Source organism: Oreochromis niloticus, linkage group LG2, assembly GCF_001858045.2.
Source record: "Oreochromis niloticus isolate F11D_XX linkage group LG2, O_niloticus_UMD_NMBU, whole genome shotgun sequence".
Lineage (NCBI taxonomy): Eukaryota > Metazoa > Chordata > Actinopteri > Cichliformes > Cichlidae > Oreochromis > Oreochromis niloticus.
The window spans coordinates 27,416,024-27,538,202 of record NC_031966.2 but is presented as its reverse complement, the minus strand read 5'-3'; the positions used below and the strand labels follow the sequence as shown (position 1 = coordinate 27,538,202).

General features: G+C 39.6%; 1 protein-coding gene across 5 annotated transcripts; it reads right to left on the bottom strand.

Moving 5' to 3' along the window:
* Positions 1 to 5,664: 5,664 nt before the first annotated feature.
* Positions 5,665 to 91,987, bottom strand: frmpd3 (FERM and PDZ domain containing 3). 5 transcript variants are annotated; one of them, XM_019367624.2, is made up of 17 exons: positions 91,449 to 91,987; positions 48,731 to 48,841; positions 21,120 to 21,229; positions 20,855 to 21,009; positions 20,665 to 20,767; positions 20,321 to 20,366; positions 19,587 to 19,691; positions 17,262 to 17,369; positions 15,452 to 15,583; positions 13,853 to 13,972; positions 13,501 to 13,637; positions 12,848 to 12,974; positions 12,406 to 12,495; positions 12,150 to 12,329; positions 11,850 to 11,985; positions 10,259 to 11,152; positions 5,665 to 9,725 (listed from the first exon to the last, which is right to left on the bottom strand). In XM_019367624.2, exons 3-17 carry the CDS (start codon positions 21,155 to 21,157, stop codon positions 6,925 to 6,927), a joined length of 5,172 nt encoding a protein of 1,723 aa, XP_019223169.1. In that variant the 5' UTR covers positions 21,158 to 21,229; positions 48,731 to 48,841; positions 91,449 to 91,987; the 3' UTR covers positions 5,665 to 6,924. The 5 variants fall into 5 exon arrangements, with proteins under 5 accessions (XP_019223169.1, XP_025753076.1, XP_025753073.1 ...); XM_025897291.1 differs by lacking the exon at positions 10,259 to 11,152; XM_025897288.1 differs by lacking the exon at positions 48,731 to 48,841.
* Between the last annotated feature and the right edge of the window lie 30,192 nt (positions 91,988 to 122,179).

The window sequence follows — 122,179 nt, the reverse complement described above, 5'->3', positions numbered from 1 at the left end:
TGTTTTTTATGTTGGGGCTTGACTGGTGTGTGAAGTCATCGTTGTTTTAGACAGGAGGCTCATCAAACTCTTAGTTTCAGTTTAATTTAATCCCCAAGTTGATTAAGTCTGGCAAACACGGGGAGCTCCAAGGGCTGTGGCTTGGTTGTGCCAAACCGTTGTCTACTAAATAACTGACTTCCTTCTTCATCACCTCGCGCTTTCCCATGGGGCAAGAAAGAAGGAGGAGGAGAGTAGAAGACAACACCACGCTCACACACTCCCACAGCCTCACAGGATGTAACACATGGGTAACTCCGAGTCTTTAATTCCAGAAAAGCTGATCAGAGCTAATTCAAGTTTACCTTGAGATTAACAGGTTTCACCATGGCAATGGAATAATAAAGGGAAGAGACTCAGTTTCAGTCCAGCAGACCAGAAATAGCACTGTCTATCACATGACATGTATCTATAAAAACAAACAAACAAAAAAAAACAGGAGAGAAAAGAATCATTGGATCGGCTAAATTTTCATAAATACATAATCAAAGGTATTTTTAAATCTACTTATTCAGCTCACCCAGAAAAATGCAGATTATTAAAAAAATAAATTTAAATAATATTAATCAAACAAATAAGACACTATAGACCTGTAATTTAATTTAAACCCAGTAAGACTTTTAGGTGATTTTCAGAGGACTTTTCAGATGTTGTATACCTTTTAAAATATCTCATAGATTTACTGACTTCATCCATAACGGGTCGTGGCAGATGGCTGCCTCCTGTGAGCCTGGTTCTGTCGTAGGTTTCTTCCTGTTCAATGGGAGTTTCTCATTCCCACTATCACCAAGTGCTTTCTCTCAGGGTCATCTTATTGTTGGGTTCTTCTCTGTATCATTGTGGGGTGTTTATCTTACAATGTAAAGTGCCTTGAGTTAACTGTTGCTTTACTCACTTTAAACTAGAATTATTTTTGTTTTAAAACCTTAAAGTTTTTTCAGCATCATATTCACTTAAATAATATTAAAGATAGTGTGACACACATTTCTCCATCAGTGTGACTGCTTAACAATACAAAGAACTCTATCAATGATCGGTATGTTTATGTGTTTAGATTTAACAGCCATATAAATGTAATTGCTATATATGTGGGTAAAGATGACTTGGAAAAACACTTTTTTTTTCTAAAGTTTGGAACTAAATAAATTTTACCCATGGTTTGATTAGATCATTGGAGCTCAATACCATACAGTAATTTTATTTAAACAGAGTAACAGAAGGCAAACGTATCAGAGAAACTGTCTGACAGCTGCCTTATTGTCCACAGAGTCACAGTATTAGAAAGATGTAGAATATATATGTTATTCTGAGCTGAAATTAAACCCACTGTGTCTACTGATGACGTCCATGTCCTTTCATCAATGCCTGATTATAAAAGTGCTATATAACAAACTGCTATTTCATGTTTTCAGATACATGAGTCTGTACATATATTCTGTTATGTGCTTTACTTTGACCGTATAAATAAGGAAATGAAACTCAGGATTTCGTAAAGCTGTGTTTTTGTGTAGCCAGATGGATAAATGTGTACTCTGCGAATAGCACGCAAAGCAAATCAAGCACTCCCTAAATCAGTGTACGTCCACGTGTCTGCATGTGTGCTGAAGTTTCCTGGGCAAGTCTGGCAGAAGGTAAAAGGCTTGTCCTTCAAAGTGGATCATCATCAACTCAGATTTAAGCAAGTGACGATAACCAAGAAGAGTGTCTCAAAACACACCACAAACTGCAGTATGCTGAATGCATGAAGACCAAGAACAACAAGGCAATGGTCGCTAATGAAAATTGTCCAGCATTACCCTGATGTCCATGAAAGTGAGACTGCACGCCACGTAAACTTATCCTTAAAGCTCGCAAACATACTACAATCACCCACGCAATCACATTTCATCTGGCTAAAGGTATGTGTCCACTATACATGCTGGGTAACAGAGGCTTCAGGAAAATGGCTGAGACTCTGGATAAATGATATGTTATCTACTCATGCATTTATTTTTCCGAAGGGGCAATACTTGTGCTGCACAAAAAAATGTAGGAGGGAAGAGCGGAGCGATCGCAGTAATGGAGAGGAAGACTTTAGGTGAATAAACACCTCATTTGTCTGCAAATACCTTTTAACAGGAATGTAGCACAATGTAAAGGTGAAAGTAGTGTCTGTTGATTTAATTTTGCATTAGCTTTTTGGTACAATTCATCTCAGGGCTAACAAACTACACCTCTTTCCTGGAACTCGGCTTTGTTACTTCCACTGAAAGTTACTGTTGCTGTTGTTTTTATCTTTAAATTATTGGCACTTTTGTAACTTCCATAATCTTACTGCATTGTTTTGGCTAATCTGGTTGTGGTCTGATGTGATTTGGAATATTTAGAATTAAGCACAGCACAGGAAAATATATGCAATGTCATAGCCATGTCAGTAGTTAGTATTGTGCCAAGTCAGTGCCGTTTGCACTGCTAAGTCAACATCAGTTTTTAGCCAAAGGCAGTAAGACAGCAGCAAGAAACTTTCCTGGTAGTCTTTCACATGGCTTACATGCTCGAAGTCATCTAAATGGACACCCTGGCATTAGCTCGACTTTAGTGCGTGCAATGTCATTGTCAAATTCTCTGAAAGAGTTTATATAATATGCTTTATTGCTCTTAAAACATGGGTTAACTTGTACACAGACAGAAGACCACACTGACGACAAGATCATTGACAGTAAATAAAGACAGGAATGAATAGGTGCACATAAAGAAACAATGGATCAATCAGGGTGAGCTCTTCGTATGAATGAAGCACAGACTAATCCACACAGTTTAAGCAAAGCAACTGGAACAATGACAACCACAGAGAATGTTTATTATAATGTGGAAATGTGCTGATGAGGGAACATTGTCTAATATTTTTGATTATAAAAATAAACATGTCCCATGCTTTATACTCATAATATAGTCTTTAAAATATATGTTTTGCTATTAGTCACTATGTTACATTACTACTATAAATAATTACCATACAGATATGTCTTGTCTTGTCCTATTTACAAAATAGTGTAGGATAAATCTGAATACTAGAGATGCTTTAAAAGTGTGTGTTTCTTCTTTTTTTTTAGTGAATCATCTTATTATGTACATTTTCACTGTAAAATTATACATCTCCATACTCAATATCATTTTCAAAACATTAATATATTGCCACCATACCATTTCAGCTTTGCATCTTTTTTCCACTTTAGAAGTGGAAAATGATCTATACAAATAGTATCATTACCTTCAACGGTCAAAGTGTCTGCCCCTGAAAGTCTAATACGTAAAGGGAAACATGCAGTACAGTGAAGAAGAAAACACTGCTTATGGTTATGGAAATGACACATCAACAGGAAAAACTTTTAGAAGAAAGTGCTCATTAAAACCAAGACACCAGTGCCAATGGCCTTCGTACTGAAGGTATAACTCTCATAGAAAATGTATATCACAGTATAGGTGTAATAAGTGCCATATTTGCTGTTACTGATGATTATTTATGCTATGAGGATAATGTAGAATCACTCAGAGGTATATTTCTGTAATCAAAGATTTAATCTATTTGAAAAAAAGAATTGAATAAAAGAGATTGTTTAAAGAAACAATTTGATATAATTTCAGTTTTTTAAGGTGTGCTTAAATTAAATGTAAATGCTAAAATATTGAACATTTGTAAGTTAGTTATATGCAGCATGTTTACTGTTTGACATTCAGCATCCTTACAAGCAGTGTTGTCACAGATGTTTTCATAATTTATAGTTATGTAAAAAAGAGAGCACACCCTCTTTCTGTTCTAAGATTTACTTATTAGTACATGATAAAAAAAATCATCGGGTCCTTACCAGGTGATAAAGTTAGGTAAATACAACTCAGTGGTACTAAACAAAAATAATTTAAGTTCAATGTCGAGTTCCTGGGGGGATAAGTTAGCACTAGCACAAAACTTAAGGTAAATAGTTGACAACTCTTAATTTCACAATTTATTTTGCCTTGCCAACAAATATGTTAATGTTTTGGCCTTGGTATCTTCATAAGGGTACTTGACACATGAAATATTAGTTTGTTTATTTATTCAAAAAAATAAAAAATTAAGCCAAATGCAGAAGCAGCATGTGAAAAATTATGTACACCCTTCCTGCTTCTATAGAAACCACAAATGTAAGCAGCAGCTATGGGCTGCTAATTAGATATACTTGGTAAACTGATAATCTATTAAGCAAGTGTGTGCACCTCTGTAAAAGCAGATATTTTGACAGAGCTCATCTGCAAGATTCAGGTTTGTGAGGAAAGGAATCAACAATGATTTTACAGAAGCAATTAGTGCTACCCATCACTCTGGGAAGGGTTAAAATGCCATTTCCAAATAATTTGAAGGCTATCACTAAATTATTCAAAAGTGGAAAACATTCAAGAAAGCTGCCAATCTGCCAAGGAGTGGACATCCCAGCAAATTCAAAGGTCACACCGTGCAATGCTCAGAGAAACTGCAAAAAACCCCAAGAGCTACATCTCAGTTTTTACTGGGCTCAGTTAGCATGTTAAATTTTAAACTTCATGACAGTTCAATTATAAAAAAAAACTAAACAACTAAGTCTTGTTTGGAAAGGTTACCAGGAGACTCTTCTCTCTAAAGAAAACATGACAGCATCTGAAAAAACCACAAGATTTCTTGAAGTCTGTCTCTCCATAATTCACAGTGGTGAAAGCCAAAAGCAACATACCAGCATAAACAGGACAGGTTTTGCAGCCACAGGACCTGGGAGTCATTAAGTCAACCATGAACTCATCTATCAAAACATTCTAGAGTCACATGTAAGGCCATCTGTCTGATGGCTACATTGAGCTGTGCATCATGACACTGATCTCAAACACAGCAGCAAATCTACAGAATGTCTGAAAATGAAAAGAATCAAGGTGTTGCAATGGCCCAGTCAAAGTCCAAACCTCAATCGGATTCAAATGCTGTGCTGTGCATAAACAAATGTAAACTCCACTTTACATAAGCAACTTTGTAAAGAAGTGTGGGCCAAAATTCCTCCACAACAATGGGATTCATGAATAAGTCAAACAGAAAATGATCACTTCAAGTTATTCCTGTTAAAGGTGGTTCTGCAAGCTACTGATTCACAGGGTGTTATTAGGTTTTTCAGACACTGCTTCTACAGTTAGGCTTAATTTTTGTAAAAACAACAACAACAAAAAAAAATAATGACATGGTGCACTGGATCATGTGTTGTTATGATCCAGTGCACCATGTTTGCAGTTAATTTTAGGACCTTTTGTGGACCAGATGATTTCTGAAATTATGCAAACCATTAGATTTAAAAGGGGGACTACTTCCTTTTTTACATGACTATATAACATTTTATAAACATTCAAATTTATGTTAATTGGAGTAAAACATTACTGTATGTCCAAACTGACTGGTCAATCTTATTTTCACTCAAAACAGCATTTCCTGTGTATTGTTGTTATTTGGCCCAATTGCCTCTGATAATTGTTAAACGGTTTCACAGCACTTTCTTTTAATAGCACATCCACTACACACATTAGGCTGGCATAACTTCTAAAGGCTCTCGCTGTAATTTGCAGGAATAACAAGAGGATGAGACACAAAGAAGATTTCAGACAGGAAATGATGTGTTAGTTTTATTAAAATACATAGAAAACTACTTTATGTGTTCTTATATATTTGCTAGATTGCACAATGTGTAACAGCACATAGAAAGCAAATTTGTTTATATTGTTTCTGAAAACGTAAATAAAAACAGGGGAATCTTTTTAAATTGATCAGCATTCACTTTTAGGAGATGAATTGTGAAAAAAATAGTGGCGTTAACTCTCTTGAAAACAGCGAATCAAACATTAAAAGATACAGTTCAACTTCAGAACTAGTTTCAGAGGTTGTGCAAAGTCCTAAGGATAAGCCTACTCACTTGCAGGTGGGTGTGTATAAACTATTGTTAACAATTGGTGCGGTGCAAGTGAGCTATGGATTAGTGGTGGCGTAAAATACAGTCTGTGTTACTAAGTACATTGTGGGTATGCCTTCTCTGCAGCAGAATGAGGTAACAACACTCATTACTGTACCGTGAATAAGATTGTGACTTGAATCTATGCTACATTTTCTGCCCTGAGCAGGTGTGTTTCATACCTGCACCTTTATAGTGAGAGAAAGGGCATGTGTTTATCAGTATAGTTAAATATTTATACTTGTCTTTGAGTGCTTTTCATTTTCCAACACTGTCACTTACATTTTGACTCTTGTATCAGTATTTCACACTGTCAACATAGCTAGTAGAGACCAGTTTGCATTACAACAGAAAATTCAATAAACACAAACACCATCTAACACCATCTAACCAACCAGCCAACCCTTTGGACTACGTACTTTACAGAAGTCGCTATACTTGACGAGATTTCTGAAATATTTTTGTCCAAAGCATACATTTATTTCTGATGTGTTATAATTTTAATAGTTCTCTTGTTTCAATACATTTCAAATATATTCTTCACCTTTTTTCTTCACAAAACTTTATATTATTTGCTAGGTAGACACAACTCAAATATACATTACATATAAAATATTATACTATAATCATTTATGTATATTGTGAATATTGATATGAGGTGATTAGCCCTGTATCACCCAGTCTGTGTAGGGTTCTTATTCCATTGTGCATTAGTTTGGTGTATCTTTCTACTTCATAATAAGATCCACGAGGCTACCTCAGGGCCTGTAAACATGTGATGGAACAGTTGCATTGCAATTTTTACTTAGATGATTCATTGCACATCTTGTAAAAAATGTAAACAATAAATAAATAAACAATGAATTTGGATAGAGTTGCCACCCATATTTGGGACTGTTCTAATTTCATCTTACTGCAAAGGCAGAGTTTTGATGGGTCGAGTGAGGGAGCTCATGTTATTGGCGTTGGAGGAAACTTGGGGGCTCACTGTTTTTGTCGGTAAGCTGCTTGAGTGCCCCATTGACTCTTCTGCTGCACGCAACAGCAAAGTGTAATTGATGGCAACTTCCTCGACTTTCCTCAACAGCTGCAGCCTTTGGGCTTCTGAACGAACCCCTCTGACCAGTTTGATGAAAGTCTGAGTTAGTTCACACAACACTTGAAAGCTAGCCGTGACAACAGCGAGCATGCGTGTTGGACTTTTTTCAACGCTCGCCACTCTCCGACAAGATGCTCTGAATTCTTTGAAGCGCACTGCCAGCTCCTGTTTATACTCTGTAATCCGTGAAGGTTGAAGGCGAGCCTCACCCTCAGCTTGTGGGGTGTTAGCACAGTGACGCAGGATAGCCAACAACTCATTAGCATCCAATTGAGCATTTAGAAAACCATCGGGCAAGCTAAATGTTTTCCCTTGTAAAGCCTGCACCCGAGCTAGGCTCCCCTCCAGTGTACCGCAGGCTCTCAGGTCAATCTCCTGTGTCTGAGGTTCCTCCTCTTCCACCTCTTCTTCGTCCCCGCTGCAGTCCTCGGCATTAAGAACCTGGAGGGTTTTGCTTACGACAGGAAAGGTACGTGAGTCCAGCTCCATGCCTGGAAGGACCTGAAGGGGTATTGAGTATGAAAGTTCATCTTTCTCGCTGCTTTCATCTGCAGCCTCACACTTCCTGTAGCAAAAACAGAATGAGCAGCATTTGTCTTTGTCATCACTGTCTTCGCTAGGTATGGTCAGCAACACCTCTCCAGTCCCTTCTTTGTTTTCACGCAGTAGTTCCTCTCCCTGAATGAAAAACACACCCTTTTTCCCTTTCCCCTCCTGGTGGGACTGAGTGTGGACTGGCTCTACTGGGGTGGGGAGCCTCAGCCCTGTGGCTCTCACCCTCTCCATCTCCTTCTCGAGACTTTTTGCTTTGGGTTTCACCTCAGCATACACAGGTGTGCTAGTGCTGTTGTCCAGTTCTCCAATGCTGTATCGCCTCTGAAGCTTCTTATACTGTGGCGCTCCCATGCAATCTGTTTGAGAAGTACAGGTGGGCAAGCAGGAGCCATGTTCTCCTCTTGGCTCTCTCGACTCAAGACTTGTAGATCGTATTCGTGTGGTTTTGATCTCCAAAGTCTGAGGTCTCCTCGTAGCACCTTGGGTGTGAGGGGCTTTGGAGACTGCTGGAGGGGTCTTCGAGACAGTTCTCTCTCTGCCTCTGTTTTGAGTCTCTGTTGTAGAGCCAACCGGTGTGTCTGGTAGTCGCATGCCCCTACACATTCGCTTGCAGTCACAACTGCGTCGCTGCTCCCTGGAGATCCCTGGTGCCTTAAGGACTGGACTGGAACGGAGCTGACAGGAACAAGGAGTTCCTGAGGGTACGGGTGAGGAACCTTGGGGCATAAATTCTCCCTGCGATGACTTTGGTTTCAGCAGCTCCTCTAAAAACTCTAGCTCATACTGGCGAACTTTCTGCAGCTGAGCCCGTCGCTCATCTGTTTCTCTTCGCATTCTCGCTGGAAATGTGGCTGAAAGAAGATTTCTAAAGCTCAAGAAGGGAGCACTGCGCTGGGACTTCCCCTTACCGCTGCTCTGTTTCTTTGAATCTCTGGCAGGGAGAGTGGAGACTTTATCTACAGAGTGACTAGGGGTTGTTGGATCATCTAAAATAGGTAAGGATTTCACTGGGCATTTCTGCAGCTCAGGTTGTAATTTGCCCTGGGCACCCTCCGTCTTGCTTTCAGCTGTTTCTTTTCTCTCTGCTTTTGGAGGCAAACGAGGGGAATACTTGGTTTGTATTTGTGGGCTGGGTTTTGCCAAATTAGGTTCTGGTCCTACTTTCGCTGCATTTTCTTTGTTGTTAGCCAGCTGGAGACCTTTGGCTCGAAGGCGCTCATCATCTGTGGGAGACGAGGATTGAAACACGACTATTTTCTGAACCTGTGGGTCTTTTAGTCTTAGTTGAGATGTAGACTCCTGTTGTACTGGACAAGTACAGAAAAGGTCATCAACTGGCAGAAGTTCTGTAGAGGCTGAAGGCTTCATGGTCTCACTAGAGGCAGTCTCGGCATCTTGGCACATATTAGAAGGGGAAATCTTGGCAGTGGCAGTTCTATCCACAGACAAGAGACTAGGTAAGGCTTTGTTTGTAGGGTCTGTAATGAGAGGTGCTGCTGTCTTCCCCTTTATACCATCAGAGAGATTTTCTCTCACTGTCTCCCCAGAAGAATTTACTAACTTTTGATCTTTGCTGACTTGCTCTGTGTGTGAAGCTTCGGAAGCCTTAAGTTCCACAGGTGGTTTAGAAGGGGGCTCTGGGGTGTTTGCTTTGGTGGTTGCTTTTAATTCCCCTTTCGGTTCAATCTGAGTAGTTTCATGATTGCCCGCCTGTTCCGTCACAACACTGAGAACCGCAGAGTCCTGGCTTGGGCTGACTTTAAAGGGAACAGTCTTGCTCAGGATTACTTGCTTGGGTGGACAGCCAGCACGAATCTGACCCACGGAGAAGGCCCCAGTCCCTATGGTCTTTGCAGTGCAGCCGGGGATTGCCAGGGGAAAGTCACGGCGGCAGAGGATTCGATCCTTGTTGATATGGTGAGCCAGCAGGTAGGCCTGGTTCTGGTTCTGTTTCATAGCCGACACCATCTCAGAAACGTCTGTCAATTCAGAAGAGTTGGTCTCATGGCCTGAGTCCAGTGATGACTCAGGTGTAATAGCAGCTAAGACAATCAGGCCTGAAGAGGAGAGCAACACAGTATAATGTTAGAATAACACAAGAAATTAAAAAAAGAGAACATTTACATAGTGTTCTGTGGAAACTGATATTTCCAGCTGACTGATAAAATTGTGATAATGAAACTGAAAATCAGTCGGGATCAAATCTATTGCCTCTCTTCAGATAATTTTATGCATCAATGGGTTTTCCACACAAGACACAAGAGTACTGTGGGTTTCGTGTGCAGAGCTCTATGAGTGTAAGTGCCTCTATTTTAGGCAGATATAAAAATTTGGTTGGCTTGTTTTTTTAGGCGCACGACTTTGTGTAATAGGCAGCTATTGATTCCTTATTCATGCAAAATCTGCTATTTTTCAGATGATTGACAATATTATTTTAAGCTTAATTTAAATATCTTTCTAGTTTGGATATTAATTAACTAAAATGATGTATTGCAAATGTATGGTAATACTGTAGACTGGCAGTACATAATCCATGGCCTGTTTTGTACATGTGTATTTTGAGAACAGTGGCATGACTGAGGTTGTTGACCTGCAGTCTGTGTTGGCTGTTGAGGGTGATGGGGGTAATCCTCAGAGGCAGCCAAAGCTTCAAGTGCCTGTAAGGTGGACACCAGAGCGTCATCAAGCTCCTGGGCATGATCTCGGACCGTTCTTGTGGCCACGTTATCAATAAGTGTCACAGGCACATCTTCCTTTGCTTGGGACAGCTTTCCAGAGGCGACCGTGGTGCTGGCACTGGTACGAGCCTTCCTCCCTCTCTTTGGGTCATCCTCATCAGAACTGTTGTCCCTGAAGCCAGGTGGTGGGGCAGCAATGGCAGGTGGTGGTGGTTGCAGCTTCTCTCCACCGCCATCTGCCTCTTCTTCGTCCTCTTCTTCATTCCCAGGTGGTGGTGGTAGAGCTGTCAGGTCAACAGCTCCTCCATCTCGAGAGGCACAAGTACTGGAGCAGTGTTTCCCAGAGCTCCCACTGCTGTTCATTGCAGGTGAGAGACCCTCTGCCCTAAGCCTGGCTTTGCAGGAGTCACAGAAGTATCGTGAAGTTTTCTGGGACTGACCCATTGTTTGTGCTCGGATTCTAAATCCTGCATTCTCCACTGCTGGGCTTTCTAAAACTCCGGCTATTTCCTCTGTACTTTGCTGGGTGGGATCTGACTTTGTGCGGGGCCGTCCGGGCGGCTCCTGTGAAATAAAGTTCTCATTGATGTCGAGTTCTGCTTCGGCATGTGTTTGGAGATCCTGAAATTGTTGTTGTTCTCGAAGGTGGACATGACACAGGCCTAGATGCTGAGGTTCTGCAGGAACCACGGCCCTTGAAGACCCTGACTCCCTGTGCGAGCTTTCCCTCTCGTCTCCTCGTCGCCCTCCACTTGGCAAGCTGGCTGCCCCAGAGCGTGGGTGTGCATGGTAGGAACTTCTGTAATCTGAGGATAGAATTGTCAGAGGAGTGGAGAGTTTGAGGAGTTAAAAACTAATGGGGACAGAGAAGATCCAGATGGAAAAGCAGGCGACAGCTGGTGGTCACATGGGGATTATTTATTTCAAAAATGAAAATTGAGCGTTGAAGTTTGTTTGAAGTTAGAAGGTTAGATTCTGGTGGGATGTGATGATAGAATGGTACTGTTCTTCTTTGATGTAGACTAAAGGTTGATACAGCAGATGGAAGCAGATCTGTTCATGTCTGGACAGCAAATGTTTATGATTACAGCAAAGATACATTTCAGTTAATCAGTTTCAGTTAATATTTTGTGTAAAAGTGAAATATGGACTACTTTTTTTCCAAATGAGTCAAGATGGAGATGGGAAGAGAGACAGCAGAGGGCGCCATGGGATGAGATTTCCAGGATACCCTGGATAATCAGGTAATGATTTCAAGCAGCGTCCATCAATGTCCATGAAGACTGAACAGATAATGAAGACTGCCAATTTCCTAACATGCAGTGTCTAATACGAAACTGGAAGAAAGAAACTTATACGACTCTGAATGTGTGATGTTGTTCAACTTAAACTTTTAAGGAAACAATGTTGTATTCTGTAAAATGAAATTTTTACTTGGGCGTGGGCATGTAGTTCAGCATCAACATGGCATTTGTTGAACAATAGAGGTTAAAAGTGACATACCTGCCTTGGTCAGCTGTGACTGACCCGGGGTCCTAAAGTAGATTGTACGTTTAGGATCTACAAAAAGCTTGAAGTAACCAGAGATGAGGCACGCAAAGTTACTGGCATCAGGCCATTCCATAAGGAGGACCAGTGGCTGTAAGGGAATGTCATGAAAGAGAATTAGGAGACTTAATAGGGGACAAGCATAGACCTTATCAAATTTAACTCTTGACCAGTTTATACTAAACAATTTTAGCATTTCCGAAGTTAAATTTTAAACTTTTGTAATATGAATCTTTTGGCACTTTGTAATAATACCTTGGCCTCATGGATTGTCACCTCCACACGAGCCACTCCCTGGCTCTCACGGTAGAGCTGGATCTTGGACACCCGACTGAACTCGGCCAAAACCGTTGTGAGGTTATTTTTCAGGTCAATAACGTGACTGATGCCATGTCGAGGACCCACCAGCAGGGTTGTAGCTGATTGCTTCTCCTCCTACAGAAGAACACAGCAACTTTACCATGATGGCTGGATGGACATTTTACAGATGAATGATCCAAAAATGTATTACCAGTCCAACAGTATGGAACAGTATTCCACCAAAAGGTGGAAGGTCATTGAGCACACGCATGTACTGCAGCTTTCCTTGCAGTGGAGGGACCTGTCAACAGAATGATAAAGAAGAATCTTTCAATAAAGACCAGTCCACCTTTAGTGCTCCATACAGCCTCTTAGGGGCACTCTTGAGCCACAGTTCTTGCTAATAAACTCTTATGCAACAGTTACATCTGTAAGGATGAAGAGCTTGTCGAAAGGAATGATTATCAAGCAGACATAAAGATTGAATACAATAAACTAAGATCCAGCAGAGGTTTTGGATTTGCATTAATAGTAATCAAGAATATGGAGCATTTGCATGCATATACATATAAAATCATCCAGCAAGATCCAAGCTATTGCAGTCATTAAAATAGTTACAATTTTTACTGATGAAATGTTTTAAATGAAGAAACCTTGTTCCCCGATGGTGGTGGATGCTGGTACGTCTTCAGCAACTGAGACAAGGATTTGCACACGTTTTTCTCCTTTACTGTTGGAAGTAGAGTAAGTGGAAGGAAAGGCTCTAGACCCCACTCTTTTCTGTGACAGGGAGAAAACACAGAGAAGGATGGCAGAAGTGTACACAAAAGACAAACAGAGTGGCGTGCAAGAGTACAAGAAAGATGTCATAACTGCAGGAACAAAGAAGTTTTCTTTCCTCCCATGGGAAGATGTAGTGAGCCTAGCTGACATCTTCTACCAGCCCTGGTTTGACATGGCTATCCTAAGTCTATTACAAGCACATTGAACCTGTTCTGCTTCTGTGGTTGTGATAGTCGAAGCTAATTACTTGCTAGGTCGAGGTTTCGAAGAATAAGTGGGCAAATTGAGGGAGAGATGTAATTTCACAAAGCAATGGCTTTCTTTTTTTCATAATGACCTGCAGAAAATGATCCTTAAGTAATTTGAGTTTTTAATACTACTGGGATTAATTATTAATCATTTAATATTGTTGAATGAACATACGTCACTATGGGACTCAAAATGGTTAATGAGGTTAAGAATGCAATAGATCAGTTTTTTTCCCTCTATAATTTCTGAAAACGTCACTTTTCTGTGGACTTACTCGACATGCTTGAGGGAGATCTTCTGATTGGGCCTTGCAGAGGACACAGTGATGTAAATATGAAGTGCGGCCAATCGTAATGTGACGTCCGATTTCCAGTCCATGCCAAAACGCTCCTTGATGACATCGTTGCGACTCTGTGAGGACATCATGACACATGCTCTGTATAGTGCTCTTTCCAAACTGTTTTTAAAATGTATTATTGATTTGTTTCGATTTCCTCATATTCCCAAAGAACAACTGCAAGAAAACTGTTTGCTTTGGCTCATACAGCTCTTTGAGGAGACAGGCCTTCAAAAGTATCATGACTGAATGACATCTGTTTTAATCTTTCTTTAATACAATGCTTTACCTGTATATAAAGGTACTCAAATGCAGCGGGGTCCCTTCTTAGCAGATCTGCAGGGTCCTTGGGAAAGAAGCAAATGCGGAACAGACACTTCATCCCTTGGAAATAGGTTCTATGCACCACCTGTGGGAATACAACCATATCAACCACATACCAAATAACTCTGATTTTATTCACATATTACAGTATAATTTTCATTTATTTCATATTTTATTTATTCATTTCAGTATCATTTAAGTGAAGAGGGAAAACTGATGCATCATGAATGCATCATCAATGTGCACTATCTTGGCATTTCACAGTGAGTTCTGTTTATGTGTCATTTTAGTCAAGGTGTAGTGCTGCAAGAAATGTTTAATGATCAATCTGAGGATCAGAATAGGGAGAAATAGTGATTTAAGTGACTTTAAACGTGGAATGGTTATTGGTGCCAGATGGGTGATCTGAGTATTTCAGAAACTGATGATCTACTGCAGGGGTCTCAAACTCCAGTCCTTGAGGGCCGGTGTCCTGAAACTTTTCCATGTGTCACAAGAAGTAGGTCATTAGCAAGACTCTATAGAACTTGACTGCATGCCGAGGTGAAAATTCAGCCATTTGATTCATGTTACAGGAGCTTATGAGTGAAGGAACGTGGTGCAATTAAAGTACTTTTAGAAGTACATTTTTCCAACACTTACATTTACTTAAATTTACTTGAGTAGGGTTAGGGGTTGCCACTTCTGCATGGACTCGTTCTATACTTGACATAATAATTTTATTCAGGTGTATTGCAACAGGGACACATGGAAAAGTTTCAGGACACCAGCCTTCGAGGACTGGAGTTTGAGATCTACTGGGAGTTTTCTACACAACCATCTGTAGGGTGTACAGAGAATAATCCAAAAAAAGAGAAAATATAGAACAGGTCTCCTGGAAAAAGTGGCTTGTTGATCCAAGAGGTCAGGGGAGAATGGCCGGACGGCTTTCAGCTGATAGGAAGGCAACAGTATCTCACTTAACCATTTTTTACAGCCAAGGTGTGCAGAAGAGCATCTCTGAATGAACAACATGTCAAACTTTGAAGCAGATTGTCTACAGCAGCAGAATGCCACTCTTATTGAAACTTGTGCGGTCAAGAACAGGGAACTGCAGCTACAATTTGCATGGGCTCACCAGAATTGATGAGTAGAAGACTGGAAAAAGGCTACCTGGTCTGTTGAATTTCAGTTTTTGCTAAAACATTTGTGAGAACCTCTGGAGCTACTGTTCCTACATGCTGCTACAGCATGTTAGTGTAGCAGTAGGCAATACTGCTTCTCAATAACAAGGGCTGTGTTTTAATCTGCTGGTTATCTGAGGATATTGGATTTATTGGTAGGGGAACATGTCCTATCATGTCCATTTAAATGTAGCTATAAAGGGACGTCTCATTCTATATGTCTTTTGAGGCACCAACCCAAGACGATCTTTCAAAAACTTTTCAATGTCAGCAAGGTTTTGGTGGGTAGGCTTTTGTTCTGTTGTTATTTTTTAAAACAGCAAATCCCCTTTTAACATAGCATGTATATAATTTAAAGTTTTTTTTAGACATGTCTTATTTTTTCATTCTAGGTTTCTTACATGTGTCAGTGGCTGGTTCTCCTGCAACAGATGCAACTTCTGATTCTGGTCCAGACCACCTGCCTCCAACACCAACGCAAAGTGCTCGATGTAGCGCAGTGAAAGACGGTCCTGCAGGGAGGAGATCACATCCTGGAGGAAATGAGATGGAAGCAGATGAGAGACTGGGATACGCTGCCTCAGTAAGAATACATTAAGCTACAAGAAATATGCACATTCATTGTACTGAGGCTACTTTCACCTTGAACCCTTAAACCCCCCTTCAAGTGTATGCAGTGCATTTTATCATTGATATCATTGTAGTGAGTATTTTCACTCAAGTCTCTGTGCTTTGATATTATGTTTTGCCATTTAGTGCAGTAGAGAGCTTTTATAGATATTCTATATTCTGCACAGTGAGTGCAAACGATTTAGGAAAATAATGCCGGCACGTTGGAGTGTGCAGGGAAAACATTTTACCTCTGTGCAGATCAGTATCTATGAATGATGTAGAGCTTCTTGTATCATCTTTCTAAAATGCAGAAAATACCATCTAAGGGGACATTTATAGCTTATCATTCCTCACTGCTGGCAATGCCTCAGGATAGTTTTCATAATTTCTTCGCACTCTAAGTTGCACGGACATGAAAAAAGGAGTCCAATGTAGTGATATTACTGCATTTTGGCTATGAATTTTAATATGGACTCTTATTAACAACTGCAAAAGAAAGCAAGTACACTAAATGTTTTGCTGCCTATCAAGAAGTTAGTTGACTTGTGCTGATGTATTCCAAGCAATAGCTGTCCCTAAAAGATAAGCAGTTTTAACACTATTGATCTGTGTGCTTTGCATTAAATGACGCTTGGGGGAAGCCACACTATCAAGTGAAGGACCCACAGACTGCAGCCGAAAACACCGCAGGGAAGCTTCTTTAGTTGACAGAGACTCTAATAGCAAGTAGGCATCCTCTTGTACCATTGATTAAATCTGCGGTATTGTATTATTGATCTGAGCTTTCTTATTATGCTGAAATTCCATTTAATTAGGCTGACAGGAGAAAGCTTCCGCTGTCTCTCCTTTAAAGTGCTTCTGAGTTTTCTTTTTCTTTCCTCTCTCACCCTCCATGAGCAGAGGAGAGATTTGTGAAATCTAATAGAGTCCATTTAATGAGTCTGCTCGGAGATGTCAGACTCATCTTAGAGGCTGACATAGAGACAGAAATGACCTCTGTCTGACTGAATTCATTTGTTGCTTTATGACCTTAATCACTTTAATGAGATTTTACATTCCAGAAACTGCCAGGAAAAAAGTTTCATAGAATTAAAGCTGTTTTTTTTTCTCTGTGTTTTCTGAAAACAGCGATTAATTAGATCAACTTTGAGGGCTCTTAGCTTGACAGATTTGTGGTTAAACTGTTTATTTACTTATGACGATTTGATTGTGTTGATAGTCTTTCTGTATTCTGATCCAAAATGTACTTTAACGACTTATTTACTACAAAATGGATTTATGTCGACACCAAAAAAAAGAAAAGACGCAAAAACAAAAACACGAGATGGGTATGTATGATGAACGTACATCCATCATACGTTTCCCTTTTAGTCTGACTTCAACTATATTTTCCAGCTTTTTTATAGCAAAACAATAAAGAGGGAGGACTGCAGTTTATCACCACGAATGATCACTTCACGTCTTCATCTACTTCACGAGTAGCCGTTTTAACCCATAGTCAAATAAAAGTAATGATTATGGCGGCACTAAGTCATTGCTGTAATCATGTGGTAATTCCTGTTGCCCTTTCCCCTGTGCTCAGCTGTAGGCTGTACGTACCCGAACAGTGGTACGGCTATCGAACGTAAACGACTTGATCTGTCCATTCTCCAAGAACACCTTCAACACATTTGGTATGAGTAGCAAAGAGTCGTCCTTGAGCATTGTCTGAAAGAGAAGAAAGTCCTGTGTTTAGCTCAGGAAAGGCATGTGTGAGCTAGTTTTGCTTTAAAAAAATCAACACAATCAGCTTTACTCGTTGGTGAAAGGCAATAATAAAAAGCAGTGCAAGAGGAGGATCTAAGAAACAAAGGGGCCTTATGAGAACAATGGAGTGATTCTTAACTGAACTCCGGACAGCCTCAAAAGGAACCTCCAGAGCCTGCCTTACGATGCCGAACCCATGCGTTGTATCATGATCAAAGAAAGGCCTATTCAGTTTCTCTGGCCTACCCATTCAATATGTATGCCATGCAGAGAAAATTGGATGGTGGGAGTGGAAGTACTCACTGCAGAGTAGGGTGAGGGAAAGTATAAGAGGACAAGCACTATTCAAGGTTACTGGTTTGGACTTAAAGCACACATTAAAAGAAAAGTTGCGATATGCAGTTCGCTTCTTCTCCTTCTTTTTTCTTTTTTTTGCTAAAATGTGATGTGACAGCCACTCTTCCCTCAATATCACCTTTTTCAAAAAAGGTCTTGCTCAGAAAAAAATGTTCAAGTTGTCATTGTGTAATTTCAAAGAGCTGCACTTGTGATCAAGAAAAAAGAAGGTAGTGCAATGAGATGAAGTTGGCAGTTTTAATGTGATAAGCCATAATGATTCTGCAGGAAACAGCCTCACAGCCCAAATAAAATCCTCCATAAACCTCCATCCCAAAATCCAGCTCTGTTTTTCTTGTCCTGTTTCTCTTTATATATATGTATATATATATATAAATATATATATGACAAAGTTTGTAAGAAAATTAGTTGCTTGTCATGGCAGAGAGATGTGGATTTCACTGCAACAGTATCTGTCTCACAAAAAGCATTTAGTTTAAGCGGAGAACTGTGTCCACAGCAGATGCCCAAGCAGTCTGTTTTTGGAGAACTTAAGTATTCAAAAGACTCAACAAGCTGTTCCTCCGTGCAGATTGGAAGAAACTGAAGTCTGAGTTACGAGTGAACAGATCTTCCTCCATACTGCAGCACTAAAGCCAGGGTGCACTGGTTAAGCGACTCAGATAAACAGGTCTATCGCTCCCATTACAAGCCAACCACCTTTGTCCTTTCTAGTTGACACTGATTTGGAGCCAGTTTGTCATATGCAAAGTCTGCCCAGAGAAGCAAATTACAACTCAACACTATAGATTTATGTCATTGCCCCTCTTTTTGTCTCATTGTGCATCAAGCAAGGTAGTCCACACCGATCTCCTATCATTAGGAGCCATAGGCTAAAAAAAGTTACCATAGTTTGGTGCTTTACACATTCACCTACGAGTCCTGGTTCAATCCTGGGAAGAGACAAAAAATCCTAGGAGGGGCATCTGTCAAAAAAACTGTGTCAAACATGTGGAGGGACCTGCTGTTGTGACCCTTTGTGAATAAATGAACTGCTAAAAGTGTCACACATAAGTGCTCTGTCATAGGTTTTATTACATAAATGGTACATTCCCTGTGTCCTGCACCTTAAAGTTTAGCAAAAGAAACCTGTGGGTCCATGATGAAGATTGCTGACACTGTAAGTCTAGAGCAGATAGTAAAATCGATACTGAAAAAAGAGCCGTTTGCCTTTATTCAAAGATCAGTGATTTGGTGGTCCGTGCACTAAACAATTGTGTTCTCTGTCTTCTTCGATTAACTTCACACAAAAGGAAAATAGAATTTTGTCAGAATTTTTTTATTTATTGATTATCTGTTTCCTGCTATGTTTGTGCTTTCACCTTATTTAGTGCGTGGGCTAATTTTCCCTAAATGTGTTCTTGATTGACATGTTGCTGGGGACTGTACAGAAATGCTTTTATTACTGGAGCATTTTGTTGCAAATGGAGGTGGTATCTGCAGCGTGTGGATGTTGATTAGTAGAGTGAGATTTTGGGAGGTTTACCATATGCTGCTGAGTTGAAAGGTTGGACTATAATGGTCAAAAAAACAAATAAAGTCACATTGTGATTGTTTACATGGCTACAGGGAGGGAGGCTACAGGTTGGTTTTTTTTCCAACGCCTCAGCCTCTTTCTCACTACACACAAACAGGATGATTGAACATCCTAAAAGGATGGTGAGAGGATGCTTAAGGGTTTTTGAAAGCTTTTGTGGCTGCTGATCAAACCAAGAGAAATGCACAGGAGGCGTGTGTTTGCGCGTGTGTGCACGACGTAGAAACGCGACAAGTTGAACTTACTGAGTCCGGGTCGCTGATGGACACTTGCTCTGAGAAGCGCACTTTGGGCGGGTTTGTTCGCAGGCGGGCCTTTTTGGCTGCACTTATGAAGGCAGATTTAGGTGACTGAGGATGAGAAGAGAGTGGGAGAGGAACTCAGCTTAGAGGATGAGACATAAATGAAAGAAAAGCCCCCCGACTGCTAGTGCTAAAGAGACATATTGGAGAGCAGGCTAATGCTACTGCAATGCGACAACTGGATAAGTGCAAACTTTTAACATTAACCTTACCCCGTTTTCAGTATTTAAAACTGGTTGGTTTTTTTAGCTAAATAAAAATTTTAACCGCTTAGTATTATCAGTACATGAATAATGAGCTTCCATGTGCTTTCATAATGTCAGGATTTCACCTTCTAACAATGTCCAGTTTAGTCAGATGGTTAGAAAAATGGTGCTTTTCCTTTTTCTCTGTATTTATCTATGCATACACAGAAGAGTCTTTATTTAATAAGGTCTCATGTAGGTGCTAATATGCTCACTTAGAGTTCTTCTGAGGGGTGACCAGAAAAAGAAATCACTCTAGTGTGGAAAGCATGGCAGCGAATACTAATGTGTGCCTGCACTGCATTGGTGTGTACTGTTAGGAGGGAGTACTGTATAGATTCAGGCTGAAAGTGTTTATTATTGACTGATGAGAAGTAAGAGAAATCCTGAAAGACAGGAACAGGAAAGAAAGCGATTTTCCCAGCATACTACCTGATGGGGCTGCAGCACAGTGAGAACTATCGTGTCTTTGCAGCGTCTATGGAACAACAGAGAACGGAGTGGGTTAGAAAATGCCAAGGACTGCACGGTATTTGGAGGCCCCCAGTTTATAGCTGCCGTCTCCTTTGCCGTTCTTCAGCTGCAAAAGTGACTGACTCATCCGCAGGTTTGGGTTGATGTAACGCATCGCCAGCAATAAGAAACACTTTGTTCCTTTTCACACTCACCACTTTTACTCCCCTTCACCTGCGCTGCTGATCACCTGCCCCTGATGCCACCCCCTCCTCCCTCCTCCCTCTACCCCCCCTCCCTCCTGGGACAGTAAAGGATGTTACCTTACAAGGTCTATGACTCTCTCTCGGGGCGCGTCGCTCACCGTCTCCTCGTTAATAGCCAAGATCTGGTCTCCGGGAAGAAGCTTGCCAAAGGAGGGGCCGTCTGCAAATGAAACGGGATACCGTATGCATGCAGCATAGAGAAACCTGAAATCTGAATGCTGGCTTTCTCACATACATGCACACTAACCAGCAGAGACGGAGCGTACAATGACAGGTCTCTGGCTGCCTGCAATGAAGCCGAAGCCTTGAGTCGGGTGGCGCTGGATGGTGACCTGTCGAGCGGAGGCAGGACTTAGGGTACCACTGTCCATACCATCCTGGCTCTCCTCTAACATTGCAGTGCTATATAGAACACAGACATTCAGACATAAAAAGGGGCAAGTGCACATGGAGACAGTGATGAATGTGCATTTTGTTTCGAGAAAAACTAGTGCGAAAAGAGCACCGTGTACCTGCGTGCGTTCGTGTGTCCATCCTGGACCTTGGCCATCCCCTGAGAGGACGGGGCAGCATGGGACAGGTTTGCACTGCAAAGGCTGCTTTCTGTTTGGCAATCATTCACCTGCTCAAAAGAAGGGGAACAAGAGGGGAGGATGTGAGAAACCGAAATAAAATGTTTCCTGGTTTGACAGCAGCAAAAATACTGTTTTGTTGTTGTTGTTGTTTTTTTTAATGTGCTGAGCTTATCTAAGCACATCTTGGAACACCGCTACAGGGAAAAATAAAATCATAAATGTGAAGCTGAAAAATATAACACTCAAGATTACAATCCCAGACATCTTCCACAGCTGACAAGTTGCATTTGGCTTTGGTTAAGGTTGTTTGTTGTACTGAGTGAATGTGCGGGATGCAGGTAAAAATGTAGGCGCTAAAATATATTTGTTAAAAGTACCTGCCCTTTGAGGCACACCTTCAGGAAAGCTGCACTTTTCAAGGAACGGTAACATAATGCACACACAGGATGAAACACATTAAGGTCTCTGATTCTGCCAGTTTCTGCAAGTGTGGACCAAACTACTCCTGTGAACCACACATGCTCTTTTGCAGATGCCTGTGTGGGAGGCAGCGAAAGCAAGATTACTGAAAGACTGAGTGTGAATGTAGCATGTGGGTTCCTGTGTTTGTAGCAGAAAAAATGGAAATTATTGTGCGAGGGATAGAGAGCCAGATATTTATGCTCATATCTGTGATCTAGGACTCTGATGACTGCTGGCTAAAGAGAGAGAGAGAGACGCTGATTGTAATGTTAATGCTGCAGATGGCCCAAAACAGAAAGAGCATGACAGCACTGCTCAGGATTATTATGCAGGGGTACTGTTGAGAGCAAATACCTTTCTGAGTGCCACAGGCAGAGAACAAACTGTCAGTAGTCACATTAGTCAATAGTCCAGATTCATATTCCTGTCACTTGTTGTTTCTGATAACAGTGGCTTATGAGGGAGCACGGCTCATTTGCAGTTCCACTGATGCATTGCTGATCTCTACCTTGTGTCATGGTATCAGATGAGAGTTGATGTATCATAGATAGGCTTCATATTGCGCTCGGTCCATGACTAACAATCCATTACGCCGCATGTGCTTTGAATTTCAATTATGCTAATAATTTAAAAAGATTAGATTCAAATAAAAAATTTCTGTCTTCGACATTCAGCTGACTTACAAGGGATCATCCGTCTGTATCAAAGGTGCACGGCGGTGACAAATGACGCTGCACCAGCTGGTTCTGCCTCCAAAAGAAGATTACCCATTTTTGATTGAGATCGGTTATTTTCTCATTTGACTTTGGCAGTGGATTCTGATGGTGCACTTCTTTCCCCAGTTATTCTTCTTTACTCTGTCCCTCTAACATTTCACAGCTTCCTTCTTCACTTACCAGAAGGATACCCATTCTTTTGAATCCTGACAGGCTGTTTGTCAGGTATGTGTGTCACTGCAAATGTCAGAAACACCTCCAGTGCAGTGAAAGGCAAGATCTGTGAACTAAGCAGGGAAACAATGGCCTGCACTTGTACATTTGTTGTAGAAGAGTCTATGCTGTAGCTAAAATTGCTCATTGCCAGCGATAACTTTATTATACAACTGCAGGTAACTGCTATGAACTCAGGGACAAAGGAATACGTTCTCGTCTATCTGGTTTTCAGCCGATGGCTTTGTGAATACCACACAGATTTTACAGCTTTAGATTCCTCACTTAATTCAGAGATTAGTTTTAGCATTCAAAAGTAGCGAGGAAAAAAACAGGAGAGAGCAGAAGCGGAGAGATGAAGGTAGCCAGCGGACACTGAAGCTTGCACATCTGCAAAGATAAACAGCTATTCAGCAGAGGGGCCAACCTTTTAGAGAGGACACCGAGGAATTCTGTCAAGAAATGATCCCCAAGGGCATTGCCAGGCCTGCACGTTGCTATGACTACAGCTCTCAGTAGCTTGTTGAAGCTCAACCGGATGGAGGGATAGTGGGTGGATAAGAATAGCGATCTGGCCACTACAAGATATAGGAAGGGCTAGCTAGACGCTCTCTCATTACCCTGCAGTCACTGTGGCCAGATGCCAACACTTCCTCAGGCCCCTTGAGGTCAGGGCATCATATACCTGACCCTCCTCAGTGTCGCAGTCTGCAGCTGTCTCCTAGGCCTCAGGGTGTAGGAAAAATGGCCTTTTTGCTTATCATCTTTCCAGGTCTGCATCCTAACAGACCTATCAGTAGTTTAGAGAGACACTGTATCTCATAATGCTTAGTAGTTCCGAAGTAATGTCAAAACTGGCAACACTACTCCAATCAGTCAGGCAGTCTCTCAACATTCAGTGCAGTCCATCTACATTAGGATAAAATCTAAATTAAGTTTGTCGTGCCATGTTCCTCTTTGTCTTTCTTTGAATTCAATATAGCAATTTCTGCTTGGTTGTTTTATCTATAATGTGTCTGTGCAGCTACCAGGTCTTGCCTGGCTTATATCAAACTTTTGCCCTTTTAGTACAGAAACATTTCATGCTTTATGAACCAATAAAAAGGTCTTAAAATCGATTTCAATAGCACACTCTACATGCACACTCTTTCTGGTCCTCATTAAAACAAAGCAGCAGAGTTTTATGCACTGTAGTTGACCTGTGGCTGTTTCTTAGTAAGATGAGAGAGGGGAGCATTACAGTAGTCTGGGAAGATGGCAAGTTTGAGACTGGGAATTATGTCTGAGATAAATGACATAAATATATATATGTATATATTTGCCATATATAATTACACAAATGAAGCACGTTCAAAAGCACTTTAAATGTTATGGGTTTTGAATAGCATTTTTACAATGGGAATGATGCAGCAATAGCTACCACGGGAACATTCACATTATGATAACCCAAATTACCATCAAAGAATATATGAAGGGCATTGTAGACATCGTAAAGAGAAATGCTCCTGTTCAACGAAATTAGACATACCACTGAGAACTATCGAGGAGAGGGTAAATATGTTGTCTCTCCTGTAGCTGCCCACTTTTCTGTCCACTTAAAGTCCCTGCTGCCAGCTTGCATTTGCTTAGTTTGCTCAGATGTTTCTGGTTTTTAACTTTCAGCTCAATTTATTGTCTGGATTGCTCCCAAACCGTCCAGCGGACGTTGTCTGTCCTTGTTAAACGCACTCAGCATTATCTAGGGCTAGGAAAGGATATTGCAGATACTCAATAACTAAATTCATTGTGCCTGTATGTCTGTCTAAGGACATATCCAGATTGGCCCACAGCATATTCCGGAGGCCTGAAAGATAAGTGGTGGAAAAGGGCAAATTTGGCTGAAATATCATTTTACATCACATGTCAGCACACACAGACACAAAGGACATATATAAACTGTACAACTTTGATAATGAAACAAATGTCTTACATGGCAACGTTATCAATTTGACTATTTGTTGTGAATATTGCAGAACAATAGTCTAGTCAGCCTAGTCAGCTCATCAGCACACATAGCAAAACAGGACATGGAGCTTTTTTCATGCATGAATCAATGAATGCAACGCTTTTTCCTGCTCGTGCAATGTTATTTAAACTGAATTAGTTTAGGCTATTCCCACATGCGGTAGTTGCGGCTTATCCTTTTGGATGCGGCATCTCAAATGTTGATTCTTAATTACAATTTAATTATTATATTAATTACAGAATCAAAGAGTCAATTTCAGCAACAATTGGCACCACACTTACCCATGGCACTTTGATTTATCTGGCTACTTACCGTTGATGCTTGAGGAATTTTCACTTATTTTACTGTTACACTAATTGTTAATCACTCTGATTAACTGAGTCTGCTAAACGCTTGAATTATAACTTATAATTTGAATCAGAGATGGAATCACCATCAGAAACTTGGGAGTTGTGCAGCACTAATTGGAAAGTGAGGACTGTTGTAAGCAGCTGAGTGTTATTGGATCACTGCCTTGAGAAGTCAGACAATACGTGTGTAGTATCACAGTGATTATTTGTGACTGATGGACAGGCCAAGCGTATGTTTTGTAGCTAAATAATACATATTAGACTGTAAGGCATCAGCAATGGCATTTAGAGAAATTACTGTTATTTTTTTACACTGGTTTGGTTTATTAACAGGGTCCTTGCAAGCAAGCAGTGGTACATTAACAGAATGTTAATAAAACATTGTAGGGCTGTAGAGTGGGATCATGTTAACAATCCATTAAAATTTGCCTTACATCCACCAAGGCCTTCAAGGTTAACTTAAAGATTATTATTATCTATTATTGGTCAAAAATGGACAAAAGGTGTAGAAACTGACTCTTACAAGCATCGTGTGTATTGTCAACATACAAAAAATACTATATAAAAATTAAAAATATCATGTCAGGGCCAGTGGATTGATCTCAAGGTCATATAACAATCATATACAGAGCTATTTAAAATTATGTTTTTTACTTCCATTGTTTTCTATTGTCTATGGGGATTGTAAATATCATATTATATTATTATGACTTTGTCATGTAACGATTTGAATACATATCAGTTTTAATGCATGTTCACAATTATAATTTGTTTTAGAAAACAAAATAAATATGTCATCAAAAACATTTTTTTAACCGACAGCTATTAATAAATATTTAAATGAATTGACTAAACAATGAAATGAATGTCACAAATGCACTATATCCACAAAAATTAAAAATATAACAAAAAGTAATTGTACTCAAATATTATATCAAGTACGTTAAAATGGGTTTCAACAGGGCAAATAACGAAAATGGGCCCTGGGGCTAATCCCTTCCACTTTTTATTGCACTACAAACTTCTTAATGTCTTTTAAAGAGAATAAGGAAAAAACAGAATGTACAATACTGTTCTCTTAAAAGTAAATATGCTCAGAGAGAGTGAGCTGCCATAGTGGAGGTTTGCTCTCACTGAGTGCTTCTTGTTATATATTTGCTTTGGTCAAAAAAATTGAGGTGTGATTCCAGTATAAGACAAAGTCAGGTCTGCCGATGGAGCCCTGTTCTATTCACAGTTAAGAGCAGGTTAACAGTGTGCACCTGTCACAGGTGTGAAAGAGTCTGGAGTCACTGTGGTGAATGTTATGATGACTGCAACATCATCTGTCAAGAGAAGGGGGCACTAGGGGTGGACCTGCCTCTTCTGGTGTTCTTGGTTGAATGCCAGTCAAGCACAGGTCCCACTTAAAGACGTTGGTCCCCGATGCCATCATAAAGTCTGTCTCTGGCAGTTTAGACAGAAACATGCCCTCTGGAGGTCGTTTTTTTTAGGCCTCCGGCAGTGCTCTTCCTGTTCCTCCTCACAGAAATGAGCAGCTACTTCTGTCCAGCTCTCCTTGTGTAAGAGTCCCTCTTCTGTTATCTCCTCCACACTCTTGAGAATGTGCTGGGAGACAATGCAAACCTTCTCATGACACCAAGTATGGCTGTGCCATCCTGGATGAGCAACCTGAATAGGCAGCAGATATAGTGACATGGCACTAGCAAAAAGTGAAACTAGAGAAAAATCACTCAGGAGAGATGAGGAGACAGCTATGGTCTGCAGCCACCACCTGCAAAACCATTTCCTTTTTGAAGGATTGTTATGCTGTTGCCTCTCTGGTGGACCAAACCTGCTAAAATGGTTTATGTCTCCTAACTGGACAGGATAAAATCCCTCTATTTTAACTTAAGTGCCCATTTAATTTTTTTTTTTAAAATTTTTGAGCAGTGGATTTAAAGTGCATAGTGATACTACCCGTTCAATCCCAGACATCCTCTGTCACCTAAAGTTCAGCCAACAGTCTTGCCAACATTTTGTATCATATGTAGCAAATCCTTGATTCTGGAGAAATCCTGTTAGGATTATGAAAGAGGCGACACAATAATCTCCTCAGTGTACTGTGAAATGAGCCTTCCCAGACAAAGATACTTTTTCTGTCACATGTTTGGCCTCTAGGAAACTGCAAAAAGGAAAGTCATTCTGGCATATCAGCAGCCACTGTCTTTAATCTGTTTTCAGTTACAGGCTGCGATAAAACATTCACTAAATATTTATGTTGTTTTGTTTTGTTTTTTACAAAAGATTTTAGAATTTCTCATTTGCGATACACAGACAGACCTTCGCACCAAGAGAGCCAATCAAATGAAGCCATCGGCACTGGGCCTAATCCCTTCTGTCAATGCAGTCCGCCTGAGCCAGACGTGCAGAAATCCAACAGGGGAATACGACCCAATTCATTCTGTGGGGAAAGTGAAGGCTGATATGAAATTCTGTCCTGGACATTCTTTGCGATAAACTTTTCATTGTGTATTTTATCTGCAGGATTGGATCATTTAAAACCTTTTTCAGTCCCCTGGCTAAAATTGGAAGTAGATTGCACACTGCTTTTCTTTCTTAATCTTGCAAGTTCCTTCCTTCCTGTCCTTCAGTAAAACTGTGCAGTTTCATCCAGTCTGTCAAAAGAAACATATCCAAACACTTCTGTGACACACACACATATATATATATTCATTTTAAATAGCAATAACTACAGCCCTGAGAGGCCAAACGGACGGCAACTTAAGAAAACACCAGCAATAACAAAAACACTGCAAAAGCACACAAAACACAATGGACATAGGAAAAACGACAACGGAAATAGGAAAAAAGAAAACAGAAATAGGAAAAAACCGATTTCCAAAAGCACAAGGAAGTGTTTCTGGGGAGACAATAACCCGACGGACCAGTTGCAGGAGCCAAAATATGGTAAGAATTGCGCTGGGAGACACTTAAAAGAAGTGGAGGATCTATCAGTTTTGTTTGGAAAGAAAAGATGAGAGGTAAGTGTGTTAGCCTAACTATTAGCCTAAAAATCCGTCATCAGTATTATATGAATCATGATAAAACACACCTACCATGTTTTGGGTTCATGCAACTGGTCCGTCGGGTTATTGTCTCCCCAGAAACACTTCTCTTGTGCTTTTGGAAATCGGTTTCTCCTATTTCTGTTTTCTTTTTTCCTATTTCCGTTGTCGTTTTTCCTATTTCCGTTGTGTTTTGTGTGCTTTTGCAGCGTTTTTCTTATTGCTGGTGTTTTCTTAAGTTGCTGTACGTTTGGCCTCTCAGGGCCACCGTAAATAACAGTGACTTACTGTAAGTCCTTCCTCAATGTAAGTTAGCTCTACCATAGCTGGCCTGCTTACCTATGCTTTCACACTCGTGTCTGTGTGCTTACTTGACTAATACCAATGAACACTGTCCTCTCTTTACACACATGGCCTCTACCCACTGCAATCATGTGGAAATGGAAGTACACCCCACGATTCAGTAGGTTGTGGCAGCAATACCTTAAAATAATAGTTTTCTGAATTACTTACTCATCTCTCACAACATTGTGGAGAAATTTGATTGCACTCTTCATTAAAATGTTGCCTAAGTTCATCGAGGTTTGCAGGCATTCTTTTGCACACAGCTTATCCTTTCTTAAGGTCCCATTGTGGGATTTTTGTCAGGTTGAGATCTGAACATTAACTGGTCATAGCAATGCTTTGAGGCTTTTCATTTTCAGCCCTCGTGTTGTAGATTTGCTGCTGCACTTGGGATCATTGCCCTGTTTCATTACATAATTGTGGTCAAGTTTTAGCTGTAGCTTGACAGATATCCTTACATTTGACTGGAGAATACTTTGGTATACAGAGAAGTTGATGGTTGACTCACTAACTGTGATGGTGCCCGGGTCCAAACCATCACCCCTCCACCGCCATGCTTGACTCATATGAGGTGTTTGTAATGTGAGGTGTCCTGTGTTTGTGTCAGGACTTTATTGGCAAACATCTCCACTTTGGTCTCATTTGTCTAAAGGATGTTGTTCCAGAAGTCTTGAGGTTTGTTCAGACCTAAGCTGTGCTGCCATGTTCTTTATAGATAGAAGAGGCTTTGTCCTTGAAACCCTTCCAAAAAAGTCCACCCTTTCCCACTCCAACTGCTATGAGCTTTAATCTTTGACATACTAACCGAGGCCTGTAGAGTCTGTGATTAAAACTTCCTTTTTCATATGAATGTAAAATGCACTAAAAGACCAAAGACTCATTTAACAAGCTGTGCCAGTTTATTACTTTTACTTCCTGAATTGCTGGGCCCTTCTTTGCTCTTTGGGGTGAAATTATTTGAGTGGAAACACATAGATGTGATGCGCCCTACTGACTGGAGTAGTTATAAATGAAAACTAGTTATTAAGCCTTGAAGTTGAAACAGCTGGATGCAATGCACGTGTTACAAATGTCCTCTTTTCCAAATTGTTTCACCACTATAAACGACTGTTCCAAAAATAGTGAAAATATCTGCTTTTATGCAATTCATAGTTTAAAAAAAGAGGAAATAGGATCAGTTTTTTTTTTTTTTTTTTTTTTTTAATTTGTTCATTTCAGGCACAACAATAAAGTTGAACATAAAGTGCACAAAAACAAAAACAAACAACAAAATGTACCTGAAAAGGAGTGGGATGAAGAAAACTTATTAAATCCCACCCCTATATTCACTTATCAACAGAAACAATAAACTTCCCGCAGCTACGCCCAAGCAAAACAAATAGAACCTTCATAACTGAATACAGAATATATTAATTATAAATTGCGTTACCACAGGTAACAGGCAATAATAATTACAAGTAACAAACACACATACATATACATACATACATATATATCTACACACACATGTACATATATATACATACATACACACAAACTTTTTTTTTTTTTTTTCATAGGAAACCCATATCAATGGCACACTGAGTGCAAGCAATCCAAAAAGTGAGAAACAGTTTGTGAAAATAGAGCGGTGCATGCTTTGCCTAAATGTGTTTTTGCTTGCCGTGTTTCTACGAGGAGTTGTCTTTGAGATGGAGATGGGAACTATTGAAAAGGATCTGAAAATTTGAGTCGGGTTTGGAGAGGATGTGACTTCTTCACGACGAAGTTCACAACCTTGAGAGCGATATGACACAAAACTTTGCTTTCTTCTCCAAATTCCATTCACCAAGAAGACGCTGAAACCTATTTTTCGGTTTCAGCAGAAGCTACAGCCTTGTTAAATCACTGACATCTTGTCATTCTTGCACAGATTGCACTCACGCTACAGCTCTCGCCAGCTTCAATAAATCACTGTTTTTGTTAGCACCTCGAACATGACAAATGGAAATAAATAATAGTGGACAGGTATTATCATATTACAAACTATAGGGTTATCTGGGTGGTATAAACAGGTGTATTTGCATGTACTGTAACTCCAATATTTAATATTTAACTCCAAATCTTAAGCAAATGAGTCACGACACACATATATTAAACTATATTTTTGTGTCATTTCGACCTGCAGACACTAAAAAAAGACAAAAACAGGAGTGACGCATTAAGTTCACTTAATGTAATTCTCAGTAATAATCCCTGAGGGGAGTATCTCCATTTGGTACATCCTGATGCACAAGTATAATAAAAAAAGCCACATCTGCCATATGTTTGAAGGGCTCTTCGTTCCACTCGACTGTAGTGTGCTGACCTGTTAGTCTTGGGCTTAGCTGCTTCTCTGACTCACTCCTACATCATTAATGTGATCATATAACCACATAGCCTTCACCACAATATGGAAATCACAATGTCCCACCTTCCAAAGGGCACAGTCTACTAGACAGCTTAACCAAAACTGGTGGATTTATGTTCTCATAAAGTGTTGTGATAACAAAAAAGAATCCGTAGACCTGAAACAAGTAGAAATAAAGCTTTAATATTTGCCATTTAAAAAGTAACAGTTTGATTTTACTTAATGTGAAGGTTTGATGATCTCCCTCTTGCTTTGGTTCTTTTCAAGAAAATATCAGATTGATTTTTTTCTTATTTGTGCGTTATGTTTGAGCTTTGCTCAATGAAAAGTCAGTCTTTCTAACAAGAGTGCTTTTGCTGCCTTAAATGCAGGCAGAAGTCTGAACCTGAGAGTTGAGTGTACACCAAAGTCAACTAAAAGGGAGTCTATAAATGCGGTGCTTCATTCATTTATTCAGAATGAGGAAAAAAATCAATAATTCCAAAGGCACATGCAATGATTGCACCTAAACGCAACTGGGAATAGTTGAATAGAAAGGCAATTCCTAAACGACAGTTAATTGCAAACAGTTCTGCAAATGATTTGCTAATAAGGTTAATGGCAGCCATAATTTCTAATGATATATCAGCAATGTGGAGTCTTCTCATTAATCTATATTCATATTTTTTTTGTAAAATGCTTAGTCTAGGGTGAAACCTTTATTGTAACCAGGGATGTCACCAGAAACTATGCTGACGATTCTGAAAATGTGATGAAAATTATTTATTTATTTTTACAGTATTGTATATACAATAGGCAGCATATGTACGTTACTGTTAAGAAAAAACACACACCATGACCCAGCCCCTCCCATCACTAGCAGCAGAACACTTGAACAGCAGCACAACAAACCTGGTGAAGCATCTTAAAGACTGACACTCTGGTTTTTAATTGGTGATTTGATAGATCCACTTCTGCATCTTGAGAAAATGTCTCTCCTGTTTTGTCAGTAATCTAAGACAGATGTTTCTGCTCTTTTATGGGTATATGGCTGTAATTATGCATAGTGCGTATGAGTCAAACCGCATTTTATTTTTCATTTTTTTTATGGAATAGCATAGTGACTTGAGCTGGTTCCCCGTCCAGTTCACATAGTCTGCTGCCAATCCCGAACCAATATTTGAAGCCCAGGTAATACACACTTTAGATCAGCTGCTGTCACTCACAGGCTCAGTCCCAGCATGTAAACTTTTTTGACAGTTGGGTCACACTCAACAGTACACGCCATGTCTCACGATGGCAAAACCGTGTCTGACAGCCGGTTTCTCCCATAGCGACAGTCCATTAAAACGTGCCATAAAACAGAAGCTCAGACTGTTCCTGAGCGTGATCCTCCTTGATAAAAGGTGCAGGAGGTGAAGAGAGCCAGCTCATCCATGTAATAGCTTGTGAAGAATTTCCCCTCACTTTCTTGGTCGTAAAGCAAATGTTTATAGAAGGAAAGCGGTAGGTTTAAATGTCCACACACTGCGGCACACCTGTAGAGGTCATAAATAAATGTAATATTTCTGTCCTCTTTTTTTTTGTTTTTATTCATCTGCATTGACCTTATACTATGTGAGACCGAGAGTCACCATCCCAGCCTTAAAATACAAAGTTTTATATACCTGTGATACAGTATAAGCTGCTTCTAATTCGTAACAGCATGGATAAGCTCTTTAAAACTGAGGGAGGTGGAAGCGGCCACCTCTCTCAGTTTTGTTTGAGGTTGAGTGAATGCAGAGAATTTCTTTTTTTAAGTTCATTTTAATATTCATGCAAAAGTACACTCACTTGTTTGATGGTAGTCTCCAAAAAATTTACCCTGAGTCATACAGTACGCTTGCTTGATAGTCCAATAACCATAAATTAAAATGAAATAAATGGGGGGAAAAACACCAGTGAAAAAATAAACCTCCAGTCTGTTATATATCGTCATGGCAGCGCTACTGTTTGTGCATGTGATTGAATGGGTTTGCCTTCTTTTAAATTATAGTGTGGTGGTGCAAAAGAGCAGCTATGGGGAATTAGTTTAAAAACTAAATGAAGCCACACGGCAGCAAAACTGAGGAGGGGAAAAAAAAATATCAGATGAAATATAGAGGCAGGGATGTAAGCAATGAAGAATATTTCCTAAGTGGAAAAAGCAATTCAGGAAAAGAGACCAGCCGTCATATTCCAATAAGCTTCCTACCAATAAGATAGGGAGGCGATGCAGTCTCCCTGGCTGGTTATTGTGAATCTATGCTCTCAGGCTGCGGAGGTTCCACTTGACTACATTTGATTCATCAGTCAGGAGCTGAAAGGAGAAAGCCAGGCCTGCATTGCATTATTCTCTCCCCGAAGTTTACTCAGCAGCCTCAGCTTTGACAAGACTCTGAATCTTTCCAGTGTGACTGCTTCAGCTTTCATTCCTGATCTAGTTTTTGTTATTTACCCAACCTAACCTTTCAGGATGTATAAATACTGTAAATAATAAGACATGAGTGTAGGAGGTGAGACTCCCAACCTTCACAAAATCAATTCCAGACTCTTTCGTGTTTTAGTTTTTTCCGAAGTTGCTATAAATGACACCATTAGCTAACAGCTGGCTTTGGCTACAGCTTTTACATTCATGGGGGAAATGATATGATTAGCCCTTTAGGTCCAGCAACTAGTTACACCATCCAGTTGTCCACAGTTGAAAACTGAGAGGCAGAGTGGCAGTGACAGCAGCAGAGCGGCTCTGTCTCTTCGCTGTCACCCTTCAGTGAAGCACGCAGTTCTCAGCAGCTCGCCTGACAGCGGAACGACACAGAGTCACACTCATTCTCTAAGAAATACAGCATGGCTGTTTCCCCCTCCTCCTCCTCCTCCTCTTCCCTCTCCTATCGCTGCCACCCATGAGATATCACCCACAGGCCCCTCCCAGCTCCACCCTTCCGTGACTGCCATTAAAGTGGCCTTCTGCAGTCTACAACATGCAGTTGATTTTATGTACACTCTCAACACTTTCTATATTTGGGCAGCATCTTAATATTCAAAGCACATTTTCTCACTCAGGCACACTTCATCAAACCCTATATTAATGCATGCATTTGCTTAACTGTGCAAAAACCGATGCTACAAATGCTTTTTGTTCATTTCGAGATAACACGAGAAGCCCAACAGAGAATATTAATGAGCTTGTGTCGGTTGGTACACAGCAGTTCCGTGCACGTTTTGCATTTACATGTATTAATGACAAGGGGGCGTAACAGCGCAGCGCACCAGTAATCCCAATACCTGGTTTGACCTCTGTGCTATTCTGCACATAACTCACTGAGCTTCTACTGTGTTTGTCTTCTTCGCTGCTTTAACACCACTGTTTTTTACTGGGAAAGTGTTTTTGCTTGTGCTTATTGGCACGATGAGATGATTCCATGTATGCCAAAGATTATGCAAGATTTGGTAAAATGTAAGATTTGCTCCATTAGCATAGTGCATTGGCTTTGTCTGTCAGAAAGCTCCACACCTTAGGTTCAGAACGCAGCAAGCGGTTGATTTGCAACCGAGCCTCCCTGCTGTCTGGGTCTGGCTGATCTGGGAGCTTCTGTAACAGTTCTCCCTCCCTTTCTTTCCCTCCGTGTCCGTCTCTCACCAGTGACTTATCTAGTGCTGGTATGTTTTCGGGGTGTGCAGAGAATACAAAGTGGCTCTACCATCAGGGTATGTAATTATCAGGCCTGCTGAGTTGCTGTGCTCCCGCTGCGTGCACACTTGGGTCCAGCTAGGCCTGACTCTTCTTTTGCCTCATCTCTGACCAACATCCACTGCTGTGCATTCAATCTGTTTGAGGTTTTGTAATGTGTCAGCTTTTTGGTGTCATATCTAACTGAATGCGTAAATTAATCAAGTGATTCAAATGCGATACCAGTGACTGCACTTGTGTTTATCATTTTTAGGTATTTCTGAATTCTTCTGAGTGAAATGAGCTGTGTTGATTCTTGAGCCTGTAATTTTTAAGTGTTAGATACAAAACATTTTAGTACTACCCGTTAGCTTTTCACCAGTTTTGCCATCTTTTGCTGAAACCTCCCAGTGAAGTTATGTCAAAACTTTTTTATTTTAGCTAACAGTTTGTTTCTGTGGATCTTGTATTATTTAGTTGTAATGTACAGAACTTTATGTCAGCTGTGGTTGTTTTAAGTGTTTTATAAACAAAGATTATGATGATGATGATCTAATACCTACTCAAAATGCTGACATGTACACATTAAAACAGCTGAGAATTACATGAATTCCTGTCCTTTCACAGAGCCAAAGGTATCATTACTTTTTACTCAAATAGACACTCAACGAAATATTTTACACTCACCTCCCATTTTATTAGGTACATCAGTTTGCTTATTAACACAAATATCTAATAAACCAAAAATTTGATGCATTTAGGCAAGACAACCTGCTGAAGTTCAAACCAAGCATCAGAATGAGGATAAGCTGGTCTGAGTATTTTAGAATCTGCTCATCTACTGGGATTTTCTCAGACAACCATCTCTAGTGTTTGCAGAGGATGGTCTGAAAAAGAAAATATCCATTGAGCGGCGGTTCACTGGCAGAAAATGCCTTGGTAATGCCAGAGGTCAGAGGAAAATGGCTAGACTGCTTTGACGTGACAGGAAGACAAAAGTAACTCAAATAACCACTGGTTACTACCCGAGTATGCAGAAGAGCAGCACTGAATGCAAAACACAGTGATCCTTAAAGCAGATGCACTACAGCATTAGAAGACCATGCTAGGAACCACTCCTGTCAAATAAGACTAGAAAACCTTGGCTACATTTCAAATGGACTCACCAAAATCTGTCAACAGAAGATTGGAAAAACATATCTGTTGTGATGAGTCTCGATTTTTGCTTCAAAATTCAGATGGTAAGGTCAGAATTATGCCTAAACACAAAAGCATGGCTCCGCCCTGTTTCCGGTGTAATGGTCTCTTGTTCTGACACACTTTCGCCTCTTTAACCCCAAACTGAGTGTTGTTTAAACACCACATCCTAACCGAGTGTTATTGCTGACTATATCTATCCATTAATAAGTCACCCATCCTTTGATGGCTGCTTCCAGCATTCAGTGACACGCCGTGTCACAAAGCAGAAATCATCTCAGATCGGCTTCTTGAACAGTTAATGACAGTTCATTATGCTAAAATGTCCTCCGCAGTCACCAGATCTCAGTCCAATAGATAACCTATGGGATGTGATGGAACGGAAGACTTTTAGACCTGAAGGTAACCACATGCACCTTATTAAAGTGACCAGTGAGTATAGCTCCCTAACATTTTGCAATAATTTATTTACCATAAAGCAAAAAATTTACCTGTTTTAATCATTTTATATAAGCATGTGCAATTTGCAAAACTGTACAAATTGGTTGATTCAGTGTTTGTGTGCTAATTTTATCAAATTAAACTGTGATGGACTTTAAGAGTTAACTATAGGACGTTTATGGAAGCCAAAGCAGTGAAGGTAATTTTTTTTAGAAAGTCAACACTGACTTGAAGCATGCAATCTTTTTTTTGTCTTGTAGTGTTTATGAGCATAATGAGCATAACCTGATAAAAGGACCTGATATGAATTTCATTCTGTGTGAAGCATTACAATGTAAAGCACACAGAGTGACACCATTACGTGGAGAATGTAGCTGACGACGCTTACAGTGGGGTTCTGCCATTAATGGGAGGCAGAGGTTATGAAGTGTACAATTTTACTTTAGATGAGAAAAATCCATCCACCCTGGAGTTATGTAACGCTGCTTTACGATCACGCTGGGACTCAGGTAAAAGGTTGCGAGCATGGCAGAGTATATTAAAGGTGATAAGGTTACCAAATATACTCCATCAGTTTTTCATGCATTCATGTTTGAGCTATTTTAACTTATACACAAACATTAGACTTTTTTATGACCAAGTAACTAAAACAGCCACGAGAAAGCACACTTTATTTTTGACACATTATTAGAGAGAAAATCCAGACAGAAATCCATCCACATCATTTTTACTGATGTAAATTAGTTGTAAATGAATGCAGTTTAGAGGACAGGGATGAAGTGAAGTCTGTCAGCAGCTAGGAAGCTAAATTAGGTTTTGTTAATATTTGCATTTGGACTTTAGACATTTAGACAAATGAAAATATATTACTGTCACTAAAACGCGCGCACACACACACACACACACACACACACACACACACACACACACACACACACACAAAAGATTAGAGAGTGAAAACCAACTTTGAGCTATTCCGCTAACATTGTAGCCTCTGTATACACAGGTCAGATCAGGTATCAGAACTGCTTTTGTGTCATTGTAATGTGTGTTGGTGCACCCTTGAAAACAAGGTAATTCATCTGAAAGAGTTTATCCTGCTTAGGGTGAGTATTATTACCAAAAAATAGCCACGAGGATGAAACCCCTGGACTCTCGATACATAGCATTTTTTATCTCTTTTACTTCTCAAGTATTCTTCATCCAAACTGATGACGCAGAACAAATATCATAACCTGTCTGGAGAAATATCAGAAGCTCTTGTGACTTCAGCTCGGTTTCTTAGTAATTATGTTGTGATTAATTTTTACTTGTGTAGCTTTCGCATACGAGCAGGGTAACTCCCACTCATCTTGCGTAAAAAGCAAACAAACACTTTGGAATCAGCACTGCTAAATGAAGAAGATTGCATCTGCTCTCAAAGATTTTAATCTTCTGCTTTTTTGATTTGGAGAGATGATCCCGGGACTTTGTGACACTCTATAATATGCTGTCTGCTGCTCTCATCCTCAGTGTGGAGGAAATGAATATATGCTTGGCTGCTCTTAGTGCTTTAATCCATTTAATGCACCCTGGGCAAAGGAGAGGAGAGAGGAACACGCAGCCTGCTGTGGTGCGCGCGTCTAAAAGAGCTTGACTATTGCATTGAAGTAGAACCGCTGACTGCATGCAGTTCTTGTTGCGGCTGTCATTGTCGTGTGTAATTCGCTCGCGAGCATCAGTCAGGGTGTTCAATATTTGAAGAAAAAAAATGGTTCCTTGATATCTTTCAAGAATAAATAAGTGTGCTCAAACAATTTTTCTCACTGCCCAAATGCTGCTTTCAATCTTTATGACGTTATTCTGACAGACTCATGATATATTGACCATTTTGCCAACTTTTGTCCATTTATTGTCTGCAAAGATGACAAAGTAGCAAGTCCAGTTTTCACATTGATATCGATTCTGGAGGCATTCAGCCAGAACAATTAATGGAGAGAGTGTATCAGATAGTTTTGGGGGGATAGCGTCTCCATTGTTGCCTTTTGACTTGTATAAATTGTGTATAGCCACACACGCACTTCAGCTCTTCTGGTCTTTTATGAGCTGGACTTGGTGGAATGGTTTGATAGAAGGTAGCACGTTGGAAGGCTACCTGCGGAGGGATGTTTATTTCAGTTGTGAGTGTAGGTGGCCCACTGAGTGATGGCTGCACCGTGATTTGTGATGAATCAGGCTGCAACTGTGCACTTTCATCCTTGTTAATGGGGTGCGATCAATACGGTAGCTCTGTATCAGAAACCACAGAGTGATAAGTGCAGCATGAGTATTGGGTTGGGGGGGAGGGGACACATGCCAGTCGATGGGAATGTGGAGATAATCAACAAGATCGCAGGTAATACTCCGGGTGGTCTTTTGCAGAAGCGTTTGAAAGGATCAATCTCTATTGCATAATGACTGCGCCTACAGTACATTTGGGAACATTTGTGTCTTTGTGGTAAAGGCAAGAATAGGAGAAAGATGAGAGGATTTGTACCACAGATAAGCAGCAGAAGTCTTTTTTTTGTGAAAGCTTGTCACTTTGTAATAATTCCAGCTGTTCTTTGGAAATGTCCTTAATTTTTCATGCCTTTGTCACTAAAGCACATACTTTTATTTCTAATCCAGCGCCAAACACATCACGTAGAATGGGAAGAGATACCACTAAAGACTCCTCCAACATTTTATGGTAAATTTCACACCTCCCATCAGTGGTGGACTTTCCCTGAGGTGTCTAAGAGGTGCACGCTGCCTCTCTCCTTGAGGCCCCGGCACTGTCTCAGCTAATTGTCACAGCTCGTTTCCTCCTCTCTCCTCCACGCCAGTGTGATAGCCTGTGCTCAGCCATGTGTGTGAAGTTTGAGAAAGCAAAGTTGATTGCAAAGTGGTGGTGTTATGACAGGGGCGCTGAGAGGTTTGTGCAATGCAGTGTTTGTTTACGAGTGCGCAAGGGGTTGGGGAGGACAGAAACGTAGGAAGTAATGAATAGAACGCAGTCAGACGTTAATTAGATACGACGGTTGATGCATTGGAGACAGGCATATTTTTGTGCGTGTGTATGCTTAGGTTTACTATAAGCCCTCGACAAATGAACGTCTGATGGCATTAAAATAATTAATGGTTGTGCTTTATGATGCTGCGTACTAAATGGCATTTACAGCCCTCTTTCCGCTGCCCTGTTGCAGTCATAAGCCGAGCCAAGCACAAACCGGAGCTGGAAAGACAAAAGATATACAGAGTGTATCATTTTTTCTCTTTTACAGTGCGTAAAGTAAACTGTTTGTATTGGGGACATGTGATCAGAGCCGGAACGCCTATTAAAACAAGTAAAACAAGCTGAAATGTGTGTAGCTGCACTGGCAGTAGCTAATCTGTCAGGAGCATTAGTGCAGCTTTTTGTTACACAGTGACAAATGCACTGAGGCTTTTTTACGTGTGAGACAAAATAGTCTGTGTTGGAGCCTCGAAGCTGCTTCGTCTTCAAAGCCGCGACTTTTCTGATCATACTGAAAGTTGAAATCGGATTGACACAATAATGAAAATTCTGTTTCAACTTAAGGTTTGTTTGGTTTGATTTTTATGTGACGCCACAAGAAAACGTTCTAAGCATCAAAACCGAGCCTGCACTCATTACTTTTGTTAGTGACAGAGAGCGAGAGAGAGACTTCACGTGCAATCGGCTTGTGTAGTCAGTCAGTCAGTCGGTAGGCAGGCAGACAGGTGCCGAGCACCGATATGTTTCTTATCGTCAAACTACCTCCTCTTGGCTCATCACAGTCCAGAGCGCATCACGCACATGCACACACACACACACACACAAATCCTTGAGTGTGATATGAAAGCAGGAGAGGGAAGGGATGGGAGATTTGAGAGTCTATTTACCTATCTTGGAAAATAAACTCTTCTGTGTTTTGATGCTTGATTCAACTTGATTCAATGCAGAGGATTCTTTTTGCCTTGCGGCATGCTTGCCTTTTGAAAAAACAAAACGCATTTGTTTTTAATTGAAATAACATTTAATTGGTCAGGAATGTTGCAGATGACTATTTCTGCTTAATGCAATCATTAATCAGAAATCACTCATGGTTCCAGAGGAATCGACATAACCATACCAAAGTGCAAGTTTATTATATTAAAAGGCGGATTGATCGTTAGAAAGGCCTTTTTTCCAATTATGTTGGCGCAGCTGAAAACTGTATTGCTGATTAAAGATGCAAGAAATATGACTAGTTGAGTGTCTGGAGCACGAGCCTCTGTGGGTTCGCTTGTAGTCTCAAAATGGTATTCTTGTTTCAAGAAATGAAAGCTATTCCATGTGGGAAACAACAGTGTGTACTACTCCGTTCACAGAGCGGCGCTGCCCAGAATAGAAAGAGAAGAGAGAGGCCAAGAAGATGAGTCCAACAGAGCCTGTAGTGTGAGAAACAGACACCTCACAGGTTCTAAGCTGGCAGCTTCATTAAACAGTATCTACAAAACCCCAGTCTCAACATCGACAGTAAAGTGGAAACTCAACTATCCTGGCTTCAAGGCAGAAGTGCAAAGAAAAAGCCACATCTGGCACTAAAGGGAAACGATTAAGATGGGCAAAAGAACACAGACACAGGACAGTAGAAGGTATGAAACATCTGTTATGAACAGATGGAGCCAAGTTCAAGGAGTTTGCGTTAGAAAGTAGGAAATTTGTGCGATGCTGGAGAAGAAGAAAAACTGAAAGCGAGGAGGGCTGGACATCATCTGTCAAGCACAGTGAGGGGGAATGCGATGATTTCCTCAAACAGAATGGAAAGGATCTTCACTGTGTTTTGCCACATCATGCCGCACCCTGTGGATGCTGCTTGATTGGAGGCAGTTTTCTCCCTTAACAAACAAATGACCCAAAACGAAGCTCCAAACTATGCAGAAAATTTTAGAGAAGGAACCATCAGCAGGTATTTTGTCTGTAATGGAGTGACCAACACAGTAATAGGATTTCAACCCTTGTGAGCTTTTGTGAGAACAGCTTGATTGTACAGGACATAATGAGTGCACACAATGCAATCTAACTTGTAGGAGGCACTTCAGGAAGCATGGGATGAATTTTCTGTGAACATCAACAAAATGAGCGCTCAGATGCCACCGAGCCTGATTGCTGGATGAGGTTTGAATGACAAAATTATTATATCTGCTAAAGGTCCTGATTTTGAACCTCGCCAATGCATTCATTGTGTTTTGCGTTCACTTTGCAACTTATTTGCTGATGAGAGGAAGATGCTTCATTAAAATTTGCAGTGGTAATGTTTATCTTTGGGATTTCAAAATAATGAATGACCCGCTGCTATAGCAACACAACCCTTTATTCACTGTACCCCTTTTTATTAGGAGCATGGCCAACCGCTTCATTACTCTGACTACATTTGAGCATTTTTACTAAAAAGCCGTGAGAAAAAGAGAGGACCAGAGAGGTAGCCAGGAGCTCGAAGGTGACATTTACGATTTTAAGATAAGAGCTGTGCGTACTTAATTAAGAAATAGCAAGGGACACAAACCACTCTCTTCTTCACTGTTCCCTAGGAAAGCTTATTTCATGCTTCAGAAAGCCTTCACAAGGCACACGTGCACCATTTGTGTGCGTCTTTGTGTCTGTAAGGAGGAGGTGCGCAGGGTAGTCAAATAATGAGTCCCAGACAAAAAGTCTTTAAGCATGGAGATACGATATATGCAAGCACAAACTCACATTCTCTGCCTTGCATGAAAAGTAGTGTGTACAGATACATTAAACACCTTTATGCTGTTGGGTATTCGCGGATATTGCGCTGCTATTCTCAGGATATTGCACTCAAACTTGAAATTGCTTCATTTGTTTTACTCGTATTTCTGTTATTAGATAGACACACATTTGTACTTCCGTCTGTGTGAGGATACTCCGTGGCATATTGCAGTCCCCAGTCTCCAACACTGACCTGAAACCAGGCCTTAGCTGACAGAGAGCCCTTTGAAGGTGTGTCAGAAAGTGAGAAAGTGAGAATTTCCTCCCTGCAAGGGCCCTAAAATTCAAGCTCACGGAGATAGCACACTACTGCTATTTCAGTAGTAAATCTGAGATCTGACCAGTATATGGCAGTATATAAGAAGCCAACATACAGTAGTTTTAGCACTTATTTAAAAAAAAAGTTAGTCCAAATAATTGTCCAAAAACTCTGAAGTGCTCGAAATGAATGCGTGTATTCAGCAGTCTAACTGTAACTCAGTAGGTTGTAATGAAATACTCCATAGGACAGGGATCACTGTGGAAGCTGAGGATCAGGGACCCATAGTATCATCCTCACAGTGCAGCAGCTGTAAGCCTCAAGGATGAGGTATAAAGAGATGTTATAAGTAAGATGATACACTGTACAACCCCCTGAGACTACCTCATCATCCTCTTACAAATGCTGGTCTTTAACGGAGCCTATCTCTCCCTCTCTCTCCCCTCTCTCACTCACTCACACACACACACACACACACACACACACACACACACACAGTGCTCGCACACAGGACATCAACAAAAGCAGAGTACCATTTATTGCATTGATTTAGGATTTGTACAAAGCTGAAAAAAAATCTGATTTATTTACTGTTTTCACTGCATCCATTAACAAGCCGATGGTACAACGTGACGGCTGTTACTCATCTCTTTAGAATTACCTTTCACATTTTGTCACTCGCTGTTTTTGATTGGCCGGATGCACGCGTGTCTGTGTAAATGCATCTCTGTTGCTCATGTTTCGCTTCTTTGTTTTCAGATTCAGATCTTGCTGGGATTCTTTTTTATTAATAATTTTTCTCTCTCACTGTTCATATACATATACTATTTATTTACTATTTCAATTTAGTCAGGTGCATGCCATTGAAGTGTCACATTTTATGGTGATTTGACATGCACGGCTGCATTCAGGACCTGTTGAGAATGAGTTTGCTGATCGCTGCCATTTACGGATGATCTCATAAAGAAGATTTTCATGTGGCTTCTCTGAGGATGCCACATTTTTACAAATAGGTCTCTTGAAGCGTTCCATTGCTGGTGCAAGCAGACTAGTTTCAGCTACACCCTGGGCAGTTTGAATTCTTTGATTGTAACTGTACTGATGAATAGATCTTTTACGATGACTGTGATGTCTCTTTCTGAGATCTAAGGGACATCGGGTCTTTGTTCCTGGACTCATTAAAATATTTATAAGGCATTAGAAAAATCTGGAGACAAGAAAAGACAAAATAACAGCAGCACTTTCAGAGATAGACTAAATCACATCCTGTTTTGTTCTTTTCAGAGTTACATTTCACTTCCACATCCTTTTATCATGTAAATTAGTCGTGCATTAATGTAATTTAAAAGACACATTGAGGAACTCAACTCTCTTTTTTTGATAATTGCTTTTAGACTTTAGACATTTACACAAATGAAAATATATTACTGTCACTAAAACACACACACGCATCTCTGCACACAAAGAAAAAACAACCACAGAGTGACAAGAATCTATGAGCTGTTCGCCAGACTTTGCTGACACTGGAGCCTTTGTCATGCTAGTACACAGGTCAGGCCATGTATCAAAACTGCTTGAGTGTCATTGTGATGTGTGTTGGGACACCACTGTGATTCATCTGATAGAGATTATTCTGCTTAGTGTAAAAAAAAACATTGAGCAGTGGGGATAGATTCCTGGACATGACATTCGCCACCTTTTTCTCTGTTTGTTGTTAGCAGTCCACGTTTTGTTAAGATATCATTTTCAAATTTTGTGTGATGGTAGATGGTGATAACAGCTTCAGCTGATTAAATTTTTTTAATGACAATTAGGTGAAAGTCAATGTCAAAGTCACAGCAAATGTGAAAATCAGTAAAACCTTTATATCGCCCACAATTTTTTGTGGATCCTCTTCAAACTTCACAACAATATACTAGGCCTTGAGTGACAAGAGTACCTTGGTTGACTAAGCATTTGACCTTGACCTTTATTGTTGGCACCCAAAGTCAAAGTTGACCTTGAAAAAAAATTCAAGAAACCATCTCGAGTAATATGTCATGTGAAAGGGCACGGAGAGAGCTGTATACAGCACCATTTTTATTTTTTTAATACAAAGCCCTGAGACGTCACAGTGATGCCATCAAGTTTCTCAAAATCATACACCCAATGAATATTACTTAAGATTTCAAGTGTTTACAGCTTATAAAATCTTATTACTGCTCCAATCATACATTTAAGATAATAAAATACATCAGTGTATTATGTAATGCTTCAAGGTCATAGGTCAAAAGTCAGGGTCACATGAATTAGAAAAATTAGTTTCCATTGTATCATCTCTAAACTTTATAGCAATATATTAGTTATTGGGTGACATTTTTATTGTTTGAGCTACAGATACATGAAGATGTAATTTAACAATGACACAAAAAGAACAATATACCACACTAGATTTCCATATTAACAATGCTGACATCAGCATTAATGATCTATGAAAACATTGCAGACGGCATTATTGGGGAGTTCCAAAAAACAGGCTGACCTCAGATCAAGATCATAAAACATCAACGTTTCAATTTAGTCCTCGCCCTTCAGGGGGAGTTGCGCTCTCTGAATGCTCTTATAATCCTCTGTTTATAAGGATGTTATTACATTCAAGTGTTACTCACACCCTGGGCAGACTTCTTTGATTTTAACTGTACTGATGAAAAGATCTTTTACGATGAATGTGATGTCCCTTTGTGAGATCGGAGGGGCATCGGGTCTGTGTTCCTGGACTCATTAAAATATTCATAAAGGCATTAGAAAAATCTGGAGACAAGAAAAGACAAAATAACAGCAGCGGTAGAAAAAAAGGAGAGAGCCCACATAAACACTTTCAGAGACGGACTAAATCATACCCTGTTTTGTTCTGTTCAGAGTTACATTTCACTTGTCAAACTCCATTTTTCCTAATCCATTATCGCTGTGCCTTTAAGCTTTTTAATGTGTATTTCTGCAGCAGTCGTTTCTTCACTGGGAAAAGTAGATGTCAAGATGAAACTCTCAGAATACATAATGACTTCATTAGTGGTCCTTCTCCGTGATTAATTGGAGCGCTGTGTCACACAGTGTGACAGAGCTGCTCATTGTCAGATAGTGTTGTGACAGAACATGAGGACCATGTAGACGAGCACAGAGATGATCACGCCCAGTCGTGTACACGTGTAGGACACACACACACACACACACACAGAGTAAGAAGTACAGCCTGCTTCTAAAAGTCCCGCTATTATTTAGAAGAGAAAAAACTTGGTTTAAATAGTGAACTTTGCAAAAAGAAAGGACAGTCTGCCTGTGATTGGCCGACTACAATAGCTTAGATTAGAAGCAGCAGTCTCTCCTTTACCGCAGTTCTTTTTCTTCTTCTATCAACATGTTAGCACAAGCCTAGCCTTGTTAGCTTCCCAAAGATGTTGGCATCTGTTTGTCTCAACAGAAGGGGAAGAGACATCTGAGGGGTCTCAGAGCCTCCCAGCTCGAGGGACCAGACATAAGAAAATTCACTGTGTTTGATGGCTGCTCTGAGCTCAACATCTTAGAGCATTCAACTGCGAGAAGCAGGAGAAAAACAAGTTGAATCCAGAGTATACACAAACGAAAGAAGAAAGGAGAGCGAGAGATATAGCTAGAAATGATGGAGAAGTCGAGTGCGGGAGATGCAGGAGAGAGGGCAGGGATGGAGCGACTTTAGGGTCACGGCGTCAAAAACAGAATCGGCTGAAGATCTGTGTGCTGGTTTTCAACTGGTAAGTGCTGCACCCCTAGGAAATCCAGTCTGGCCTTTGATGAGTTCACCTGGCTAATGTTGCCCCCTGATGACATGTGAACAAGGACGCTGGAGAGGAATTTGAGCGGGGTCCTTGAGCAGAGTGTGGGTTGTCAGATAGAGAGAACCCTGCAGTAAGCTCAAATGGCAGACTGTCATTTAATCAATTTTATCAATACAGCCATTGAATTGGGCCAGCTCCCGTGTCAGTAGCAATGTACCAAAAGAGTAAAAGAGACCTCTTAACCGAAGGGGACTGGTGTTTGAAACTAGGATTCAAATGGCAGCTTCACTGTATTAAAGTACATCTGTTTTTGATGAAAACCTTTGGAAAAGATTTGATACAGGCTACGGGCACAGGTCTCTAACCTGCCTCTGGATGGTTCAAATGGTTTGATGTCTCTGTGGTGTCCTATTTAGTGTCTATTACTTTCTACTGTCACTATATATCAGAAGGGTTTGCAGATAAATCCTTCATTTATCCCACAATCAGTATCAGCCTATAAATCATGTAAGGAGAAATTTGATGCAGAAAGTGTGAGGAGAGAGTCCAATAAACCCCAGCTAAGCTACACTGCTATATTAAGTGTCTATGAAGCATTTCTGGTGATGTGACTGTGGCTTAACTGCACCTCAGACTTAATCGCTATCTGATCTGTCAGTCTGAGCTAGTTTTTTTTTCACTGTATGGATTCGAATGCCCTTGCCCTATCTTAAAAGCTTGGTAATAGATCACACTGGAGTCTCCTAGGGAAAAACATCACCATGTAAATAATGCACGGATGCAGAAAAACAGACTCCTTTCCCCCCTGCCTTTGATAGTTATACCTTCCATATGCTTGAGTAGTGGTTTGTATCCACTCTCACAGAGGGTGATTTTATGTTTTCTGTCCCCGGCACGTCAGGTCCGCTGTGGCCTTCTCCACTCATCACAGTTTGCTCAAATCTCTGTGAAGTGGAAAAGGACACTGGCCTCTCTCTGCTGGCAGTAACACCATTCAGGAGCACCACTTTATTTGTGGGGTACAACTACATGCAGCTGTCAAACTGAACAAAAGTGTCAAATGTGTTTACAGATTTGCTGAAATGAAACTTTTCAGTCACGCTAGCAGCATGTCGATTGGTCAGTCTGTGTACTGTTCAGTCTAGTAGTTCGGTGCAGTCTAATACCTGACCACAACCATAAGGCAGGTTTAATTTTTGTGCTTCCCATTTATTAGATGTCATTACAGTACATTGGATGATCAGCTAACGGCACCACTAGGTTAAATTTTAAATTTGTCTAATACGTTTTATAAACCAAATTGCCATGACCCTTATGTTAAGTGCTTTTGTTTGCAACGTTAGCTGGCTGACATGCTAAATGGGCTGCTGAACGCGATGATTTATACCCGCCATTTCAGCATCATCATTATGAGCAAGTTAGCTTGGTGACATTAGCATTTTGAAAGCACCACTGTGCGTAAGTGCAGCCTCACTGAGCTGCAAACATGCCTGCAGACTCTGAGTTTCGCTGTTACTGGCTTAGCAAAGCTCTGCATTGTACACCGAGACTGGATGAAAACCGGCAGGACACACAGGAACAAAGATGAAATTCAGCAGCGGGGTCGAAACGACATTTTACACATAAACCCGTCACGTTGCATTTGGAATGAAAATGCTCCATTTGGGGGTTGCAAGTTTACAGCCCTAACATCTCACAGACCACTATCAGCTGATTCGTGAGACATACTGCAAACTTTTTTCATTTAAGTTGTCTTTGACCACCAACCCGTAACAAAAAGAGGCGATAAAGCACACGGCGGGGATTCGGCACAGAGGAGGTCCGACAAGCATAAAAGGCCACCTTTCGAAGACAATAAGTGGCCTATGAGTTGTTTTTTTTTTATCCTAAATTGCTCTGAGGATAAACAACATGTTTTGAATATTTCATATGCTAATTAGGGAAAGTGTCCAACTGGGGGTGAGTGTTTCCTTTATGAAAAATAATCATGTTTGTTACACTATTCTGTAATGCCTAAAAATCCTAGTCTGAGATATTTCAGTCTCAAAGTGATAAACAGTAAAAAAAAAAAATCTTATGACATGTGTATGTAACATATACAGTACATTTCAACACAATGTCTTATGACTGCAGCAAATTTGATTACTGTATTGCCTGCAGACTTTTCACACTGCAGCATTATTAAACTCCCTCAAGCACATTCGACCATGGCAATAGCCGCTGGCTGATGTACCTGGCTATAACACAGACTGCCCCCCCCCCCCCAACCCTTCCCACTCTGCATCAGCTCTCTGCTCACTGGCATGGAATCAATGCAGAATTGCAGATGTGAGCAAAAGCTGCAGAGGACGCACAGACACACACAAAACGCCTCTGTACGTGCGAGCACAGCATTACTGCAATATCATAGCAACACAGGAGTCCCGCCAAGACAGGGTTCGCAACCTCCTGACAGAATATATAGGTTATGTTTCTGAAGAAAGACAGAGGCTGAGAAGGTTAGAGGCTAAAGAATTGAGAACGATTATGCATGACTGGTTTTAAATGGCTTGTTAGAGCGCGATCACTCGGTGAGGAAGACGCTATGTATTTAAGCAAAATTTAACTCAATAGCTTTTGCCTGTGGCTCATTGATAAAGGATTTAGAGATTCATTTTTGTAAGACTAGGATTTATACGCTTTTGTTGGGTCAAACTCAAAGGGAAGGAGTTAGAAATCTTCTTTTTTTCCACAAGATTCATGCTCTGTCTAATAGGCCTTTTAGTTTGAATTACATTTATCTTTTTGTACTATAGCAACAGTCGCACAGTGTGATATTAACTCGGGAGCCGTATATACATATACAGCTTTGGCACATTAAGTCAGAGAAAATGGAAGGTAGGTTAGAAGGTGTACTTACGATCTCTGAAAGCTGACTGATGGGTAGGAGTTTCTTTTTTTAAGCAGGGATCTGCCACAAACACACACACGCACACACGAGTGCTGGGGCTGTTTTGTGTGTGTACTGTACCTGTTGAGAGACACAAAAGCAAAGAAAGCCTTAATGCTTGTCATATTGTGCAGACGCTTAAATAAACAGAGTTTTGGTGCCGAGACAAGCTCTAACATAAAAAAAACACAAAGTATTATATGGTAAGTAATACAATCAAACATGTTTATGTATGTGGGTGAGTAAAATGCCACACATTTTCTTGCTTACATAATGTCTACACCGGTTTTTAAGAGGCATAGCTGCAGATTTCGGCATCTCCCTGCAGCAATAATGCACGGCACGCTGATGCAGCCAGTAAATGACAGTGGAAAGAACACATTTATGGAAGTCTGTTAACGGCAGAAGCGTAATGATATACCTCAGAGCAGGAAAGTGTGCTGGATTTTTATAAGGCAGTGATAATTGCTGGTGTGACGTTCTGGTTCTTCAGATTTTAAATGAAAATAAAAATAAACTTGGTTCCATATGGAATTAAAGTCATGGTCTGTACAGACTAGACTAGACTAGTCTTTAGACCATCTCCTTCTGGTGGACTTTCTCTGTCAAACTGAAAGCAAAAACAGATGAATGATAAAAATTTATGAGCATACAGCCTTCAGCATGTGTCGCAGTCATTCAGGACTTCACATACAGCCCTGAGCCTGTGCTCTACTTGACCTGATGATTTTTACACTATAGGCACAGTTTAGGGACAGGACATCAATGAAATACCAGAATTTGTTTTTACCCGTTGTAGTTCTAATTAGAAACTCACTAATTTTATCCAGTTTAACACTGAGTAGAAGTTATGCACATATGTCTATAATACCATGCAAAAATATTGAGGCACCCCTAATTTCTATTTTGCTTCCAAGGAGCCAGACTTTCTTTGTCTTTCCTTTTTTTTGGTGCAATATGAACATAAATATCATTTTCTTTCAGAAATCGTCTCAGAAGAGGCTTAAAAGATGTCACAGGCAGTACTATTGAAAAATGTCTTTCATGAGTTTGATTTGTTAAAATAATGAAAAAGTTTGTCATATTATTAGTTAATTCACATTTTTTCAGTGTGATCATTGATCATTTTCCGCTGTTTTCATTAACATCTTTCAGCAAGGTTAAGTGGGTTGGTGGTTTCTCTTGTTTCCAGATCAACAACACAAGTCTTTGTGCTAGTAATAACACAAACCATGTGTACGGATTAGTTCCAGGGGGACTTCTTTCACTCCAAATAGTGCCAGAACTGAATTCAGAGTTTCTTTAGAACCTCCAACGAAGTCTAAAAAATCCAAAAGTTTCAAATATGTGGGCATATTTCCAGAGAGTATATGAGGTGATTCTGTGTTTGTCCAGACCAATCATGTGAGAGATCAAGATCCTCCTGCCGTGGTTCTCTTAGATGCTGTACAGTCAGACCTTTCTGAATCTTAGAAATTGATCCTTTTACATAAGGATAAGAAACAAAGAGTCCACGATCCATTCCGATGGTTTTTTGATAAAGGGTGGAAAAATTCCTGCATTTTTTTTAAAGTCGTCTTGAGCAGTAGTTCTCCAGGCTTTTTGTACTTTAACTCTGTTCGCTGATAAGAAAGGAAAGTACTGACTCATTATCTTCATATACTAGTGTTTTAATTATGTACAGTGTTATTATTTCACATGTTCAGGCTTCCTAATGCAAGTTTCATTTTTAGAGTATTGCACTCTCGCGTCTTCTTTGATTTAGGAATATGTTGAACAGTATATAGGCCCTCTTCCTATTTCCTTTCAGGCTGTTGCTGCTGTTGATCCTTAACAGGTTGAAGCATTATGTTTCCTAATGCCTCAGGTGATAGCTGGATTCCATGGCGACTGAAACATAATGCTCTGGCACTGGTGCTAAATCCCGCTGACAAATTGATTTAGACTAATGGATGACTGGCATTATAACACATCCAGGTATTTTAAGCATTCGTGTTTTTAGTTTACTGTTTTCCCTGTATTTGCTCGCCCACACTCTGCACTAATTTCATGATTCAAAAAGCCCTCTCTAGATTAGATTGGTTTATAGGTTTCAGAACATGCCATTAAACTGACATCATAATCACTCAAACACGCTCTGATTCAATATTTCATCACACTTTTCTAAAGACACGGACTGAGACGCTTTTCTCTTGTTGAGCACAGTGTTCTGGTTTTTAATGGACTCGAGAACATCTGCATGTATTTCATAATTCACTTCATAAATTATACGTTTCAAAGACAAGCTGCCTGTCGCTTTGATTGCAGGATGCAAAGAAGAAATGAAGACTCGCCGGAGCCGTAGAGACCGCTACAAACTCTCTCGCAATACTTCTTACAACCGACCCAGGAGGATTCTTTACATGCCCAGTGCAGAATGCAAAAATAAGAATCAGATCTGACATAAAAGTAGGAGGATTTTAATTAGCACCAGCAAGCCCCCACTGGTGGTTTGTGTGTTAGTAAGGGTAAACGTTTCACAAGGCTGGCCCCAACCGTGGCGCTATATTAGAGCTTCAAACCTCCACGGATGCTAAAGTAGATGTGATTGTCTTAATACTGGAGACCAGAGGGGTCTTTTTGATTAAAAAAGACCCCATCATATTAAGTGTTTTCACTATAATAGATTGAGTAATCTACAGATACTGATTATGGTGGAGCGGAGCAAACAGAGTGAGGCTTAGGGATATGCAAATCCAGTTACAGCTGCCATTATCACCTTTTAGGTGAATGTGATAAACAGTAGCTTATTTTCACATTCAGCAGATACTCTACTTCTGGGCACAATAATAGATTTAATTCTAATACTAATACTCTTTTTGCTCAGGCTTTGGAGTCTGTCCAGTCTCAGGGGAAATCTCCTGCACTTTGGCTGCTACATGGCCCAGAGTGTTCACCAGTGTTCGCCTCTCACACAGTCTGACTATTATGTCGAAGATTTTGATTATTGCCTTTTAACAGCGTTAATTTAGTTTCATTTTTTCAGTACATACCGAGCCTTGAATCAGGATCACCGTTTAAAAAAACAGGGATGCACATTTTTAAAGGGCTTTGTTTTAGTTCATCATTCTTCATTATGAAATCATAGTTATGACTTTGCCTCCTCCCTCACACTAATGTGTCACGTCTTGGCATCGGCATCACGAATGGTGTTGAGCTGTGAAAAGACATGGATAGATTTGAATTTGCCAGAGGAAACAGTGGCACAAATGTCCATTATGAAAGAACTGGCTGTTCCATTAATTATGGCTTTAAACCCATAACCACAAAAATCAATTGTGGCTTCATTTGGTTTCATATTCGACCGCATTTAACGCTGAGAGACGATTACACTGCGTAGACGGTCTTGTCAGCATTGCCGTATATATTTGTCTGCTTACTCCACATGCTCAAAGATTTAAAGACTTTTTGCTGTTAGGGCTCAGCTTGGTGAAGTAAATGACCTCTACAGAGGGTCCACTTTAATTGAGCGATTTGATGTAATTGTTTTCGTACTCCCCACTGTCTCCAAAGCCACCGATATTTCTGCTTCGTTATTCCACTGCCTGACAGATTTCTTGGATTGTGTGTGGATTTTGCCTTCGGAGCTGACATTTGGTTAAATCAAGTGAAATGCAATTTATTTCAGGTTCAGTCAACTGATTGTTGAACGCACTGCCAGGTGAGTTGGTGTTTTGCTTTGATGAATGCTGAAAGAGCGGTCGGACATTTTCACCACCTGCTATTCATGGATTAGTCAATACCATAATGTTTAGAAAGACCTTCCTGCTCCTTCATTTAATCCTCCCATCACCATAATTACTCCCACTGCTTTTCTCCTCCCTCGTCTCCTCCTCATTTTAACCTTCTCTCCTTCCGTCCTGCATCCATCATCTGATCCGTATATTCCATAAACAGAGCCCAGCCCTTTTTTCAGCGCACATCTTCACCCTCTCTGCTCCTCTCTTCTCCCAGGGCACACACTGTAACGCTTCTTATTTGTCATGTACAAACAGTGTCTGTCTACACCTTCTTTTCTCATCCTCCTCCTTCACAACTCCCCACTGGGGTTATTTCTGCAGGTAGGGCAAACTCATCCTTGACTCTGTGCTCTTTTGAAAGCTTGACCACATCATCCTGACCTGATCTAAGGCTAAAAAAAATACTATTGCTGTCTATTTTAGGCTTAGGTTAGTTAAGGTTTGATTAGTTGGTAAAGATGTGGAAAAAATAAATAAATTCTGTGCAGTTATCATTGAAAATTTGAGATGCTTTCGCATTTTAATTAATGGGTAGCATATTGTACACAGCATCCTTTTATAAACAATACACCCACTAGGATGGTTCCTGCTGTGTTACTATGGTAACATCATGAGCTATCTCATGGCAGGTACAATTAGTCATCATCAACAATTAGAGCTCATTAGTCCATGGGCCTAAGTGTTCATTTTTAACTGAAAAAAAGCAAAAATAAATACAAACATCACTGATCTGCATGAGCGAACAATCAAAGTTTTCTGGTCCTGAGTGATACTGGCCACATATGCTCATGAGAGTAGCCTAAACCAGCAACTATTTGGCTTTTTTATTTTAGTTTTATGAATCCTGGTTTGTGGCTCAACACTTGTAGCCATAACTTTAAAAATAACTCAGCCAAGAACTGCTGTTCATTCACTGCTTCACAGCTCGATCTGTTCTGAAGCAAACGCATGTGTAATTTGCTGCAATGCACTTTAAATACACAAAACTTCTGCCAACACAAAAGAACGAGCACACAAATCGATCGATGATTCGAAATGCAATCTCCTCCAATGATTTCTCCACACAATTAGCCTTGAAAAAAAAAACCAGAACATCCTTTATTTCTAGTAATTGTCAAATACTGTATTTAAAAGAACTTCTGTGGACCGTGCTTTCCTTCAGAAGTTAGTGCATTACTTATTCCTCCTCCTCTGCGTCCCTCAATGCTCTTTCTTCAATTGCCATTCGCTGCATCCACTCACTAATGGAATCTTTAAAAGGACTATTAAAGAAGAAAATTATAGTTAAACAATTCAGATACTGTATATTTAACAAACCTCTTAGGCATTTCGTTTTCTGCATTAGCAGCGATGGCTCAGTGGGAAAGGCTGAGGTAAGGTGTCAGCTAAAAGCCCATAATGAAGCGGACTGTTTGTCAGGCAGGAAGATAAGACCTGTAATTGCTCAAGGTCCTGTAATGTCAATATGCATCCTAATGCCTTCAAAGGCCCTCTCCTTATAAGAGGAAGTGCTTTGGGGTTTTTTCCCTTTTTTTGCGAGATAACACATGGCTGTGGCCAATGTAGCCACTGGATGCATGCGGGTAGGAATATTTTGGATATCCATAATAAACCTGCTGAAGTGTCAAGACTTGCTGATATCTCAGTGGTCCAGCTGTTTTTCAAGCATAAATGGTTTCAATTTAATTCAAGGCTGTGAGTTTGTGCTGTATGTGTGTGTGCGACTGCAGATCAGCGCACGCATTTGGTCAGTATGTGTGCTCACGAACATACAGTACTTACTGATTTGTGTGTCTTTGATCACTCTGCTGGTAGATGTTCTTGCTAGCTCCTAACCCAGTTAAGCTTTTAATGGAAAACTGTGGGTTGCCCTTTACTCACTGTGCCCTCTGCTGTGGCACGCTTTATTTATTTTTTTTTTAAAAAGAATACTTGCTAATTAAGATACTTAGTCCAGGGGTTGCTCTCTGTGGCCAACTTCTCTGCACTGTGGGAGTGGGAGACGCTGGCAGGTCTGCAGACACAACAAGTGTTCATTGCAATTATAGCCTGTGAGAGTGGACTGTGTTTGTGCATATGCATGGAGTTAAGGCAGCCAGTGGAAACGGTGTACCTATAAAAAAATAATAGAATAAAAACCAGCTCGTATCACTTAAAGTGATGTGACAGTGTAGCATATACATAAATTTTAGGTAGCAACTAGCAAAACGATGTCTAGATTCCCCCTTTAATCTGGTCGTTTGTGCTCCTGCTTATGTATTGCCAGCTCCAGCCTTTCAGACATTTTTTCTTCTTCTTCTTTTTGCCTGCAAAGCTTTTATGTGTCTCCGAGACGTGGATTTGAATTCTTACTGTGTTACTGAGCTGTGACACTGGCTTATAACCCAAGCGGTGTTGCCATTTCAGACATATCACGTTGCTATAGTGATATTTGTCAGGAGAATGCTGCTGAACTGAGTTTAAAATTGAAAGAAATGTAAAGCCTGTAGGCAAAGGACAAGATTTTTGTTTCACTGACCACTCACTATGAAGCCAGGAGTGATCTGTAAAGCTAGAGAAGCAGCATTAAGACACTACTGCCTGCCTTTCTGGCTTTCTATTTATATTTGACGAGGCTTTGGTTGCATGCATGCAAACAGTTCTTTTAAATAAGAAAAGAAGGACTGCATTTTCCTCATGCATTCTTTTTTTAAGAACAAAAATCTGCATTTGTTAACAATTACCAGCACAGAAATATTAGATATCTGATGGCTACACCAAAAGAAATATCTCTCAGAGGCTAAACCAGCAGAATAACAGAAGTTCCACCACCCCCCTGACCCCCCTGACTCCTCTAATGTCATTTTAGTTAAGATTCAGGCACAAGCTGGTGCTATTGTTATGGGGTAGAAGTAGTTCTAATGCTTTATTCTGTATTTTATTGGCTTGGTTTTATAGTATAGTTTTATACACATTTGTATATATTTTGCATGCTTTTATTTTGAAGTATTTTGTTACTTCCTATCCACACCTTAATCAAAGAAATTCTCCAAACCTGCTCATGCTTCATAAAAGATGGGGGGTGAGGGCGGTCAGGGGTGAGGGCAGTCAGGGGAGAGGCGTCACAGAGCATGTGCAGAAGTGGCACAAGCATGAACACCACAGAACTTCAGCAGAGCCACAGGATGGCTAAGCCAGACAAATGCCAGGCCCTGACTGTCTGTGGAACTGGTTTCGGATACGGCGGAGGAGTGATACGCCGTAAGAAGGCCATTCTCAGCGAGACACGACCAGTGGAAAGAGGGATTTCTGTGATCATTGGTGCTGGAGCAGCTATTTCAAGACTGTTGCACCTTTGTATATAATGAGTGGGACTTCTAGCTTAGCAACCACGACCCCTTTTTTTCTTCTCCACATTATGGAAAAGGGTCTCCCTCTTCCTTTCTTTTCCCTCATTACACTATTTCTCTCTTTGTCACTTGTTTTATGGATTCACAGGATTTGATTAAAATCTTTTAATATTGCCTTTAGACATTTAAATTCACTAATACACCACACAAAAAATGCATTAAGAAGATTCTGTTCTACTAATGTACATAAGCGTGTCTTTTTTATTGTATAAATAAAAAAACTCATATCAGTATTTTTTTTTAGCTAATGGTGATCTGTGTTGTTTTAATTGCGAGATAGTGATCAGGTGTCTTGAACCAATCCTCATTTCTTTGTTTTGCTTCCAAGGAGTCAGAGTTTCTTGTAATTTTTTTTTAAAAAGTGGTCTTGAGTAATAGTTCTCCAGGCTTTCTGAAGGTCTTTCAGAGTTCATCTTTGGATACTCATTTATAATCCAGTCCACATATCTGACCATTTTCAGAGGACTGTTTGCTGCCATTGCTTTAGCCAGATCTATGAAAAATGCCAAAGATAACACAGTTTGACAGACATAAAGCTGGATTTTGCACAGAAAAGGTGTTTCCCAAGGAGCTATAGCTGAAAACTTGGCGTATCTCAGCATCGTGCACAGTGTGTATTTTAAAAAAATTAGTAAGCCTAAAAATCTATCTGCAGCAGATGAACGTTATCAGAGATATACGTCAATAAAAAAAAGTACTGGTCTTAGTGGAAGGGTGGCTGTCAAGAAGCAATTTTTAAGGAAGGAAAACAGAGAAAAATCTGAGCTATTCCAAATTACATAAGGACTGGACTGAAAATCTGTGACAACAGCTTTAATGCAGTGTTGGATCCAAATTTGAAATTTTTGGTTCAAATTGTCATTAAAATATGTACATAGGGGGGTCAGGAGATAGGAGCAACAGTTAGTTTCTACAGCCATCTATAAAACACACGGAGGCTCTGTCAGTGTTTGCAGTTGCAGTTCAGCCAGTGGTGTCAGAGATCTTGTCAAACTGATGGAATTTTAAATACTTCACAATTACCATCAGCTTTTGATCCACCATGCAATACCCCGAACACACTGCCAATGCAGTCAAAGCATGCCTGAATAGAAAAACACACAGCTGAACACCATCAGTCATGGATTGGCCTCCCCAGAGCCCGGACCTCAGCATTACTGAAGCAGGATCATCTTGACAGAGTACAGAACAAAAGGCAGAAATATCCAAAGAAGAGCTTTGAACGTCCTTCAAGAAGCCCGGAGAACTTTTCCTGAAGATGACTCAAAGAAATAACAAGAAAGCTGCCCAAGAGAGTTCAGACTGTGTGGAAGAATAAAAGTGGTCATACCAAATATTGTGCGTTAGAATTGCACAAACTCTGCCTTATGTACTGAATGTCCATGTATGTATGTTTTAATAAACAACGGCAACTATTTTCCATTTTCCTAACAAATAGAAAGAAATGAGGGGTAGCTTAAGACTTTTGCACTGTATAACATTAACCAGTGCATGATTCCAGATCCCCTCCCACTTTTGCAGCTGTTGTGCAAAAGCTACTCTAGTAGCCTCCACTAGTGCTTTAAACAAGCTTCCAACAATCTCAAAACAACATCAGAAACTCTGTATAACCCACCACCACCCCTTCTGGAAGGTAATCTAATTTACTGATAGAAAAAAAAATGTCAGACTCCTTCAGCTAGCAATTTAACTTGACAGCATTTTATATACATCGTATTCCACCAGAGGTTGCCAAGAGCAGCCCCCCTTTTATAATCAGTTCTGATCATCTCAGCCACTTGGATATTATTTCCTCTTACTCTGTACTTCATTAGCCTTTTGAATGCGTTGTTCTACTGCTTTCCCCTTAACAGACCTTACAAGGCTTATTATAATGATTTAGTTTGCACTTTCATGTTTACACCTCAGGACAATTAGACCCGATTACCTAATACATACAGAAGGAAAATAAGGGCCTAGAGAAGAACAAAGAATGGGAAGGTGTGCAACTAATTAATAGTGTTTTTTTTCACAGCTTTTTTTCACCTTTGTGTGTGTGTGTGTGTGTGTGTGTCTGATACTGATGGGATGCTCTCTTGGATGATTGCTGATTTCTAATTCCCTGCACACCTCACAGATAAGGCAAAATTGGCTGCAGTCTTTGGACACCTGATACTTGCTTGTATTTGGAACTATCCAAATTACTGAGATAATTTTCTCCCCAGGTTGGGCCAACGGTACACCTGCCTTCACGATAATATTATGTGATTAGTCTTTGTCAACATCATTTTACTTTTTGCTCAGTTGGAGGCTTTTTTTTTCTGGCACACAGAGAATCTGTGAAACTGTACCGTGGAACCAAAGACGAGTTGTTTCTGTCCAGTTAGAAACGAATGTGGATCAGAGTAACTGATTTTTCAGCGAAAAATAAATAAGTACGACCTTTTAAAAATCAGCATGTTGTTTGACTTTGGGATCAGTGTGATGTTCACCTAGAACGGAAAAGACGACAGCTTCTAACCAAGCACAAAATAAGGGTTTTAAGAAGTGAAAATAAGCCTCAGCTGGAGTCGGGTGAATTAATAATTTATTTAGCGACGCCCCCAGAAGGCCCTCTGAATTCAGCGTTTTCTGCTGTGTTTGTTTCTGTCTAAACAGAACGCAGCAAGAAAGCTTGAGGTTGAAGCTGTGGATATTCAAACTGCAGGAGCTGGAAGACAAATATCAGATCCCATATCCACTTTTAGCGTCCTGAGAGATGGCTTTATGTTGTTGTGTTTGTTGCGTTACTGGATTCAGAGAGCATTACTTTGAATGTTTGTACTTTACCATTTGGGAGCACTATACTTCACGCTTTATCTCCACCGCAGTTCACTGGGAAATATTGTATCGTTTCACAACGCATTTATTTGACTGCTATAGTTCCGTGCTGCTTTACAAAATGAGAATTTAGGTACAAAAGATAAGCTCAAATCAATTTTTAATCAAAGCTTGCGCTATAAAGAAAGACACCAATTTAGAGGACAGGATAAGGCTAATAAAGGCATAACTGAATGGTTTTTAGAGTTTGTCTAAAAGTCAAGATAGCCTGGCCTCTGCTTCTTCAATTCTTTTTAAATCGGTCTCCTGTGAGGCCTCCACTTGAAGGAAAGTGGCATATTAAATTACTGGAGTACCTTTCAATCTTTACAAAGGGGCATTCGGCCCACTAAGGTTCATACATGTATTTTTTACAAAGCCTTTATCCATCCTCGGGATAAATGTCTGACTGAATCTTATCGAAGACATTACCCACACATAAAGCAATTCTCTTTCCTCCCATCACTTTGTAGCTGACAGTTTAACTGTAGTGGACATTATCTGTGCTCTGGTTGTCTGTATAACCCTCTTGGATATTTTAAACCTTGTATGTCAGTAAGCATTCTCCAGCTCCTCTGGTAGTCCCTTCAATCAGCAGCCTCAAAGATAAGGTTAGTTTAACTCTGCACCCACCCACTTTGAGTCATGTGTAGTTATTTTATCTGTCCTTGCCACATAATGGAGAGTTTGATGGTCCATGGTTTCTGATCGCTGCTAGTCCCTTCATGTGAGGTCACAGTGGCTTTAAATACAAGCCACACTTGGTCACATACACGGTCCAGAATAATCAGGCCCTATCTTATCTTATAGACCTCATTGTATCGTATCACCTCGGCACTTCGCTCTCATACTGGAATCAGTCGTGCAAATAAAGCCAGATTTGCCCTTCAAGGTCAACTTCCTGTGCATCTCCAAACCACTTTCAGGATGGCTGCTACGGTCAGATCAGCATCAAATTTAAATCAGTTGGGATTTTTAATTACAATGGGGTAACTTCCTGAATCCCAGCACTGTTTGATCACTACGAGTACTTTTAGGGTAAAAATTACATCATCATGATCAATCATGGTCCAATTAATTACATTGCTTTTATTGATTTTCTTTTAAATATATATTGGTTAAAAAGAGTTTATATCCAGCTGGCAGAGTTTAGTTATCTTTCTCAGTAATGGTGATTATTTAAACAGAAATAATACACATAAGCACTCTCTGTAATAGATTTAATGCAAACATAGTGTAAGTGTTGTGTACTATAGTCTTTTTGAAAATTGCTGTTACCTAAGTGTACACACATCTCATAGTGTCTTGTACTGCCCACTCATCACAGCTCTGGAATCTGTCCTTTTTTCCACATGAACGCGCCCTGTGCCCAGCATAAGGAGTTTTACGTCAGCAGCTAGAACACCTGTGACTAATCATGTCTTTCACTGCACTCTCCCCTTTTCTCTTTTAATGTTAAACAGTGCCCAAAATACACCCACACAGCACCACCACTTAGATACTCTGTGGTGAGAAAAATGACTATTATTCATGCTGTACTTTACCACCGTGCACAACAAAGCATCGCAATACAGAAGGCAGGAACATTCGGCTGCTGGTGATTTGCAATTATAATTTGAAAGGATAAAAAAAAAAAAAAAAAAACGCTTCTGATTACAAACAGCCAGCTTAACTTTTGCCTCATTTTCAAAATAGTTGTTCACTCATTTTCTGCATTCAGTGTTTCCAACAATGAAGTTCAGTTTAATTTGATTGATACTGAGCTGCACTATGGACACAGTCCACATTACAGTCAAAAGCTTATTTGTTTCACCCATTATTAACAAGCAATCTTTATACAGCTAACCCATCCAAGTAAAGAAAAATGCAAATGTTAATGAAATGTAAGTAACATTCTTTATTATGTTTTTTTCTACTTCTGCTATATTTTGGATACAAATATTGTGCTTTTTACTCCATACTACTTATTTAAAAGTTATAGTCACTTACTGTTTTGTGCATTTTAAAATATAAATATACTGAGATATGCTCTGTTTTTACAGATAAAACTACCCAGCAGTATGTACGTAATTAAAGTTATCTCCAGCTGCAAAATGAACACCTTCACTTGGCAAGCGAAAGATTGCTGGTTCAATTCCAGCCAGAGGCGCAAATCCCCTTCTGGGAAAGGTATAAAACTCTGCCAAATCAAACATGTGGAGCTACCAGCTGTGGCGACCTCTTGTGACAAGGGAAGAGCTGACTTTAACCTTTTTAACGTTAGGTAATTTAAGTATAGTTTGATACCACACTTAAAGTAGGATTATGGCTTTCAATGAAGTTTGCAATACCAATATCAGCACACATGTTCATTAAAAAATAATTCAAGTTCCAAGCTTTTGTGATGCTGTAATGCTGATGCATTACATATGTCTTACAGCAAAGGGCTAAAGAGCCTAAAAAGCATGAATATGAGCCTAACAAAAGTCTTGCACAGTGTCTTCTGCACAGTATGTATTGTGCAATTTATTTTGTTTGAAAAACTCATAAAACCATCCAAAATGATACGCTTGCCATTGACCGCTGATCATAAAATATTTAGTAACATTAACAATTAATGCAGTGCCATTGTTAGTTATGTTGTACAAGTCATGTAAGTCACAGATCAATAATGTCATCTGGCGCTGGTATTTCGCAGCTTTAACTGCAGAAAGAAGGCAGTGACAAAGTGCATAGCACGCCGCTGACAAACACGAGAGAATTCAAAGGCTAAACTTCACGCTGTGTGTACAGTGTGTATTTATTAACTGGTGTTTTTCTCTGCATCTGATTTGATTTTTGTCTGTCACAGATTGGCTAAAGCGTGTTTGCTGTAAACGCACAAGTACAAAGCTCCATTTTACAGTTATTCTGCCCTTTCGACTCCACTGCACCTGAATGCACCTCTAAATAAACTAAATTATGTATTTGGAAACTAGAAACCTTTGGTTGGCCCACTTCCCACCGGGAACACGAGTCCACTGACATGCTGTCCAGCACTACAGTGTGATCTTGAGCAGCCAATTATAACTCTGTGACATAAACTAGAGTTTAATACTTCAAAGGCCACCGCCATGAACTCTTTAAAAGTCAAGTCTCAAGGGAAAGTGTTAAAAGCATTGCATCATAACAGGTCTGGCCCACTGGAGAACTTAAGGCCATCCAGTCTACTACTCATCCACAGAAAGCCATTACACAGGGAGGTGTGTGTGTGTGTGTGTGTGCACGGGGGGGGGGGGGGGGGGATTCAGCCACTGAATCTTTATAACACTAAATAATATTTTCTCATATATACATTTGAATAAGACAGAAAACAGCACAATAGGTCGGTTTAAAGAGATGTGCATGAATGACGTTTGACGTGCGAACTGTCACATCAGTGTAATGAGAAGCTTTTGCGTTCCATGTCAGGAAATTGTTCTCAGTTCAACAAGATGATGTATCCTCTTTGATAACGCTGAAGAGATCTTCATATGCTGACGCAGTGAGAGGACTTAATGACTCAAAGAGTGCTGCTCTCTGTCTAAAACGAAACTGTGCAGAGAGAGAGGGTAACCATTAGCGAAGGAACAAGTCTGTCTTTAAAGCTACACGGCAACTTGTAATCCTCGCTTTGCTATGACTGTCTTCCTCTGTGACGACAGCATCCAGGTTAGAGAGCCAGGCCACGTAGCTCGAGTTTAATTACAAGACTGGCTCCGGTTGCTGTTGTTTGTTGGGGGGTTTTTGTGTGTGTTTAATGACTGGCTGTTACCATGCAGAAGTTTCTCCTCATTAGCTGGTGATACACAGTGTCTCTGTGTCAATGGCAGCAGAAAAATATTTAGTCAGAAAGCTGGAATAAAGTTTGTGAACACAAAAACAAGTCGTTCTAATGATGGGGAGGAAAAGCTCCGTCCCATATCTGTTAAATATGGTACAGAAACCGTACGTATTCACAAAGGGAGACGTTTGCATAATCATTCTTTTAATCAGATTTATAAAGCTGTGCATATTTGCACATACTCATGCCTGATTTACACTCCAATCCCATAATAATGCCTGCGTGTAGACACTGCTTTACTGATCACTTGTGTATAAGATCACTGTTTGCACCACTGAAAGAATTTCACTCTACTTTGCAAATGTGGAAATACAATTAGCCAGGTTCTTGGATCTTACCCGAGTAACTTCAAGGTGAACCCTGGATTTTCTTTACCATGAAGGTAGTTCACTTCTTACAGGACTATATCGCCATGGTAACCTGACCCACTCTGGAGCAGGTTATGTTACAGATCAGAGATCAACAGGTATGAAATCAACGCCTACTCAGTCAGTTCTGTGGAAAAGAACATCATCATCATTCCCAGAAGGTCCCTCGCATCCGCATGTGTGGATAATGGCAGGGGTGAAAGTAGAAAGAGCATCGGTAATAAATATAGATTCTTAGACACAAATTTATTTATTGATTTTCTTTTTCCTGTTGGCTACTAACAATTTTTACAACATTTTTATTGCTCTATAAGCGATAATATATGATCCTGTTTTTGTTTTTCTCTTTGTTCTTACTCTCAGAACTCAAACTTAATCAGGGCCACAGCTGAAAGAATAAAAGCTAAAACTATCTTTTAAACATTAATTTAATGAAATGCCTGATTACAATGTGTCAGATTCTCCCATGTTTTAGTGAGTGGTGATGAATTTACACAGTATTTTTCAGCAGGCTTTCTCTAGTGGCTTGAAATAGTCTGAACACTATCAATACAGCAGGTCTTGTCCGGTCTTACTGACCAAATCCATACAGTGCTTTTAATAATAAACCACTGCACAGAGCTTTGCCTCTCACGTACACTCCCACTCTGTAGCAGCTGGTTCGCTTTCAGCCTGCATTGCGTGTTTAACCTCTTCATATTTTTCCCATGTTAAAGTTTTATCCTGCCTTGTAAAATGTACACTTATCCATATTACATGGAGGACATGGAGGGGAAACCCTGGGTTAACTTACCAAGATAACCAGCTTAAGGTGAATGAATTCATATAATCGAAAGAAACCCTGGATATGGTGAACTCACTTCATAGTACAGGGCCTTGGTTTTGGCATCAGAGGAAATGCATACCAAATCATACTAAAACATAAAATCAAAAACAATTTACTTTCTTCTACAAAACGTTTGGGTTTTCTTCAGCAGATAAGGTTAAATGTTAGGCTTAAGATACTTCTGATCATACTTATTACACGTGTACCAAAAAACAGACTTTAAGTAATCTGATAACATGTACAGGTTACAGATAATACACAGTATAAAATGTTAAATGAACAGGAAGCTGGTCAAATGAAATGTGATTGGTATGATTGGTATACAATCAGTTTATACCAAGCATATTTCTATTAATGATTAATGTTTTTAATAAATAAACCTTTGATTTTGCACGTTTCAGTAGCATTGTACTCAAAATTATTGCTTCATGCTTGTGAGGGCCGCAATTTTTTTTTGAGTGCACTAAGACTGTCATTTGGCTTAAAAAACAAAACAACAACAAAAAAACTTCTGCCGGCTCACTCGATGCAAATTGTATCATTTTTAGCACCAGAAATGAATCGTGTCGTTTTTGCGCCTGATGCGGCTGTCATAGTTGGCTCTAAGAGTGTTAATGTAATGGGAAGGCTGAAGGGAGATGTTATCAGAACGAGCACGAGTGTTTGGCTCAGTGATCTGAGCATCATGCCAAAGCACTGGCTCTGTCCTGTGGCTCCTTTCTGTGTTCTTACACTGCATGTTTACAGCTGAGCCCTGCGTGGTTCTGGTTGTCATGCCGTAGTACTACTTTGATGAATCAGGTCACAGGGAGAGAAAAGTTCCATATGAGCACAGGCGGTAAAGTTACTTTTTAGAAAGAGTAGCTTGTAGTGTTTTAGGTTTTTGGTCACAATTTCACAGTTTTCATGCCCATTCATCCATTTACTTCCTTTTATCCAACTGACTGTCAGCTGCAATAGGAAAAGAGCTAGGGTACACCCTGGACCAGTAGCCAGTCTGTCGCAGGGTTAACACAGAGAGACAGGCAACCATTCAAACCAACTAAGAATCACCAATTAACCTAAGCGACCTCATTAAGTGCATGTCTTTGGACTGTTTGGGGGGGGGGGGCAGAGTACCCAGAGAAAACCCACTCAGACACAGGGAGAACATGCAAACTCCACACAGAAAGTGCTAACATGTGCCCCTGTGTGGTCTCTATACAGTCTCCTTCGGTTTGTCTGATTCACCTTCAGCTGCCTCCCATTGATCTAAATTGCTGTTTCAGGAGAAAACCACATGCCTAAAACCTTCTATTACACTGTTATTGTAGTTCACAGATTACTCGCTTCATCACCGGGGCTGCTAGTTTTTGAATTGTAATTTGCATTGGTGATGTAGGCTAAGGTGGACTGAGGTGAAATGACCAGGTTGCATCCGTGTGCCCTGTTAACAAACGCCCTGCAGGACTTCCCACTCCTACTTTTGCAAAAGTGGCCTCACACCAATTTGGCACATTTAGTGAACATGCTTTAAATCAGTCATTCCCAAAGTCAAGAGTGCTGCGGCCCACTTAAAAACCAGAAAATCCCATGAGGCCCATCCAATCCTAAATTGTCACTCTAATCAAAACACAAGAAAAAATGATGTATTTCTTCAAATACATAAACAACACAGGATGCTTGCTATAAATTGCTAATGCTAAAGCTTTTAATTCAGTTCTTATATAAATAAATAAATGTATATGAATATGTAAGTGTACATACTTGTTAATAATTTCAAACACAATGTCTGTTATTACTGTAGCCCATTTGCAGTATCTTCGTGGTCCATCAGGGGGCCTCAGTCCACATTTTGTGAACCACTGCCCTAAATTATTTATAGTTAAATTAGTGAAGAGTAAATTGTACATCAAATAAGGCTTGATTTGAACTTAGAAACACTTTTTTTTTTAAAAATTGCAAATTCTAATTATTTTATACATATTATAAAAACCAATCTACCTTTGTGGAAAGACATATGCATGGTTGTGCAGACAAGGGGCACATCTGGTCCCTCGTCTGCACCTAAGGACTGTTTTGCATCCTCAGTCATTCAGATAAACTTTAAAATAAAGGTTGCGACAGCTCTGTCGTCTCCTGTTTTTACCTGCATAGCTCATCCAGAAGCAAACCACTGAACAAATCAATGATCTATTGTGCTGTTCCCAGGGGCTGATAGGTAATATGCAAAACAGCTCAGTCTGCATTCAGCAGAAAACATAAATTTGTAATGAAGACCTGGGAGGAGCTCAGTAGGTCCGCGATTAGGAAATGAGATCGTATTGGGGTAAAGCTGTGCAACACATCCTTTTGCTTCCTCAGCATTCTTGTCGTGCATCTTTAACATCATTCTTTATGAGGCACCATAAAGCCAAGATTATTAAAAGCACCTGCACTGAACCACTGAAGTTTCTGCTTTGAACAAAAAAAAAAGTGCAGACACAAATTTTTCTGCTATCTTGGCATCTACACAGTGGAAAAGCAGTCAGATCGAATTGGCACCCATGGGACTGCTTTGCTGAAAATGTTGAAGGTTGAGGTGAACATTGATTAGTGGCGGCAGTTCAGGTCTTGCCCCCTCTCTGCATCAATATGTCAAAGTTGCCCTTTTCCTTTGCAGAGTCCCAGATGTGACTGCAAATCTCTGGCTGTCAAATGGGTGTACGATTTCTGGGTTGAAATATTTGACTTTAAAATACGAGACCATGCCGTAGAACATTAGATCATGAAGCCATTCCTCTCACTAGTGCAGAGAAAAAAACCTGTGATATGAGTCACACTGATTTCACAACACGTGAAATAATATTAGTAATATAAATAAAAATGATTTCCATAGTGTGTCATCATCTGTAAGTGACTACAACCAACAGCCTCCTTTATCACCTTTGTATGAAATTATGTTTAGTTTCATGTGACCAGATCAACCAGTTCTTATTTGACTATTTGAAATAAATAGAAGAACTTGTGTTTTATGGCCTAAAAAACCCCACAATTAAGAGAAAACCTGCAGTGAAAGAAGTCAACAGATTTTTTATTTGAACCTATGAAAGTACAGAAGTACGGTGGCTTATAAATCATTAATACTTTTGTGGCAGTTTATAAGCATGAGGAGAAATTGTCAAGTACATTCTGTTCAGCTGGCTCTAACCTGCCAAAACTGTGTTTTGATTCTCTCAAAAGTATCAGGGATAAAGCTGTGAGGCCATCAGATGGTTGGAATGAGTGAAGAAGAACAACATTGATCTGTTTTCAGTTTATTTGCTCTTTTTCAAACATTTTCAACACTTTATATAAAGTGAATTATAATTAGATTTTACTCAAGTTCAAGTACCTCAACAGAGTATTTAGTTTAGTTTTGCCAAAAAACAGAAAGGTATCACACACATACTGAGCTATGATAATATATTCAAACACAATATTTGCTGAACACTTCCAAAACACATCTTTTTGTCTTTTTTGTCTTTTTGTGGACAAGGGTGGAAGTCCTTGGTCCTTCAAAGAAATCCATTTCTAATGAGCTTGAAAGTCAATATTTAGTATGAGCACCTTTATTCTTCAACACTTTGGATGTTGGCTGCCTTTTGTTCTGGTTTCTGTCTGCCTGCTTCATTAACATTGAGGTCTGGGCTCTGGGGAGGCCAATGCATGACTGATAGTGATAGTGGTTCAAATGTGATGTAACTTTTCTGCATTTATAATTCATACATGATCATTTTGTACAAAAAGATTTGGTGTCATCGCTCCATAAGACCCGTTTCCACTGATTTTCAGTCTTGTGTAACTTGTTATCCCGCAGCCTTTTCTCCCTGCTTCCCTTCCTTAAGAATGGCTTCTTGACAGCCAGTCTTCCACTGAGACCATTTCTGATGAGGCTTCTGTGAACACGAGATGGATCAGCTGAAAGGTCAGATAAATCTCTCAGCTCCTGTGTCAGGCCTTTGCTGGATTTCTTTCCTATTTCTCAAGGACATAATTTTCAGATACTGTTCATCTGCTCTAGACTTTTCAGGTCTGTTATTTCTTCTTTTGTCCACCACTTGTCCAGTTTCTACAAATTTTTAAGGACACCACACACCACTCTCAGATATGCCAATTTTCCAGCTAATAGCTTTTGGTGATTCGTTTGGAATCACCTTGTTGGTGAAAAAAAAAAATGCTATTTTATGCCTGTTAAACTGTGTTAGCTTTGGTATGTTTCACAGATTCAACTGAAGAACAAATTATGCATTTCTGTGACAGGCTGCTAGTAAAAAGATGTAAAATTTATTTAAAGCTGATCCTTTGTTAAGTTTCTGTAATGTGTTGACACTACACTGCTTTGTCCCTTGAGTTAGTTGCCTTTTTTAGGCTTGAATGATTCATAGGTCAGAGTTACATGTAAACAAACAAACAAATAAAACTGGCATTCCTCTGGATGGAAAATGGGTGAAAAATCAGACATTCAGAATAGATTAGACCACTTTTTAAAAATACAGGATCATCTGGCTCCTTGCAAGCAAAACATAAAGGAATGATGGGTGGCTCAAGACTTTTGCACAGTACTGTAAGGCAAATAATTTGAGGTATTATTTTGTTCTGTCCGAAATACCACTGTGTGACTGCTCTATACGTATTGTATATGTTAAAAAAATGCTTAGTTTCTGTGTATACAGTACATTCTCACATAAATAGATTTTCCCTCCAAAATGAGATTTTCTCTTCTCACTGCATTTGTTTAGCCTGGCAACCTTCTCTGAGAGCCTTCACCTAAGGCAGTTAGTCACATTAGGGCTGTATCCTCCATACATCACGGTGTGGTGTCTGAGTTGTCAAGTAAAGCCAGAAAAGATTTTTGAAACTCTCACCTTTTTTTGCCCTGGAGTTATCAGAAAAGGAGCTGTCACTCAAAGGGGCCCTGAAGCTGACAGTCAAACAGTGATGAATGCTAAACGCGCTGTGTGAGTTTTCTATGTCTGTGAATGTGATTACATCATTTTAAAGCAAGTTCAGTGGTTACATATTAGGACGACCGGGCAGCATCTTTTTCAGTATCTTATGTGTGGTTCATTCACATCCTTGCCCCTGACTTTGGTAATCACCTGCTCGGGTCCTCCTCTCCCAGCTGCTGGGGACGGTTTAGGTATGAAGGTGGAGATTAAACGCAGCTCTGAAGTTTTTCCCTTTCAAAAACACCCTCCACACCGCCAGCTGCCAGATCCCCCACTCTCTTATCTCGGTGGGCTTTGAAACTCGCAGCGAAAACAAGGCAAATAAGTTGGTGAGTCTGCACAGAATCTTCTTTTTCATCAGCTTCAAAACAGCCACTGTGGCAGATGTAAAAATAGAAACTGTCATAAAAGCATTAATCATTTAACTCCGTATGACGCCAATCAGCTGGATCTCGACTGTACCCAGCACAAAGTATTCCCCAGGTTGAGGCTGCAGAGGGAACATAATCACAGGAGACAGCTTTGTTCTCACAGCCATGTTCTATGCTGAGATCGTTATCTGAAGAGGAACATCTGTCTGTCTGAAGCCATAAGCTTTTGTCATACCAGGCTCTAGCATCCGGCTCAGTAAGAAATCCACTTAACACACGCGCACACACGCACAAGCATGGGCACAAACTGATAACAAATACACATCAGAATCCAGCACCAGTAGAAACACAAGGAATCTGTGCCGTTTTCTCCCCGATGCTCCGACAGAAGACGAGCACAAAGTAATCGCACAGCCTTTTCAAAGAAGCTGAAAGCTTACCCTCTGGATGGAAGGTATCCCTGTTATCTGTACTTGCATCGTAAATGATCAAAATTACGTCCTGGACTTTTTGCAAAGTGCTGGGGAATTTATATACAGCTAGATATATAAAAGTTTTCATCCACAGGCACATGTTCACAAAGCAAGCAAATTTCTGTCAGAGCGGTAAGCCTGCAGGAACATATTAAAGTGCTGCATGTGACAAGTAGCACAGCTTCGGGGTTCCTGCAGGGGACCAGACTGATTTAGTGTCTGCCAGTCTGATGAGCCTGAGAGGCACACGGTTATTGGCCCCGACCACACTAGCCAGGTGCGAGAGAAATTACAGCTTTTAGCTGGGAGCAGCACCTTTGCCCAGTGAGAGGTTTGGCAGAAGAGAGACTGGGCATGTGTTCTTTTGCAGCCTCGAATTGCCAGAGATGTATGAAGCTGTCAACTGCCTACAGACATTATGGATTGTGAGGTGTGTTTTTACAGCATAGTATGTGACGTATTTGAGATGGAAGACAAAAAAATGACAGCACTGTGCAATTAATAGGATGTGCCAGTTGGATGAGAAATCAGTTGATTCTTTTGCGGCTCCATTATCAGCTTGTTTCACTCGTTTACTTGTTGCACTAACTGAGACTGTTAAAATTGTAGCCATTCAGTCTTTTGCAAATATCGCAACACCAGATGGGAAGTCAGAGATAGCCTATATTTAGAGCTGCCCTCCCAGCATTGCAAAGTGTTCTCTATCGACTGTCAAGTTTCTCGAAATTGCAAATCATCTTTTCAGCTCCCAGATTTCTGTAATGTCACAGATCATATGATGTCTTATTGTGTTATTTTCAACTTCAGCATGATGTTTATTGTTCCCAAGCGACAACCGTGTGTTGCTGCCGTGCCAAACAAACATAGACTTTAACATGAAACCTGGTAAATGTCATAGAAATCGAAACCAGTGGGTAACATATCTCAAAAACAATGTTTGGTTTCTGTTATGTTCATAATTATTTGAGAAGATACCGTCATGACAAACCCTGCTTTTACTATTTTGTATTTATCAGACTCCATCATGACATCTTAAACAGAAATATTCTATTCCAGTAGCCACTTAAATGAAGCTTATACACAAGTTCAATAAGGAAGATCTGTAATCACTCATCCGCCTGCTTTCCTGGGTGGTTGGCTGCTAGTCTATTCTTTACATCACTTCCACTTTCCCACAGTGTCAAACTCCATGCTGACATCATTGCTCTATTCCAATCATCTTCTTACTTCTAGCTTCAAGCTTCGAGCCTCCACCTTCATCCTCACCAGCCTGTAGTCTCTGGGAGGTCCTACTCTAATTTCTGTCACCGCTGGGTTCTGTTTTTCTGTGATGGGTTGTTGGAGACTTAATCGCTAAGTAGCTTAATTAAAATATGAATGTCAATAAATCGTCTTCAATTCTTCCAGATGATCTCTCCTTATTGAACTGGAGTCAGCATTAAGCCAATTTTTTTTAACTGGATGTAAAATTCAGCTTTTAAATTAACTACACCAAATATAGGCATAGCAGTAGGCATCTGGTGCTCCAGACCCAGAACAGACACTAATAGCCCTTTTCCACTAATACCTACTCAGGTTGGCTCAAATTGACTTGACTCTGTTTTTAGATTTTCCATTGGATAGTAGTACCTGGTACCAGGTTCTTTTCAGTATCCACTTGGCTGTGGTTCCAAGCGCTCTGAGGAGACCTAAAAATGCGAGCTCAGCGGACTGCATGCCACCGATTGACTACTCAGTGACGTCACCTAATGAGTCATGACAGCATCTCGTTCATGAAAATCAAAACTGACATTTTTTGAAACCTGGCCCAGCGAGTGAAGCGGCTACACAATAATGAACACCGTGGTCCCCGAGTCTGACAAAAAAATACACCAAGCAGCAGGTATGCCATCATCTCAACGTCCTCCATTGTTGTGGTGTTTATTTTGCATACAAATGATGTCACTGAACTTTCAGCTGTGTTGCTATAACAACCCCACGCACATTAGGTGGTACTTGATTGTAATGGAAAAAGACCAAAGTCGAGTCAAGTCGAGCCGAGTAGGTACGAGTGGGAAAACGCTGTAAATGGAATCTTTCTAGAGCACCTCGATGCTTCTGTGCAAAAGATTGTTTTTGTAAATAAAAATGTATCATAAAGAGTGTCAGGTATTGAAAATCTTAGTTTGATGCCAAGGGTGGGGATAAAAGGCATACTGGATTTGTAGCCTAAAGGCCACTGACTACCTTGGCCTAATTTAGGGGTTAGACCTCTCATGTTTCTTATAATCAGCACCTGGGTCCTAATTTAAGATCACTGTTTTTATGACTGACTACAGTTGAGTTACAATGTTGACTTTCATACCAGACTGTGCTGTATACGTGACAATTAATTCTTTAATGTCTTGTGTCTGCTCTATTTTTGTTTGGTAATGTTTTTAACAGCTTGTGAAAGATCTTTGTACGTCCGTCTCTCCACTTCCTGGAAGAACTCCTTGAAATCTAGAGAAATGTTATACTCACTATTGCTCCCCTAGAGGCTGAAGAAAATGATGCATGTTCAGTTTTGCGCACCAGCATTGAGTAAAGCTAATTGCTCAGTTGGTATCAATCTGTAAGCATTGGTGTAATTTAAAACTCTTTGGCCAGTAAAATAAGGAGTTTCATTACTATTTCAAACGTACTCTGAGTGCCTGGACTTGGTTTCTTTATGCCATTTTTGTGGCTTTTTTTCTGCCCCACTATTCTTTTTTACCATTATTCCCTTCAGTGAGCACCGGTGATTTAAGACACCAGCAGCACTCCTGTTATTTTCTGTTTTTTTCCTTTCATTTTCCCCCCACTTGCATTGCTTCTTTCTTCTGGTTTTTGTATTTTTTGGAATGGGTAAAAATAAACCAAAGATGTGATTTTTGACACAAAGCAAAGATGCAAATCTGCATAGTTCTTATATTTCTAATAAATGGAAGAAGCATCACAGAAAAGATAAGTGCTGTTCAAGAATGAAAGTAAATATCTGAAGTTTGGCATCTTAATATAAAACAACAGTAAAAAAGTAAATTTGAAAATTTGTGAATGACAACAATTATTATAATTTAGCTGTAAATACCTTTTGAATTCAAGAGCTTGGGCATACTGGTCGATTAACCATTACAGAAACACAAAAATGATTTTTGCTAATTATCACTATTGCTGATGTATGGCAGGTGTGTTATAAACTCTGCATTCACAGAGGATGTCAGAGGAAGCAGATCACAAATTTACACAAAAATAAAAAACCTGACCTATGCACATGATTCTATCATTACAGTTTACCTGTTACCAGCAGATATGTCACAATACTCTCTTACACATTTAATTTGAAAAATATTGTACTTGTAAATATACATTGATGAGTGTGTAACCACATCTTCTACCAAACTGATGCATTTTCAGAATGACTCGATTAGAAAAACAGTGCACAGCAGCGGTGCCGGTCTGTGGAAGTTGCCATTGTGCTTCGCCATCTTGAATAATGAAAATTTTAATTTGTGTCTGCACCTTCACTCTTAACATATGAAAGATCATATCTGTGTTTTATTTTCTGAGACAGAACCCTTTACCAAAGGAAAAAAAGAGACAACTGGCATCTGAAAGAAATATCATCTTCTTCCTCCTCACCTCAAGCCTCATCTCCTAAACTAAAGTCAGGGCTCTAAAACATGAGAAAGTGCATGAAAGCATTTATTTATTCACGATATTCTCACAATTACTTATTGTCAGCAGATTCGACATGCGACCCTCCCATCTCCAGCCAGCTTAGAATAAACTGAAGAACAACAACAGCTGGTTATAAGCTAACATTATATGAGCTTATATCAGGCTTCAGTCCACTCTTTCACTCTGATAAACAGTTTGATTAGATTCTCACATTATATGAGACTTTATTGGCTAAATGTTTGAGTCCAACAGCCTCTATCAGAATAAAAAAATGTGAACACCCAGCATATTGACAGCTAAGGTAAACAGACGTGCAGCTCACACTCTAAAATTATACACTTTCAGTGCAATTCAGTGGACTGCAATCTGCAATCTACTGACATCTAGTGGTGAGATTTTACACACTGTACCTTTAACTTCTGCAATTCCAGTTTACCTATTGCAGCGGCTTCAGTGCTGGTAAGATATGTCACAGTGCTCTCTCTAACATGTTTAATGTATCGATAGATCAATACTGCATTGTTATGGTCATAAAAAAAACTGTTTAGTCATCGAAATCCATTAGAGACTTTCCCTTATTTGCATCCTTTCTAGCTGAGCTGGGAGAGATCCTGCTACTCTGTATCTGTATTAACTTTTCAATTAAATCTGCATTATGATGATGAATTATTATTTATAAGACTGTTGTGCACTTTTTAATGGTAGGATTGCATCGAAAGAGCAGCTTAACAAAGTGAAAATAATCTCCTTATCTAATGAGCTCTTGTATTTTTTTCCTCTGCTTATATTTACATGTGAACTGGAGGGCTGATTTACTTAATGAATACATTACATTACTCGTATTACTTAACTCACTGATCATTTTCATCATGCACTGACTAGTTGCCATAACGCCATTGATCACAGCAGTATTTGTTTAAAAAAAGAAAGTATTATGGCAGACACACATACACAAAAGAAAAGAGTCTGCCTCTCCGTGTGTGTTGACTGTGCCGCTGTTTTAGAGAATGAATGTGCAGAGTGATTGACTGCAGTGAGTGCTTTTCCTGAGCCCCTGTAGCTGCTACATATGGGGTGGAACAAATAAGTGTTCTAAAGATTAGTTTGTTCAAGTTGTTTATTATAATAATTTTTTTTCATGGATCATATACAACCCCAGTGATCTCAGAGATATCAGCATCCAGACGGTTTCGCAAACAACAAACTGGTCGGCTGCTTTATCTAGCCCTCCATGCCCACCTAATATTTCTAGCTTCCCATCTGAACGCAGAGGGCTGAAAGCAGCCCTGCTTCTCAAGGGATGAAAACGCAATTTGGAAAGGAGCGAATAAAATGAGTCATCAATATCTGATCGGCTGATTTATGGGAAACGAGCCAACAGAGAGTCTGAGAAAAACTCTGAGACAAACTGAATTGAAATCAACACATTCTGTGTTTATGGGAAAACACATGTGAAATAGGATCATGCAAACTGAAGCAAAGGGTGTGACAAAAACGATGAACTAAACCGTGATTGCCACGCTGCAGCGAAGCGAAGCCTGCAGTTAACGCAATTTTCACCTTGAGATAAATGGTGGATTGAAGGCATATTCATATGATGGCAGGCTGCTGCTTTTTCTTTTACTTAATTTCCTTTAAAATGTACAATTAATCTGATTGTGTTTCCTGGAAAAAGGACAAAAACCTGCAGCTGTGATTGTACATCATTGCTTCTTTAGCCAAAATTAGATGTAACATCCTTCTGTGTATTGCCACAGCAAACTCTAGAAACTGATTACAGTTTAGTCATTCCAACCAATGCTTGATATGCACATATCCCAACAGGCTTTAGCATGAATATTGTCTTATTTATTATTCATCTTCTATGTTTCTCGCACTCTGTGTTGTCAGCACATTTATTGAGAACACATGCACTCTGAAAAATGATTTCAGAGCCAGTGTTTACTGAATTCCCCAGAGGAATGACAGACCATTAGGATAGGAGTTTTCTGAATCAAGGCTTTTCACCTCGGAGTTGGTGCACAATTTATCACCGCTGCACTCTTCACAGAAATATACTTTTTCATCAACACTGAGATAATAGGCACACACGCCATTAACTGTATTTCTGTGGTTTCTTCTGTTTGTATTTTGAATAAGAATACACAGAAATGATGTGTAGCGATAGAGGAAGTGTATGCTCCCGACAGTGGGATTACTGCAGCACAATATTTCACTAACACATCTGCGATGAATCTGTCTTAGTCTGAAGAAGCTCTTGGTGACTTTTAATCTTGGCTGTGGTCTCCTGGCAGGTGGTCTAAGTGCCCTTCATTACAGGCCGATCCTTCTCCAGAGAATGTACTCCACTGCCTGCTGAAGACCGGGCCTCCCACATTACCTGCAGACCATTAATTAACAAGATGAGAGCTTCATCTCAGCAGTGGCCCTCAGCTCAACAAACCACGATCACTTAGAGACTGTAACATTTCTAGACAAGATCAATGGTGGCTCTGATTTCATAAATCAGCCGATAAGACACCCAGCCGGGTTGTAACCATCAGCTAATGTCGAAAGGGAGAAGACATCGGAAGGGGATGACCTTAATTTCTGTCTCAAGGGTTGTGTGTGTGATTTGTAGCTCTGTTTACTGTGTGGCACAACAATAGCTAAAGCAGACCTGTTATGCTTATTTTGTGTGTATGCGTGTTAATGTACACTCACTGGCCACTTTGTTAGATACACCTAGGATCAACTACTCTTAAACACAGATATCTGAACAGCCAATCGCAATGGCAACACAGTGCATTTAGACATGTAGATATGGTCAAGGCGCCCTGCTGAAGTTGAAGGTGATTTCAGTGACTTTGAATGTGAAATTGTTGCTGGTGCCAGAGGGTCTCTCTTTGCTGTGTATTTGATCAGAAACTGGTGATCTACTGGGATTTTCCCACACATCTATCTTCAGAGTTTACAGAGTGGACTGACTAAAGAGGAAATATTCAGTGAGCAGCAATGCTCTGGCTGAAACTGCCTTGTTTATGTCAAGGGTCTGATGAGAATGGCTAGACTGCTTTGAGCTAATAGGAAGGAAACAACCACTGGTTAGAGCCAAGATATGCAGGAGAGCATCCCTGAATGTACAACATGTCCAGCCTTGAAGCAGATGGGCAACAGAAGCAGAGGACCACTCCGGGTGCCATTCCTATCAGCTAAGAACAGAAAACAGAGGTTTCAGTTCACACGGGCTCACTAAAATTGGACAACAAAAGATTGGAAAAATGTTACTTGGTCTGATAAGTGTCGATTTCTTCTGCAACATTCACAAGGTAGGGTCAGAATTTGGCATAAACAGTATGAAATAATTGATGTATTCTTCCTTGTATCAGAAGTTCAGGCTGATAGTGGTGGTGTAATGATGGTGGTGGTTTCATGTCACACTCTCAGCCCTCTAGTACCAGCTGAGCATTGTTTAAACACCACCGCCTACCTTTTATTACCACACTGCACCCATCTTCTGATGGCTGCCTCCAGCACGATAGCATGCCATGTCACAAAGCTCAAATCATCTTAAACTGGTTTCTTGAACACTGTATGTGAGTTCAAATGGCTTCCACAGTCTCTAGATCTCAGTCCAGTGGAGCACCTGTGGGATGTGGTGGCATCATTGATGTGCAGCTTACAAATCTGCAGGAACTGTGTGACGCAGTCATGTTCTAAAGGCTCCAGCCTTGTACAAGCCAGGTGTTCCTAATAAAGTAAGTGTATATTGTCACAATGGCAGGTGAAATATTGAAGCGAATGAAATTGAGTTCCACGTTAGACATGCCAGAATGAATAATGAAGTCATCAGAGGAAAAGTTCAGGCCAAAGCACCTTCGAGCTGCTTGGGCTTGGTGCTATAAACATCAGTGTTTCAGACCTGATGTTCTATTTCCTGTTCTGTATGACCACAGAAGCTCCATCCATGTACTGTTAGCATGTGTAAAAGAGGGTTAAATGAGTAGATAAATTAATGAATTCACAATTTTCTTCTATCTCTTGACGTCAGATTCCCATATGCCCATTTCTATAATTTTACTTCCTTTTAATAAACACCATTAAGAGACTCCCTCCTAATTGAGGACAAAATCCACACAGTTGTCTTCTTAACTTTTGAGAACTTCTTTGTGTTTCTATTCTTTTGCTGCAAGGGGGAGATGCTTAAAGAGAATTTCATAGTATCTTTGGAAGATTTTCTCTTCAGAAGATTTCCTCTTCATTCATTAATCATTATATTAGATTGACTTTATATTTTCATCTCTATATTCACACTAGAGTTATTATCCATCATCACTGCATTGAAAGGACATCAGGAAGGGATTTCTTACTGTAATGTATAAAGTACAAAATTATTACAGCAAGCAAAAACTGCGTTAGTTTAACTAATCCCCGAGCTCATAGTCAATATCCTACCAGGGCTTACAGGTGGATGCTGGGAGCGGTGCAGAGGTTGAAACAGCAGGCAGCAATGCCAGGCTCCCGTGGTATTGACAAGCCAGTGGGGGAGATGGGAAATCTGATGCTAAAACTGACCTGCAGGTAATTCTGGTGTATAGCCGTAAACATTATGTGTAGAGTGAGGCATGTCACACGTGTGGGAAGAAGCTTAAATTAAGTGTCTTAACTGACTTTCAGGCTTTGCTCCATTTTACAGTCTATAAGGATAAACATAAAATTTCTGGTAAAGACCTTATGACCTTATTTGAATACAATAAAATAACTTGGGATATATTTAAGCTCTCTGGGATTACGGATACTGGATTCTGTAGACTTTTTTTCTCTCCTCACAGAAAAACAAATCTCAGTACGTAAGAGCAATAAAGTTCTTGATAAAAAGCTTCAGGAGCCTGTTTTACGGCCCATTTGAACTGTCCAGGAAATTCATACATACAGTAAATGTGCTTTTCCGGGGTTAATTATTATTAGTTCATTATATAAAGGTAAATGTCAGCTTTTCTGCTGATACTAGTATCAATAATTAGGTTTATGCTTCACCGACCAAAGTATTACTCTGTTCTGATATCACATTGCTCACAAAAGTGTTCAAATATCTGTGTTGTGATTTATGGTTCATATTTTTACATTTCTACAGTTTCCTCTGCTTCATGACTTAATAATCACATCATCTAAAATATCACTTAATAGTATCTCATTATTAATACACAGATAGATAGATAGATTTTTTAAGTGATTTCCTTATCTTATAATTGTTATATGGACTTTAATTGAAAAAAAAAAAATCCTGTAAACCTTGTCAACTAAAGCTGTAATCATTTGAATATATGTCAGCATTTTCATCTTTACCACAATCTGCACCATCATCCAACTGTATTGCATATGTATATTGTATGAAAAATCCTTGAACCACCCCTTATTTCTTTATCTTTATTTTGCTTCAAAGTTGACAGACATTCTTGTAATTTTGTAATGTACGTGATCTTGATCAATTCCTCTGCAAAGGCCTTTCAAAGATTTCTTTGAACATTGGCTGCTTTTTCAATTATCTTCAGTCCAGCCCTTATATTTGAGGATCTTCAGAGAGTGTTTGTTTGTTTGTTTGTTTGTGTGTCTGCTAAATCACTCAACTCATTCAAGGCTAAAATGAGCACCTAACTCAAGGGATTAGTTAGAGTTGCATTTACACATAACAGAAAACTTAGCAAAGAATCAATTTTAAATGGTATTTTTGTCACAAAAACACATAATTTGTTCACATTTCCTCGGTTGAACACAGCTTGGCAGTCAACAATATGATTCCCAGAGGGCTATTAGCTCAAAATATGCTCTGAACACTATACTGAGAAAAAAATGGCAGGCCTAATAAAACCATCTACAGCAGACAAACAGTATCTGAAGGTCATGTCCTTAAGAAATGGGGGGAAAAAACAAAACAAAGACCTGACACAGGACCTGAGAGGCACACCTGGCCCTTCAGTTGATTCTTCCGTTCAGTGAAGCCTCAACAGAAATGGTCTCAGTGGAAGGATGGCTGTCAAGAAGCCGTTCACAAGGAAGGGAAACAGGAAGAAAGGGCTGAGGTATGGCAAAAAAAATCAAAAGAACTGGACTGAAAATCAGTGGAAGCAGGTCTTATAGAGTTCAAGCATATTTAAACATAAAAATGACAGTGAACTCAAGGGATGAATCAATGTTGCGTCTACATATAAGAGACAACTTACCAAGAACAAATTTAAATTGCATCTTAAGGCACCTTGTTACTAACAGGCTGTTATAAAACACGAAATTTGTTCTTTAGTCAAATCTATGAAAAATGTCAAAGATAACACAGTTTGAAAGGCATAAAATAGTAGCAAGTTAACAAGTTGATTCCCAAAGAACTATTAGCTATCCTCAAAAATGTTACCCTTGACACGAGGAAGACAAAAAAGGAAAGACAAAGAAGTGGCAGGCCTACAGAAAATATCTAGGGCAGATGAACAGTATCTGAAAGCCACGTTCTTTAGAAACAGACCGTTTTTAAGACATGGTGGAGGTTCTGTGATGGTTTATGGAGGTGCTTTGATGGTGGCATTGGGGATTTTGTCAAAATTGATGCAATTATGAACATAAATAAGTACCATCAGATTTGGATCCCTCTTGCAATACCATCTGTAAAGTGTCTGATTGGCAACAACTTTGTTTTCCAGCATGACAATGACCCCAAACACACTGCCAGCGCAGTAAAAGCAAATCTGGATAGAAAAACACACGATGGAACAGTTTCAGTCATGGATTGTCCTCCCCAGAGCCTGGACCTCAACATTATTGAAGCAGTTTGGGATCATCTTTGCAGGGAACAGAATAAAAGGCAGCCAACACTGAAAGAAGAGCTTTAAATGTCTTTTAAGACGCCTGGAGAACTATTCCTAAAGACTACTGTGTTGAAGAATAAAGGCGGTCACACCAAATATTGACTTTAAAGCTCTTTAAAATTGTACAGACTCTGTTTTTGCCCTATATACTATCTCCATGTATGTTTGAACATGCTTCAATACATTTCTGCACATATTTCCCATTTTCCAGGCAAACTATAAAGAAATGCGGAGTTGTCTCAAGACTTTTGTGTGATACCATTGACTGACTTGTTTAAATATGTTCTGTGAAGACAAATAAAGTCAACGCTGATGTTCATTGCTCAGTCATTAATTCGTGGCAGGCTGATATTTATGTGAGAACATGTTCTGCATAATAACACATTTAGTATGCCAAATTACATTAAAAGTTCATATTGGGCTGCATCTCTCCCTCAGGGTTGTAGAAATGTAGATGTTGGAAGGATGGCTGCTTATTCAGTAAAGCCACTTCTCTATTTTCCTTAAAGAGTCTGAACCCATTAAAATTTTAAATTAGTCTTTTCTGAAGAGAATGAATGTACCCTCGCACAACCTTGTTGTCACTGCAGCTTTTGTGAAAGTCTTTATGTTTGTGTGTGCGTGTGTGCACATCTGTGCGTGCAGAAGCCGTGCGGGGTGTTTGGAAGAGACTCTCTTACAGTAATAACTCCTCGTGGGCTGCTGTAGCTCTGCGTACTCACGCATGAGTGCACACATTCGATCATGCACACACGCAGGATGTAGTGTGCATGCTAACAGCCCTGTGGGCTGAAAGCTACAACCCCCGAAACAGTCTGCAGATGAAAATAAACCCTGTCTGTGTGCTTTTCAGAACTATTCGGTTACACAAGCAATCAGTCTGATTCAAACAGAATCTGACATAGTAGCATCCAAGTACAAATCTGAGCTTTTTGTTGGAGCCGTAGCTCATGTTTGTACATAGACATGCTGTGTTGACAGCAGAATCTAGCAGGGCTTTATGCAAGAAAGCATCATGATCTACAGGGGAATTACACCGCCTGCCTGCCATGACTAAGTTTTCAGAATATTAAATGCACATTGTTGCTTTATCTGGATGTTAATGGATTACCTATGAATACATACATGTTTGCAGAGAATGAATGTGGCATTATTAGGTGCAATGTAATATCTGAGAAGGGATGGAACTTTATCTTTTTCTACAACTGATTTAAAGAATTATAAACATGGAAAAAAGCAGTTAAATTACAATCTTGTCAAACTGTGGTTATCAAAAATTTGGAACTGGATCAGATTTTCTGCTAACTTAACTGAAGAAATGTTGCTAATTATTGTATTTAACGAGCTGTGAGGTGCGTGGAAAGGTTGCTAGTCTATCACAGAGCTACGCTAACATCCACACCTTTGACCAATTTAGAATCGCCAATTAACCTAGCATGCATGCCTTTGGAAATAATAGGCACATTAAGAATAGGCTTTCTGTCTAGACAGTATCTATACTTTATCTGTTACACTGCACACTCTAGCAGTTTGCAATATTTCAGATAAGGCTTATATAAAATTAGTTCCTCTAAAATAAAAAATATAGATTTTTTTTTCAGTATGAACTTCCTTTTTAAGGAACAATTTAAAATCATGGTAATGTACACATGCAAACTTACCCACACACACACATATATGCATGCACACACACACCTGTGAGCACTGATAGTATGTCAAAGTGTTTCATTTTCAGACCTTTGAAGTGAATCCCTGTATTATGAGGAAAGGTTTTATCTTTGGCTTGCACCGCTTCAGGGAGGGAGCAGTACGCACTTCAAAGAACCTCGCAAATCTCCACAGAAAGACAATAACAGAAGATTGAGATGAATCCTCAGAAATGTTTACTCCAACAAATCGCAAGCATCAGGAGAGATTCTCTTAGTTTTAACCTCTCATTAGATATTTTCTTGAGAGGGAACAGTGTTTCGTTTGCAGTAGGTGTAATGTGATTGGAGCAGTGAGAGGAACTTTTCAGCATTTTATCTGCACTACTACAATCAAAACAGATAACATCCATCCATCCTTCTTACATCTAACCAAAGTTAGGTTGTGGTTGCAGCAGGTTAAGTAATATTTCAGGTGTCCTTCTTGTTCCATCTGTGGGCTCCAGAGGTGTTCACAGCTCAGATGAGATTATATAACCTCAAATGCAGCTGGCTCCTCTAACCTCACTTTTTCTTTCACTACTCATGCTCATGAGAAATCTAAATCGACTGCTTCATCTTCCGTCTCCACTTCCTTGTTTGGTCAGCTGTACTGACAAACCACCTGCTGGTCCGTCTCGCTTCATCTTATCTTTACTTGTGAACAAAATCCTGAGATACGATGGCCTCAGTTCGAGATGCTCCTGATTAACAAAGTTTCCAAATCTCAGAGTCCGCTCGGGTCTGAGCGACATAAATTTAATCAATCAATTAATCCAGCAGTGAGCAGGAGTGTGTTTTATTTGTGATTCCACAGATTCGTCCGCAGAGACTTTACATTACAACGCACCAACTTTACATGCGGACTTCAAGAGAACAAGACATCAAGAGCAGTCAGGAATGAGTACTCGGCCATGCTGTCTCCAGCTGTCTGTGCCCATTTCCGCAACAGAGGCTTCATACCATCTGCTTCACACTCTGCCGCAAAGTGCCCCAGCGTGTGCTGAAGGTCATGTTATGATGAAACCAGTGGAACCATGTCAACTGCAAAAAAGCAGAGGGACAATTCTGAGGCTCCCGAAACAGACAATGAGACGAGGGGCAACCCCGAGAGTCCAACACCCGTTAAAAATGACGTTTGACTTTGCGCCACAGATCACACACCTGTTGGTAAAGCCAGGCTTACTCTGTGTGGTTTGTAAGCATTAATGCACTTCCAAAGAAAGAGGAAGCTACCTCAGTAGCTCAGTATTATCAGAACACAGTGGTGAGGTTGGGGTCAAACACAGTTTTCATTACAAATGACTGTGAAACGGCAGCTGCAAGAAAAAAAATGCAAATGTGAAAAGTAATCTTCTGTGATCTCACATGGAGCAGCAGTACAGTAAGCACAGGCTTCCTCTAACAAAATGCAGTTTTGTATGCAGCTGAGTACTCCGGTGTTATGTTTGGTTCCCCTTTCTTTCTTTTCTTTCTGCTTCTTGACTTGACTGATTACTGCAAGCTTGTCTGTAATCATGATGGGAAAACCTGCATCACTGTGTAGAATGAGAAACAAATCATTTCTGGATGGTTGGGGAGAATTGTAAAAATCCTCTGCTCACACACTAGCATACTGTAGTTACTCTGGCCTCCATTTTGTGACTGTTATGAGGTGGAATTTTTTTTATTGTTGTACAGTACAGCCAGAGAACAGCAACATGCGATCCCTAGTTCTGCACTAAATCAGTGATTTGATGATCTGTTGTACTCTTTTACATAAATGGTTCAATTTTGTCAATAAACAAGTGGTTGCAGTGTTAAAAATAAAACAACTATGAGCTGTGAGACTCCCCTGATCATCATCCCTCTTTTTGTTGTTTATATAACGGATACTGTGTCTGTGCGATCTCCTGATCTCAAATCTCCATCTTACGAGCAACTGTAAGGCTTCCAATTTGCAGCAATGGCAGCAGACGTGGAAATCTTGCGCTTTTCTCAAGACTACTAGAGATTTATTAAAAGTGGTGCTTTGTGAAAGAGGCAGCAGGTCCACTGCAGGCTGTGATTTAGAAAAATCTTGGAGAGCTGCACTCTCTGCTGATGTGAAGGTTCCACTTCACAGAGCTATATCTGGTTTAAGAGTGACGCAGTTCTTTTCAGGCAGCTTGTTAGGAAATGCCCCACATTTGGAGACGATCATGATTAGCAACCCAGAGTCTCTACCTGTGGGACAATTAAAATACCAGAAGAGGCTTCTCGAGGCTTGAACTATGCATAAAGTGGGGCAGGGCTCAAGTTGCTTTCGGTGGAAGTGAAAAGCTATTCATGCATTTGTAGTATTTTTTAAAACCTCATCTAAGAATGCTTGAAATGTGCTGTCAAAATGTACTTTCTAACAGTTTCAGTTCTCAGCAGTGAAAAATGAACATCATCCATCATCTGTGACGCCACATCCTTTTGTGCATCTTGTGTCCCATCTCTGTTTGTCAGACTCGTCAGACTTTAGATTTCATTTAAAAAAAATATATTGATCCAACTTTTGTCACTTTTACTCAAATATATGAAAAAAAGAGTCATTTCTCTATTCAAATAATACAAAAAAACTTGTACTGCACTAATTTTTTTATATTTTGTTAGGAAAATGGTCATTTTCCAATTTATTCAAACATGTGTGCACTTACATGGAAATACAGTATAGAAGGCAAAAGCAGAGTTTATACAATTCCAAGCTTCAACGTCAATATTTGGTATGACCACCTTTACTCTTCAACATAGCAACACTCTTAGGAAAACTTATAATTTCTGTAAGTAGTGTTCAAGAAAAGTTCTCTGGACTTCTTCAAGGACATTCAAACCGCTTTTTTTGTATGTTGGATGCCTTTTGTTTTGTCCTCTGACAAGATGATGATCCCACACTTTGGGAGGAGAGGAGAGGAGAGCCATTCCTCTGTGTGCTTTTCTGTTGTTTTACATCATTGGTAGTGTGTATGGGGTCACTGCCATGCTGAAAAATGGAGTTGTTTCCAATCAGATGCTTTCAGATGGTATTGCATGGTGGGTCAAAATCTGATGGTACTTTTCTGCTTTCTAATTCCACTAATTTTGACGAGATCTCCAGCACCACTGGCTGCAATATGGCCCCAAACCATGACAGAGCCTCCACCGTGTTTTACAACAGCTGCTGTTGTACTGCTCTCCTGACCTTTTCTGTGACAATGATTTGAATCAGAAAGTTCAAAGCTGGATTTATCAGTCTGTAAGACCTGTTGCCACTAGCACCTGTTCACCCTGCTCGGTGTTTCCCTTCTTTAAGAATGACTTCTTGACAGCCACTGAACTCTTTTCTCGTGGTTAGTGAGGAGGGCCAGATGTAACTCTGTCAGGTTTTTTTTTTACTGAATTCTTTCCTGTTTCTTAAGAATATCATTTTAGATTCAAGTGATGAAATGGAAACAAAAGATTTGCCTTTGTGTCTAAAGATACAATTTAAAGTTGATGATTTGCCAAGTTGTCTGTCACTGTATGGACAGATATGACACTGTGTCATATACAAACAAAAGAAAACATGAATTAAGTTGAAAAAACAAAGACTAAAGAAAAACATTTTTAAAAAAGGAAAAAGAATGTCCAAATGCCGGGAAGGTATTATGCAAGATTATTATTAAAATGACAAGAAAGCATGGCTCCTACTGAGCAAGATATAAAGAAATGAGGGGTGGTTGAAGACTTTTTGCACAGCACTGTGTATAATACACATTTCAGTGACTGTGAAAACATGCATTATGACAGTTTTAGTGCTTACAGTAAAGGTTTAGATAATAGTTTGATTTTTTGTTTTACTTACTTAAGAATATTTGTGTAAATGCTTGAACCTTTGCTTGTGCCGATCAGCTCTTTTACAAATTAAAAAATGTAAAACTGCAGCCATTTGAAGCTTGCATAATCAACATTGTTGTTACACGTGTTTTCTAGTATTTCAACAGTGTAAACGTGTAAACAAGATTTCATGAATAGAAAGGAACAACACAACAGGATCCGAGAAGTGGGAGAGATGGGAGATGGGGTTGAAAGAGAGACGCAGGGTGAGCATCAGTAAAAGAAATCCATTAAATTCTTTTGAAATAAATACTTCTGTTTTCTACACATGTGGACATGGACTGTAGATAATGATAAAAAAAGGCCCTGATGGCTCTTCAGTTTAGGCTCCCTCAATGATCCGCTCATTCCTCAGTGGCCATATCGCCACCTTCCCTCTGCTCACAACATCACCCATGGCTAATTTTCTAAAACTGACCTAACTTGCAGAATCGAGTTTTTATAGTAAACAAATGTAGCACATTTAAAATCCTTGTTTTTCCGCCCGCTAAAAAAATGAAAACCTTTGAAAAAGCAAACCTGCAAGAAACACTGCAGTCATCTGTTTTCTTTGTAAAACCTGCAGGAAGACACAGAGACACAGAGAGTGGACTAGACGGGAAATTTGTGACGCCCAACCATGAAATGCTATGGATAGTTTAATGCTGCCTTTGGCACGCTATGGTGACAGAAAAGGGAACGTGACGCCACAGTTAAAAAAGTAATTAACTTTATGGCCCCTGGCTATGTTTGTACCCTGCAAAACAACAACAGCAACAACAAGAAAAAATCTTCAACACAATCCTACCAATGATGATTATGTTTTGACTTGTGCGTGTGTGTATATGTGTGTGTAAAGGATGCAAAATTATATTATGTTTGAGAGAATGCAAATGTTCTCCTCAAAGGCTGCACATATCTCCAATGATGATTCATGACCCTGAGCATATTCAGCATACTGCTGGTACAGTGCTACAGATTTGAATCCTCCATTTCTGACTTGAAAGCTCTTGCATTCAGAGTTAGAGTTAATTCCTTGAGTTTATATGTTAATTTTTTATATGCTATTTTCCACACCGTATGCTAAGAGTAAAAGTGATGCGGTATGTTCGGCTTCAAAAACGTACAAAATGAAAGTCGAGGTCAGAGTGAGTTACAACGACAAAATGAAATTAGTCATTTCAGAAGTGCCACAAAATGACATATGGTCATGTTCAAGTGACTGAGCCCAGAAATGGTTGTGGTAATTATGACGGGAGCAAAGGAGGAAATAAGGTGCCATTGTTGTACAGCGGCAAAGCCAGAGCATGGGGGGTGGATGAGGGTTGAGGTGAATGAGTGACTCAGCAAAAAAACATCATTTTAACAAGATATACAACTGCTCATTTCCTGTTTCACACAGTCAGCAAAAGGGATCTAAAAGCTCCTTGTTGTTATAGACCCAACAAGTTCTCCGACTAAATGGCGTCGTTTATTTCTGCCATCTGAAACGACCCCATTAAAGGATACATTAGGGCGCAGGAGAGGTGACTCGGAGCTTGGAGTACAAGACTTTTTAAAAAAGTTTTCAGTTGCTTTCACATATCAAACATGCACTCACCACTTTGCATGCCCAGTTATATTGCTTAATTGTAAACAAAAATAAGAGTAGGTTTTGTAGGTTGCAATTACAGCTTGCACAAGGAGGCGTTTAAATGCATAAATTCTAACTTGCATACATAGAATCTGTGTTTTGTTTTTTTTACTGACAAATGGTTACAATTGCTCTTCTTCCTCCCACATTGATGAATATTTATTTAAAAAAGATATACTCAAGCTTATTTACACAATACAGTATGTCTTCTACCACAGAAAGTTTTTTCTTAAGCTGCATCCACACATATGGCTTTGAAGCTGACAGCTGGTCGCTTTCCAGGCATTACAAGCTCTGGTCGCCTACTGTAGATAGCCCTCTAATATATTTACTACCAGGTAATGTGTCAATCAACAATAGCCTGGATTCTTGTTTATAGGCACTTCAAGTCCTCACTCTAAAATTGGGAAAGGTTAAGGATCTGCCCACTTTGTATCTGCCTTGGTTATTTCACCTGTAATTACTTGAAGTCACCCAGTGTCATTGACTTTCTAGGTCCTCTGGTCACCACACCAGTGCCAGTGTGGATGGAGCTTCAGTGTTTGTGCAGCATAGACTTCCCAAAAGAGTTTTCACTCTTGTGCAAATTGCCTGTTGGGCTATGATTGACTTTCTAAAGCAACATTTTGCTCTACCCTTTAGTTACCAAGTATTTTGACGGAAGACATTTTTATCACCATCACTGTGACAACTTTCCAGAGGTGTAAAAATTCTGTGTTTTGGCATCTAATAGGCCTTCACACTCAGGGATGTTTTTATCAAACTGGACTTGCTGGATAATCTTCATGTCTCATTAGACGGGTACTCGAAGTAATGTATCCCTACCAATAAAAAACTGTGGTGGTTCGAAAGCAGGTTAATAGTGAGTCCACAGGTTAAGAGAAGCATGGTTCTGAGGTGGAGAGCTGACCATAAGGACACAGACATATTATAATCCAGTGTTCAAAGTCTGCTTTATTTTTATGTATGCTGCACATGCTTCCTTTTCCCAGTTGATAGTTTGGGATCCTGGCCAAGTTAAGCAATGACTTCACACTGCACTGCTCTTCTGCAAAGCAATAGCATGATTCTCAGAAATCTGCTGGCACAAAAGACCAATTAATATGCATGTTGTTACTCAGATATTTATTACCACAGTAACACTGCCAGTTTATTACTGTTTTTCTGTCTTGTGTGCGTCTGAGCCCTGGCCTCCAGTTTGGCCAAACTGGCCCTGAGATACAGCACCAGAAACAGCTGGTTGTCAAGGGTGACCGTAACAGAACATTGCACATAGATAGATAGATAGATAGATAGATAGATAGATAGATAGATAGATAGATAGATAGATAGATAGATAGATAGATAGATAGATATTTACCACCCACCTGCAACATTGTTGCAGATCAAGCACACCACCCGTGGCAACAGTACTCCCAATGGCAGCAGCCACCCCCAGCAGGGCAATGCACAAAAACTGCTCAGAGACGGCTTGTACATGATAAACAGCCTAAGGCCTCCACCTAGTCTGCAGACTCCCCACATCCAGCATCAGCAGGATACAGGCTGGAACAAGTCCAGTCCACAGAGACCCCACAAGTTACCCATAGATGGCATACCCTCAGAATCTCGGTCGATGATGTCTCAACTGGTCAGAGCTATTTTGGTGAGTTTAGAGACCTAAACTTGCCCTGATGGTTAATATTGCAGCTGGATGTCAATAAAATCAATTCAGTGGTACTGATCGGCAAATCCCAACATTACAGGAAAGACAGGGATAGTTTATCTCAACAAGACTGTCATAGCTCCATATTTTTGATCTCTGGAATACCTGCTGTACAAATGTCATTCATTTTTTTAACCACATTTGATTGCAATAAAAATAAAAAAAAATCCCTACCCTTATCCTTTAATTCCACTCTACATTGTTGCTTTCAAGTCCTGCGGAGCTTTGAAAACTGGACAGAAATCATTGTGCCTGACAAGACTGTAGATCTAGATAGGCATCACTGCTTAGATTTAAAATCAAAGCAGCTGGTGCGAGTGTGCCTATTCATGTGCATCTCTGGAGTGCCCACGTGTCTTGCAACAGAGCTATCCACTTGTGCTCAACTATCAGGGTAAAATGTTCATGAGACTGAAATAATGCATGTTGTTTCCACTCATTTAAATGCCCTCTACTGTAATTGGTGTAATCGGTAGGTTTTATCTAGTGCCAAGTCTGTTAACTGTGCTTTTATGTGCCTCTTCAGAACTGCCAGCCTGTGCCAGCTAGTTCTCCTTACATGAAGCTGATTGGATTTTGAAAGCATGTCCAGGCTGTGTATTTGTCAGTGGTGGGCCTCTTACTCGGGATCTCTCAATGAGCCATATTATGAGAGGTTGATAAGTTTGTGCACTTGGGCAATGGCTGCATCGCAAGTTTTGTTAATTTGCTGTAGTCGATAACCTTGGGGCTGTATTGCTTCCTCTAATGACTAAGCAGAACTTGGCAGATAAGATGACATAGCAGCTGCATCTGAAAGTGCAATGTACAACAAGATCACATAAAATATTACTGGGCTATAATGTGGCTTTAAATCATGTTTTATACATTCACAAAACATTTTTTTTCTGAAGGAAAATTTACCTGATAAACTGTGCTCTACCACAGTGATTCTTGTTTACTGCCATACAATCAACCTACGCATATATTTTCCGCAATAGCACACCTAATCAACCTCAGACATCCACTCTATCAAACCCCAGTCTAACCAGACTCTGAGTGAGCTGAGTGGCATTTAGATGGATGTTGCAGTATGGCTTTTAAAAACAACCTTTAAATCAGCCACCGTCCATTCTTAAACACGCCGCATAATGGAAAATATTGATATTTCTTGGCACATGTTGAATGTACTGCCTCTAGAATTAATCATGGCGTTGAAGCAAGTGTTCTCTCCACATCTGACTGACTTCCCTCAATGCTCTCATTCTCTCTATTTGCTCCTACCCACTGTCTCTATAGCCTGCCTAGTCAAATGATGAGATCAGAGATGCCTGGTCATCTAAGTAATGGATTTCTTTCTGTTGATTCCTCCTGGGTCCATGGCCCTGCGTTCAGTGATGTATGCTCCATGCAACGGTACCGGACAGCTCATCTCTTTCAGCCACAGGCACCTCTGCATAAGCACATTCACCCAGAGCCAATCTCTGAAATGCACTTTGAGGCTGTTGCTGCCCCTGGTCTTTGATATGCACGGAAAAATAAAGGCATTGTAACCATTTTAAAGTCCTGTAATGAGTGTTAGAGGTGAGTTCAGGGGAAAGATCCTTCATTAGCAGAGGTTCTAAACTGACCTTTTCCCTGGTCTGCAGGGGATGCCAGCACCACCATCTTTCGTATTAATAGTTGTGATTGTTCAGTTTCACTTGCATCCTCTGTGTTAACCTCACACGGCTTCAACATGTGTTTGTCGCAGTTTCACCGCTCTTCCTGTGTTCATACCCAAACTTCTACCCTCATCTGTGCCATACTCGTACCCGTGGGCCAGTCCCGCTCTGCAAGTCGGCATCATTTCTTCAAAGTCCTGTGTGGCATTTTTGCGTCATTTCTTCAACATGAGCACTTTCAGCTACCCTGCCACACCGTGAAATACAGCCTTTAGACTGTAATTGAAAAACTGTCCAAATGTGGAGTGTGGGATGAATATATGAATTACAAATGAAGCAGTAGGAGAAAAAAACAAAAAAAAACAAAGCAAAATGGTCCCCCCCTCCCAGCCCCAAAGCAGCACAAGCCCACAGTATATGACAGTCACATAAATTATACGAAATGTCATGGACTTTCAATCACTCTTCTGTTTTGCTTTTTCTTCCCCGTTCCTGCTACCTCTCTGTTGTTTCCTCTTCATTCCCACTGACATTCCTCAGATGGATATCAGACCATGTCCTCCAGGAGACATATTCCATTATTATGCTGCCACAGTGCTCATCCACAGACCCATCTCCCTTCTAATCAATGGCCATGCAGCACAGCAGGCACACACAAACAAAACAGATACAAACCTTCAGTAAATAACCAAACCAACAGTTGAACACTGATGAGGATGAAAAAAAGAAAACAATGACATATTCTATATCTCACACAGACACATTGCCGATTCCTTCACATCTGCGCAGATCAATATAGATGGAAATCCAACAGAGTAGCCCCAGCTGTGCACCTCTTACCTGGTGTCTCTGTGGTGGTCCTCCTCTCAAGCTGTGCTTGTTGAAGACCCTCGCGTTACACAGCCATGCCCTCCTATATGGGCATACATCTGTGGGACAGATCAGAGCTCTGCTGTCTCTGTCGGCATGGAGAGGAGGAGGGAGCAAGGATCAGAGAGTCCTCCCAGCCGGCAGCCCCATCTAGCGCATCTCCTTGTGTCTCCCGCTCTCCCGGGTCATTCCAGCCAGCCCCTCAGCAACCGCAGAGCCAGGGAGCGAACGCGGGGGGATGGGAGGTGCTTAGAGGACTGAAACGGACATGGAACGGCGAGCAGAGCACCTCCTCCTCCTACATGTCTGACTGCAGCCAGTGGACATGCTGCAGCTGGAGTCTCTGTCCGGTTCCTGTTTGCTTCCAGTGCATGTGAGTGTGTGCGTTTCTGTGCATTTGCGCATCAGTGCCGGCTCCTCTCTGTGCTGTGTGTGGAGGGAAAAAAAGAGTCTGCCTACTGCCTCACTGTTAATGCTGCTGGTGGCACCGAGATGAGATGCTGAGGCAGTGTGAGAGAGGAAGAGAGAGAGAGAGAGGAAGATAGAGAGAGGGAGGAAGAGGTGCATGTGGGAACAGGGGAGGGACAATGGCAAGGGAGACTATTTGAAAGGTCCTCTTGCTCCGTCTATTAATATCAATCAATGAGAGATGCATGACTGTGTTAATGACTCACTTGAACCTGCATGTGTGTGTGTGTGTGTGTGTGTGTGTGTGTGTGTGTGTGTGTGTGTGTGTGTGTGTGTGTGTGTTTGTGAGAGAGCGAGACGTACAACAAAAGGGAAGAAAACAAAGGACAAATATATGTACATGAAATTAGGAGGTTACCTGTTTGTGTTTTGTGTAGCTTTCATGTGTTTTTAGTGTGCATAAAATGCTACCTGAGTTTACAACCAGGCATTTGCACACACAAAGCTACACAGTAAATGCACATAAAAAAAAAGGTACACTTAAATAGAAGCTCAGTATCTCTTCAGGCTATCACTATATCAACAAGCCCTAAGAACCTACAGCCTTAAAAGGCTACCTGCCTCCCCAATGCCCAGGGGAATGATATATCACACCTCAACACTCTGGAGAGAAGAGGAGAGGTGAAGAGAGGGGAGGAATAAAAATAAAATCCCCTGCAGTGAGACACCCCTCCGAAAAGAACTAAAAGGCAGGTGGGCCGTTTGATTAGAGAGAGGAAAGGGAAGGAAGTGGAACGAAAATAAGACAGACAAGAGGTGAAATGTTGAGGCTCAGCTTCACCCACAGTGTTTTGTTCTCTGAGCATGCTGTCTGTTATGCTTTGACTGCCTAAAGAATTAAAGAGTGAGGCGGTAGGAGATAAAATGAAGAAGAATGAAGATCTGACGATAGGATGAAAGGCCTTTGAAATTGACAGTGAGAGAAATAGCAAGCGAGAGAAAAAAATGCAGGGAGTGAGACATTTTTCCTTCTGATAAAGCAGGGACATTTGCACAACTTGCTTACCAACCTTTTCATCTTTTCTTTTTTTGTCTTATATAAGTCATGCATACGCTTATTTCCTCTGTAGTTATGCTTTTGTCTGTGGAAGACTCCCACACTTCCTCTCTTTTTGTCTGCCCTCATTAACTAAGCCATCATTTCGCTTGTTTTGGTGATGAGATCTGTTGACTGTAAAGACCTTATCACATCAATTCAGTGACTCTTTGTGCCCTATGGATGAAAGCATTGTGATGCAGGAGGAGATCACTCCCATCATAAAAGAACTGTTTCATCACAGGATAAGGGTGATCAGTCTGTCTAACTTTGTATTGATTTGCAGGGACTCTTTGCTCTAAAGGGAGACTTTTACCCAAACAATGCCTGAAAAATCCCCTGGCAACTAAACAGAGGCACCAAATCCCCTTACTGCAGGGGGACAAAGATAGAGCTCTTTCCTTTAATTTGTTCCCCACATATATGCCGACAAATAAACATTGGAAGTGACTTACAGGCTTCAAAAGCTACTTATGCCCCTTTTTGTAAGAAAAAAACTTCCCAGGCCTTTTTGACTAATTGTTCACTATTCCCTAACATCTAGGCCAAAATGACTGCTGTTGCTGTGGCTGTGCAGCTCTTAACTTTGATTCATCTCTGCAGACCACATTATACCAATAGATGTGGTCTTGGCCTACATGTTCATTGGCAAATTGTAGTTTTGCACTAATGTTCTTTTTGGACAGCAAAGCCTTTTGCTGGCATTTCTCCATTGCAGGTCGAATTTTTGCAGTCTGTTTCTGATTGCAGCCACGTACGCTTTAACAGTGGCAAGAGTTACCTGGAGAATAAATGCGAGGCTTATTGGTGATTTATGTATTTATTTATTTATTTGTTTGTTTGTTTTTGAGTAAAATGATCTGCTCTTGTGTTGAATTTGCTAGAAAAGCCAGTCCTGGGAGGATTTTGAAGTACGTTCTTGAAAAGAGCTTTTCCTTACAGTGAAAAGTTTGATTTCAAATAATTTGGAGGTCTGTTTAAATCAATTTGCCTCAAGCTTCCACAGCGGTGCTCCAAAGCCTTAGAAAACCTTTAAGACTGTGGCACGTTAATTCCACACACATCAGCGGCAAAGTAAAGATTAAATAAAACAGCTTACACCTCCTTGAGTCCAATCATGTGCACTTAATCAGATTTTAATTAATGATAACTGAGAATATTAGTAATACCTGAGAATTATTCACTCATCTGCCTGCACACACACACAGACACACACACACACACACACACACACACATATATATGAAACTGAGTGACATCACATTCTTAATCAATAGGGTTTAAAATGATGTCAGCCCATCCTTTGCAGCTATAATTCAACTCTTCTGGGGGGATTTTGCAGTCACACAACCACCATTGGATTCCCAGAAGGAGACACGTTGGTCACTCCAGAGAACATGTCTCTCTGCTCTAGAGTCCAGTATTCTGTATTTGTATGAGACAGAAGACCTGCAAAGTTGTAAATATGTTAACAGCTGACTAGCTTTTTGTAAGAAAGGAAGTATTTCTATTCTTGGAACCCTTTCTTGAGGGCTTTTAATATTAAACAGTCTTACTTTTGTATTAACTTTAACAGGGCAGGAATGCTTAAAAAAACAATAAATTAAAAGCAATTATATATTAAACACAGGTAATAAGAAAAGTACAGCTACAAACAGCAGCTCAGGGGAAAAAAGGTCTCTATATGTGGAAATACAGTAAGTGAAAAAAGCAGTTAATGTTAAATTGTAATATTCAATGATACTTTTTGTCAACTTTTGCCATTTTAGTGTTCCAATTGATGTTACGTTCATTAGTTAATATAGATAGACAACAAATGGCATTTATTTAAGGAATATTTTCCTATATTATGAATCAATCAAGACACCTTAAATATGACAGCTTTTATGACACATGCTTTAGTGATGAGGATTATACATGAATCAACCAGATTAGGAAAGGAAATCTGGTTGATTCACATTTTGTCATGGTAAAAACAAAGTACACCCTCTTTCAGTTCTAATGTTCAAAGCTGACATCTTTCCTCTTTAGTTCTTTGATAACACACAGTGGCCAAAACTTCCACTTTTACAGAGCTTGCTCGCACTTACTGAGGATCAGTTAATCAAGTGCTTTTGATAATCAGCACCTCACTGCTCTTTTCCCCCCTTAAAGCCTATGGAAACAGCAAAAAACTTAAAAACCATTCTGTTGAACATTACTTGTTACTTTTCACAAAAGTAGTACATTATTTATTTATTTCCCGGAAAAAGTAATTGGATATCAGTAGAAATTCCCATCAAGAAAGAAAATACAAAAGTCTTTGCACTTTAGGTTCATGATATTGACTTTGTGCTTGATATAGTAATGTGGCTATCTTCAACAGCTGAACTTTGTACACCATGCTTCCACATTTGTTCTATTTCCTGCACAAATTGAGGCCAGGCAGTTGATGCTCTGGCACTCATGAAAAGAGAGATTTTTTTTTCTTTGTCTATTTACAAATTATACAGATAATAAAGGTAATACGATCAGTTCTCTTTACCTGACCTCCATCTAACCCCGTGTACCAGATAGGTATGTAATCCAAATAGAAAACCTGACCAATAAGAATCCCTAAAGGTTCATTTTAAAACGATGGGAAGAAACTGAATAACAACAGTTAAATATTCCTTTACAATCTTCCCATTAATTTCAAAGCAAAGGTTAGGTAGCCTTCAGAAAATCCAGACCTGATCCTGCAGCGGAAACAGTTCTGCGCTGATCTGGGGTCTGCTTTTGAAAGTAATTCCCAACGCTTGCTGGTGTTAATCTAACTTTGTAATCTGCTGCTAAATCAGGCTCTAAAAGTGAGCTGAGACAGCAACTGGGGCAATCTTGTGGAGAAGAATCAGCCACATGGAGTGTGCGCAGGGGTAATTATGCATGAGGATAACGGTTAGTACTGCTTTGGATGTTGGCAGAGGACTAACAGATGCTAAATCCCTGTCACACCTGCACTCCTGGCAGACCTCTGGATTACAGCTGAGCTTATATCTATACATTTCCTCACTGTGTCTGTGTCTCTGACACATATGCAGATGTGCTACGACAGTCCCATGAGTTTAACTTAAATATCCATTTTGCATTAACGCTACATTTTAGGAGCAGTTGGAAGCGAAACAGAATAATCCGGTGGTGCAGAGTAGGATTATGCAAGATTACAAACTAGATTCTAAGTTGTGAAGAAAACTCTTATACATTGGTTATCCTTCAGCATTACACTGTGAAAAGTCTCTAAAGTCTCTAATAAACCCTGAAGTCTGCAGTTAGCAAAGTCAGTCATTAATATAGGGTAATAGGCCTTACTTTTTAATAAGGCATCTGTACTGTGGCTATGGAGAGTCATTAATAAAGGCTGACGGATTTCTCACTTTCTAACAAGTCATGAGGAGTCAGCTGATGTGTCAGATGCAATTATAACGTGTCTAATGAACCTTACAGAGCCCCTGAGCCCACTTTGCAACCGATTTAATTTTGAAACCCTTGCTATGAAAGGACTGTGGAGAATTTTTTTTAATGCTTTGTTTTTCTCAGCAGTAAAATTTGCCGAAATCTTGTGGTATCTTTGCTGCATACCACCACACACGAAGCAGCTAAAAGGTATGACCGTCATGGTTCCTGGGTCCTTCGAGTTTTGTATCTTTTATGTGCATTTGTTTCATTATATTTCCCAGGTCTAGTTTCTTATTTAATCTGTTCCCGATTTCAGTTTATTCCTTGTGTCCCTTTGTATTCTTGCCTCTGTTATGTTCCCATATCTCTCCTTGCCTCGTGTTTTCTCTATGTTTAGTCCTTTAGTCTCATGTGTAAAGTCAGTCTTGTGTTGGTTTACCCTTTGGTATGTAGTCCACGTTTGTTTTCCCCGTTTAGTTCGTTTATGGGTCTACCATCTGTTATTTCTTGTGGTCTTTGTCCCTCTGTGATTTCGTGTCTAGTTTCACTCCCAGCTGCGTCTCCCACCTAATGTCTCTCCTCTCGTTATCCTGGTGTGTATATATCTCGAGTCTCCCCTTGTTCTTTATTGTGTCATCTCTTATAGTTTCCTAGTTTTGTGGTCATGGCTTCCTGCCCAGTTTATGTTCTATGTATTGTGTCCCAGCAATAAAGCTGATTTTTTGAGTTTACCTACCTGTTTCTGAACTTTGGGGTGTTAAACCTGCCTTCTTGCCCAGCACACTCATTACGATGTTCTGGAGAAGTTAGATATTAAACTATTTTGGGTCTTTGCACTGAGAATAAATGTCTGACAAAGACGTATCTGTATTTTGATAATCATTCAGAGCAGTTTGTATTTATTATAGTTTAAACACGAAGAGAAATAAATTAGGCAGCAATTATCTATAAATTAAAATGGATTGTTAACAAAATACACGCCATCTGCTCTTGCAAAATCTCAATTAATTCAATGAGTTGAAGACACAATTGTCCATCACCTTTTTGTTTTCCTAATAAAATGAAATATGAAAGTGAAATCTATCTTCTCATTTTCTATGATTAGTGATGGTCTCTGTAACTATCTGAAGGTTTATCAGTGGGCTTAGATTTAAAGGTATGATAATTTGGGACAGACTCTGAGTGCAGCTAACTCTGAAGAACAATTTGAATTTAAAAACACTAAAAGTAAAATTACATGTCTGTGAAAAGACTGGAGGAGGGGATGGAGCCATCACTCACTCTTTCATCGCCTGAATTTCCAGCTTAAATGAAAGTAAGAAAACGTCTTGACAGGGGAGAACTTCTACTATCCTGACTGCTGTGAAACCTCTGACAGCCTTGTTCTTCTGTCATGTAGTCACAGCGTCTGCGAAGATTGTCTGATGAGCTGGTCGAGCAGGAGACGAACACCTGAACGTCTACTTTTAAGAAAAGCTTTTCAAAGCAAAGGCCACCTTTAAAGCAGGAATTAAAGCTTCTGGGCGAGGGCTTGCCACAGTAAGAGATCATAGAAGTGCAGTCTGACTTTTAGAAGCTCAAACTTTCTGTCTGGACCACCAGCAGTAGACAGTAAAAAACAGACATTGACTTCACAGAGAGTAGCTCCAGAGATCCCTGAAACATTTTTTGTATAATTTTGAGCTTTTTTCACAAAGTTAGAAGGAAGTTTGTTTTAACAGTCAGCGCATCAGAGGAAGACCTCGGGGCTGTAGATATCTTATCCATTCCAGCAATTCTGAACCCAAACAGTGCAGGTCAGCATCTGAGTGTGCAGTGAGATTTCAGCAATGTTAGTTAATTGCCAGCTATACTGTGAGAAATGGATGTAGGAATGTTCAGTTACAGCACTGACATAAATTAATGCAGACTCTAGGATGAAAACTGAAATATGGGCATCAATGCAATTCTGCAAATTTGGCTGATTATTTGTTTAGCATACAAACTAATCACAATGTCACAATGTAAGATGGTCATTTTTAATATTTGGCTGCAAGACTATGTTGACCAACTTTCTACCTCTCTCACAGTGTCTCTTGTGACCACTGTTATCAATCATGATTGGGCCAGGATAGCCCCAAAACACATTGTTTTCCCTGGCTATGCTGCATTTGGAAAGAGGCATAGCTTCTGCATCTAAAATCCCAGAAACCAGTAAAGATTAAACACGTTACTCACTTTGTATTTATTTATTCTGTTATCAGCAGGGGCTATTTAGATTTTTATTTATCTCTCTCTTTTTTTTTTTTTTTTTTGCAAATTGCTGTCCAGTGTGACTTTCCAATTCCAGTTTGCATGAATGCACACACACGTCCAGATTTTTCTTTCATTTCATTCTTCAGTTATTTTTCCTAATGTCTGTCACAGTGTGGCTCAGTGATGACACATTTTTGACAATTGCAGTAATATTTTCTCATTTTTCACATTTCCTCGTTCCACTTCTTGCGTTGAATTTGTTCTGCTTGCTCAAATATGAAAAGAAAAAAAGGGCTGTTTGTAAAGAAAATGTGAAGTAATCTTTCATATAATTTCTTGCAGGTTCCAGGCTGTGGATTACAAATTAGTTGTTTGTTTTCATGTCATACATCAGTTGCGTTCGGTCAGGGCAAGCAAAGCAAGTGCTGCATGTCCAGTAAAATCTAAATATATAGACATCAGTTAAAAGAGAAGAAAAAAAAATATACTGTCTACAACAGTATTCTGTCAGAATGTTTCTCATGTTTGCATCCATCCTTTAATTTACTGCTACCTTGTTGCCACAGTTGGCTATTCTCTTTGGAAGCAGGCTTAACAACGCGTGACTACTAACCCATGGAATCATCTGTTGATTTGATAGGCTGATCTATCCATTTCTGGATAAAGAGCTGGCATTAGCAAAAAACAAAAAAAACAAGCTCCTGTAATTTATCATCTTAACGGAGAGGTTTTCTCTTGCTAACCATTTTGGTTAACATGTATTATACAGATAAGTTAGAGTATAGTGTAATAACTTATTCAGCTTGGTAGTTTATCTCCTCCATTGGTAAGGAGTTCCTTGATCAACCTTCCATTTCCTGTTTAATAAAACATGTAAATTCAACAGGTGCAAGTCCAACCAACATTTTCAGATTACTGTCTCCAAACAATCCCTTAGTTGACAAAATGTATAAATAATTATATTTTACAGTTCATCCAGGAATCAGTGCCGAAAAGGCAAAGATGTTGAGAAAGAGACACAATGAATACATAACAGAAAAAACAGCATGTTTTCCTCTGTTCCAGTTTGTCTTGTTTAACAATGAAGGATGATTTGTTTCTGCTTGCCTTTCTGTAAAATTTACCCCATATATACGCAGAATTATGGTGTTTAAGTGCAACATTAAAATAAGTTAATTACAATCTTAGTGTATAATAATAATAATATAATAATCAGAGGCTCTTATATAAAACCTAGAAATATTTCCTGTGTATTGCTAAATTATAGCTAATTATAATTTTTCTAGAGAATTATTATCAGATCAAAAGCAATTTAAGGATTGTATAAATATAATCACTTTAAATTTGATTTAAATTTGTATGCATAATTGCAACCAAGGTTAAAGTCCTGTGACAGTGAAGTACTACCATGAAACATTTCTCTGAGAGTTTTTATGTTACCTCTAAAACTTTTTTATAGATATTTTGCTCTATACTTGTTATGTACCGGCTGTGTGAAGGCAGGGAAAGGACCCAAAGTGCAGACTCCTTGACAGGCAAAAGTGTACTTCAAAACTCAGCTTTATTGCTGGATGGCAAAAAGTAACAAAAAACCCGAAAATACAAAATAAACTTACACAGGCAGGCAGACGGAACACACAGCAAAATAAACGGTAGATCGCGACACGGACACAGAGAAACACAGGGCTGAAATACACAGAGGGAGCAATCAGGGAATGTGTAACAGGAGGGAAACACAGCTGGGGCAAATCAGGCCTAACGAGACAAGGGGAAGCGAAACCAGATACATTAACATAAGACATGGACCTTCAAAATAAAACAACACAGACTGAACTAAAGACACAGACTCACATGCAGGCACTACACCAGAGGGAACAGAGACGTGGGACCAGGGCAGACACAGACACTGACTGGACGTGGAGATACAGCAACATGGAACACAGACAGAAAACCATAATTGTTTAATTTAGTTTAAATTGTTTAAGTTATCTAATTATGCTGAGATAACATGGCATGCTTCTTGTGGTAATGGGTTCATTATTTAGTTATCACAAGGAGACAAAAGGTTGTTTCCACTTCATTTATAAGAGATCTGGAGTGCCAAGACAGCAGGGTGTGAACTGCAGGGGAGCCAAAGGAAAGCTCCTCTCCTCTTAATAAGACATGAGCGCTCCTTCTTATGGGGTCTTTTGTGGTCTTTTGAATGACTGACAACATGCTCTTTTTTGCCATGCATTTCTGTATGCCTTAATTCCTCTCGGTCATGCATATAATTAAGCTATTATTGGTATGTGATTCATGCATGAAAAAACGATTTTCAACTTACTGACTTAAATAAAGGTACCAACATGAGCTCTATTGTTTTTTCTTTCTCATCTAGCTTTCTCACCTAAAGCAGACCTAGAAAGAAAACAGAGTGGTACTTATTTTGAAAGCGAAGCATGAGCATGAGCTAATCTGATCTCTTTCCTTATCAGTGTTACTTATATTCCTATTAATGGGAGCAATGATAAATATGAACTGAATTGAGTGAATCGAGTGGTTTAGAAATCATGTATCTGTCCATTTTGGCACATAGTCAGGTTGTCTAAAGATGAACTATAGTCTGACAGATGACAACTGAAGCAACTGATTTAATTAGTCAATATAAATAATGAATAAAGTACCGAATGATGGATGGATGGATGGATGGATGGATGGATGGATGGATGGATGGACAGACTGCAGATGAGTCGAAGTCTAAATTGAAGGATTTGTGTTTTTTTATTGGAGATAACATTCAGTTCAATCCTCATCGTTTAAAAAGAACACTAGTCCCACCACAACTTCACAGCCACTTTAGTGATCCTGCTTGATAACTCTATCAGTAAAAACATAAGGGGACCGAGCTGTCTTCAGGGCTACCAAGTTCTCTGTAATTATGGCGTGATCTTAAAAAAACAAAAGTCAGTTTCTCATGATAAATGATCCCATTATCTCAAGACATCTGCCTTTTGTTTTCTTGAGATAATGACATAATTTAACCGATGAGAAAACAACCTTTTTTTTTATCTTGAGATAACAAAATAATTAACTCCCAATCTTGAGATAATGACGCCATTTAAAAATAATAGTAATGAAAAAAATAATAATAGTAATTTCAATCAGGGACAGTCTGTTTCCATACATATCTATTTGCCTTATGATTGCCTAGCTACATAATTTTATTTTTAATGAAGCAACCATACAAGAAATGAACCGTTTGATTTGATTTGATTGTCTTCCAACAGATGAAATGTGCAATATTTTCACACTATTTCACCATGTAAACAGATGTTGAAAAAAAAATAAAAGTCATTGCTTGTGGTATGGTAGGACTACAGAATGACACACGCACACATCAACACGGATTCACAAAAACCCAGAATAACATATCCCAAGTTCTGTTAGCGATGACCTTGCCAGAAAGACTTCGGCATCGGCGAAGGTGCTGATTGCGATCGCAACACTTGCAAGTCTTTGATCTCGACAAAATGAAGGCTTAACAGTTCATTAACCCTTTGATCTCATCTGATCCATGTGATCTACCAATCTGTATAGCCCACACATGCAGTAGATGCTGCACACACATGCCCCGCTGCAAGATAATGGCTCCATCATCTCGATCATCGGTCAAATTTGCACTTCAGGTTTGTGAACACAGATGTCGATCTGCCCCATCATTTTCAGGGGTCATGTGTTACACAGCCTGGTGTTCATTGCATCTATTGGATTTATGAGTGGCTGAGCAATCAAAACAGAATGAGAAGTAAGACTGTTAATATCCACATTGACCTTAGGCTGAACTGACATGATGGCCAGCTGCACTGTCTAATGACATATTGACTGTTTACTGTGTAATTTGAGGCCTGATGAAAAAACATGCAGACTCGAGAGGAAAAAAAAACAAAGAAAAAGCAAACACTCAGGTTTTCTAATAGAGATGTTAAGTAGGGATTTGTAAAGTAAATGTTAAACATGAAGAATTCTTCTCACTTCCTATACAGTCGTCTCTATTATTGTAGGGTCTTTACCATACAATAAAAGCACATTGAGGGGACTGTTGTTGTGGTTTGGAGCTATATGATTTATAGCTATAATATTCAGACCCTTACATTTTCCACTAATGATAAATAACAGGCTGGTGCTTTCATTCTTCAGGACTTTTTAAGTATTTAATCCAAAAGTCCATTTTTATTTAGAAGGTATGTTTTATGACAAAAGTCAGTTAATGTAATTGCTGCATACTGAATTCAATTCAATTCAGTTCTTAAAACATGTCTAATTTCTTCTTGAATGGAAGGTTAAATCATGTGTACATTTTTATTTCATGTCCCAAATGCGAAAAAAGACATATTTAATTCCCCCCCAATTTTTCACTAAAATTGTGTATTTTCTTCCCACTGATGATAATCTTGTTACATTATGTTGTTTTTACCTTGAATTTACCACCTGAATACACATTGCTTTCATTTGGACATGGCAACTGGGCAGTTTAGTTCAATAACCAAAAGCTCTAAACTGGGCTTTCTCACAACAGGCCTCTATGAGATTTTGGCCATCATCTCACTTGTTATTTGTTACCAACTTTATCCTCTATAATTTGTGCAAAGGCACATAAAGAACCTTAAAAGAAGAAATCATTTGTGTTGTTTCAAAGCCTGGTTTTCCCCATTGAGTTTTGTCCAAAGCTTTCCTTACCAAATCCCAACTGTCAGAAAGAACAATGATGCTGTGTTTTGTGCGCTTGTGTGTTTTTGTTTTAGGTTAAGCCAATTGTGCTGCACTAAAGCGATAAAAGCATGCCACCGAGGGCCTCTGTCCTTTAAAAGGAAGAAGTCAGTCCTTGTTGTCCAAGTTAAAAGACTGTACAGGGTAGTTCTTTGAATAGGTCTTTGCCCAGACATATCAAGGTCTTGACTGTTACTGTCATGGGAGTGAGTCTAAAAATAGCCTCAGGGACTTCCGCCAGCATATTAGACAGAGAGACACAAAACAGGCTTGTTAGTACATAACCTTGGGCTCCTGGGATCCTGGGTCCCAGATCAATTTGTGGTTCTTTTTGAACCTACACAAAACAATCTTACACCCCTTTCCTTTTCTGAGAACAACAGGAGGTCTGTTTATTACTGATTACAACTGGCACTCTTGCAGAGCTGAATTCAATCTTGGCACACTGCAGCCTGCCAAATACTGCGGTCCAACTCCCAAGTCATCACGCACTGACACTTGGTTAGGCAGCCATCGCATTTGAACTCACTAATGTATAATTATCCAGCATGCAGAAGAGTCTGATACTTTCCAATAGAAGTCGCTTGATGTCTGCCCGTGATATCTACAAATGTTCTTTGTTTCCTGTTGCAGAACCATCTTTCATCATCCATGAGATGATGCAGGTGTTAGGGTGTATTTTAATCAGAAATATGATCTTTTCCCAAACCTGACCATGTACCATGGTGCCTAAATCTAACCACTGATAATGACAAGTCCAAAAGGGATGCAAAACTCTTACCCTTTCAAAGTTCTGTGGTCCAGGCCACCACACCTGCATCCTACTGCACTACCTTATCTGACAGGATGCTACCTTGTTAGGTGGATTCATCTGTGATTCGAAAAGATGGTAATCAAGCTGTAGTATGTGACAACTTGGGGGTAAGAATGTCTTTGGCCTACTTAGTGTCATACAGTCATGAAAAATATATTTCTTCATGTTTATGTTCACAGATAGTTAAATTTCTTTGACACATCTAAGAGAATTGTAGATTTGTACAACTTGGGAAGGTACTCTTTAGAAGCCATTTCTAAAGAACTCTAAAGACGATCAGTTCAAACAATTGTACCAAAGTACTAAGCCTGTTTTCCATTAGTACCTACTCGGATCGACTCGCCACAACTCGACTCAGATCGTCTGGTTTTCCATTACAGTTGAGTACCTCCTAATGTGTGCTGTTGTTGTCATAGCAACGCACGTGAGTTTCCTACAGGGTAACTAATATGCGACACGAATGCTACAACAAAAAGTGGACGTCGAGGCAAGAATATACCTGCTGCTCGGTCGGTGGCTTTTCAACAAACTCAGGGACCAGGACGTTGTTTTTGTAGCTTTTACCCCATTGCTGGGTTTCACAAACAAGATAAACAAGATGCTCTCATGACTCATTGAGTGATGCCAATCAGTGACATGCAGTCTGACAATGTCACATTTTAGTACCTGCTTGGATTGCTTGGAACCCCGGGTGGGGAGGTATTATTTTAGTACCTGGTACCTGGTTTTAGTACCTGGTACCACTAAAACTAAAACCGTGGCCAACCATGGCGAGTTGGATGTGTCACCACTTTGCCAAGGTCTGGAAAAAGACCCACCTGTCACCCTCAGAGGAAAGTGGTCTTGAAAAACAACCCAGGAACCTCCAAAGGCTCAAATCGGCGATGAACTGGAAATGGCTGGAGTGTATGTAAACTTCTGAACACAACTACTGATCATCAAAGATAATTCACACTGAGGAACACACACACACACACACACACACACACACACACACAAAATCTGTTGATTAAACGTCAACACTATATCCAGAACTGCCCTGGGACCGAGTTAGCTGGGCAAATACTGGCTGCACTACCCGTGAATGTATGACTCTGCACTAGTCTGATTCAGAAGCCTGTTTAACAGCACAGTCTGAACCCTAAAAGAGAATGATCAGTCAGCCACAATGTGCTAACAAAGACAGATTGCTTTCTTGCTATTTGTTTTATTGTACTGTGTCTGCATAAAAAATGTATCTCATTCTATATGGGAAGACTTTGTTTGTTTATTTTAGCTGTGATAATTAGGGTGTCTCATTACAAGGAACCCATTAATTCGTTTTCTGAAGACTGCTACATACATCAGGTGAAAATGAGATAAGAAAGTGATGACAAAGCCCCTCCCCCCCATGTTTCTCGGCCATGTAAAGTTAACCATTAAACACATTACAATAGCAGTCACGTTTTGTTCTGCCACAGATCTGGGACCTCAGCAGTTCATTGTTTCACATGCTTTTCAGCTCCTCTAATCTCAAGATCCTAAATTAATTATCTTGTTATCTCAAGATAAAAAAAAAGTTAAATGTGTTTTTTTTTTCAAGGTCACATCTTCTAACAGTGTAATTGCTTTTACCTTCATAAAAGGCGAGTGTAGTAGACCAGATAGTGGCGTAACACTGCAGATGGATTAAAATGGAAATGACAGACAAGCCAGACAGAAAAAGATCACACCTGCTTTTCACATTTAATTTTACATCAGTCAGCTTTAAACACCTAGATTGCGATCACAATTAGTTACTAAGTCAGCCATGTGTGAAAAAAAGGGGGGAAGAGCCTTTGCAGCTGTGTTAGGAAATATACTTTTGTTTGGCCTCAAGGATAATCATATGGCAGTGTGGGATTTCAATTTGTTACTGTATGAAACTCCAGCGGCTGTCTCTAAGTTGTGACATAAAGATATTAAGAGTAAAACTAATATAGCTATAACTACATTTAGTTTTCTTAGTTTCACCTTATTGTTAAAAGAATATGTGACAAGTGGTGGGGTCTGTATTGTTTAATAATTGTTTTGTTTTCAACTAATGCTTTTCTCACTGTAGGAGCTGCTTTTTCTGAAAAGGCAGCGATTTTCTGACATTTATTTGCTGCCTGACATCGAAGCTAATGATCTGATCAATGCTAAATTATTCTGCAATTAGGGATAATTCAAAAGGCCAAGAGCAGGCTTAATTAAAAAAACAGACATAGAGCAAAGTGTTTAAGTATTGCAAGAAACATTCGTCAGTCACCCAGCAGTCAGCCCAGATTTCCTTTGGCGTCATTTCAGCCATTATGCCTGACACTGGTATACTTATGTTTCTTTTGCACCTTAGTTTAAACTGGCAGCTAAACTCCCAATGTTCATGTATTTCAGCTAACATGACATGCTTATGCTACGATACCAACAGGCAGACTCAGTGGTCTGTCGCAGCGTGTCAGCCGGCAACACCTTCAGTCTCTCTAAACTCCTCTGACTTCAGCCATCTGTCTGGGACAGCTATTGGGACTGTTACTGTTTACCTCGGGGCTTGGCTCTTTTGTTCCTCTGACATCAAAACAGTGGTGTCACTTGACCGTTATTATTGCATTTCAGTCCTTGAATAGCTAGTACTCTGGTGGAATTTACCCTCAGGCTGATGTTCCACTAACTAAAACGACATAAATCTGAGGTCACTGAACTGTCCTAAGGTATAACTCTAGTCATCCAAGAATAAATCACTCTGACAAGACAAGGGGCGGCCTGTCATAGTTAGGATGAGTGAAAGTAGCGCAGAGGTGCTGTGAGATGACAAAAAAGTGCGGAGGTTTTCTATAATTCAGGCAGGATGCTTCCAATATAAAACATTTTTCAAGTTTGAGATGTAATGAATGTGTGGTATTGTGCGGTTCATCTCCTGTACAAAAGTGAGGCTGGCAGATATAAAGATAAACGTTTAGATCATTATATATTTCGGTGCTCATTTTACATCAATTTTTACACAAATTTGGCAAAAATATCCAATTTTTTTTTGGTTCTCAAAAGTAATAAGATTGTGATTTATAGAGAATATTTTTTGTTTTGGCATGAATAAAAAGTTGGACATTTCTTTCACACAAGGATGCATGATGTAATATTGATACCTTACATTCAGAGTTTGTTTCTGTCTGATGTTCCCGGATGAGCTCAAAACCAAGCTAATTAAAATCAGTCAAATGCCTATACATGATTGTTAAATTCTTCTTTTTACAGCTGCTCTCCTTAGGGGTTGCTACAGCCAATCATCTGTCGCCATCTCACCCTATCCCATCCTCTTCTGTCACAGCAAACCTCTGGACATTCTTCTTCACTACATCCATGAATCTTTGAATCTGTGGTCTTTCCCTTTTCCTCCTGCCAGGCATCTCCATCTTCAGCATCCTTTCTCCAATATACTATGCTATATACTTCAGTCCACTGTCCCTCCTCTGCACATGTCCAAACCATCTCTGTCCAACCTCTTTAACTTTGTCTCCAAACTACTCGATCTGGGCTGGCACTCTGGTATATTAATTTCAAATCTTGCAACTTTAGAGCTCCAATCATCCTCTGGAATTAACTTCAGCACAAAAAGTGTGCACTAGGAGCTGCATGGTGTGGGTTTCTATTGATGAGCAGCTTGTTTATGTGTAATGTGTACTTGGCTCAGTTCTTTTGTTCGTATTTGTGATATTAGCATACAAAATATTTGTTTTAAAGCCAGCGCTTTCACCAAAAAACAAAATTGGGGGGAAGTTAAATTCTCAGTGTATGCTGCATATGATCAAGCCTAGCTCAACAACAGTTAAGAAGAACGATCGCCCTAATAGCTGATAAATTAGCCATAATACATTTCATTGTTCGCTACTGTGCCACTGGGTGTCACTGTTGATCTCACTCAAGTTAAAGATCGATTATCCAGTTGTGGGAAAAGCTTTTAATGGCTGTCTTAAGAAGCTTAGCTTCATGAAGTGGAATGACAGATGGGCCCAGCTAGAGTTGGTGGAAATATACTAAGTTAATTTGCTCATTTACTGTAAAGAAGAAGTGAATTAAAAGTGGAAGTAAACTAAGCAGAACAAGCTAGAGGGATGAAAGCTGGAGCCAGTGGAGCTAGCTGCTGTTATTTAGCATTGCTGGTGCCAGCTGCTCTTAATTAAAAAAACAGCACTCAGTCAGCTAGCTTAAGGAGAACAGGCTGGCCAGTCAAGTTTTTGGAGTTGTAATATGTTGCCTAAAGAATGAATTGAGTCTGTGCCCATTATAATTAGTGGCAAATGCTTTGGCACCAACAGAGGCAAAAGAACAAACGCGTGGATGAATGTAATACAGTTCATTCTAAAATGCTGCATATTGCTGCATTATCATTCCTTAGCCCAGCATAAGTTAATGAGTTTGTTACAGATGTTTAGTGAGTAACTGTTGCTGTATAGAGCTGATGTAATTTTAACCGCTTTTATTCTCTGTTGTCACATTTGCTAAGTATTAGCTTGGCTTCATATGATGCAGCTGTCTAAAAACACCATACTGTTTAATTAAAAGGAAGGGAAATATTTAACATAGTAATAGTCACATTTCTTATGTAACCATATATCATAAATAAAATTCAGATTAAACTGTTAAAGTTTGCTGAGAAAATAGCCACATTCTTTCAGTAACTCTGTGAATAATATACCTGATGTTTACCTAAAAGATTATGAAATACTAATGTTACACAAGCAAGACGATAGCAGTGTTATAGACAGCTAATACTTATGAGGTGCTGCAAAATTTGGCAAACCTTTGGATAAATGCGGCCTTTTCAAAATACAGAATAATACGGGGAACAGAAAGTTTGTAAGACAGGAGCGCAAAAAAAAGAAAAAAAAAAGGGAAATGACCCCTACTGTAACACTGCAGGAAATTTTGGTTTTCCACCAAGAGAGCAGCTTAAAGGGATTGCTGGGACCGTGGAGGTCATGCCTTACACAGCAATGTCACTGTTATGGATCACTTTGCTCTTGGATGTGTGGGTGGATGTATATCTCAGTGCATGTTCGAGGGCATGTTTGTTTGTTTGTGCTGTTCTTTGTGTGTCCTTGAGTTTTGAACAGTCTCATCAGCAGCAGCTCTCAGCAGAATAAGGAATGTTATTCTTCAGGGAGGTTAAGACAAATGTGCAGCATGAAATAGTCCTGTGGTTTGCTGTGCCATCGCGCTGTGCTATGTAATTTTTTAATTTTTCTTTTGGGGGTGGGGGGTTGGGGGCAGTGAGGAGGAAGGTTCCAATCCAGTAGCCATTACACTTTTTCTGCCCTTTTTTTCCCAATGTATTTTCATTCCACTCACACAATTACCCTGCTGTCTCCTTACATCCTGTTCCCTCTTCTCCACTCATTAGCTGAGGAGACAGCCCTAGTGTTGGGTATCCAGTTGACCATTTTCTATGTGTCCATGCTCGAATGTGTGTGTGCATGTGTGTGTCTGTTATCCTCTGGAGTCTCAGTCTGTTGGCCAGTAGCAGGGCTGTGTCTTTAAAAGCAGCTCATTAGTGCATCCACTTGGACTCCAGACATCTCTTTCTTCTTTTACAGCTGGTTCTGGGCACATTAGGGCAATGATGCTCTCTCCCTCTAATGGAGCAGAACGAGAGGGCCAGCACTGAGCTGCTTGTGTTTGCTCCCCTATTAATTATCCTTTCCCAACCAACTTAAAGCACAGTGTAATATTCTTGCAGCAGCAGCTCTGTAAGTCTTTCTTTAGCATTTACATTAGTGGAAACATGCTCTTCTGATAATCAGGATATGCTGACTGCTGGACTTTACAATGCACTTTTTAACTAGTGCTCTGGGTTAGTAAAATGCTGTGATTTCCTCAGCTGACACTGTGACGGTCCACATGGTGTATAAAATGTCTGCTGACAGGTTCCTTCTTTATTTTAAATTCCTACAGGAGATAAACTGCAGCGCAGATTACTTTCAGAGGATTTGTGAAACTCATGCTCTAAAGAGTTTTTGCATATGAAGAAGAACTGTTGCAACAGTGTAATGTTGTTGTCAAATTATTAATTGGTTTCCTGTGATTAAAAATAGAAAATCCCAAGCTTAAATGAAGGCTAGGTAACATATCAAAGATAAGAATACATTATGAACTGATTCAAAAGAGGTGAAAACATTTTTTAAAGAAAATTATTGATTTATCAATTAAGTCCATCTTTGCATGCACACACAATACCCAGATCCATAACTCCTGAGCATACTTTTAAATTTAGGCTGATATCATTTTCACACATGAACTTAAGGGTTGGTAGAATCAAATAAAAAAAAAAAAACTAATTTGCTTGTTCTTATGTCTAATACACAACAGGAGAAAGAAGTCTGCATATATAGTCTCAGTAACAGAAATCGATAAATGCATGAGGTTGGTCATAAAATGATCACCTTCTGCATATCCGTGCTGCAGTTACCTGCACTAGGCTCACACAGGTGAAATGCAGACGATGACTTTGTACACTGACTTTTCAAGTTCCAGACTGCACAGCCATGCTAGATGGCTTAACTGTCTTTCCTCTAGCATGCAGATGGTAACTAGCTTTTCCACTCTGCAGTGATAAGGCAGCTTCAGAGAGATGCTGTCATAAATTTGCATGAACTGGGCCTTTATTTCCTTTTCTGGTGCAATGAACATGGTGCACAACATTTGGACAACTTTTATACGGGAACTTCAACCTTTCTGCACTTTCCATGGCTGATTGTAGTAATTCTCCCTTGTCGACATGCACTTTACAGAGGCTGGGGCTTTCTGGGGCAGCATTACTTCTCACACAATGACACACACAGAGAGTTGTACTTTTCCCTCAAGTGTGACTCTTAACATTTGCTTCATATAATAACACGTTAGTTCTACTGACTTATATTTCACATTTTTATTTACAGGAACTATTTTTAAATACAGAACTGTCAATTTTGTGTTACCAATAAACCCTGATATTTTTACTTTCTATTTTAAGATTTTTATTGCATTTTTTCTCAGTGTATCCCCCGAACTTATTGAGGCACATGATTTTTAGCCACCTCACCCAGCCTACACAATAAGATAAGATAAGATGACCTTTATTAGTCCCACAGGTGGGAAATTTGTTTTGTTACAGCAAAGTGCAAAGTTATGTAGCAGAAATTAGAAAACACTGGAAAGCAATAAAATACAATACAATAAAATAAAATAAAATACCATATACAATAGAATAAAATAGAATAGAATAATATATACAATCGAATGAAATGGAAATACAAATACTATATACAACTGAGTAGGAAAATACAAAAATACAACTTCGTCAGAAGAAGAATTGCACATATAGCAGTCTTATTGCACATGTGTGGATTTGTGTGTTTGATCAGCTGACAATGTGCTGCTAATAAAAAGTTCAGATTCTTTATGTAGTGCTTGGTCTCCCAGTTCTTGTCACAGATGACCTAAAGGTACTTCTACCTATAAAGGTAAAAGTACCTTTAGTACCTGTACCACCATCCTTTGTGGCTGTCCTTGTCTCAGCTGATACAGCAGTTGTTCTGACAAATTTATGTTTACAGTGTTTGCATTCTTAACTTCAGTTTATTTACTTTATTATGTTGTTGTTGTTTTTTGTCATAAGAGGTCATCTTTGCCTACTTTCCCATGGAATTGCACATTTGACCTTTTCTGTGATAAACCTCAGTGTCTTCTTCGAGGTTTTATTGGTCCATAAAGTGAAGCACCTGTCACAATTGGGGTAAGAAAACAATATAAATGTCCTACATGAGGTTAAGTTATACTTGGGCTCAGGGGGCTCTGTGGAACAACTGTACCTATACTGTTCAATAAACAGATCTATATTTATGAAACAGGCACATTTTCTCTCACTAGCTGAAACTAAGCTGCAAGCTTACCCTGATTGTAATTTTTTCCAAAAAGTTCCTGAAGGATTTTCTCCTTGGCCTTATTGAAAGGTGTTTTGAGAACTTGGCTGTGATTAAAGCCTCCTTTAAACATGAATAACTTGAGAGTGCCTCCCAAAGCTAATGATGATTTGCCTGTTTTTATTTTTCATTAGTCACTGAAGTGGAATGCATGACATTATAAACAATGTCTGTTTATGCTATTTGTAGCAACAGGATATTAATTCTGAAAAGTCTAGTTCATTATGGGAACATTGAATTAGCTGGGCCTTGCCTGCAGTAAACGGATATGATTGGGCCGTCTGAGCACACTTAAACCATAATTATGGAATACTTTAGAGGAAGCTGAAAACTAGTTTTAATGACCTGCTCTCACTTGAGAGAAAAACGAAAAGATGATGACCCATTTGAAAGTCGGTTGTGGTGTATGTATATGTTGTCACATAACAAACTTGTTATTCATATCGTACATTTAAAAATGTGCCAGTAAAGCTAATTGGCTAAATTCTAACTAGTCCCTCTGGCAGAGTGATTTTACCTGTATTTAACATGAAAAAATGAATAATAATTATTATTATTAATAATTAATTAATTTATTATCTGAATAAGTTATGAAGGCTGGATTCTACCTGGTGAAAGCTCTTTGTCTTTAGCCAGTCCTCATAGGTGTTGCACTGAAAAAAAGCACAAACTGTAACTTGAGCATAAAATACACGTTTATTTGTCAGATGGAGAAATAAATTGCCTTCCACCTGTTTTTGATTAAATTTTCACCCAACTGAAAAAAAGCTCTATAATAACTGTAGAGCCTAAATACAAATAAAATAATTCATTTCAAATATAACTTTTTCTTGTTTCTGCAAAACTACTTGTTTACCTTGTGGTTAAACTAAAGCCTCAGCTAAATGAGCTCAAATATCACACTCAAAATGTTTTTTGGAGCCTTGAGTTTTATAGGTCATATCTGTGTCATGATCAAATTTTATGCCAGAATGATGAAAATCTCAGCAACAGTTCTGCATCCTCATATCCAAAGCTGTCATATTCCAGACCTTTAGGGCTAAACTTATGTGATATATTGACATTACATGTTTTGCAGACGCGATACAAAATATCGCCAAACGACAAGATCGTTGCTTTTACTCACTTTTGTGATCCTTAAAAAACAAACCACAGCATTTTAATTACTATAAAATAGATTATCAAACACCATGAGTGTTTAGAACAATGATGCTAATGATGATGTTTGTTGCTTACCTAATAACCTTGTGCTTGAAAGCAAAACTCAACATCTGTATCAAACTGATCCAGCCTTGATGTCAAGGTACTCCGAGCTGGTAAATGGTTGTTCTTTATTTCCAACATCTGTGGGATATGCACCGTGAACCCTGAGTTCTTCCACCTGGATTGGATTCTGAGTGTACATTCACTGTCCACCAGTAGAGCGACACCAACGCAATCATCGCTCACACTCAACTTTTCTTAATTCAAGTTGGAGTTTAGAGGAAAAAATATTTTGCAGCTTAGCATTCCTTCCCCAGAATTGAAGAAAGTCTTGAATCTTATAGGGGTTTCTAGATCTGTACAAATGAGGATAAATACATCACGTTTTGGAATGACCTTTACAGTCTGGATGAATTTTACATGTGTCAGCCTGTATTGCTGTACTTCATTTTCCCGTGCTGTACAAGATAACCAAAAGTCTCTGGAGCCTCGTTCCAATATGATTTAACCTCACAACTTTCCCTTTAGTGCCAGAACATGGAAACAGAGCCTTAACTCAACAGAAAGATTTCATGTTTTATTTTTTTGTACTTGTTTTTAAGATGCATACTGTTAGACATTTTTTGTTATACTTTGATGTCAGTGAGTTAAATAATCATAATATCGATATCATATGCAATTAGGAAACAAACTTAATTGATTGTGTTAGTCACAAGTGGAGGGCATGCAAAGCACTTGAAGGCTTCCTTAATCAAGTTCTTAAATAATACTTATATATTTTGTGACAGTAGCACAGTAATCAGCTGCTCTGGAGTCTCGGTGAATTTGGCATCATGGCCTGTGAAGCAGCCCTCCGCCTGCTAAAATACTCACAGTGGACTTGTAGTGCTGCAGTCCATGTTGGTAGAGTTGGAGGCCTTCTGACTGCGAGACTACAAACTCCTCTTGTGAGCATGATGGGTAAGGCTGAGGCTTGCTGGTTAGGAATGGCTGAACTGTTAAAATAAGAGCAATGCTCTCATTTTATATATTGAGAATCACTAAATATTGTTTTAAGTAACCAGTAAAGTTGACATCATGGGATTCTGTCAGGGCAAGCATGGTAAACAGTGCTTGTCCTTTGAAATCTATAATATTTATAACAGACATCAATTAAAACCTACCAAAGCAAAAGCAATCTCAACTTAAATCTCAAACAGCATCCTGTCCCATAAAAGATCTCCCACTGCCAGCTAATATCCATCCACTAAATTATTGCTATTCTTTGGCTACATTTGGATTGGCTCTGTTTGAAGTGTAATCTATAGCATTTCTTGTTCTCATAAGCATCTTGGTGTCCAGTTATCTAATTCTGGAGCAGGGAAAGCTAAGAGACCTGCAGCATAGTTGTTTATCTAACAAAGCACTTTTTATTAATATTTTTCATCCCCTGTAGATATTGTCTCATTTTATCCACTTGTTGGTCCGTAAAAGACACCACTGCTTTATACACAGAAGAGTTTCCCATTATTCCCAGCTCTGGACCTGCATCAGTCACAGGCCACACAGCTAAAAGAGAAACACTTGGCATATAACTAGAGAATCTATGTTCTGTCTGCAGGCTAGTTTAGTTTTCATTAAGCAAGAAAACCAAACCATCAAGGTTAACATCAAAATAACGCAGACTATCGTTTTCATTTTTGTAAATTATTATGGTTCCCTTTGGGAATCTGACCTGCATGGACTTTAAAAGTTACATGGACTGAAGTGCTCTTGGACAGTTTCCTGGATACGGTGATAAAGTAATAATTGGGTAATGCAATAATTATGTTTGTCTATTTTTCTATTATCTTCTATATTTATGATATTCTTCTTTAAAATGACCTAAATATATGTTTTATTGTTCAAAAGCAATTTTGCAAGAGGAAAGCCTAGAAACCAACAGGGTTGAACAGCAGTTGTGGACAATGTAATTTCAGGTCCATTACATAAGTCCATTATCACTTCACCACTGAATTTGAAAGCAATTGATATTATCTGTGACATAAAACATTAACCTCTAATCTCTTCCTTCAGGTCTCTCCCTCTATAAACGTTTTAGCCGGAGATGCTTAATACTGCATTTGGAGAGTTTTATGTAGCCAGGTCAAATCCAAATTCGAATCAGTGCTAAGACATGAAATTTGTTTCCACCTTATAGTGACACTGCAAATGTTAATGTGCCGTTGAAGTAATCCCTTGGGCTTTGCTCAAGAAAGAGTATCCTGACTGAGAGTTTAAAACAGGTTCGACATCTTCTACTTGATGATCGCAGGATTTTTAAAAAACAAAAGTTTTCAGGAGTTTGTTAGTTTTTGATTGGCAGCTGGTGCTTTTTAAAAAAAAATTAGGCTTTTTTTGTTTCTCGTTGCAGTTTCCAGAAGGCTCTATAGTCTGCCTTAGACCCTGGTACTAGCCTAACTTGGTGATCACCTTCAAGTGTTCAGTTGCCTTTAGTGTGTGAGTGTGAGTTTAGTTTTTTTTCTTTCTTTTTTTCAGAGCTGCACATCCCAAGAACGAAAGAGAGTTGCTGTGTGTGGAGGGTGATGCTGTTTCCATACTTGGAAGTTAAAGTGTAAATCACTTTCGACCAATATTTAAATCATCATGGTGTTTTTCAGTCAGTCTGCTCCACTAAATGAAAACAAGAGGGAGCACCTTGTACCAAGGTTGTCTCTTCCTGACACTGACATTGTGATTCAATCAATAATCAGTAATATCACTGCTGTACATAACTGCTGGTTACGGCGACATGCTAAAAGTAAAGCACATAATTGTGCCTCCACCCCCTACAAATGTTTCTTTGCTGATGTCTGCGTGATTGTAAAATGACATTAGAGTTCAGAGGAGCACCACTCCTTGGTCAGCCATCTTTATAAACTCAAGGTTCTTCTGTTTGTTGCACTTCGTGTTATTCTTGGAGTAAAAAGGAAGAGAAGGGGATTCATTTTTCATGGAGCCATTTGAGTTTTCTCATACCAGCTGAGAATCGTTGAAAGCCAAATGTGAAAATATATGTCTGCGCCTGAAAGCTCAGCATGAATAAGTCAACAGTGTCAAAATGTTTATTCATTCATTTATGAATCGCTACTCACTGATGCTCCTCAGTAGTTATCCTCAGCGGCACCTCAACATATGCTTTTGTCTAAGTGCATGCAAATTATGAACCCAGTGTGATTGTTTTTCTGAACATATGTTTTTCATTCCACTTTAGCAGCCTTTCCTTTTGTCTATTATTAGTCTAGGTTAGACATGCAGTTGCTAATGACTCACTGGTATAGCATGAAATGAATCGAACTAATGCTCGTTAAACAGTCTGAATAAGTCATAGTTGCTTTTTGGCAATTCTGAAGTGGTTCATCCACCCAAGCATTTTAGCTGAGCAAAAAAAAAAAAAAAAATGGCTATAAGAAAAAATGAAGAACCTTGTGTGTTGAATGGGAAATGAATGGTGCTAGATTATGTTGGGCATGCCTAATGGCAGCATCTAGATGTTTGGAAAGTCAGCACTGTTGCAAAGCTGTAGACATTTGGAAAGATGCATCCACGATTCAGACAAAAAATTATAATCCAGCAAACACCTTATACATACTCATCCTTGGCAGCCGGCAGAGGTGCCAGCTGCAAGCTCATTTATGTGAATGAAGCAGAGAAAAAAAGACAAAATAACAGTTAAGTCAAGGCTCATCTGTTAACATAGTCAGTGCCTTTCCCTGTCCTCTGCAAAGCGAGGCAAACATTTTTTGCTTACTAAGAAGTATTTTATGAGAACTCTGCAAAAGATGTCCCTTTTGGAGTTTATTAGTTATTCAGGAAAGGCAAAGCTACTCATTCCCAGCTCACAAATGGCCTGCTTTAATAAGGATTTAGACCATCTCCCCTTTAGCACCACTTTCCTTTATCTTACAGAGATGATGTTGGTGCCTATTGTCCAAGGAGCCTGTAACAGCTTTTACTCTGTGTTTTCAGACACCCTGGACCCCTTAGTGGGAACTTGTAAGCGCCTTAGGTATGCCTGAACCTTAATGACATTAGAGAAAGATGAAAAGAGAAGAAAAGAAAAGCCCTAGAATGACTCGGCAAGCTTTGCCAACCCTCCAGCTGTAGAGACACGGTCTTTAAAATTCATATGTTATGACAAAGTCACACTAGTTTAAGAAAATAAAAATTTTTAAACCAAAAGACTTTTTTTTAGAAATCACTATGTCAGTGCAAAATTATTATATTATCTACTTTATCAGAATATTTATAGGATATGTAATGCTTTCTGAAGGTGAAAATAAATAGCATTGAATATTCAGTAATTTGAATAGCTAATTTAAATTATTTTTATGATGAGTCAACTGTTTTAGCAATTACTAAGCAAATGTTAAGCCTTTATTGGGTACCGCCTGTTAAATGAGGGTAATTGCTCCTTTGCCATATTATAGCTAAGAGGGAAGTTTAGAGTGCTGGTTAAACAAAATAAACACTCTGAATAAGTCATCATGTGCTCTTTTGTCCCGTCCATTACTGTATATTAGACGTGTATATGATTAGTAACTATACGGTCATGTGAAAAAATACGTTTTCACAGAAATTGGATCATACAGTAGGACAACGATCCCAAACATAACAGCAAATCTATACCAGAATGTCTGAAAAAGAAAACAATCAAGGCATCGCAATGTCCCAGTCAAAGTCCAAACCTCAAACTGACCTGCCCACAACCCTCAACAAACTGAAGCAATGTAGGAAAGCAGAGTAAGCCACTGAGTCTGGTGAGGGTCTCTTTTTAACTGTTAGACTAAGTGCTGATTAAAAACAGTTGCAGGCCTAAAATAAATAGTGTCTTAAAAGGTCAGTGACATATTCACACAGGTAATCAAACTCAAAAGTTTTCACAGTGAGTGTAATCTAATCCATCCTGATCATTGCAAAGGTTTACTACATTGAAATATTACCAGTAATGCATCTAAACCCACTGAGATTCTCGCATGATTGCTTCGGCTTATTAGTTCACAGTGCAGTGCCCTCTCTTTCTCATACCACCTACAGTAGAAATATATATATATATTTTCCATTTAGGTTTTATTAGGGATCAGAATTGATAAGAATTTAACAGCTCTGATTCCATTATTGATTAGATTCTTTATTGATTCTCTCATTGATTTTCTGGGTTCTCATTCACTTCGCTTTGAGAGACTCCATAATCACTAACCAGCATATGAAAGATATTACATTTGTACAAATTAATTACATGCTGTGCAGTCACATGTTTGTGCATGCTGCATGTATTTCCTCTCTTTGTTTTGCTCTTTTAATTTTATTAAAAATAATGCAGTATTTTACTTAATCCCTTCCAGGAGAAAGTAGTCACACTACGTCTTGTGTGTTTCTGTAAAATGACCTTAAAAGCATTGTCGTATAATTACAATTTAACAATTTAAAGCTATGAGCTGCAGTCCCAAACACCAACACAAATCCCTATCCTAATGAGGATACCCTGCAATCACCACTGTGATTCTACTGTAGAAACATGAACAGCTGAAATCAGAGACCAAAAATAGCCAGAAAGCTTGGCTGGGGTCGGTATTCACTCAGCATTAACATCACTCTGAGTTCTTGGCTAGTTAGCGTTAGCATGCTGTCTGTGCAGATGCTTGCAAAGAGCTGAAGTTGTATTAGCAGCATAATGCAGCTGTTTCTGTTCTGGATGCAATTTGCACTTCTTCTTTTGTGTAATAAAAATAAAAGTAATGTCCATAACCATGCTTTCAACACTGGCACTCTGGCACATGAACTGAAATCTGCTGACTATAGTGCAAGCAACACAGATGAGCTGAATCAATGGCAAGCAGACTTCCAAGGAATTCCAAAGAACTGAACTAGTGGGAATCGGTTCTCTACAAGAACTGCTTCTAGATTCCCATCCCTGCTTTTTATACCATCACTGGATCATCCTCAGATTAAAAAGTTAATATCCTCTTCCCACGTGCTTCTGTGGCTCATTTTTCATTTCAGTTCGTCCTGCCCCTGACTTCCTGGAAGTAAACTATCCAAAATCCTTGTCACACATTCTTAGTTTGATTGGACCGAGGTTTGAGTCTTTGGTGGATACTGGCCCATACAGCCAGAGGATGTCTTACACCTGTAATTGGTTCACATGAAGTTGGCAAGTCTGAACCAAATTAGTCTTTAGGGCTTTGTTCTGGTCTAGTTTGCTGTGTTTTATATACCTATAAACATAATGTGTAGTTTACGATCAGAAGGAGCGGCTGCATTCCAAAACAGTGATCATATTGTAATAAGGTGAAGAGAGAAATTCTCTCACTTCTGAGACACTAAAAAAAAGCAGCATTAAGAAGTCTGAACACCTCAGAGACCGTTATCTATCACATTATCTCTCTTCTCTCCCTGCAGGCAGTACCCAATAGCTTTGCTTTCAGCGTCTTGGCAGCTTAATCAAAGACAGAAAGTCCACAGTGGGTTTAGAAATGTGCAGGCGGGAACAGACAGTGCAGGATTCTCCTTACCTGTTCTCTCTGTCTTAAGGAATAAAAATAACCTTAAATTTGTAACTCAAAAGAAACAGACCTATTTTAATGTTTACTCAGCTGCTGCAGGGGAAGCAATGAAGACATTATCGATTTTTCAACATAAAAGACCTATTTTCACATAAGAAACATCTTAAGCCTGTGCGGGTATGTTAGCGTGCTGAGAATCCCGTGTCTGAGGATGTTGGGGTGAATGAGCGTGTGACTGAATTAATAATGCATGAGATTTTAATTCTGAGAATGTTTGTTAGCATTCTTTCTCCTTCCAAGGATCCGTGAGCATTTTCACATATGAACTTCAGAAATTGTTTGTAGAATCATGTCCCGATATTGTTTCACGGTGCCTCTTCTTACATGTACTACGCAACAGGAGATCGTACATATCAGATGCCTACTGCTATAAATACTTCTTTTGGGTTTGGCACCTGAGCAGAGCACACAGGAGGCAAGACACATGACATCTATGGGCTCATTACACAGACTTTGTACTAGAATTGGCAAGAAAAAGACTTTTATGTCTGATGTGAGTGAGTTTGTGTTCTGACATGCAGCTCCAGCAGATCGAGAAAAGATCAGGGCTGCAGTTCATGTGTGAAAATGGCTTTGAGTCAGTAATTGGCCTGACATTCTAGCTGGTCAATTCCAAACTTTAACCAAAATATAATCTTAATTCAACCTAATACAGATGAAGTTACATATGCAGGTGGTGATTATACTACTGCTTGTTTTCTTCGTTGGTTAGTAGTGCCTTTACATTCACCATATGCATGGCTTACCTGCTCAACCTTATGAGCTAAACCAGCATCTCCCTCACATACCTGAAGTCTTTTTTTATTATATGCTTTTTTTAAATTAAAAATTATTATTATCATTATTATTATTATTATTATTATTTAAGAGAGCATAAAACAAATCATGCATCAATTAGTGGGTAATAGTTGCATTCTCATAATCTCATTGCATTTTTCAGTATTGCTGTAATTTAGCGCATTACTGTACTTAAATGAGTAATCATGACATTTACTTGGCAAACAGTTATACCATTACTTGTGTTACATAAGTCTACATGCGCATATGCGCAAGTGACAGATCAAATGTACTCTTTTCCTGTGGACTTGCAATTTCCTGTAAAGTGAGAAAAAACTAATAGAGCAATCAACATCTTTTGCAGAGTGAAAATATAAACATGTCTTAAATTTTTACTGTACAAAAGTTTCTTTCTCTGAAGTGATCTTTAAGCTCGTTTTCACCAACTTTGCTGTTGGATTTGTGTTTGTACTTAAACGATAAAAGAAAACTTTATTGCATGTCCTCTCTAATAAGACAAGGATTTGTGCCAGTGCGTGGGGCTTTACCTAAGGTTAATATGATTATTGTAACTAGAAAGTGCATTTTCTGAAGAAACTGCAGTGTGAATGCTTGAATCTCAATGTATGCACTGAAATGTATTAATTGCTGAATTTTTAGTTAAAAATTTTGAATGAGATGAAAAATACAGAAATTTGCACCTGAAAACAAAAGTGCTGAACTGCTAAAAGCTGACAAGCACAGAGAAGAAGTTGGAAAATAGCTGAAAATGTTTTAAATGTAAATTAGAAAAACCTGAGTAATGAGAAAAGACTATTTAGAGTCAGAAAACATCTGAATGAATATTAAAAGTTCATATTCTTTGAATCACTGAACGACTAAAATATGATCCCTCCACTTGGATCCACACAGTTTTAAAGGTTTACATTTCTGAGCTTTGAAAGACACGCTGTTGGAAAGAGAAGAACGATGGCCTCGTTTTGAGGGTAAAATGATGGCTGTAGAGCAAACACTGTGGACACAGCAGCAGTTGAAAGAGAAGTGTTTAAGATGAATCTTGGCAGAGTGAGAGAGAGCTCGTTAGGCAGGCAGGTGTGAGCCTGGTTGCTATAGTGACTGAGCCAGGGGCTCCATACACACGCACACAGACATGCACCTCACTTTTGCTGCTTAAAATGAACAGAAAAGTCAGCCCCAAACAAATCCTTCCCAAATGAAAAGTACATGTCGTATTGACAAAATTCTTTCACCGTGAGCGACAGCAATGTCTAGTCTACCTAATTCTCAGTTTTCATGCCTGTGGAGTTTATTATATGGACGTGGTGACAGTGTAAAGACAGCCTGCTCTTCTGATTTTCAAAGGAACTTTCTGAGCCATTTTAACATTAGAGTCTATGGAGGAGTTGGAGGGAGGAGTCTGTGGTTTGGTGACATTTATGAAAGAACCATAACACCTAGGACAATAGTAA

Coding starts and splice junctions, on each gene's coding strand:
- frmpd3 (XM_019367624.2), bottom strand. CDS start 21,157: ATGGCCAAGGTCCAGGATGGACACACGAACGCACGCAG. Junction 12,975..13,500: donor ATCTCCCTCAAGCATGTCGA/GTAAGTCCACAG, acceptor TCCCTGTCACAG/AAAAGAGTGGGGTCTAGAGC. Junction 11,153..11,849: donor GTCACAGCTGACCAAGGCAG/GTATGTCACTTT, acceptor TTCTATCCTCAG/ATTACAGAAGTTCCTACCAT.